This window comes from Lepisosteus oculatus, chromosome 2 (genome assembly GCF_040954835.1).
Source record: "Lepisosteus oculatus isolate fLepOcu1 chromosome 2, fLepOcu1.hap2, whole genome shotgun sequence".
NCBI classification, from domain to species: Eukaryota; Metazoa; Chordata; class Actinopteri; order Semionotiformes; family Lepisosteidae; genus Lepisosteus; species Lepisosteus oculatus.
This window is the reverse complement of record NC_090697.1, coordinates 73,358,897-73,475,340: the sequence shown is the minus strand read 5'-3', so window position 1 is coordinate 73,475,340 and position 116,444 is coordinate 73,358,897. Positions and strand designations below refer to the sequence as shown.

General features: G+C 40.4%; 2 protein-coding genes and 1 long non-coding RNA gene across 3 annotated transcripts; all 3 read right to left on the bottom strand.

Annotated features, from left to right (window-relative positions):
* Positions 1-3,228: 3,228 nt before the first annotated feature.
* On the bottom strand, positions 3,229-80,661 carry bmp1a (bone morphogenetic protein 1a). The gene is made up of 20 exons (XM_015339797.2): positions 79,946-80,661; positions 44,391-44,501; positions 40,301-40,444; positions 34,597-34,714; positions 33,038-33,216; positions 32,168-32,273; positions 23,251-23,375; positions 17,278-17,393; positions 16,041-16,143; positions 14,979-15,095; positions 14,542-14,687; positions 13,325-13,520; positions 12,113-12,238; positions 11,019-11,179; positions 10,416-10,596; positions 9,232-9,357; positions 8,979-9,106; positions 8,078-8,291; positions 7,137-7,387; positions 3,229-6,539 (listed from the first exon to the last, which is right to left on the bottom strand). Exons 1-20 carry the CDS (start codon positions 80,088-80,090, stop codon positions 6,405-6,407), a joined length of 2,928 nt encoding a protein of 975 aa, XP_015195283.1. The 5' UTR covers positions 80,091-80,661; the 3' UTR covers positions 3,229-6,404.
* Positions 80,662-89,969: 9,308 nt separating this feature from the next.
* LOC107078744 (uncharacterized) lies at positions 89,970-90,416 on the bottom strand. Its single transcript, XR_001479711.2, has 2 exons — positions 90,299-90,416; positions 89,970-90,097 (listed from the first exon to the last, which is right to left on the bottom strand). It is a non-coding gene; the product is annotated as an uncharacterized lncRNA (long non-coding RNA).
* Positions 90,417-95,487: 5,071 nt separating this feature from the next.
* npffr1l1 (neuropeptide FF receptor 1 like 1) lies at positions 95,488-115,967 on the bottom strand. Its single transcript, XM_015348822.2, has 4 exons — positions 115,661-115,967; positions 110,777-111,059; positions 108,317-108,416; positions 95,488-99,430 (listed from the first exon to the last, which is right to left on the bottom strand). Exons 2-4 carry the CDS (start codon positions 111,042-111,044, stop codon positions 98,569-98,571), a joined length of 1,230 nt encoding a protein of 409 aa, XP_015204308.1. The 5' UTR covers positions 111,045-111,059; positions 115,661-115,967; the 3' UTR covers positions 95,488-98,568.
* Between the last annotated feature and the right edge of the window lie 477 nt (positions 115,968-116,444).

The window sequence follows — 116,444 nt, the reverse complement described above, 5'->3', positions numbered from 1 at the left end:
ATAGGGCTGATACGAACTGGGGGGGGGGTCAGGGCAAACAGTCCAAAAGGGAGTCCAAAGGGAAATCCGTGGTGAAGCAGATGTCCAGAGCCGGGTGATCAATCCAAGACGAACAAGACAAAGTTAAAAGCCTGAGCGGAATCCGGCGAAGGGTCGGGGGGGGAAAGGGGGAAGGGACCAGGCGCTCCAGGTCCCGGACTCGCCTGGTTCAGGAAGCCAATGCCGAGCCCGGAACAGAGTGAGCGTCTGGCTTTTGTAGGGAGGCAAGAACAGGGAACAGGTGCACAAAATCTACTGAAAAGTGAACGAGCCGGAGTGCCCTTAAGGGGCAGGGACTGCAATTGTGACACACTTGTGTGTCCCTAAATGAATACTGCCTGTAATTTGAGGAACTTACAAAAAATGTTCTAAAAATAAATATCATATGTTCTGCTTTAGTGCATTTACAATATTATTTATTAAAAAATAAAATCTTAGTTAAGCAAGATTTACTTTATCTAAATCCATCTATATTATCCCCTAGAAAATTACTGACATATAGTCTTACAGTTAATTCCAATTAAATTTCCATAATCTAACAAGAAATAGAACTAAGACTTTCTAGAAAATAGACAATTTTCCCTACCAAGAGTGACTGTTTGAAGAGTTTTGCAAACAACCTATAAATATTATCTCTAGATTTCTAAAATAAAAGAGGTAGAATAACCATAAAAGAGACGTTTTATCATATGTGCGTCTAGTACTTTGTTTTTATATGTGAATATTATTTAATACAGAATTCTAGAATTTTTGTCTTTGCTGAGCCTGTGGCTGATTTCTTCAATATAAATGGCTGTGTGAAATATTCAGTCAAATTATAGTCAAATTAAATAAATTACACGCTACTGTTTAAAGCTCATAAAGAAATCTGTATGAACTGTAGTGTGTGAAGCTGTGTAAACCCAGAGCTCTGACAATCACTTTGGCTGTCATTCCAAAGTTGCTCAGGTGCTGTGTTTGGGTTGGCCATGTCTGTAGAAAGCAAAGAAGCCAGTGCTTTTAATGGAAACATAAAATAATGCTTTGGTTTTTCTAAACAAACATCACCTTGATGCCTCTGCACTTTGCCAGAAAACAAGTGAAATGTTACAAGGTATGTATTTATTTATTAGTTAAAGTATTCTGCATACAGTATATATGGTAAAGGGATGTGCTATACTATATAATTTAATAGAGGTAAGAAGGATTGCTTATCTTAAGAAGCAGCCAACATTTAATCCTTTAAACACAGTGATCGAGCCATCACCCACAATGTAACAATCTATTGTAATGTGTATTTTAAAAAATGCAGTTTACACAAAGCCATATACAACAGAATCAAACAAACAGATATCGTCTCAGTTGTTCATTCAAAATAAAATACATGAGCAGGTGCGAAATGAGTTTTTTGTAACCCACATAGTGTAATTTTTCTTGCTCATCTACAAAACAAGCGTTATATTTTGACAGAACGATTTTCATCTTTGACCGTGGGTTGTACATCTTCTTTCGAATGAGTTATTCTTCATTAAAAATGAGTAATGTTTTTTTAAGGCCAGCGGTGCTAGACAACCAAGATGATCTGTACAGAAGGTACATTATTACAGTAGAGTGTGTACTTCTTAAAAAGGAAGTCCTGGACGTGGTCCACTCTAAGCAAGAGGAACCAGGCTGGGACTGTGGTCACTGTAAACAGGAAGAGGAGGACAAGTCTGTGGAGTCAGTCCACATTAAACAGGCATAAGAACTGGAGTCTATGGCCAAGTCCCAGCACCCACACTTGCAGTCTTATGGCCTTCGTATGCAAGTTCTCGCTCAAGTCTGGAAGGGCTCAGGGTGTCTCGTTTCTAAATGTGATGTTTCACAAGGGTGCTCACAACCGTCCCCAATGCGCCCTTCTCTGGACTCCGCTGCAAGGAACTACCCACAATTCTTTGCGGAATGATGACGTTTCATGTTGTAACCTATCAAAGCAAAGAGAAGTTTTTGTTTTTTACAGTATTATAACTCGTTATTTAAAAATAGAATTGTATGTGGCTACTTTAGTTTCATACTGTATGTATTCTAGGTGTGAAGTTTTGACATGAAGCTTTTATTTTGTCACCCCATTTCAACTGGTGAGTATTTTGTACCTGTGGTGTATTTTATACATGGAATATTTAGTAATATAAAGCTTTGAGGTATTTAATGTTCCTCATACTATGATTTTTGTACCGGGACAGACAATATGAAATGCGTTTAGTAATACAAAGAGAGCTCTCCTTAGTTTACTTCGCCCATTTTGAGAAGAACCTGCTCAACATGAATGAACACGACGCGTCCCTACGTGTCTGTGCTGGGATAGATGAGATGACATTCAATTTCATCAAACTGAAAGTGGAGCATGAAAAATTATTTAAAAAAAAAATATCTGCCGACCTGCACTTAGCCACTGGAAAAGAAGCATCAACAGCAGAAGTTTCACCGCGAGCCGTGTAACCAGCGAGACATGACGTCATGCAAAGTGTCCAGATTCCCTGTTTATTCACCCTTGAATACTCACGCAGATGAAGTCCACAGGTGCTCCACGTCACAGAAGTGTGGACTTGGAGGAAGGGCTTAGGGCACAGAGCGAGAACTGGGACACAGCCTATATGATGATCTTGGACATGATATCAGCCTGCACCACAGTCCAGGCGGGATATTCCTTTACCGGTCACAGAAGTGACCTCTGAACTCTCTGTGTAGAGATACATTCAGCAACAAACTAGAGGGTTGGAAATCACCACTGTATTGAGTGTGGGGGATGAATTTGATGTATTGAGAAGCCTCAGAAAGGGGAGTAATAGAGCCTTAAAAACTCTTTTGAACCTGGCGACTTCCCACTTCAATCAAATCAACTCATCCGACAGGGGCATTGCTCTATTGTAGGAATTCAAACAGCCCCTCGTAATCCACCTACAGTATAAACTCAATTTTTGCTTTTTAAAAACTATCACTGTGGGATCACACAGTATTGCAGAAGGAACAGAAAACACCAGCCACTCTGTTAAAGGGTCCAACCCAAGAAGGGTGCTGGCAAAATATTTTAAAAGAAGAAACACAGGAGGCCTGAGCTTGTTGAAATGGAAAAATAATTTCACAACACTGCTTTCACAATGACAAAATTAGACCTACACAAGCCAGACTGGAGCTTGCAGACAGAGAGAAAAAAAGGAGTGGACACAGTCGACAAGTCAGCATCATTTATTGAATAACAAAATACAATTCACCACAAGGAAAATGCTACTAGTAGGTAAAGGGGTGAAGGCCTTGGTAATATATCTGTGGTTTACTGAAATGCCCCAGTCACACTGTGGTTTAGAATGGCAAATAGTCTTATCTAGATCGACATGACAAGGCATGCCTTATAATGTGTGGGCAGGTCATGTCATCAGCTTGTCCCTGGACTGTTACATGTGCTTTTACTTTGTTCCCTGTTTTGTTGTGGACATTAGACTGAAAATGACTGCTTAGAGGCTGTGGAGGTAAAAAAAACAAACAGTTGTAATTTGCTATTGCTTGAGAGAAAGGGATGTAGCAGGATTTCAGACATGGATAGCAGTTTAAATATCTTACCACTGTTTTCCTGGATGAAGGAACCTGATGTTTATACCAGTCTTGTTCCCTTCAGGTGGAAACTGGCCAGATTGGCTCAGCAAAACAAAAACGCTAATGGTCCAAGCTAAAATCTGAAGACTAGCATTCCAAAATTTGGGATAAGATGTTGGAATATTTGCATGTTCAGGATATGTAATATACTTAGTGAGTGTGGAAGATATTGTTTCTCTTTGTGCGTTACTAATCTGAATCTCTTTGTCAATTATTCTTAAAGGCGACCAAATAAGCAGAGGAATTGACAACAAAACAAGGGATAACTGTTGTGTATCTCAAGGATTCCCTGGAATGTCTGAAAAGTGTTTGCGCCCTTCATCCAAAACTGTGATGTAACTTTCATTTTGTTGCTTTGTGAAAGCAACCTCTCATCTCAACACCTGTGCTCTTAGATTAGAAGTAAAACCGAATGTGCCCTCTCCTACCAAACTCTCCTATTGTCTCCATAACGCAACACAAAGACTGATAAAGTGTTCTGTAAAACAAAGCAAGCTCACTCAAAGAAGCTTTGAAATATAAGGAAAGTAACAGTTTAAGTGGCCGAGCTGAAGACTTTACTCAATGAAAGTCATGTCAATGGGGAGACTTGTAGCAACAGACTAGGTCACCCTGGAAGGAAGAAAATATTAAATAAGTTCTGCAGCACAGAGGGCAAAAGTGTTTGATGATGAATGCAGATGCACAGGACTAATTCATAGACCTTGCTGATATAAAAAGCCAATCGCCAGAATGATCCACCTTATAGAAAAAGTATCACAGGTAGTAAAAGTATTGCAGGTATTTAGGATAGAGATGTATTTTCACCATCGATAGGATACTACTTTTTTATTTGCATTTCTAAAGGGTGTACCTTTTGCGAGATATTGAAATGATTTTTTTAATGTCACGTTATAATATAATGGGAAGACTGGCTTCGGTTTCAAAATTTCTGCTTTCATCGCGCAAGGAGAAATGACAAAAGCAGGGAAAGAGATAAGACTCCTGTTGCAGGGCAAAAAAATCATATATTTCATTCGGGAGTTTCATGAACTGCAGGATCCTGTCCAAGTTGTATCACTGAAGCAGGTAGGCAGACATATTTAATACTGTTAACACACTTGTCTGAGCAGTTCAACTGAAAAGAATCATAGTGTTTTGGATCATGAATCTTTTCCATTTCTGTAAAATATAATTAATACCAACATATTGCCATTTCCTTGCATTGATCTAACAAAGCCAAAGGTTTGCACATGTCCTTGCATGTGCTTTTGAGTATATAATTTGTATCCATAACTTTAACCCAAAATGGGAAACAGGATAGGAAAATGTGTAAACTGTACTGGGTCCCACTGATACCAGCCTCGGGATTCACTGTTTCATGGCATATTCCCAGACTGCCAGAGAACACACACAGTCCTATTGGCCCCTGTGGATGACTACAGCCTGTGAGCAAAACAAACTGAATTAGAACCTACAATCACCGGGACGCAGGACACTGCTTATCTGGTTAAAGCCTTCAATCCAGTTGTTAACCCAGGTGGCAGATTATCACAAGGCAATCTTGTTGTTCAACCTGGAAAGAGAATTAGCAGAGGCCTGGCATGCAGTTCTGGGTTTAAGACCTAGACTTAAATTAGGATTCACATTTAATTATGTAAAAAGATGCAAAGCATTCCTATTTAAATAAAAATGTCATACTGCCCATATCCCACCAGGAAAGGATTTTACTCCTGTAAAGTATTTCAGAGAAAAAGAGTTCTAGCTGGAGAGAACTATTCAGTTACAGGCAGTAGAATAAGGTAGACACACAAAAAACAAAAAGATGAAACAATATATAACAGACGAAGTCTTGGTTCAAGTATGATTCAAACTGGATAAGATCTTACATTCACCACTGATGCCTGACCAGTTGTAGGCAGGGAGGATTTGCAAAGCAGACCCCTGGTAATGAAATTAAAACTGCTGAAACATATTTGATCTTAACGTCGACACGGACTTAAAAACTCTTCGGGAGGTAAGCAATTAATGACCAGCAAACTTGGGCCACATTTTCTTATTAGTCCTTTAATAAGACAACTGCTCTTTTTATTTATTTGCCTCTTTAAGGGTAATAAAAATGTTTTATTATGAATAATAACCCAGGACTGGAAGCCAGGACGATGCTAATTACAAATGCTAATACTGCAGCTGTACGGTTCCGTGCTTGTTCCTGTGATCACATGGAACTGTCTGACAAACGTATGTCAAAAGCACAAATCCAATCAACTTATTTGTCCGTTTAACGACGAGGAAGAGAGAGTGACAAGCAAGGACTATCCCAGAGAAACAGGATTGGGTGCAGATTCTCTGCCGCTTCGTCCCTGCGATGTGGTAGTCCGACAAAGGCAGGTATCCGATCATCCGATCCCTGCTCTTTCACAGATCCTGAGAAGTCTTCATGGTTTAAAAAAAAAATCCAAGGTCAGAAATTTCCCCAGAAGTCCTCTTAGCCATTAAACACATACCCCTCTCCCCCCTCCCCCCACCATAACCGTTATTTAAAAAAAATCAAACAAATTCAAAAAGGTAAAAACAAGGTCTGCTAACGGATGGCTTTAATCCTCACAGTCAGGGGCCGAGCCCCTGTGCCTCTGTGTGCCGAGGTTAGGTTGTGTTTGCTGTCGTTGTTCGTGGTCTTAAGCTTTGCGACTAAGGGGTCTTCGGAGGCTGGCCTGCCGGCGCTTCTCCGCGAACCCCCTCCGCCTCCCCCTCTGCCCCGCCCGGCCCCTCAGGGGTCACTTCCGAGAGTGCAGTGTGTCCTGAAATTTGGTGCTGGTGTAGCGAACGTGAAAGCCCTTCTTATTGATGGTGTCGTCCGAGTGGAACTTGATGACGACCGAGTCGCCAGAGGAGTAGATCTCTTCTGGGGGCTGAAGGAGCAGACCGAAAAAGATAAGTATACAATCCTGAAACGCAATACAATCAATACAAAAACACAATCCCGCTGTGACTCAAGGCACTGCGCAACATTATTGTCGTCGTTTGAAAGACAATTCATTTTCTATGGTTATCCCGGAAACTGGAGCCCAGGCGCATTAATAACAAGACAAATTAATTAAGGGCACATTAAAAAAACATAATTGGCTTCTGTAACACAAATTTATGTCCCCCCCCATCTTGAAAGTGTTATGAAAATGATCTGTTCAAGCACATAACGTATCACATTGCATGCATCTACTAATTAAATCATTTTGTTATAATTTTGTTGCCAAAAATAGAACATTACCGGCCAAATAATGCAAACTTATGGCCACATCTTTTTTGGCACAAGGGAAAGCAGCAACAGTTTTGGCTCAAAAGAGCAGGACATTGTTCTCACCGAACAATGAAACATCTTAATTTAACCAAGTTTACCAAGATCAATTTTACCCCCCAAGGTCCTCGCTCTTAAAAATACAGCTTTAAGAGCCAAACCTATAGTCCTTTAGAAAGCCAGAGCCAGAAGGCCCAAGCCTGCAGCTCCTTACCCCAGAGCCGCAGTAACGCCCCAGTCTGGGTGCCTTGCTGTCGTTGCCATTGAAGAGCTCCATGTAGTCATATCCACAATCGGCCTCCTCTTCAATCTCGAAGGTCTGGAAGATAAGCTCCACTCCGTAGCCCTTCTCTGCTGAGATGACCCACTGGCAGTCAGAGCCTCCGGGGTAGTTATTGTCCCCGAACTGGGCGTGGGAATACAGGTCTTTTGTCTTGACTTCTGCCTTCAGACGTCCTCCGCACTCTGCCACAGGTGAATAAGAACACGGCTCCAAATGAAAAACCTAGGCCTCAGAAACACCAGGTAACAATCCACAACCTACAACCCAGTATTACTGCCAACTTCAAGTCATCATTGCTGCTATGCTCCAATGTCTTTCTTAATATTGCCTATATATCAGGCTATAAAATAAACAAGGAAACTATGTTACTATTTTGGAAAACCCATCAAGTTTCAGGGTCATTTGGTACCGCTCCTCTCTATTGAAGGAGCTCCGTGATCTATAAAGATGCAAACATATCCATCTCCACAACTACGTGATGAGTAGAATCGTTCTTGATGACATGAATACATCAGCATCATTTCTAGCAACAGAACTCATTCTGGAAATTACTGACGCGATCAGAGAAGATACTAAAGCTGACTACGGCTTCTGGAATCCAGTTAAATAACCATCTTAACCTCATTCATTCTTACATGTCACTGTCTGATCTCTTTATTTCTTGGAGTTTGACAATGGTCAGGTCGCAACCCTAAGTTCTGTTCTAGTTTGTTCCACAATACATAAAGCAGCACAATGTGGAAATTATGATCTTCTGGAAGCATTACTGAGAACAACACTTGACATCTTCAGTTTTTTTTAAAGAAAGCTCTTATAAACAAAACCCTGATTGGCGGTAGAGTTTTTTTAAAAGCATGATTTCACGACTGTACCTGGGGTGTGGGAAGCCTCAAATCCCTTCTTCTGCACCGAGTTGTCTGAGAAGAACTTGATGAATATCTTGTTTCCGCTGGAGATGACTGGAGGGGGTTTCTTGGTGCCACAGAATCGTCCGAGGCTGGGCGCCTTGGCATCTCGCCCATCGAAGACTTCCACATGGTCATAAGCACATTCCATGTGAGCTTCCATGTCAATCTCATTGAAAGCCTGCAAGACAGAAAAAACTTTTGCTACTGCCACTGCTAGGAAATACAATGATGAGTCCCAGTGGCCAAACCTGTAAAAACCTCCACCTAGTGTACAGGTCAGGCTCTAGAGATCACAGAATTGTGCTTGGACCATGTCCCAGATTGACTATGATGGAGATTCCCCCCAAAAAAACCAAATGCATTGGTCGGTTGCCATCATGTGTTATGTGGACCTCTTCTGTTTGGCTCATGTTATCAACCCATACAGCTCATTGGGTGCCCACTACTAAGCAGAATTACTATCTGAGCCTCCTTCTGATGATTTGGTGCTGCAGTGGAAAAGAGAAAGAACTGATTTCATGGAGGACCTATACATCTTTCTGGGGCCACGAGGGCATGAAGTAGGCAGCTGATTAAAAGTTGGTAACTCAGAAGTTTGAGGTAGAAAACTGAGAAATTGTTGGCCACTGTAAATTACCCAAAGAAATTGCTGTGCCCAAGATGTATTGCAATAACCTTAAGAAAAGTCACCTATGCACTTGAAGAAAAAGAGATCTGATGATAACCAATATAATACTATGCAGCAGAATCAATCATTATTTTCTGCAAGATTGAAAGCACAAATAATGTAAGAGGAACAAGGTACATCATCTTAGGCAATGTCACTGAGGCCTCACGCAGAGCAGAAAAACCGGGAATAACTTACGATTTTGATGCGATGCCCTGGAGTGATGGCGATGGCCCAGGTGCATGCCTTCTTGCTGGGGTACTTGTCGGGCCAGTTGGGGCTTGTTATGGTACCGGATACACTGGTCACCTTGTGGTCGCAGCCAGCTGCAGAAGAAACAGCAGGTGGTCAGGACCCCGCCCAGCTCCTTGAGCTGGTGTCAACGTCAAAGTTGGCGGGAAAAAGGCTGACCGCGGAGAGCTCGGGCCTCCCTCGGCGCACGCGAGCGTACCTTCCTTGCAGTCGTGCTTGTTGTCGTGGAGCACGAACCCGCTGCGGCACTGGCAGGTGTAGCTCCCGAACGTGTTGACGCACTCGTGCTGGCAGCCACCGTTCTCCTTGGAGCACTCGTCCTTGTCTGCCAAAAAAACACAAAGAAGACACCCCCCCCGATGAGGCTACCTGAAGGGCTTTCAAGAGATTCTCCACTGAGAGGGTGGTCTTGGACAGCAAACACAGTCTGGTCTGGACTCTGTGCTGACACTAGCCAGCAGCTATATCGCCCTGCAACTCACACCTGGCAGCTCACTGCAGCTCACCTCATGGGAGACTCCTGGGAAAGCTAAGGTTGCTGCTGGAAGAGGTGTTAGTGGAGCCAGCAGGGGGCGCTCACCCTGCAGTCTGTTTGGGTATTCTGAGTGACCCACACACTGTATACTGACGGGGTCACTAGAAATCCCAGGGTGTTTCTCGAGAAGAAGGGTGTTACCCTGCTGTCCTGGCCAAATTTCCCACTGGGCTTAAACAGATCTTGCCTCCTAATAATCCCCATCCAACTGGCTTCATCACTGCCCTCCTCCTCACTGATAGCTGGTGTGGGGGGAGCGTACTGGAGCAATCTGGCTGCAGTCGCATCATCCAGGTGGGGGCTACAAATTGGTGGTGGTGGAGGGGATCCCCATTACCTGTAAAACGCTTTGTGTGGAGTGTCCAGAAAAGCGCTATTTAAGTAGAACGATTTATTATTAATTATAACGAACCAGAACAACAAATTTAAACTGTGGGGTCTCTTCCAAAAGAGATGTGTGCAGGAGATCTCCCAATTAAAATGATTCATGAAAACCTGTTCGTTCATATAGGATGAAGACGTTCCCCCAAAACACTTATCAATAAATAATTTATTTGGTTCGATGTAAAAATTCATTGCAGCAAGTAAAATCCAATTTAGATCACTAAAGTCATATTTAGGACGAAATTCAAGTCATTTTAATCACCAGAAGAAATGAAGCCTAACATCTTCCTATACTGTATATTTCTTTCCAAACAGGACTTTGATAAAGAAGGAACAGTGCTGTATAATTATGATAATATAGCATTGTGATGTATAGTTTAAAAACAAAACTGCACTTGGTCCTGTGACTCAGTTTCCTCCAGAGAGCAGAATGCTACAGTGTCCCAGTCTTCCACTCGACTTACCAGAGAAGAAATGTGCCTTGAAGCCCTTTTTGGAGACAGTGTTGTCCGACTTGAACTCAATGCGCATGTTGTTGTACTGAGAAGTAATGGGCTCGGGCTTCTCCGCGCCACAGAATTTTCCATGGAGCTTGGAGTCGGCCGACAGTCCACTGCGCACCTCGACGTAGTCGTACTTACACACCTGAGGAGCAGAGCCAGGAAACCAGCAGAGCGCATGAAGGCTAAAGTATCAAACTCCATGTTCTGAGAGCAGGAAGGAAAATAAGACCAGCCGTGTAAAAGAAACGCACAGCGTCAGGATCCACGACAGCTGTCAACTGTGAAAAATATTCATGACCCAAAACAAGTAAAGCACCTTTCACAAGGACAGCAGTGAGGAGCAGTGGTCCGAGTTCTGGGTTCATAACTTGAAGGTTATGGGCTCAAATCTCAGATGAGACACTGCTGTTGAACCCTTGAGCGAATCAACCAGTCTGCTTCAGTAAAAGCACTCAGCTGTATGAACGAGTGTCAGGCAGGTACAGTAAGTGAGTACATTATTGATGTTCTGAGAGGAGGGACAAACGAGCTGGATGATGTTGGCGTTTTGGACATCACACTCACATCGTTGCCCTCGGTCTCGAAGGCGTCAAACTGCAGGGTGATGCGGTACTGTGTGGGCGCCACCAGCTGCCAGATGCAGTTCTTGTTGGGAGGATATTCCCTGGGCCAGCCTGGGCTGGTGATGGAGCCGTTGAGTTTGGTGATGAAGCCTCCACAGGCAGCTGTGCTCAGAAGGACACATGGCACATTACAAGCAGGACCAACACGTTTCACTGCCCCTTCTCTGGGAATATCAGTATTTCAGGAATGTCTCATTACTACGCTCCCTCCTTTAGATTTTAGTCTTATCTTTTCTAATTTGTTTTTCACCTTCAGGCTCTGCATTGTGCTGTAATTCTAAAACTCAGACTGTAAAAAATAACTGTTCCGATTCAAAAAAGTCAATTAAAATAATTAAGATAAATAAAAAGGCATCTAAAATCAGGGGTGGCATATTGAGTGCCAGAGAAGAAGCAATGCCAGGCATCACACTGGCTTTTCCCCAGCAGTGACAGTGTTCCAGAGAGTACAGAGATAAATGCTTTGATTTTTCAGCACAAGAGAGACACAAAAGCAAGTCATTTTTGGCTCGGATCACCCCTTTCTCTAATGCAATAACACAAATTCACCACTAGATGGGATCAAAGGCAATGTTTTCATGAACAGCAGTGCCAAGTAAGAAAAACAGGCAAGAAATGCAAACAATCGGAAAGATCAGGGTGGCAGTAAAACAGGTTTTTGGTCAGCTACAAATTATTATGTTGAAATGTCTTTTATACTACACGAAGAATATTTAGCCTTAGTCCTAGACTTTTTATCGTAAAATATCTCCATTGTCCTGGCATCTAACACAAGTACCACAGCACCCTACCCCCCTTTTTCAAAGCATACAAGTGAAGCCTCAGGGATGAAAAATGTAAAACTGTATAAATCACAAAAAAAGATACCTGGAAATTACTGTTACTTTTAAATGTACCATAACGTATAAAGACACAGGCTCTAGTGGTGCCACTGGACTGCATGTTGGAGAGTAGTAGGTTCTCATTCTGCACGCAGCACTTGTTACACTGGAGAGAGAGGTGCTTGAATCCTGCAAACCCTGTCCACTCACTTACCCTCACAACTTCGTTTGTCAGAGGCCAGCTCGTATCCAGGATCGCAGGCACACTTGTAGCTGCCCAGCGTGTTGACGCAGCGCTGCTCGCAGCGTCCGTTATCGGGCTTCGAGCACTCGTCCATCTCTGAAGCGAGAAGGAGAGCATCGTCTCTGTGACCCATCTCAGAGGAAAGTCTTTGCAGACACGCAGACAGGCTTGTAAGGACATACGAGGCCTCTCGGCCTGTCGAGCTCATTTTGTAGTTCGTAACTAATTGACCCCAGGATCTCATCCAGCCATTTCTTGAAAGAAACCGGGGTATGCGCTGGGTAGCTTGTTCCACGCTCCCACCTGCCCTGCCCCTGTGAAACGGTGCCTTCACCCACTCTCATGGACTTTTCGCTCCAAACCTTTGAAGTCCAAGGTGATGGCTTAGACGAATTACACAAAAATATAAAACCTCAGGCCTTCACCACTTCACCACCTGTTGGCAACTCTACATATCCTTCAAAAAAAGGAATATTTTTGTCTGAATACAACAGAATTTTGTACTTTACTTTCTGTTGTGCTGTAAAAATCACATGTTTTCTGGTTATTTTGAAACTTTTCCCTATGTTTAAGTCACAAAGTTTAAATCAAGTATTGGGTTTTGTATACAATTTAACTCCTTGGATATTTGCAGGATTTGTGAAGCTGCAGGACAATTAAAAAAGGAAACATCAGTAATGATCTTGCCTAGACCAGGGACACAAGTGGACATCTACAGTATGTCACTCTAGCTGTTCTGGAGAACAGTCCTTTTCTTTGATGATATATGTGAAAAATTACCTCCAATCAACAGCATAGGAAGGAAAATCAAATCACTTGTAAATACCAATGCATTTAGAACATTAGTGTCCCTGAATTTTGATGAAATTATTGAAGGGTTTGTAAGACAGTTGTTTTTCAGATATTGCATAATTTCTGTGTCACACTTTTTCCTCCTCATTAATACCACAACCAATTCAAATTCACAGTATATTCAAGCTACCCCCCTTCTTGAGCACCATTTATAATTCCAGCTTGGAGCATGAAATGTGCTAAAAGACAATACTGCAATATTCATATGAAACTGTATGATAATAACACAAATATCTTCTGTTTGCCCAGGGCCCACCAAACGAGCTACTCTGGCTCTACTCAATTCCCAAGCTCCATCGTATCTTGACGCCGTTATCGCCACCCTCTTACCTTTGAAGAAGTTGGCAGCAAAGCCAGCCTTGTTGACAGAGCCGTCCGAGACGAACTTCATCCACAGCTGGTTGGAGCTGGTCTTGATGTCGTCGGGCTTGTCGTAGCCACAGAATCGCCCCAGCAAGGGGCTGTTCTCCGTGTTCCCATCGCGAACCTCCAGGTAGTCGTAGGCACAGCTGTCGTGCCTCTCGATCTGCAAGCGCACAGAAGCACTCTCTGATTACTCAGCAATATTTTAGCAGATAAGCAGATTCTGCCAAAATCAGAAGTCACCTGGGTTTGGTTTCCTGGTTGCTCTGTTTGTAGAGGCCAATAACAGCTGATAACACAATCTTATACATATACTTTTGAAAACTAATATAGCTCTAAAAATACCTCTAAGAACTGTTGACCAAAAGTCGATTTTGGATGTTAAATGCAGTCAAACCTGATTTTTGACATAACTGGATCAATTTTATAATATTTTTGTTAGGCCAGTGTTGACATAGACACGTAGTCTGGGTTTCAAATTGCCTTCTCCTTCTCAAGTAGTGATTGAGCTGGCTAGATGGTTCAAGAGGGCTTCTGAGGACTTGTATGTGCCCAACACTTCATTCTTCTATAAAGGGTATAAGCAATGCACTTCTGATCAATAAGACTTAGCCTGGCACACATTCTGACTGCTCTCCATTGCAGAAGAATTTGACACTTGATAGTGTAACGCATACGGCCACCATTGCAGGTTGTGAGAGCCGGCTTACCAGAGCGGTGACATCACCACCCTTCCCTGTGAATAGCAGGGACCACAGCCGCCGGGCTGACGGGAGATTTCGCTTTGGCTCAAGCGGCTGGGTCCCTGTTGAGTGATGTCGGAGGCTCGGGTTCGAGTCCCAGATGGTGAAGGGCCGACCTGGGGCGGCAGTGGCGAGGGGCGCATACACACGTGAACCCCGGAGCGTTACAATATGAAGGAGTGTCTAGAAGGCAGCTCTGTTAAGGAACATTATTCAATTCACCCAGGGGAGGAAGGCCTGTGTAGTATTATGTAGGGAAAGTGGGAAAATGGCGACAGGGTTTGAGACACAGCTGTAAGCTTTATTATTCCTTCAAACGACTTCATGAAAAGGGAGTTTTTTGTTTCTGTGCTGCCAATGAAAGATAAAACTCGTCGGCACATCAGAACAGCACTAGCTCTGGAAGAAAAAAAGAAAAACAAGACTGACGACGAGTTTTACCTCGAACGACTGGAAGGTGAGGCCCACATGGAAGCCCTGGGCCACGGTGATCTTCCACACGCACACCTTGTTGGGCCGGTAGTCGTCGGGGTAGTTGGGCGACTGGATTTGCCCGTTGTCTCTCTTCACTTCACCGCCGCAAATCGCTGTGAGATGGAACCAAAGACACACCCTCAGCCACATGCTATTGTGAACGTCTCCAGAAGAACGCTCAGCCGTCAGCCTCACTTAACCACACAGCCAAAATAAACCTAGGCAGAAAAGGACAAATACTTTGAAAAATGCCTGGAAGCAGCCAAGGAGAGCAGTATACTGAATGATGTCGGCTGTATTACACTCCTGATAAGCCATAGGCCTAGAGGGCTCTATTTATGTATATACAAATGTACTGTGCTTATAGGCTTTCCTCACAAGGTCCGGGGGAACAGAGACTCTACCTTCGTACACTGCGGAGAAACCCTTTCCAACCCAGTTGCTACTGCTGCGGAACTCAATCCAGAGTCTGCTGTCGGTGGAGATGATGGGTTCGGGGAGTTTATCACCGCAAAACCGGCCTGAAACAAGAGATTCACCAATCCTTATTCACGCTAACGGTGTCTAAACCACCATATTACACATATCAAAATCTTCCCTTTTATAACCTGCTCATCCCGCCTCTGAAATGATTTATACCCAATAACCCTTAATAAGAAAACAAGTAAATATTCCTTTTACAAGGCATGGGGAGTAACTCTCTCACATTACAGGAGTTCTGTTCATTTCAAGATACTTTTGTTAAATAAGAAATCAATTAATTTACTGATGAAGAAGTAATTGGGAGATTTCATTTGGGGAAAACAGGCAAAAAGAGTCACTGTTTAAAAAACTACAGGAGGCACAAAGCAATTCACATGCTAACTCCTCCTGTGCGTCACTTGATGCCGGAAATCTCTAACTGGAGAAAAGAACAGGAAATTTAACAGTCATCTCTTTGACGGTCCTGATTTCCATTAAAATATAACAGCAGGTATACAAGAAAATTAAAGGAAGCTGGGTGAGGCAAATTGCACAACAAAGCCGTAACAGAGGAAGAAAAAAAAAAAGGAAAGGAAACCGCAGCTGTTTAAAATTCTCAGTTACTGGATCCCATTCCAGTTTGACAATTCAGCATTGCTAGGACTTGAAAAGATGAACATTTCACCTGTTTGTACAAAAACACCATATTTCTTCACTTGTGCATTTAATTGCTTTTTGATCGTTATTCTGCAATACCTTAACTGCTGCAACTAGTAAGTGTGGCACTTGTCCAACTGGAAGATGTGTGGCTATCAGCCCCACTACATAGCACAACATGGGGGAAAAACTGCTTCACCAATTGTATTAAGGGGGGGGTCCACATGGTATTTATCCAGGACCACAAAGGCTGACACCTCTACATTTCAGATATTAACAGTTTACATTAAGACTTGCCACTAAAGACTAAAGTGTGGTCAACCATCAGATGAAAGTACTGTACCTACCTTTCAAAGGAGCTTTCCGCCAGTAACCATCTCTAATCTCCACATGGTCATACCAGCAAAGGTGACTGCGGTACAGATCCATAGAGGTGAAGTTCAGAATGATCTTAAAACAAGAGACTTGATTAATTGCGATGAAGTGAATGAAATTTAGAAACCTGCCTTCCTTCTCCGCTTGTCTGAAATTCTTTCAAGAGCTGCTTAGTTACCAGGACATCAAATTCAACATGGAGGCCAGTGCCAGGGGACACTAGAGGAGATGATAAATTGTTATGTTCAGATTTGAGAACAAGAGGCACTTTGTGACACACAAGCAGTCATAGAATTAAAATTTTATTTTCTGGATGCTCTTTTAACAGTACAAAAATTAACCATCACAAAAGATGAGACAAGAAGAACATAATGCTCTCCTTGGAAGCTTTGCTTATGTTCATACAGTCTTCACATACACCTGGTCAAGCAAAGAAGTAAAATGCGTCTGGTTCTCCAGCAGTTTTCAGAAAGACATGTTCCAGAAAGAAGGGTCCAAAAAGTGTGTCAAGTAGTGTACAGCATGCAAATTAAGCCAGAAAGGCAAAATACAGGAAAGGAGAGTAATGATATCATATATTAATACTACATTGTTCTAAGTATTATTTATTCTCAATGCTTAATATTAAAAAATAGCATACTCCTCTTTTTCATAAAATAACTTCTTCACCAATGGATAATCATAAAACAACAAACACTCTCGGTCTTTTGAAATGAGATCAGGAAGGGTTTAGAAACAAAGCAGTCACCATGTCTGCAAAGTAAAGCACAGATTATCATCTGAAAGTATTATTTTTACATCTGATCTGCATTTAGTAAACACCTTTTTGACATGGGTGTGAAGACTCTGGTGTAACTCAGCAGTCAAGTACTGCTACTTGCAAAAATGCACCTTGCCCAGACCTCTCCACGGTGTTCATTTATTCCACACATGGGTGATCTCTTAAGTGTAATTATGGAAAACGCCAAAACCATACACCACAAAATGTCAAGGAGCAAGGAGAAAGTCTGCATCATTTGGGTTCCATAAATGGGTTCCACTTTTCCAGCTCACATTTTCCCTCAAAGTTCAGTGTTTCACTTGGTCAAGGCCAACTATAAACCCATCTGCCAGACTCTCAAAACTTGAGCAACAAGAGTCGTTCCCCAAAAGGCTGTGGAATGGCCAATACGGTGTATATCGTAGTTACAGTTCTCATGGGTGGCTAACCTTCTCTCCAGGCGTGACGGATATCCTCCAGATGCAGTGCATGTAGGCTCCATATCCATTGGGAAACCCAGGCGAGGAGAAATTCCCACTGCTGTCCTGCAGGCTGTCCCCACAAGCTACAGAAACATAGGCCAGCCAGAACATTGGTCAGTGGGAACATGGACAAGACAGGCCATTGTTCAGGCAGGTCTGTCATGCTCAACGTACAATTCTTTAGCAACTTCAGCAGCACAGCCATGAATAGCATGAACTATCCACCCACAATTTCCCCAACTGGAGGTGTCCAGACCCTAGTCCATATCTCTTTTACCCCCCCTCATACTCAGACTCATCATCAAGAGTAAGACAGACCAAAAAAAAGGTGTTTAAAAGAGATATGAGAAAGTAAACCAAACCAAAAGGGTTAAAGAAAAAGCCAAAAAGGTTTAGTCATTTCTACTGAGGACTTTCAGGACAGGATGGTCCAGTCTCCAGCCCTGTGCATCCAGGTTGTGAAAAGCTCCAGAGACAAAACAGGGTTGTGGGAGCGTGGAACAAGTTACCCAGCCATGCTGCTGAAGCTGATACCTTGACTTCTATTAAAGAAGCAGCTGAATGAGAACCTTATATCAATTAACCACTAAGTACCAAACGGGCCAGATAAACGGGCTCGTTGACACATCGACACCAAAGGAGAATAACAGAAAACTGCAAAAACAGAACTATCACTTTCTTGCCTGCTGCAGCCCCTGCAAACTAAATTCATTTTGTACTTTTTGTTTTTTCTGTTCTATGAACGGTCCTATGAATTTGACTCAGCATAACAGTTGACTTTCCCTGTTAACCGGAATGTTTTAATTATTGTTCAAAGCCACAGCTGTTGATGCATTTAGATTCTCTGATGATAACGTAGATCAGCAGTGTGAGTGAGAGGGAGAAAAAAAAGAGAATAAGCACTTGACTTGACAAAAAGTACAATGAACTGCCTGTAGGAGAAAAAAGTAGCACTCGCGTGTAAAGCATGCAATTTATGTCACAGGTGTCAGATGAGGAGTGTTCCAGGGAAACGAAAGAAGTAAATCACAGAATTGACAGGAAACCAGAAATCTGAACTGAACTGGTGGGTGGAATGAATACTTTCAAAGAACATTTAATCACGAAAATTATAAGACATGAAGTGACATTATTGAATTGAATAGCATTTATAATCAGGCACTCAGTGCTGCATGTATTCTGTTCATGTAATCTTTTGAACTGAAAAGAATGACACAAAAAGGGACTTAACAGTATTTAGCACAAAACCCGAAAAGGATATTGGCTATAGACAGGAATAAGATTGGATGCAAATCCATCAAGTACTTGAGTGAGTAGAGTGCATCTTTTCTTACAAAGCACATCTAAAAATAATTTCTCTGTTTCTTTACAAATGATTACCCAGCATACAAGGTTGTAGGGGGATGCCTACAAATTTTGGCTGGGGTTCTATGCAAGATCGATTAGCAAGAGATCTGGAACACAGAAGGCTGACATCACTTTTTTGGAATGTTCAGGGAGAGGAATGACATTATATTTTACAGCCAGATTTTCAGAATCAGCTGTGCACCCCAACGACTCTCCACACACACCCCCACCTCCACTGAATGCCACATCATCCTCCTCCATCTGGCCTGCAGGCCAAAAACAGGCACACTTTTCACTTCAAACATCTAGAGAGAGATTTATCATCCCTGAGCTCTGCGCTTCAGCTCCACAAAAGTCAAATTTATAATACAGTGCATTAACAGCCAAAGTGGCTGAGCTGAACCATCAACCCATTTTGAAGCTGCTGATCTTCTTTGCCGAAAGGTTTGCAAGGCACCCTTAGTTCATAGCTGTTCTACCATTGCTTAGGGCATACAAAGAGTCTTGCTGGAGTATTCAGAAGCAGAAGCATACTGTAACAATTTTCCTTGTTTCATTGTTTACTTGCTAAACTTCTTATGAGGCATGTTTTGAGTTATCTTATTTATGTTTTTATCTCAGTTTTGATCTTGGGCTAAGCTCTTTGGAAAAAAGTATTATAAATCTTCAGAAAAGATTACAGACTGGCTTAAATGTCCCAAGGGAACCTTGTAAAATATATAATCTCCATTTCCTGTTCCATTTTTAGAGAGATTCATTTGTGAATTAGTAAAAGATTCAAAATTATGATTCAAACTGTGAGTCTTGCATCAAGGTTTCTGAAGTGAGGGTGTCCACTGTGTGCAATGGGTTGATGTAAAACAGAGGAAAATGCATTACAACACAAAAGGATCCGGGTTTTTAAGCATAAACGAGTAGCTTGTTGATAGAATTGCTGAAATATAAGAAACAATGATGAGAAACAGCTGTTCAAAATACTCCTTCTCATCAACATTATTGAGGAGGTCTAGCATTACAGACATAGAGAGTGGGGCAGATTAAAACTAATATATTACTATATTAGACACGACTGTATTTTCACAGCTGTACCTGAGGAAATAAGAGATATTATGTACAGACCTTTAATCAAGAAGGCTCAACTGTCACTAAGAATGGGAGCTGTGCTAACAGATGGTGAATTGCAAATTTAACAACAATTTATTACAAAGGGAAAAAAACTGAACCAGAAAACTAAAGACCAGTCTTACCTCTGTTACTGGTAAAACCAGCTTGGAACAGAAATAATAGATTGCATAAATAATGGCACTTTAAGAGATGATCAACATGGATTTTGAAAAGTAAGGTCTCATTCAACTGTACTTTATTTCTTAAGCTTATAACATAATGCATTATATCTCCAGAAAGAAATTGATAAGATCCCTTACAAAAGGTCAGCTTTAAGACTAAATACTGTAGGAATCCAAGAAAATACACAAACTAAAATTAACAAAAAGGAAAAATGGGACATAACCTCTAATTGAGCAAATATAAGCAGTGGTGTGCTCCAGGGATCCATTTTTGGGCCTTTGGTTTTCCATATCTATAGCAATGATTTAAATGATTGAATAGTTAGCAATTTAGTTAAATTAGAAAAGAGCAAGCACTAAAAAAGCAGCCAGTGGTTTGTCAAAAAGGGAAAATGTAGGCAAAACCATGGACTAAGCCTTTGACAAATGAAAAGTGACCCACACAGGATGTAGTAAGATGCACTTTCTTTTTTACGTTGCTTTGTTTTACACTGCTGAGCAATTGTAGTACAGCACAGATACACTGCTTGTTTCTGTTTTCATTTTCAGAAATAGTTCGTTAACCTCAGCCAGTAGAAAGAACAGCGATTCCTTTAAAACCTGCCGAAGCAACTCTACACTGCCCAAGTTTATGAAGCCAAAACGATGAAGCTCAGAGATAATGGTCAGAATTTTTTTTTAAATTGGCTGCCTTCAAGGCAAGAGAAAAGTACAGAATCAGCATTGAAATGAGTACACAAAGTCACAATTATAAAATAATTGAGGCTAAATAAAATAAAATTTAGGAGGCTAAATAATGAAAATAAGAATAATTGCTTTACACACAGAGATGCTGGCTAACTCTGGACACCTTCATGAGGCAACTGGATAAAAATATAGATTCACTTAGGTACTTAAATACCAAATAAACATGACAGACTGAATGACTCCCTCTCATCTGGGAGATCCCTCTCATGCCTTTCTTATATTGTAATTTAATACAGCTGCAGTAAGCAGTGCAATCACAAAGCAAAAAGGGACCTGATAGAGGGACGGTCATTTCGAAGACCTACTGTAATGGATGCAGGAATGCTGGTAATTTTAAACTTCGTTTCACTAAAATGGCACAATGGCATAGGCTTAATGGATGAAAGCACATGATCAAATCGCTCAACTCATCTCATTACAACAATAAAGTAATAAAGCACTTGGACCCTGTTTTTTTAACTTCACAATTTAAGAGAAAAGGTGTAGAGAGGTTCAGGAAAAGAACATATTCAGTGCTGTCATTTGTAGCAGTATATTTTACAAAAGAACAAACTGGTAACATTTTCATGCATGTATATATTCCACCCATGCACACCAATTAAATTATCAATCTGCTATCACACCAAGGCTGAACAGCATCTCCCTTAAGTCTGGAACTAAGTTTGAGTCTAAACATTCACTGTCTCCATGGCAGATGGAAGCTCGCACTTCCCTCCACAGGCTGTCGAAACGTCTGTAACCATATGTTTAATTAGATTAAAGGCAGGCAGTTACATTGGACGCAAGAGCTCAGCATGATGCAAACCAGGAGGTGAGAGGGAAAATAACAGCGAAAGAAGTCTGGATGGGAAAAAAATGTGTTGCTGCACAATAAAATCCACAAGTTCTTCTTGCCCCTCAATAGGTTGTCCAAAAAAAAAACTGTCCAGTGTGATGCTCAAAAGGACGCCACTATGAAAATATTCTTGTTGCAATTCCTTTTATGTGTGATAAAAGGTAATAAGTACGGTATTAAATATATTACAGACGAAGACACCAAAGCTACTACTGTTCTGGATAACACTGGTGTAAAGGTAGACACGAACATTATTTAGGAAACTGAAATACTTAAAGTTCCAAGTCCCTGGAACATGACAAAACTTCCTAATCGCTGTGTGCACCAAATTAAAGGAGGCAACTATAGGGTAAACTATAAGGTGCCATAATTCAAGTATTCAAAATCCTTGAAGGTATTGACAAGGTCAATTCCATGAATGTCCAGCTTTGACAATGAAGCATGAGAACGAGGACAGTGGGAAATGAGGGGTAGTCCAGACTGAGAACAGGAGGCACGTCTTTACACAAATGCTGCTGGAACAAGGACTTCCTTTAGACTGTCATCCTGTTAACAAACAAACAGCAAAAAACGATAATCTCCCAAAAAAAGTTTCTGATGTTAGAGAAACAGATCATGGGGTCAAATGACAATTTTGTTTTTCCTGAGTCTGTGACATGGAGTGCGTCGACTGTGGTGCAATCAGCATTCACAGGCACTGTCACCAGTGACAGGAAAAGATTTGCTCCCAGCTCCTGCACTTCCCACAATCAGCCCTCCATGGCGTAACTTGGAAGAAAAGGGAGAGGAGCGATCCTTCACTCGTCCAAGGGCAAGCTATTAATTTGCCTGCTTCTGAGAAAGCACTGGTAAACTTCCTGTCACAGTGCACTATTTACATTCTCTCATGTATCCAGGGGGACACGGATACTGTTACCGGGGAAACGGTGTCTCATCACCGCCAGCTGCTGCCACTTTCCTGCTATCAGCTCTTACAAAACAACGGGTTTAAAGCAGGGGGGTGGAAAGTTGGTTGATGGATATGTATTTCCACTGTACAAACTCCACTCTAATTCCACCCCTGGCAAGCAACCATAAGTTTCAGACAGAAGTCTTGTTTACTCTCAAAAAAACAGCCCTGAAAGGGAGGCTTCTTCTCCAGAGACTAAGGGAATCCTATGTTTGATTTAAATGTCCGCAATCCTCTTTGGGAGAAAAAAGATGTTTTCAGAGTCATTCTCCGATGCCAGGAAACGTGACATTATGGCAGAAAAAAAAACGCAGGGAAATCCATTCTAAGATGTACTGTATGCCACACTAGTTGTATGCCATACTGTACATACAGTTATGGACAACTGTCAAGAAATGACTAATGTTATTTTTAGATTCTTTACAGGCAAAAAAAAAAATATGGTGACTATTTTCAGATTTCTTTAACCTTTTTCCTTTCTGGAAAAATATATTCCTTTTCGAAGTTGTGCACAGTGCTGACAAAGTCAGGACTGAATTCCATATTTACACCTCCAAGATAGCAAGCTGCAGTTCAGGACGATTCAGAACAGGCAGACGGCATCACGGCTTGGCAAATAAGAACAGTTACACTTCTAGACGGTTGGCCATTCAGGCCATTAAGCCCATTAAAATGCACAGTAAGTTAGGTATTCTCAGGTTCCAAGAACACAAGGCAGATTTTTTCTTTACTGGAGCAATTGCGAATTTTTTCTGGGAAACAGCAGTCACCCTTACCTGAACACTTGTACAGCTTCCGTGCCTGTGCAATGTCGCCTTTACTGAGCCTTGTCCTCTGACCAATGGGAGGCCGCACTCCATTCACATCGTATCGAGGCAGTATGGTGTCTAAGAAGATCCCTCTAAGTCACAGAAGAAGAAAACCATAAGGAAAAGTCAACAATGGGGGAAAAGCGGCAAAATGAAACGGAGAGAGAGACCTGGGATAATCTTTCAGTACATTCCAACAGCAGCTGACAACCTCCCCAGAACTACACAATCTGGTGGGTAAATATAGACTTGTTTGGCTGATTGATCAAGTCTCGAGGACAAGACTGTTGGGATTCCCCTCCCTTCCTATTAGGCAGAAAGAGCCAAAAAAAAGACCTTAAGGAAGGCATTGAGGAGAAGAAAGGAATACAAAAGGTGTGAAAGGTGGACTTACCATATACAGTAGTATACCATTTTTATACTTTTTTATACGAGGTTTATGGGCTACGTCCTCTCTCTCAAACTATTTCCATTTTCGGTAGAGCTATGATTTAGCAACCATGGTGTTTCTTAAAGCACACAGGACCCAAAACTACACACGCACTCTTTGACCCCTGCTCTCCCAGGTGCGCTTCAGTAGGCCGTGCTGTGACTAGTTTAATTCTGAGTGCGCAAGACATCTGCCAAAGCAAACCAGTGCCAGGCAATAACACCTGTGGAGACAATCAGAGTAACAGGGTTGGGAGATTTTTTTGTTTGCTGAGATTAAGCCGATTTTATTCAGATCTTCAACTTAGTGTGCCAAAAGGTACACAAAAACAAAGACCATATTTTGGAGTCAGTTTCTTTTTTTTTCCGCAAAAATCCATCTCTAGCACTGTGATATGTTATCTATAACAGAGGAAACCTGAGATCAAAGAAGCCAACGCATTAACACCACCTTCCTTCAGTCCTTTAAGAAACAATAATTCTCCTTTCTGTAAAACAATGCCATTCCCCAAATGGAATTCCGACAGTGAATGTATATTCCATGGACAGATATTCGATCTACAATAACACTCTCTTAAGGACTATAAATTGTCATTGCATATGCTGATCCAAATGATATTCCAAAGGTGCCGGACCACTCATAGATGTGGAGTCACCAGTTCTCTTATAGGAACAACTCAAGCCAGGTTCTCAATGAAGGACCTAGGTGGTCCTATAAGCTTCCAATTTGCCTGTTTCGCAAAGGAACCAGCTGAAGCTTGAAGAAGCCCAGAATTCAGTTTGGCATGGGCAAGGTTGGGAAAGGATCTGGGGAGCTGGAGTTTTAAAAGGAATGTGTACTACACAAGAAAACAAGGACCAGAAGGCTCTGGTCTTTTCACTTGCTGTTCCAGCTTGACATTTTGATACTTTGTAGTCTTTTTTTTGCCAGGCTGAGCGAGGGTCTGATCCCACTCAGTTCCCATGGCGACATGCTCATCAACTCCAGGCATGTGCAAACAGTGGGGCCTCTGAGCTAACAGTTTAAACAGTTCCTGCTGGCTCTCAGAAACAGCCCATTGGCTGATGGTGAACACGGCACTCCAATTGGTTTCAGGAGAGACAAAGACACTTTGGCAGATCTTTATTTGACTTGGCCCTGCTCTGCTCACAGGCCAAAAACTATCCAAAACAGTTCAGGATGTGTGGAAGACGGAGACAAGAGGACCTGTTTCTGTTGTTGAGGAGCCACTTCGACTCATCACCGCCATCCATGAAATCTTTAAAACAACAGCCAACACCATATGAGGGCTTCCCACAGAGACGATCAATTCAAAGCTAATTAAGCAAAACTCTAAAAGCAGATATAAACAAAAGCCTGACAAACCTTTTAAAATATGAAGATGCCATATAATCATGTCAAACAATATCCCCATTTACAATGCTGGTTGATGAATGTTGTAAAGAGGCACAGATCCATGAAATTCCTCAAAAGTCTAATGCCAGACACTATGTACTGAGCTAGGAGCGAGAAAATGAAACATGAGGAAAACCCTAGTTTAATCTGATCCATGGTGGAAGTTCCGGATCATGACCCGCAAAAGGAAAGATTACCATGGAACACTGAAGATAACAGAGCAGGACATTGCATGTCAGACACCTCAAATGTGCTTCAAACAGATTGCTTAGGAATGTAAACTAAGCAAGATGCCCACAACCCCCCTCACTTCATTCAAGATGCTTGATAGTGAACTGCGAAGCATTTCTCCTTGAAACTTTACAATGTTTCTTTTAGTGCTGCCAGAATCTGGATGCTGTTGTTCTCTCCCCTAACAGATAAAACGGTGAATTAGGTTAAATGGCGCACTTAATAGAGGTGTCACAGCAAAACAATCAATGTGATGTATGACTGGGCTGCTCTGAGAAGAGAAGGAGAAAGCTCTCAGAGGCTGAGATGCTCATGAAAAAGGTTTTGCGTTTAATCACAATGATTAGCTGTTGCACATAGCACTATTTAAGGGTGTGTCCTGCTGATTAGGTAGAGCAGAGACTTTAATACAGTCATGCTCGATTCTCAGTTATAATCTTTTGGTAATGACGAGAGCTGCCGGGACAAACGAAGGACATAACAGCAGTAAGAGTAAATAGTCTGGACAAGGCCTCCTGGCACTAAGCCCCAGTTAGTGCAAAACAGCCTGTAGCTACAGAAACTGTCTGTGGAGTCTACAGAACATGCAAATGAATCCACTCAAGGATTTAAAAGATATATAAAAAAGGAAATCTCAAAAGGATAACAACACATAAACGTTACTTCAGCTCGGGTCAGTCAATGATATGGTTAAATTTCCAAAAACTGTGGATCCTCTAAACAACGGAAAGGATTCCAAGTGTCTTTTCCAAAGCCCACATGCAGCTGTTTCTGGAAGGACTGTACTGAACCAGCATCTCCAATGAGGTTCAGTCCAAATCCTTCTAGATTGGCCAATTTTTCCACAAACCCTCTGCACTCGCTGGATCACACACTATCCTGTTTTCAGTCTGCTCTCTGCGAGCTCTGCACAATCCAGCTCAGACAGCCTCCAGCGTGAAACTGCGAGCGCGATGGAGAGAAAAAAAAAACTCCCTCCACACAGCTGGTTCTCATATTACAAGAAACCCGTAATCATCACAAGCTGGCTAGTCATTCTCTGTGCTTGTGTGTACAGTCAGCCTGTGTTGTCCCAAACATGTGGGAAAAGGCAAGGAAAACAGCTTGGGAAAACTGGGCAACAGACTACAATCCAGGAAGGAACATTGACATTCCTGATCGTATTTAGTGGTGCTTTAAACATTTCCTAAAAGACAGCATGATTCTTATTCATCTTCTCTGTAAGAACTGTATGCAGCCAAAACTCAGTCTTGACCAACTCTTGTCGGCATTCTGAAGACACTGAACAAATGTCATCTTACAAACACTGGCAGTTAACCATTTTAAACTTCTCTTCATGTTAATCTTTTACTGGGTCTTTGCTGTCTTTTTCTGGAGTTTCAGGTGTGGTCCAGACTACATGAGCATGAATATGTTAAAAAAAGGCCTTCACTTGAATCGCATAAAACCAATTTATTCAGAAGACACCGACCTGGGGTTATATAAGTATAAGATAAGATCACTTTATTAGCCATATACAATTTCTTGCATTAGGAATTAGTCTTTTCACCCCTGGAGCAGTTGGGGTTAAGGGCCTCGCTCAGGGGCCCAACGGAGTAGGACCCCTCTGCCGGCCGCGGGATTTGAACTGGCAACTGCTCCGCCCCCAAGTCTTCATAACTAGATGAATTTCAAGTAGGTGGCAGTGTCAGTATGCATGGGCTGCAAAGGAGCAGGTTAAGGTTTATTCCATGCTGAAAGGAAAAGAAAAGAGAGACAACGTTTAGGCACACCTGAGGAAGGCTCCACAGCCAAAACATTGTTTCTTTTCTTTTCCTTTCAGCATGGAATAAACCTTAACCTGTTCCTTAACTAGATGAATGCAGCTTGAGTGTAATTAGAGGATAGCTCTTATATTGGCGACATCACTTAAAAAATAATTGGGAAGGGGCACAGGCAGAAAAAAAGAAAAGTAACGCTTTGCACAGCCCAAATCAAACACATATGCAAGTGAGAAGTTGCTGTTGTAGCTGCTCTGACCATTACAAACCTCAATCACCCAATTAAATGTCTCCGCTGTCCTAAACAATAGCTGGTGAGATGTGATACTGTATATAGCAGAGTAAGTAATGGGCTCTCCAGCCAGTCCATTAATTACACAATACAAAAAATATATATATTTGGAGAGACTTCAATAAAAGCAGATTGCCTATTGTCATAATATCTGAAACATATGTGAAATATTGAAGAAAGGAATAAAATAAAGGCCCACCGTTTCGACTGTTTAAGTCTTCTCCTGGTGTGAAAGTACTTTTTGGTGCAGGATCAGCCTCTGCTTGGTCTTTTGCAGCCAAGGCAAATTGAAGCACCTCCCCTGTCTGAATTCTTTTTGTTCTGTTCAATGCAAAACCTCTTCAGCAAAAGTCACCAAAAAAAGATATTTGTCAACATGCTTTTAGGAGGAACCAGCCACCATTTGTCTGGCTTGGTATAAACGAGACACTTGTGATGAAACCTCCTTCTTTTTTCATTCCACACGGTGCCTGCTTACCAGTGGGACTTCTGAGCCAGTCTCTGGCTTGCTCTCAAAGTTCTGCGGCGCTTATAATTATGCGTTTCACGTTTTAAACGAATCAAGGAATCCGCAAATTATCACTTGGTCCGGAACAAATGATAGACACATTTGACACCCACAGCATGAGTAATTTGATTAAAGCAGTCTGATGGCTACTGCCATGTTACTGAGGAAGTAACCAATTCAATGTTGCTTGGAAATTAAAAAAACAATTTCTTAAAATAAAAATGTGCCACCACCAATACAGTATGCCATATTTACTTTGAAAACCAAGAATGTGGTAAAACATTATGCAAAATATAATATCGCTTTGAAATGTACAGAACTTAGTCTAAATCATGTCAGTCACAGCAATGTATTGGCTACATTATATTGTAAGTGTTTAAACAGCTATGTTACAATACCTACAGTTTGATTTTTGTAGGCAAGTGTCATCAAATATTTGACACTGGCAAATGCTTTTAACATGCATGTGTCAAATGCCTGAGATTCAGAGTTTCAGTACCTAACATCCAACAGCTGATCTCTAATTATCTTTCCATGCTGTCCTGTTCAGTTTGGTCTACATGTACAGTATATGCCAGGCAGAAGATGCATGCTGTTCTTTTCTTTAACATTTCATTAAACATTTAAAGCAATATGAGACAACACACAAGAAAATGGAAACTCACACATAAAAGTAGGCTGATTAAACAAGAAACGTTGACTTCGATGCCACAGTCTGTGTGGTAGCCAAACGTGATGTGGCCATACCTCTATCAATTAAAACTATTTCTGGAAACCAATGCAATCGAGTGAGATTTAAGGATATCTCAGCCCCCACCCAGCTTGTGAAATAAAATGCATCCTCTTCTATTGAAATCATGCTGCAAAGTTAGGCCAATATTAAATGTACAGTACACTTTGTAAATGGCTTGGTGTGAACAGGACTATACCCACACACAATCTGCTCCTCACAAGCAGGGAAGGATTAAGTGAATGAGACTGGCATCTTAAAGGGGGCCTTTTTGTACATTAAATTGCTTAAACTGATCCTCCAGGTGAGGACAATTGTCACAAAAGAGAGTAACATCAGAGTGCCAGAGCAGCCAACTGGCCATTGTCCAACCTCATGGGTCACTTTCCCAGCATGCTTGCCAGTTCCTGAGTGAAGAATTTAATCTGGCATTTTTTTTAAAACATGTTGGAGGTCAGGTACAGGTTATGATGACGCTACGTGAAGATGCATAATGTTCTACACCATGTTTCTATCCACACATTCTGCAGTAAATTGTTGCAACAGCATGAGCACTGGCCCAAGCCCTGCTGCAGAGTAATAACTGCTGAAAATAATAACAAATGCAGCCACAGTCATAGTAGCACCTGGGCCACAGCCACCATTATCATTTATAATAAAAATATTAAATAAGTATCATCCAAACACCAAGAAACATACAATTATATACAACATTAATTCTATCAAAATATAAAGTTGTTTAAGGTATGTGCAGTATGTGGCTACTTTTGCAGTTCAAAAGTAGCCACTCTGTACAGCTTCATTACGAAAAGTTAGCTCATCAGCGAAGACTACTAAAAAAAAAGTGAAGCCGGTTTCAAACTTTTTATTTATAAAAGATTGCCACAATGTTAACTATGGGAAGGACTTATTGGTATGCCACTTAACACACCTCAGCTATAGGTGGATATATACTATATATTTTTTTCACTGCTTTTTAAAAGATGTACTGTCGTTCTTCCTCAGTGGGCTTGAATGCTTCTTGCAACACTAATTTCCTTCCCCTATAAACACTCCTTGGTCCCAAGTCTTTACATGAGCAATATTCCACCTGGGCAGGCACTTGACATTTGTTCACCATAGAAAATAACCCAACCCAAAGAAGAATAGAAAAAAAGATCAAACATGAGAGAGCCCACAAAGATTAGGTAACTAAACAACAACGTAATGCCAAGGATATAAGCTGCTCCTTTCAAGACTGCACATAGGGTTCCAGTGAAAATGGAAAGTCAATTAAAAGATCGTACAAGTCTGTAATAAATCAGATTTCAGTAAAAGGAATTTGGAAAGGAAGTTTTGAAAAGCTCGGGTAGGATCAGATGCTGCTCTGCAGCAGACACAGTAATAACTCAGTCACTGAAGTATGCTGCAGCAGGCCGTGCTGGGAGGGACCTGAGAAGAGCTCATGGAAAAGAGCTGAGTGAGATAAGGAGCCTTGAAGACTGTAAACATTCTTTTCCAGGACACCTAACCACCCCAGCCTGTTCTCCCTTCCCCTGAAACGCCTTCAACTCGGTTCTTAAACGGAGGAGGCCGGTGGGACATTACTGCGAATTTGGCTCCACATAATCGAATATTTCAGGCCAAGATCATCATCTCCAATTTCAGATTTGCTGATGAATGTAGGTATTTTCAGGAAATGGCAAACGGTCTTTAAAAGATGGGACAAAAGTTCATCCTCGGGCGACACCAGGCTGACAAATGGCAAAACCAGGAGCACGGGCAGGAAAGCTCGCTTGTGGATCTTTATGCATATCATCAGACTTTCCAATTATTAATAACTTCCTGATACTTCAGAATTAACTCATTTCAAACTTAACCGAAATTGATTCAGCTTACAGTTCACTTATGATAGTTTAACACCACATTTTCTTTGCATTTTACATTAATGCACATTTCTAGATTTCCTAGGCTTTAAGGCACTACACTAGGGCTACTCAAACTTCAACAGAAGCAAGAATTAAGGATCAATTCAGTAACTGCTATGTTTTCTAGGTTATTTCCAAGTTCCTTGCAACCTGTACTACATCAGCTATATTAAGAGTGTCATTGAGCTGTTTATAATGAACTCCCCTAACGATTACCTGCATATTATTAACAAAAAAAAACAATTATTCACAGCACTCTGCAAAGGTATAATTCAGTACAAATGTGTTTCTTATTGGAAATGAGTGTATTTTTCAAAATCTAATTAAACAACTTACCAATAAACTCAGACATTTTCTCTAGGCAGATATCTGATGACAAGGGGAAAATGTCAGCCAAAATTATAACGGCAAAAACCAGAGACCATACCTGCTGGCCAACAAAAACTGCTGTTGCCTCGTCAGGGTGCTCTGTAGTGTTGTAGTGTTGTCCAACAAAATCATTATGGTTTAAAGGCACTAGGCACTAGGTTTTCATTCTAGTGCCATAAATACATTTTTCTTATTATATCCCGGTCTTCAAGAACAACAATCCTGTGAGTATGTGGGAGCTTTTTTGCCAGAAACTCTGGACCCAATTTGAAAGCTTACATTAGTGCTAAATACATCAGTTTATTCCTTTTTATTAAGTCTAAAGATGCTGTTGATTTGAGGAGACCAAGGACCTGTGGCCCCTGACTTACTTCTTTAAGTAGTTTGAGAAGCTGAAATACAAGACCTATAAGGACAATGCTATGAGTAGTTTGAAAATTCCCATTAGAAACTGTTTAGCAGAGTTAACAATTTGACAAACATAAGGAGGAACAATAGCACAGCAGCAGTGGATAATTGAATAAATGCCCAAGCAGAAACAATTGAATACTGTACATTTGGAGACGAGCCCTGGTTCACGTGAAGCAGAAATTCTGCTGCTGGCCTAAGGCAATGAATGACAAACAGGCCTTTATTCTAACTACTATATATGCCAAATGCTGGAAAAGACTAAAGCGCTACATGTTCTCTTACAATTTAATATAGTCTCAATGTTCTTTAAATATCTAAAAAAGTGCTATTATCATGGTTCCTTTTTTAATGTATTAACATTATTTCTACAAAGGTCTCTCTTTTACCAAAAGTCTTAAATTCTTCAAGGTAACCATTTAGGATCACATTTAGTTTCCTGTTATCGAACCGCTTGCTATAAAAACATTGAACTTAAACTAATCTTATCAGTAATCAGCAGTAATGAAACATATCATTTATGCAGGATTCTCTGAACCTGTCGCTCATTGCATAGATAACCTATGTTGTGACACCAATACATACACCAGCTCTGCTATACTTTATCCTGTATAAAGTCATCACAATGTACACTGTTTTAAACACAATGTATTTACAAGAAACTTCTAAAAATGGCCATGATAGTTAAAGAATGTTTATGTCACAGACCTATGTGGCGATGTTCTGGAGTTACAAATGTGTGGGGGTCATCAAGGTCCCTCTTTTACACATGATTACCATGATACGCTGCTGGTTCCTTTTCTAGAATTTGCCAGAGAGTACAGCTTTCCACATCTGGGATGCTGGACACCTACCGGGAGAATGTGTTCCTGGCATAGTGCATAATGCTGTCAAAATCATAGGTTTCTCCTAAGGAATCCACTTCCTCCGGCTCCATCTTCAAGAAGTTATACTCCTGGCCTGTCAGAGGACAAGAAAATGTAGAAAACCATACTGCACTCAGATGAAAAGATTATAAAGCCAAAAGAACACACATATGATCAATTATTATGAACTTATTTGGCTTATTTTTGGAACATTATGTATCTCTTCAGTTATCATGCTATGAAACAGCATTGTGGTGGACTGAATGTGAACTATTGTACCGAGAAAAGTTCCAAGAATATAATATTCTTGATTTGTTTTGGGAATTTTTTTTTTGTGAAAAAAACAGTGGGTGGTAAACCACAACACGGAAACAGGAACAGAGGAGGCCGAAGTTTCCGGCTTGAGAAAGAGAAGTGTTTCCTTACACAGACAGCCACAGGCCCTGGACAAAATGCTACAGTCTTTCATTGCATTGCTACCAATCTCACTTAGATACAGATACCATAACTGGCAAACAATATAGTGATACATTTATACACTTAACATGCACTACCATAGGTCAAGGATTCTGCTTTTTATTTTACCTATATTATATATTGATTTGGCTGTGGCTTTGACACAAAGCAGAAATCACCTATGCAGCTGGGGAGTAGAACAATTCAGGTGATGTAACTTGTTTAAAAGGTACAACAGCAGTATCGCACCCACGATTTGAACCCAGAGCCCTAACCACGGCTCCACATTCACTTCTCTATTCATCTAACACACCGTTAAAAAAGGAATGTGTTCACAAGTGACTCCATCTCGTACCCACTCCCCACCTCAGCCCACAGGAGGTGCGGAGGTGCCATGGTTACCTGGCTGGATGTTCTCCCGAATGATGCTGACGTGCTCGTCTCGATCGGGCCGGGTGTGCTCGTGCCAGAACCCGATGACGTGGCCCAGCTCGTGCACCACGATGCCAAACTTGTCGCAGTTCTTCCCGATGGAGATGGCCTGGGGGCCACCCCCTCTCCTGCCCACATAGGAGCAGCATCTGCAGGAGGGAAGAGGCAAGGGGACTTACTCAGCTCGTTGGGAAGAGAATGGCGTCCCCAGTGAAGGATGATACGGAAGATTTCCAAAATCTGATCCCTCAATGACTTAATGCAACCCTTCAGGAAACGGTTACATTTCTGGAATCAGATCTTCACCATTTTGCAGTCTCTTACACAGCTACAGCAGGGGGCAAACAATCCTTGCTCTGGTTGAGGGCCAATGAGTCTGGGAGCTTTCATTCCAGCGCTGCTCTTAACAAGTTCATCAGCTGGTTAGTGGCTTAGCTCGATCAATGGAACAGTTTTCCACTGCCCCTCAGGTCCTGCCGCCGAAACGAGACCTCGAAATCCTGTAGACCCAGCGGCCTTCCAGGAACGGGGCTGGAGCACCCTGAGCTACACGGATTTCAGGCTGGCAGCTCAGCCAGTCTCTCTTTAAGAGGAAGGGCACTTTAGGACACTAATAAAATCATTTTGAGGAATGTCAAACAGCAGCTATGAGCGCTCAAACCAACTCCGTGGGCTGACCAAAAATTTCAATTTTCTCCAGTGCTACTGTGTCAAGATTTTTGACAAGCACTTGGAATACACCCAAAAGACAGAGAGAAAAGGCAAAGACAATTAGAACAGTATGGTGACTTTGCCTATGGACTAAGGGTGGAGCAGATAGGACCTTTCATGTCACAAACGCTCTGTCCCACGGCACACTGCTGTGACAGTTAACACATGTTCCACCCTTCAGCAAAGGGAGGCTACTCTCTAATTTACTGTTAACGTGACGTGGCCAAGCCATGAACTCCAAAGGCTTTCCTTTGATTTTATTAAAGTGGAAAATACGCAGTGGTACTACTGAAATTACCAACTCCCACTGTTTTGTATGCAGAATATTTGAGTCTGAGTGGCAGTGAAACACAATTCCTTTTTCCTTCTACTCTGCATCGCTGTGAAAAAGTTAAAGTAATGGAAAATACTGACAACAAAAACAGACTGCATACATTTATAGTGCCAAAGCCATATACTGTAATTTACACAAGGGATTCCTTTCTAGAATTCTCTGTTCAGCTCCTTAGAAAATGTGCAAAGACTCCAGACCAGCAACCACACTAATTCCAGCAAAGATGGGCCTGGCATTCTTCAGCACTGACCAGCAGACTCTCTGGAGAGACTTACTTCAAAACAGAAGAAATCCACAACAATAAATTGAGGACTGAATAAGGAGGGAGTAGGGTACAGGGAAAATAAGGGAATATTGTGGTTAATGACTCAATAAAGTCAGCAGCTGGAGATCAGATACGATGGATGATCACATCCAATGGTAACCTTTCTCATGCTCTGGCCCTTTTGGAATCCTGCGCCAGAGGAAATGACCGCAGACTCACCCACACGGGCGGTAGGTGAAGACTATGTAGCTCTCCTCCAGCGTTCTCTCGATAAATGTCACGCATGTGTGTTTCTCCCAGTGGCGCATCGCCTGTCGGAATATTGCTCGCTGGCTGCCTGAACGAAAAGAAAAGCAGAAAAAACGAGGTAAGAAATTAAGAGTCGAATTCCAAAATGCTTTCCTGACCTGGTCGGTACGTTTCTGTCACTGCTCGCAGTGTTTCTGCAAAGTAAACAAAGCACGTCCCACATATCAAGGTAGGTAGTAACATTCACTTTTTCTTAGCGTTTAACTTCTTATTCCGCTGCATGTCCCAATACAGGCAACAGTAACTAATGTGCCCCAGGGTTTCCCATAATGTTATAACAGCCAAAAAATGACTAACCGCTCATTTTGTACCAAGAACAATAATCTCTCTTTGCATTTATATAGTTCTTTTCATCCCAAAGGATCTGCAAGTACTTTACATATAATGAAGCAGAACCACTTCACCCAGCACTGAAGAGTAGGTTCCATTCTCCCAGGGTGATGAACAACAGCCATTCTGCATCTGCAGCAGCATTCTCACAGCAAGCAAGAAATCGTTTCAATTCCTCAATTAAGAGAGAGCTTTAGGAAGGCTAGTCTGCAATTAGCCATTACACCAGGATTAACTCCCTTGCGCTTTCAAAAAGTGCCAAGGGATAAAGGCCAAGTAGCCAGGGCCTGGGTTTAATATTTAACAGCGTCCCTGGTCACCATAAAAGGCTATCATTTTCTGAATTACTGGGCTGGAGGCAAAAGCGCCACCTATTGGGCTATTAATACCACATCTAGCAGGGATCTGGTTCTCCTTATGAGATCTCTCAGAGAGCAGGCTCAGCCTGACCTAGCTTCTGAAATCTCAAGACACAGTTTTTAAAATGATGGTTGTATTTTGAGGGGTATAATAAAATGCATACAATTTGATAATAACAACCTTTGTTAACTTTACACTACACACTCCTGGTGCATATAGTGGAATTCGATCTTTGTCATGTTGTCACAGTTTTGTACACCGTGTTCTCCTCTACAATTTGCTTTCGTCTCGGAATAGTTCCCAGAAAGCTGGAAAATGCCCAACAGTTAAACAAAATGCTCATGGATTCTATGCAATTCATGGTTATCTAGCACAAATCACAAACCACTGAATTCTGGTCAATCCGCTTTGTCATTTTATATGTTTAAATGTCTATTTTCTGCCTCAGATGAAAGCAGTTTTAAGGTTAACTTGCAACTAAATGGAAGTATTTGTGATTCATAAAGGTCTTATGGACACCCTTTTACAAAATAATAAATGGCATTAGGTTTACTTTCATTTTATATCCAAGTTGCCCACAAAAAGTTCTGACTTCCAGAAAACAAAGATTTTATTACCTAATTCGTAAATATTCAGATGGATGTTCCTAGGTCTTAAAAAGTACATTCTATGCAATGTTGCTACTGGGAGTTACCCATCTTACACTAAACTCCCTGGAAATGTCCCTTGAGCTCTGTCCCTCCCTAACAAGCCACACAGATGCATGGATGTAACGCACTAGCAGCCTTCAAAAACCACTTAGATACTATATTTGGAATTCTTAGGTTTCGGGACAGCTCTGATGGTCTCAGTTCCCATCAAAGGTTCTTATTATAGAGCAGACCACTTAGTTCTCAACAGTAGGCAGCTCCACCACAGTGAAGACCTCTTCCCTTTCAGCTTTCAGGAAACTTTAATAAAAGGTGACTGACATTTAATTTTATCCTAATCTAGCAAGTCTTTAATTATATTAGTTTTTCTTCAGCAGGCACGGCTGACACAGCATGGGTGTAGAAATGAAGCCACTGGATATTTATTTCACAACCCAGACTTGCAATAACAGTCAAAATAGTTTTTTCTTAATAAAATGTGTATTTGACTCATTAATTTATTGTTACATCCAGATAAAAATGTTCAAGATGAAGCTTATGGATAGAGTTTAAGAACACATACATTATATGTTAAGTGTATCATGTATGACCCTGGACTTATAGTAAAGGTGTTTATTGGTTTACAAAAATGTTCTGATGTTCACATTTTAAATCTTACATAACACTTGTAAGGCATTTCTGCAAGTTGAACTCATTTGTGACACTTGTTTCTTTATAAGTCTTCACAGTTATATTTTCTGTTATAGTTCTTTGTCTTTTGAGGTTGGTTTATACTCCAAGAGGACAGATTTTGAAAGCAAAGTATTCAGAATACTGAGACAAATAAAACCCTAATTTTCTCTTGTTATCCCATTGACTTGTTCTCGTGCCTTTTTCTGAGCTGAAAAGTGATGATGAACTTCTTTGCTGGGATGCACCTTCATTCGAAACCAGGGCACACTTCAGTGGTTAATTAGTCCACGCAGGAATCTCGTTAACAAGACAGCAGGGCTTGGCCACCATGCTTTCATGAGATTCATGACTCTCATGATCTTGGCTGGAAAGAAACATTTTCAGTACAGCTTCTTAATCACAAACACTTAACTAGTGCTGGCCTAAAAAGAAAGTACTATTTTCTTGTCTGACTGCAGTGTAATTAGTCTATGCGGTCACTTTTTTTTGCTACAAAAGGATTATACAGGCCTTTCCTAATTATAAGCAGTGAATATCAAAGCAGACCTCTTAAGTTTTGCATATTTATTTTCCTCCAAACATTTCTGCTAAAACTGCTACATTTCCTTTTACAGTAATATCGAAAGGATGATGTGAGAGAAAGTGTAATAGGCAGGTCAAAAGTAGCCACATTTATACATCTGAGAAAAGAAACGTGATTAATACATATTAGGGAAGATATAAAGACTTAATATTAAGGCATGCATGACTGAAAACCTCTTATATCAGTGGCTTTTTAAATTTTCTTAAATAATTTAAGTAATAATAACTAGTAACTAGTAATTTACTTTTCTTAAGAATTATAGTAGCATTTAAGTAATATAATGAAAATGTACAACATATTCTGTTCAGTTTCTCTGTTTTTAATAATTTAGCACCATATTATATAGGATTTTTATTGCTTCTGGTGAGTAACACCTCCTGTTTGGAGTACATTTTGGATGCTGGCACAACTGTTGTTTGAGTGTTTAAGAAAGAAGTCTAATCCTTATTTTTTGTTATTTTCACCTAAATGAAGAATTCCTTTAGTTGCCCCTGTTGGAAGCTCTTTGTGATAAACACTAAATTAACTTTAAAAAGAGGGGATCTATATGTATCCATTTGCTATAACACATAAGCTACTATACATTAAATGAATAAGGGAGTATGACCAATTTGAACTCTGATAAGTTTCATGAACTTAATAAGGAACCACATTTTGAAACATGACTAAATCTCCTGAGACATCATTTGAGGTAAACAGAAGCTTGTGATTCCCACTCAAGATGGAGTCACTAATCGTGGTGAAGCATTCTGTCCAACCTGTGGTGCGTGGTTTCAAGTCATTAAAACTGATGGGAGAGAATTAAATTGATGTTATTATCTGGAGGTGGTGGAGTAACAGACATTCTTTAGATACTGTCTAGAAAACAAGGCAGCAAAGATCGACAGTTTCATACAGCATTTACAAGACTGTTGTATAAATATATCAAACTGAACAGGTTTGACAGCTTCAAACTGATTAGAAAGATTCAAAGATTCGTTGTTTTTTTATTTTCTTGACTCGGGACACAAGCGGTGAATATTTGCCAGACCAAGAACACAAAGATGTTAACAGGCTCTTTAAAGAGTCATGGTCATGTTCTTGATGAGGAACACAAAAGACATACTTTCACAATTTATGAATTTCATACAATACATGAAAACTGGACAGCATTATTGCATTGGGGAATGCTGCCCATTTTAATGTTTTAGGGCTGGGTACACTTCCTTGTTTCCTAGACAGTATGTAGAGAATGTCTGTTACTTCTCTATCCCGAGATAATAACATGAATTTAATACTACCCTATCAGTTTTAATACTTCAAAATATTAATTTAAATAGGTGTGCCTTTTGCAATAGGTCTCTATGGTGTAATAAAAATGGTTTATTCTAGAGCTCAATTTTGTATGCCATTTCATTTCTCCAGTGTGAAGCATGGAATACCATGTCTGGATTATAGCTATAGATAATGGTGAAATAATGGAAAATTACACACTGAATGAATTCATCTGGTAGTTTGTGTCACTGATCAAGATACTCCCTGTAAATCTCATTGAGCTTTAGTATAGCATTAATTCAATTTTTATGATTAAAACCTGAATTCAATATTTAACACTTGCATACAGCTTACAATTTCATACCATCTTTCCATCTCTAATTGTCCTGTCAGTTCAATGATTTCAGTCAATAAACTGATTGGTCTATTTAAGAATTGATCATTCAACAATTCTTTTTCTGAGCCAATGATCACCATCCTTCACAGGAAATGCTGTATCTTGCAAAACCCCATCAGCAATGGTTTAAAATGTTTTTGGGACCAGTTTACACCTTAACTACCTTCACTGCCTGTAGACCGTAACCACACACAACCTCACCTCAGCTGGCAGCAGGAATGACCAACAGCTGAGTCACACCGTGAGAAACCTTGCAAGAATGGTATGCTCTACCCATCACTTTTCTCAGCAACAAGCTGGGTCTGAAGCTTTTTCCTGGGACTAGCAGCTGGCCCAGCAAAAACCATCTGTTCAGAACGAACAACAGTCACAGAAAATATCTTAGAACAAGAGAGAGACAAACTGATTGGGTACTGCATTAAAACTCTTCTCTTTCATTAATTTATTACTTACATTTGTTAGTAGCAATTAATAAGTACAATTTTAGGTTATTATAGCTGTTGAAATACAGGTGTCTTCAGAGCGATTTTAGACCTTACCCCAGTAGTCTGATTATCATTGCAGTCCATTGCAGTCATTTTTTTCAGTTGCTAAAAATGTGTATATTTCATTTTTACTACAATCTTTACAACTAACTTGAAAATGCTAACTTCTATAAAACCCCAAAATGATTTAAAATTACTGAGTCAATTCATTCACTTAACGGTTTGTAAATTGCCACAACCTCAGAAGGCTATAGGGTCCTTAGGATCTGATTCTAAGCTACCTTTGCTTTAAACTTCAGGTGTCCTAGACTTGCAAATATACATTTTCACTTGGTGTGACAGGACTAGCAATAAGCAAACCATTAGACTCATAACTATATATTCATACACAGGATTTACAGTTGATTACACAAGACTTTCACTTCCTTAAAGGTGTACAGTCACTTATTAATCACTCAGAGCCTGGTTGGAAGTATTATGATACCAATCCCTCTGGAACTGCGTTATGACCCCTGTTCTGACACCACTCTCACAAGAGACAAGCAGATACACAGCCATAACAACACTCCACTGACTATAAGGCTGTCAAAGAACATTTGTGCTGGATTAAGCTCCTGAGCACTCTCATGTTAACATACAATATCTGTGATACAATATCAGAATATCGGTCGATTCAGCATAAAAGCAACTCTAGCAACCCGACCGATGCCCTGCTGACTTCGGGATACTCTAGTGCGGCTCAGGTGCAGTCATGCAAAACGCGCATTTTCAACAGACAGGAACATTTGGAATGGGGGAGTGCTTTGCATTTCAAGCTCAACCAGACAAAAGGAGATATGGGAGACAGCGTGCAGGGCCACAAAAAGGTCTGGAAAGGGCTCACCACTGAAATTGCCACTGATGACATAGGGAATGACCCCCTCTGGCCACACCCTCTCCGGCCTCGAGGTCGCCGCCCTCCTGCCCCGCCTCCTCGCCCGCCTCCTCAGCCGCCTGGTGTCCCCCTTGGTTTCGTCCGCTGGAGCCCCTGTGCGGGATGGAGAGAGTACAGCTCATTACACCCGAAAGCTGCTGTATAGTTACCGCACGGCCACAATTTGAAGAAAAAATCCCACCACCAAACCAGCTGCTCTGTTTGCATCTGCTCTTTTTTTTGCGCCTGCTGTTGAGTCACGGACACTTTATGTCTATGGGAAGGCCCTTCGTTTTCATTTGGCAAAGCTCTCTATTTGTTTTGTCTCTATTTATATATAATGGTTTTACTGGGAGATAGGCCAGCTCCAACAGTTCAGTTTCCTCCTTATAGTCCTCTGACAGACAGCAAAATAGAGAAAAGAGCACAAGTCGATTAACTGTACACAATGCACCAAAGATCGCAAGCATATTTCTGGCTTCACCTCCCGTTACTGTCCATATTTTTTCATTTCTGTTGGTTGTAATACTTCCCACTATTGAGTGTTCAGCTTCAGGTTCATATTTACAACGTGATGTAAATGCCCAGTAAACATGTATTCCAAGAGCTTGACTTTTCCATTAACACCACTGAAACATATTTATCCGTGACATGACTGTGTTCAATGAATGAACATAAACATTCATTCACTTTGGATAACAACCAGTACCACTGCCCGAAACGGTGTGAACAAAAAAATAAATAACCATAAATAACCATCTGATAATATGTGCTTTATTAGTATTAGGAACAAGTAATAATAATAATAATAATAATAATAATAATTGCTTACACTTATATAGCGCTTTTCTGGACACTCCACTCAAAGCACTTTACAGGTAATGGGGATCCCCTCCACCACCACCAATGTGCAGCCCCACCTGGATGATGCGACGGCAGCCATAGTGCGCCAGAACGCTCACCACACACCAGCTATCAGTGGGGAGGAGAGCAGAGTAATGTAGCCAATTCATAGAGGGGGATTATTAGGAGGCCATGATGGGGTAAAGGCCAGGGGGGAAATTTGGCCAGGACACCGGGGTTACACCCCTACTCTTTTCGAGGAGCGCCCTGGGATTTTTAATGACCACAGAGAGTCAGGACCTCGGTTTTACGTCTCATCCGAAGGACGGCGCCTGTTTACAGTATAGTGTCCCCGTCACTATACTGGGGCATTAGGACCCACATGGACCACAGGGTGAGCGCCCCCTGCTGGCCCCACTAACACCTCTTCCTGAAGAAGGCTCCACGGCCGAAACGTTGTGTTCTCTTTCTTCTTTTTTTCAGCATGGAATAAACCTATTACTTGTTCCTTTGCAGCCTACGCATGCTGACGCAGCTACCCACCTTTATTATTATTATTATATTTGACTAAGTATTTAAATTCTTTCAAGCATTGAAATGTAATGATTTAGAATTCTGGGCAGCATTACAGTGCAGTCTTTAGCATTGCTGCCTTGCAATGCTGGGGCCCTGGGTTCAATTCCAGACTGGGGGTGCTGTCTGTGTGGAGTTTGTATGTTCTCCCTGCGTTTGCATGGGTTTGGTCTGGGTGCTCCAGTTTCCAGGTCATAAAACATAGTGGTGGGTTAACTGGCTCCTGGGAAAACTGCCCTGGTGTGAGTGTGGGTGTTTGTGTCTGTGCCCTGCAATGGACTGGCACCTGGTCCAAGGTGTAGCCTTGCACCCGCTGCTTGATGAGACCCTGAATTGGATGAAGAAGTCAGAAAATGGATGGATGGATTTAAAAAAAACAAAAAGGACGATGAAGAGTTTGTAACTGTGCAACTTTATGAGCTAACTGCCAAAACACAACATCCTTCTCAGAAACCACAGCCAAGCCACAATCAATCAAGATAAGGGAACATGCTCAGTATTTCCTTAAATAACACAAAACAGAGGTGGAAACAAAGAAAAATACCTCTGCCCCAGGGGACTCAAATTTCCTAGCGATATTGCAGTGTCTTTTTTTGGGGTGAGGCTGACACGGCCATTAGCTGCAGAGGAAAGCTTAATCAAAACTGATACAAGAGGTAGACAAAACAGCACTGCTACAGGCCCTGCGAGCGTGCAGCCCTGCACTTCAGCTCAGATAAACGGAGCTCGGGTGACACCAGCCTTGAAAGAGGAAAAGCTGGCAGGTTTCCGAAAAGCCATGTGCTTCCTGTAACCCCCCTGCACCGCTGGAGTAGGGCAGCAGTCACAGGCCAAACTCAGACAGGAGTTACTGCATTATAATTACCTGCTCAACTGTGCTTTGACAGACTTTGTCCACTCAGCACTGCAGAGACAGTCACAAGAGCTACAGAGCCTGGAGGACCAAACTATATGTTTCAGTGTTGGTGAGGCAGAGCTGATTGCAGTAGAAGCACTCCGCAGCATCTGACTTAATCTGTGGATCAATTTCCTATAGTTTTCATGTCAGGCTTTAGAGAGGAGCAAGAAGAAATGAATTCCACAATGAAAAATAAAGAATAAAATATGATGTTTCTGACTTTCAAGTCTTCTTTAGGACCAGAAGACTCCATGACCAAAATGTCATTTGACTTTTCATACTTATTTTCCAATGCAGAGAACTGTCACAGTGCCATAGGGGAGAACAGGCTGCTCAATTCCAGGAAGAACAGGCTCAATTCGTGTGGCAGAGACAGAAGGTATTTAACCCTCCTCAGTCAATTCTAATGGTGTGCATTAGGAACAGTTATGTGATCCGGGGATATGGTGTACAGTATGAATCAGAATTTGATTTTATAAGATAGTGGCTACAAGTGGAATACAGGAGCAGGATGCCTGAAATTTCACTAACCTAAGAATCATTTCTAACAGCGGTCTAACAAAATACCCAATTGAGTCAAGTAAAATTAATCTTTAACACTTGAATGCAGCTTACAGAATTTACAAGCACTTAGAATATTCTTTGTAACATCAGAGAATCTCAAGATAATAAATCTGGGAAGGGCTCACTGCAGCATTAAAGCATCAGTTTGAGCATTTTAATCAATGTGATCAATTTAACTTGGTACACTTCACACAAATTCAGAGCCCAGTGGACACAGGCCAGAAACAACCCATTTGCAGCAGCCGGCTTGAGTGGGAAGCACTGAGAAGCAACAAGTAGGGGGTGGTGGGCAGACTCCGATGGGGAGGGAAAGCAGCCACATAGTACCAGGGTACAAAACAAGGTAAGGAACTCTGATGTGGGGATAAAACTGCTGAATGTTTTTCAAATCTTTCCCCTTAGACTTGCTGTCAACAAATCTTAGAACATCTTTGAGACAGCACACCACCACAATCCAACATATCCCTTGGAAGTATAGCGATCATAAGGCATACCTATTGAACAAGTAGTCAAATCAGCTCCTTTAATTCCATGCTTTTAGTTATTACCTCTTGTATTATTTATTAATTCCATTCTGATGGTGGTTCTCCATGAAAGAGAGCCCACCAACAGTTCGATACTGACAGGGAAAACATCCAAATAACCAGGTGCTACTGCAGCATGTAGGTGGGGTTGCACATTGGTGGTGGTGGTGAAGGGGAGTCTTTATTACCTGTGTAAAGTGCTTGGGTGAAGTGTCCAGAAAAAGCATATTAAAGTGTTAGTTATTATTACTATCTGTCTTCTGTTTTTGGTACAGTATCATTCAAATACCATCTCTTTTTCAGAAAGTGTCTGAAAACCTTTCTTTTTTGCCAATCTCCTGTCAGTGTTGTAGAGATACAAACATGTCACACAGTGCTGTAAAACCCATTAGGCCAAACATTATACCGAGATCCTCTCCTCCCTTCTTCCTCAGACTCCGGAAGTCTTTGCATTGCTCTGTTTGCACTGGAATAGCAAAGCAAACAAAAAGCAGAAATACTAACAGGGATCAATGAGAACTGTCAACACAGAACGCAAATCGTTTGACAGCTGACTCAGACATTTCCCCTGTGGTAACTTTGTCAGGACAAGAGGACATGTTGAAGATAGGGGGTATCCAGGCAGCCACAACTGACACAACTTACTGACAAGACTCACCTGTGGTGTCATTTACTTTTGTGATGGTGTGGCGAGTCATATCCACAATCCGGTCCACCTTGAACATGCGGAGGTCTTCCTCATCAAGGGCTATGTCTCCCAGAAAGGCAGCTGCACAGAGCAAGAAGAAAATCAATGAGTTATCCGGCCAAATGGGTTCAGTCTGGCACCAAAACAATTCTCACACACCAAAGTGAATTCCCCTGTATGGGGCAAAAGTGGAAGAGATGAGACTCCCACTGCATAGCAAATAAATCCACCACACATTTTATAAGTTGCTCAAGCAAAAGCATCTATCTGTGGATGTTTACTCAACATTTGGCAACAAACACGAAACATTCAGCATCTGGTTCTGCCTTTCACATTAGAGTCTGCAGCTTGCAACAAAATTTATGCCGTTGATTGTCATATTTTAAAGATGCGAGTTAAAGCACAATTTAATTGGGATACATATGCTCAAATGAATTACTGCTGAATGAATCATGTTTTTAAAATATCTCACTGGGCAAGACAGAGTGTCTGCAAAAAATAACTTAAGCGGGTCTGCAGGAAAAAAAATCAAGATCACAGTTTGAAGAAGTTAAAGTAACAGAGAAATCAACAGGGAATTAACACATTTGTAACTGGCTATTCTGCAAAACAATACCAAGCAGCAAAAAGTAAAGCACATGATAAAAATGATCATTTTTATTTATACAGCACCTTTCGAAAACCCAAGCACACTATACATAATGAAAAAAAAAATCCTTAAAAATAAAAATACAAACTGTAAGACATTCAAGCATAGGCCAGTATAGTAAGAGTTTATTATGGCCTATTAAGTGAGTATTAAGTTTAGATTTAAAACTAGTCAATCTGCCTCTCAAAGGGTCACAGGAAAGCATAAAAATGGAGCAGCTACAGAGAAGTCATGGTCATCAGTAATGTGGCATTGAATTCCAGGTACAATGGGCAATCCTATAGGAAGGAGTGTGCACATGGAGGAATTCAGAGATGTATGATGGAACCAAATATTTCAAAGCCTTGCAAGTCAGTAACTTACTGAGGAGAATTTTAGGAGTGATACAATACTACTTTGATGAAGACATCCTTGTTTTAATGGCTTGTGGTAGGTTACATTGGCTGAGAAAAAGCAAATGTTTTGGAAAAGATAAAGCAGAGTGTGCAAAAAGAGGAGAATGCTTCAAGCTATTAACCCAGCATGACTGCAAACTGGTTCCGGTGTACTGAGATGGAAGCTGTATGGCTTGTTACACCCTGGAACCTTAGAACTCAATGCAAGAGGCTGTTGAGCACAGACTATAATACCAAATAGAGACATGCAAGTAGCCAAGAACTTGTTTGATAGGAAAAGCCTGAGCACAAAAGCCAGTCAATGACAAGTTTATCATTTCCCTCCCACGCTGAGCCTGTCTGGACACTGCATTCACCAGACTGTGACCAGTCAATTACTGTTTCGGCTTTCATTTAAGAAGAAGATGCACCACTTTTCCTTGTAATAAGTAAGTAAATTCCTTCAGTGGTTTTTCTGCTTGAGTGCCATTTGTGTCTGTCATTTAGTCAGATTTAATCCTATAGCAAAGGGTTTTCAGCACGGCACATAGAAATTTCAATTAATTTCCACGCTCCACCTTATGTGTGTTTTGATTTTAAGATCTGTTCAATGGTCATCATTTTAATTTTTTTTAAGCGTCTTGTACACGTTTTGTTTCGTTCTTTGCTGGGGAGAATCTAATCAGCACTTGGCTGAAAAGAACAATGGGACTTAAGAGTTGCTATGGCAGTGTGCTTCAAGAAAAAAGAAATGTCCACTCAGAGGACTGTCGATGCTGCTTTCCTGCTCCCCGCATGCCAAGATACTGCTGGCTTGCAGAAGTAAGAGGACATTTGCTCCATGTGCATACTGTTACATTGACAACATTTTAACAAGCGTTTTACGTGAGCCAGCACACAAATTAGCTGTGATTTGCTTTTGTCTTAATTTTGCAGTTGATGAGTGACCTAGTGTGTGTGTGTGCAAGTGGCAGCAACATTTTAGTATAGGGGTTGCACTGACACTTTAGAAATGCATAAGCTAGCTTTCCATACCGGAGACTCCAGTAATAATGCATTTACATTTAAGAACATTCTGGCTTTTGTGCATAAATGTTTGTTTCAAAAATGTTGTTCCATTTGTTGATTAGGGTTGGCATGGTGAAATTTAGGCTGGGATTGCTGCACCACAGCTCCAAAGACCAGGGTTCAACTCCTTACTCAAGCGTCTGTCTGTATGGAGTTTGTATGTTCAGTCCAGTTCCCTCCTATCTCACCTGTCTCATAAGAGATAATTGTTAGGGTTGACTGGTTGTTCTAAATTGTCTCCTCTTCTGTAACACTATGACGGACAAGAGTAATATGCTGTAAGTCCCATCTTGCATCATGTGCTTTCAGGATAGGCAATTTTCTGCAATGATAACCAGGATATGTGGCTTATTAATAACAGATGGATGTATGTAAAGTCATTTATTTTTGGATAAAGGACAATAAGATAGAACTCAGTCACCAAAATTAATTCCAATACCATACATCTTTGTGTACTGTGCCTCTGAAATCTTTCCAGACTTGAGTGGTAAAAACATATGTTTGTAATGATGCTGGAGATTGACACCAAGACATGAAATGTAAAGGAGCAGTTTTACAGAATAACAATTTGGAAACTAACAAAGTGAACCAATAACAGAAGTAACTTATCCTGATGCTATCAACCATCCATAGCATAACATATCACAGTGTCCATGATTGTTCACAGAGGCATATCACTGCACAACATTTTTGGACTGCTCTGAAAATGTGAGTGCTGGCTTCAAGTTTATATAGGGCAGCGTGAGAAATGCACAGTGATTTGTGTTTCACTCATGATCAAAGGGTTAAAACACAGAATAGACACCCTTAATGTCACAACGCAAAACCACTCTCCAAAAATAAAGTTAGCAGAATAACTCCTTGCATTTATATAGCGCTTTTCACCTCAAAAGATCCCAAAATGCCTTTTGCATTAGAATAAATGTGCAATCCAGCCCACACCTGGGTGACTCGCTGTACCCATTCTGTGTTTTGAATGAGAACTATTTTATCAGTTGGACTAAGGGGGAACATTAGGCAGGCTAGACTGTACAAGTACTGACAGGGATTAATCCTAGAAACAAAGTTTAACATCCTTGCTCTTATTAACCACCACCATTGGCAAGGGCGGAGCAGTGGCTCTGTTGCTAAGGATCTGCGCCTGTGGCTGGTAAGGTTGCCGGTTCAAATCCCACAGCCAGCAGAGGAATCCTACTCCGTTGGGCTCCTGAGCAAGGCCCTTAAGCCCAACTGCTCCAGGGGCGCTGTACAATGGCTGATCCTGCACTCTGACCCCAAGCTTCTCTCTCCCCACCTGTGTGCCTGTGTGTCTCATGGAGAGCAAGCTGGGGTATGCGAAAAGACATATTCCTAATGCAAGAAACTGTATATGGCCAATAAAGTTATCTTATCTTATTGGTTTAGCATTTCATTCAAGAAATTCTGGCCTAGAAGGAAAAGCACCACCTACTGGTCCACAACAAAAATTGCAGCAGCAACCTGGATCATTTCTATGGAGGTCCCTAATCCCCAATACTGACCACATCCTGCCTTGCTTGCAATGGCTGAGATCTTGTGAGACCAGAAGGTGGCGCCACTGCTGCTAAAAAAAAAAAACATTACCTGCACAGTATGTCCTAGTTACTGTACCTTCTTTTTGACGTTTGTGTGTCAGCTCTTGTTTTAGAGCTTGTTTAGAAAGGAACCAAATCAGAAGCAGACAACACTGAAACAAAAAAAAAACATTTTGGCCATGGCGGATTTAAAATTGCAGAAAGTCAGGAATGCTACTGATATTTAGTACATTCAGATGGCAACAATTATTTCAAGCCCTCATCTGCTTTGAGCTGGTTTAAACAAAGAAAAGAAAAATAATTCAGCAAACCCTGCTTCTTTTCCAGTCTTTACCCAAACAATGGCCATGAAATGGACAAGTATAGACTAGAAAAGCTGCATTCAATTAATTACTGTACCACGAAGAGGGACTCCAACCTAAGCATCAAGTAAAAGGGTAATGTTGCTATAATTAAGTAAACAGATATTTCTATCAGCCATTAAGAGATCTCATGTATCAGTATAACTGCGGTCCTACAGTGCCACAGAACAGCAGTTACACCCCTTGGTCTAAAGGCAGCCATAGACAAAATGTAACTACTAAAATAAGAAACCATCATCATCTCAAGCCACAGAGAATCATGCAGGAGCTGATGCAGAGTCATCGAGAAAATTGACATAATTTAACATTGAACAGTTTCCAGCGTTCAATTCACAGTGATGCACCCTGACATACAGCAGTGCAATGTATTAGTTAACAGGTGTGAATAATTCAAATTCATATTCTGGTGTCAAGCTTCCTATCCCATATATTCGGGAACCAGAGGCCAAGTGTGTTGCAAATTTGGAGAAAGGAGCAGGTGAGATGGCATTTCTCCTTGACACCTCAAGAAGGCTGCACTGACTCAGGAACAGGTAAAGGTTTATTCCATGCAAAAAGGAAAAGTAGAGATATGACATTTCAGCTGTGGAGTCTTCTTCTGGTGTCAAATGAAGAAGGCTCCACAGCCAAAATGTTGTGAGTCTTTTCTTTTCCTTTCAGCGTGGAATAAACCTGTACCTGTTTTTTTGCAGGCTACGCGTGCTGACGCAGTTAAAGTACCAACCCGCACTCACTCGGTACCGCTTCAAGAGACCCGAGTGGGAAAGAGGTGTGAAATGTGAGGAAGTGCGCTATCCTGTAGTATTAGCATTGCAGTGCCGGCTATGGGAGGCAAGACATTCCCACAAGTAGCTCGTTATTGGCAGTACTGTCCGAGCGCTTCACAAATGGCTGAGAACATTGCTTCTGACTGCAGCTTGCATTTGTCAATTTATCCTAAATACACCAGCTACTCCAGGCATCTAAATGGCCTCCAGAGTTCTCCATACTTAGATTAATTCCATCCACACTCGGTGCCCAGAAAAAGGTGAATCCAAATTGTTTCCTACTTGTTTTTTCAAAATTAATGTTGCTTGATGGTAGATTTAATGGATAATTACAGGAGAAACACCCACTGTTTTTAAACTGCTAATGGAATTAGTCTTGGCTGAAAAAGGGGAAGGAAGTTCTTAGATGCAAGTCTGCAAAATGGGCGTTTTGGGGCTTCTAAACTTTTGATTGAAATGGAGGCAAGATAATTTAGGAGAGAAGCTGATGTAGCTTTAGAGGGAGACATCAGATTTAACCCATTAGAGGCATCCTTGCAAAGGTTTGCTAACAAAGCTCTTTCATCCCTGCGAAGCTTTCCATACTTTCCTGGACGAACAAAACATCACAAAATCCAAGAAAAATAAATAAATGAGCATTTTGCAGCACTTAACAGTGCAGGCCTGTCTTTAACAAAGAAAAAAACAAAAACAAAAAAAAGGATCTGAACACTGCACAGAGGTCAATTTTCCCACTGTATGCTCCACTGTGTTCAGAAGATTTTGTGAGATTCAAGATGCTAAAAAACCCTTTACTGTGGACAGATAAAAAAATGTCTGATCCAAAAACCATTTCAATTTGGATAGGGACAGAGAAAAAAACTTGGCCTCCACCCTCTGTCATGGATCATCTTTAATGCTTGTTGTCAAGCACATTTGGTCTAACGCACTTTTGTTTGGGTTCAGAAACATCATATTGGCTCCGCTGAGAAATATATTACATTCTGTATTAAGAAGGATTTAACTGTCATTGAAAACCCAGTATGTCTAACATATTATATAGTAGATGCTCTCAAAAGACACACATCAATGCCAAGTGTATGACTTCATGTGTCATTTAAGGAAACGTTCTCTCACAAGGTATCACCCACTCTAAGGAGATGTATTTAGGTGGTTTTGTGTCATTATAAAGAGCATTCAGGTATGAACACCCCACTTCTAGAGTGTGAGAAGGTCATGTCCTTATTAAAGCTTAGTTCTTCACAGTTTATTTTTGGATGCTCTGCCTCTAATTGAAGGTAATGAAACTTTAATTACAGTTCAGTGATTTAAGTAGCTCATCACATGTGGTAAATTGGAATCTGATGGGTAATATCCAGGTAATGACTTTACTAATTCTCCAAAAGACATGAAAATATCAGTTATTCAGTGTTTTTTTTTGTGAATTTTCAGTGCACGTCTGTGATGATCACCTTTCTTTTTTGCCTTTCGGTTTTGTAATACTGTATATCACTGTAATTATAGCTTGTAATAACTTTAAGCCTATACAGAAATCAAAAGCAAAGGAATTTAGATACATATCCTGTCCTTCTTCTTGCAGATATGTTTTTGGCATATACAGTATTTAGAAAATGTTTTTTTCAGAAATGGTTACTGACTAGATATTGAAATAATAAACAAAGTTGACATGTAAAAAGATAGGATATTGCCTCAGAACACATCGTAACAAGCAAAGGAAGGAGAAACAAACTCTTCCTTTTAGCAAGGAATCAACAAGACTTCAGTTCAAATTCTAAAAACTTTCTGTGGTAAAAAAGCAGTTGGTTTTCTCTCAAATTAAATTCAAACATTAGGTAAACAGGACTATTTGCTGCAAGATTCTCCTCCCAACACTAAATAGCAAGTCTTAGTGAAAGAATGCTGTACAAAGGTGGAGGGCACCTCTCAGTACTGAAAACAGATTAGGAACTAATGAAAGCAATAAGAAAGGTGTAAATCTCAAACACAAGAAGAGGCAAGCCATATTCACAGGCATGAAAAACCAGAAAGTTCACTTATCTCATCTCCCATAACACAGCCATGAATAAAAAATCTGCACACATTTCAAGATCTTTCACTGTCATAAAACAGCCAAGAGAATGCATAGACACACAGCAAGAAGGTGAGTATTCTAATGACAGAAGCTGAAGCTTTTTCAGGGCTGTATCCCTGCTGTGTCACCACATTGCATGTTCATGTACGCTCCAGAGCTCATGGAAAGTAACAGAAGGATTTCAGATTATGGCACTTAGCGTACAAACAGCATTTCCCAATTCATTTCTGTTCATCAAATAAAAGTCAAAAACAAACTTTACATCTGATATTAGTGTAGGTTGTGATATCAGAACAGTAAGTTTTATGGCTGGCTCTACAAGCCTTGAACGCAGGAACAGACCTCCAGATGCCTTTCTGAAAACTTTAATGATTTTTAAATTAAACATATTCTAATTTAGGATTTGTTTTTTGTTTCTAACAATAAATAAAACTCTAGTGAAATAATCAGTAACAACACTTTAGGACCTTTTGCGATGCAGCTTTCTGATTCTGATTTGTCTTACTTGAAAAGCTTGCTAACAAAACATCACGCAAGTCATCCATCCATCCACCCATTCTTCATCAGTCCAATTTCCTAGCCATGCCAGCATGTCGGAGAGCTTTCCCCGTAACAGATTCCAGGCCCTCCTGGAGGATTCCCATCAGTTCCCAAGCCAAATGGAGGATATTGTCCTGGAAATGTGCTCTGGGCCAGCCTCGAGGTGTTCAGCCAGTGGGCCATGTCCCATATGGCTCCAATGGAAGTCTTCCAAAGGTTATCTATATCAGGTGCGTAAACCACCTTAGCTAGCCCCCTTTCAATCCCTCTAGGAATAGCCCCTGTCCTCTGAGGCACTTTTGGATAGCTGATCTCCTTATTCTGTCATTGTAAGTAAGCCCAACAAGCTTACTTTCAATGCTTGCACACTCAGTTTTATCCTTTCAGGCATTTCCCTAAAATTCAGGACCTTTTTATGACCGTTCATGGGCGAGGATGAGCACAGAGATCAACTTGCAAACCCGAAGCTTCATCTGAGAACATCTCAGCTCCTGCTGCACCACTGACAGATCAGCACACTGCCTGGAACAGTGCAGGCACCACACCAACCCGCTGACTGATCTCCCACTCCTATTATGCACGGCTCATGAAGAATATCCTGAGGTAATCCAACTTCTCTAGCCATGGCAGGTGCTCGCCCACCTCCCGGAGAAAGCAATCCATTGCTATTTTCTGGAGACAGCCCTGACAGATTAGATTTGACACACCCAGCAGAGTAGAAAGTTATTATTTCCATCCCAGTTGCTTCACATGTAACGTTGGAATGTGTGTCGGAGTTCACAGTCAGGACAAAGGAAGAAACACATCATCATCTGCAAACAGCACAGACGCTAACTCGAATCCACCAAGTATCACACTGGATACTTTCCAGGCCTCATCTGCACCTTGGCATCCTGTTCTTGAAAATCACTAACAGGAACAAGGACAGGAGATGCCCCTTAGAGGAGTTCAAAGCTCACCTTGAACAAACTCAATAATGCCATTCAGCTCTCACTCCAAAAAAAAAAAAAAAGAACCAGACAGCAAGCAGAAGCAGTGCTGGAAACCAATAGTCCCACAACACCTCCCACAAGACCCCTGAAAGAATTTGCCTTCTCTAGGTCACTGTACTCTCCTACAGTCAAGACTGAATCTGTAGTCTATACATATTTATCCTGAATCCAGAAGCTCTATCATCACAGTAGGCTTGGCCAGCTGATCCGTCTCAAATAAGTAGACAAATGTGCGAGTATTGCTCAAAATTGCTTTCCTCTTTAATTTGACAGGTGTCCTTATCACTGGTGTCCACTATAGTGTCCTAGGCTTGCCATCAGGCAACAGATTTCCACAGCTGCCAAAAACCTGAGGGTCTGAACACAAACCACTCTGACTCAGTCTCTAAAACTTAACCTGGAATAGGAGCAGTTATTTTTAAGGTGCAGAAATCTTTCCAGATGGAGCCATCTAACAGCCATTCCCAAATGAAAAACACTGATATACCCATGTGTCAATTCCAACACAGTGCCAAGTGGTGTTCAGTTGACAGCCCTGCCCCTCTCTTTACCTGAGTGTCCAGAACATACGACCATACAAGAACACGATGGTCCATGATGGTACACCAGCCTTGCACATAACCCTGCTTCATTAAAGTGAGCTTCAGCAGAAAAGTTAGCTTATAATTGATGTATAGGTATAGGCAAGACTAAAAGTATGTTAATAGCATGTACTAGAACATCTTGACAAAAAAACAGACAAATCAGAATTTGGTTCTAGTTATCAGGGCCCCAATTAAGTTATTTAAAACAATTCCTACAAACAGGTTATGTATTAGAGAGCATCCTTTACTAACTGTGCAGATCAGATGCTGCTATGTTACAGTGTTCAGTGTTCAGAGTTCTCCTATGACTTCTCATTCCACCTTATACTATATAAATATTACAATATACTATATAAAGTCAGAAAATGTCTTCTTGATGCTTCAAGTGGCAGATGGAAGCTCTTGCCCATCCCATCTGGAACTTATCTGCAGTAAAGTTACAAAAAGTTTAACAGCCATGTTTGCTCATCTATGCAACACAGTTCTAACCAAACTTTTAAACAATTTGATTAAGGCTTAGCAATAACCATGCATGATATAACAGCTGTTTATGCAATATTTTAAGCTCATACAGTATATGACAGCAAAAACTCTTCACAGTGCTGCCTGACTGACTGGAGAAGTATGTGCAGTCTGAAGGTAAGTTGATCTTAAAGAAACTCAATGTGTGCCACTTCTGGAACCAAGAAAGCACTGAAATGTTCAGACAATGCAGTGAAATGGACTAGACTCCCTGTTCCATGAGCTGCAGGCTTCCCTATTCTAGAACAAAACAAAAAGCAATCTGTTAAATGCTACTTTAACTACAGGTTTCTGTAGGTGTAATTTCATTTTAAAAATAAAGTAATTAGCTTAAAATCTCCCATCATTGCCATTTCTATATGACCCACCTGTGTAATACAACTCATGATCTATATAAAAACAGATCAAAAATCCTGGTTGAAAAGAAGTCTTTCTTCTAATGGCATGAAAAGACACTCAATGAGGGGCCAATGCTATCCCTAAGCTTCACATTAACAGGTTAGTCAAAACTCCCACAGACATTACAGGCTGCAAAAGGCACCATCTTGTAACTTCCTTGTTCAAGGACAAAAAGGAAATGCTCAATTAGCTCCGCATTCAGAAACTTTAAATTTGTGCATTATACGTAAAATATGAATTCTGTCCAAGCACACTACTTAAACGGATTTGTATTGACAAAAAAGGACCAAATCGGCATCTACTATCACAAAAAAAGAAAGTCCCTATAATAGCAGCAAAGATGTGAATAACTGAATAAATGTAATGAACAAGACCAGGAAATGAGACTGAGTCACACACAGCATGTCCATCCTTACCCAAGAGTACACCACCCCAACAGAGCATGCATCATTTACGAAATGTCATCCAGTTTTACAGCCAGGAGTATGTCCTAGGAATTCCAAACCTCCCAGCAAAGCACATCAGACTGAGATCTTAATTTACGGGTGATTTATAACCCAAGGGCTTTCCAACTCTTTGCCATTTTGCAGATGTTCGACTTTGAATTCCCAAATGGTGCTGATGGCGACTGTAAAAGAAAGCTAGTGAAGTTGGGATGGAATGCTTTAAGCCAATGATTTATGCGTGAATGGGGTGGCAGCTGTGTTTCAAATGGATAGCAAGAAAAAGTACAAAATTAAATACATACATATTGCAGAATTTTTTGTTTAATAAAAGTTGAATCACTAGTCATTCCCCTTTGCTTTACACCCACCCTTAACCCGACTGACCGAAGCAACACCCACAACAGCTTGGGAGAGATAAAGACAGCACATGTTTTCATCACACATGTTTATTTTCATACAGCACCTCCCATGTCAAACATTCTGCACTCCAGAGCACCATACAATACTACACAGGAAAAAAAGAAAGTGCAAATGCAAAACAAACCCCAGTTGCAAATAGCTACACAAAGCCACACTGAAAAAACTGCTGGGTTTAAATTCAAGGATTCAGTGTTCCATGGAAATGGAACGCAGCAGCTGAAAGTTTAACGCCTCAGAACAACAATGTAATAAGTTACATTCTCAAGTTTAGAAAACTCAAGCCCATAAAGGACTTTATAAGCTATTGCAGATGCATTAAAAATTCAGGCTCTGGAGTAATAGGTACGCACGCCAACAATCTAGTTTATGTACATGCTGAAGCCTGTTAAGAGTCACTTCTGTATCCTTGCCATCAGCAACACAGTCAGGAATTTAAATTCAAATTCAGGTGTTTTCTCAGATGATGGGAATGTCGCTCAAATTAAAGAACTGGGGCATACACCAAAGAAGAGTCCAGCATCACACCCAAACGCTTCACCACTGAGTGCTCGTGTCCAGGAGAAACCAATCAACACCTCTGACATGCTTCTCCACAGTGTGAACACTCACAATTAGTCCCAAGAAAAAAAATCTATTTTGCCAAAGCAGCAAGATGTGACAAGAAGGAAACAAATATACGCAAGGTATGATTTCTTCCAGACCGGTCTGCTTTCCATAAGAAGGTAAGTGGATAGCTGTTCAAGACATTAACACTGCATGCATATTGTAGAAAATTATAGCGTATGGATTTTGGATATTTATTAAATTTTTGGCATCATTTTGATTAATTGCTCATTCATGACTGACCACAATACTCATTAGAGAAAGAATTGATTGAGCACAGACGATAAAGTGACAATCCAATGATTGGATGAATGTCAAGGCTGAGGTAAATTGTTTTAAAAAACTGCAAAAAAGAATCAATGCTCCCAACTTATCGAGAGGACAAGGCTCTTAAAGCACCAGTATTTTAAGGGCAAGACTAAGTCTGCTCACAGCCAGCAATTTCAATCTCCTGGCTAGACGCTACAGACAAACAGTCCGCCAATGACAGACCACAATGTCGCAGATACACAACTTGCATGACTTTTATCAGTGAGCGACCAAACTACCAGTCTGTGACCTTCAAATAGAGCCCATAGGAGCCAGTAACCCCACTACAACAAAGATCATCATTTTCCTGATAATAACCTTGTGAATTTGTTGCAGTTTTAAGTGTTCAGTTTATTTTGACGGTTGGTATAAACAGTGTGTAAATTAATTGCCGCAGAGAATGCATCAGTGGTAATTTGAAGAAAGATTTTCATTGTGAAAAATTCAACCTAATTTCACAACTGACACATTTCTTGTTTCTTGAACAGAAATTAGCAGATGAGCCAGATTGAACAGATCTTTGTTTTTACTCAACATTACCTATACGTGTGCACAAAACAAATCTAAAAAATAATACAACAAAATTGTCTGGACACAGATATTACATCAACTTTGCCTTCAAGTGCTCAACACATCATAAAAAAACAGTAGCTTCAAATTAGTGCATTCTTTTTGTTCACATATAAAACTGAACACGGTTCTTAAATACTGTACATGCACACTGCTCCTGTTTAGCAGTCAAAGTTGTTCCTGCCCTGGGGATACCTACATATAATAGAACAGTTACACCTGGTGCATGAGACCTTTTCCTCCTAACTAAGATATTTTTGCACTTCTTTATACAAAACCCTAAAGGGGGCTTTGTGGTCCCCGGTTTAGACTCTAATTTGGTCATAATGTGATAGTAGTGATGAATAACCTCAGGGATAAGACAGAACAGTGGGCTATTTTGGCAAACTCTCACTGTCACATATTTTGCAACAGATTCCTAAATTATTATTGAATGTTGCCTGAAATCAGCCTCAAAACAGCCTCAAGTGACCCATTTTCACTTTTACAATGCACAGCAACAACCAAGTTACAACAGAATGTGCAACACGAAAGCAACACAAGGGATTTAACTCCTCCAGCTGGGAGATCCCAGCTAGCTGCCTTGTTGCTGATCAGACTCCTTCACCTCAGCCTCTCGCCCTCGGATGTGAATCATGCCACATCAGGAGAAGTGTCTCTCTGTGATTAAAGCTGAATAAACTGACCGTGCTGCACATGGAGTCCATGCTCTTGAATCACCCTATCATTAGCGCGTCCTTGACCTTAGAAGAAGGAGAACGGAAAATTTCATAACAGGTATTTTCTCACTGCAGAAGAATGGCACTAGGGCATGCACACCTCCAAAACTCTGCAGTAACACAGACTCCATACTACTCAGATATTTAACTGAACTAGTGCTGAGCACATGTGGGTCATTGCCATTTATTTTGCTTTAGCAATTGAAGACCATCTTTATTTTGTTTGCTTTAGCAAAGTTGTTTTAAAAAATGCATGGGAACTTATATTTCCCTAATCAGTGCAAGTAACACCCTTTTGTTTACTGAATTTGTGTTGAAACACAAATTGTGGGAAATGTCCGATGCACCTAAAGGTAGATCATAAATGTCTAGGACAAAAATCCAAAGTGCTTCTGCTTCATGTTATGCCTCGGCAATGTTATCTTAAACAGCAGAATGGGTGCCAAGTGTTTCTCATGTCTTTTTTCAATTTGGGAAATTACTCAGTTCTTATTATAAAACTTCTTCAGTAATTTGTTTACAAAAAAAATTCACACTATTAATAATACAGCAGATCAGTGAAACAGAGCTACATAACATAAGAAAAAGGTCACAGACGAGAGCCATCTATTGAAAGTAGCCAAGGAGGAGGCCATGATTGGCTTCAGCGAAATGGCCGGGTATGTTGTTTCAGGCTCTCTTGATCTTCTGGGTGACAAAGTGCCTCCTGCTCTCGGTTTGAAATGCACTTCCAAGCAGTTTCCACTTGTGTCCCCTGGTTTGCTTGTCACTGTTCACTCTGAAGGAGTCCACTGGGTTGACTTTGTCACTGATTCTAAATAGTTCGATCAGGTCCGCTTGTGGTCTTCCCTATTCAAGGCTAAAAGGGTTCATTTCCCTCAGCCTGTCGGTGGAGGACGTTTCCTTAAGCTCTGGAATGTACCTGGTTGCCATCCCCTGAACTGTTTTCCAGAACAGCAATATCTTTCTGTAACACAGTGACAAAATTATACACACTATTCTAAATAAGGGCTTATGTCTGTATTATACAATTTGCACATAAATTGACTTAAATTCTACGGCTGTCTGCTTTTTGTTTTCCCACATTATCTAGAAGATTTGAGAGAGGTGTCAACATTAACACATCTTTTTGAGAAGCCGTTCGATCTCAGGGTCGCCCATTTTGTATTTACAGTTTTTTTTTTCTACCCGCATACAAAATCCTGCCCTCGTCTATATTAAACACCTGGTCCTCCGCCAGGCGTTTGTGAAGTCTTGAATTGTATCTTTCTGAATTTCATTTACTGCTTTGTTTGCTATTTTGACTTTTTTTCTGCCCGTATCTAGAGTGTTGAGCTATCCCTTTATGGATGGTGGAAACAGGAGTCTAAAATGTTCATCTGGTCAAAATTAAAATGTAGGCCTGTGCAATTACGAAAAAAGAGTAAATAACCCTTCCTGGAGCCCTACCATGACAGTTCTTTAGGATGAGCCTATACATTGTACTGTTTGAAGTCAATGGTGAAGTTGAGCAGTGGTTTCTGGGTAACAGACCTGCATTCACAAACCTGCTGGAGTCCGATTGGCTGCCGAGAGACCTGCAGCTGGTTCATTTACCTCAAAGGTACACTTACCCCCACTCACCCTTCTCAAAGCAGAATTTATGTACCGTACACTCGCTTTAAGGCAGGTAAGAAAAAGCATGTGATTATAGGAATAAGTCATTTGTAGTTCAGTACAATCCTAAACTCACAGAGTCAACCAAATTAAGATAAAATCAGTAAAGTTTGTTCTTGTCAATTAAATGTTATTTGCATTTCTCAGGGAGGATGCTTTCACAGTGATTGATAAGATTGTTACTTGTAGTGCAATTTTAAATCTTGTGGAAAAATCTTTTGACTCGTGTTAAACTAAAAGGCAGGGTTGATGGAATTTCATATGAGCGTGTAAAAGCTTGTGGGTATTTTAAAAATTTAAGCCTAAAGAAATGCAAATGTGCCTGTTTGCCCCCCAGAAGAACCATGATGCTTATCTCCTGAGTTATGCGGTACCACACAGTTTGACTGAATTCCAAATGCGATTAACTTCAAATCAACTGGTCTACCCTTCGGCTGCTGTTCTCATTTTAACTGCTTAATTGAGCACAAGACGAGTAATTCAAACATTGTTTTGAAAACATTCAAAGGGGCAGCTGACTGGCGGTAAATGTAACAAAACCAAATTAACCTTAAAGTAATTTCTAAATAATTCCAGAAATAATGCCTTTTGGTTCCATATTGGTATTTATCTAGGTTCTATCAAAATAGAAACATAAGCATGATATAGATGACTTACAACTGTCCAATGTCTAAGATTTCCATGTATGTCTTGATGATTTCAAGCTTTACTAGCTAGTAACTGAAGCATGTAATACTGACATTATATGAAGAAACGATATAAGCAGGAATTAAACCACCAAGTGGAGGGGTGGAGTGGTGGCACTTTGGCTAAGGATCTGCACCTGTGGCTGCAAGGTTGTTGGTTCAAATCCAGCAGAGGAATCCTACTCTATTGGGCCCCTGAGCAAGGCCCTTATGCCCAGCTGCTCCAGGAGTGCCATATAAATGGCTGACCCTGTGCTCTGACCCCAAGTGTCTCTCCCTGTCTGTGTGCCTCATGGAGAGCAAGCTGGGGTAATCGAAAAGACAAATTCCTGATGCAAGAAATTATACATCGTCAATAAAGTGATCTTATCTTATGATGCAATGGCAGCCAAAGTGCGCCGGTCCATTCACCACACATCAGCTATCAGTGGGGAGGAGAACAGAGTGATGAAACCAGTTCAGAGATGGAAATTATGAGGAGGCCATGATTGGTAAAAGCCAGGAGGAAATTTGGCCAGGACACCGAGTTAACACCCCTATTCCTTTCAAGAAACACCCTGAGACTTTTAATGTGCTACTCTTGTTTTGGATATGTGCAAGAACGTTTCCAACAACTCCAGACAAACCCAATGCTATGTGAATTGGTGAGGAGCTTTTTGGTACAGGTTGGTACTCACTCACACAGCTGAGGGGACAAGCCTAAAACGATGAGAATGAATAACACGAGGCAAAGAAAACAGTGATGTAAACTGGGAGAGCTTAAGGGTTAGTTTTCCATTTCAATCTGTCATTTTACAACTCCAAACACTGAATTAGACACATTCAAGACTACAAGCCAACACAAAGTGAACAAAAATACTGTACATTTCCCTCAGATCTGACAAGGCTGTTTTCTCTAAAATGTATCACAGATTGTTTACTGTCAATCATTTATGTTGTGGAAATATCATTCTTGAGAGCCTTTTAAAAGGCCATGCAGGATTTCTTCAGTTCTTTCACAATGGGCACCACAAGGTACAAGACACTTATTCTTACATTATAGCCTGCTGCCACCATGGCTCCTGGTGCTGCTGTACTGTACATGCCATTGTGTGTCTCTGTGTTGGCCCACCAGGTAGATACATCTGTTCAGACCAAATTCTCCTATTCTCCTCCCCACATGTCCGGATGGCGCCCGGGCTGGGCACCATCTGAGAAGGATGCTGCATCACTGCAATGGATCCAAGAGGGACATTGTGGATATAGCTATCGTTTAGGAGGATTTTGCTGGTCTACAGAGATCTGCATGGAGTACCGACATACAGAAGACATGATGGATGTATTAACACCCTCATTCATTTGTTCCTTTTTTTAATTGTATAATGTTAGTATGCCCAAAGGGGTTGAGCAGCCAGTTGACCTTGGACCCCTAGAGGTTTTGTTTCTCCCTGCTAAGGAGTTTTTGGTTCCGCTCCTCCATTGTCTTCTGGTCTTTTCTGTTCTGTATTCACAACATGTATGGCCACTTGCTTTATTAAGCACCTAGGGGCAACCTTGTTGTGAAAGGCGATATAAAAAAAAAATTGAACTGAATTATTCCTCACCAAAAAACAAAGACCCCGTTTTCACTTCCATCCAATGATGCCTGTTTGGTTGTGTTAAATTACAAATTGATACATGCCATTTTAAAGTGAACATTATGAATCAAAACTTGCCCAGACTGAATGTGGTTGTGTAAAAAGTTAAATGTCAGCAAAAAACTGCAAAGAAAAATCCAAAATATAAAATGTATGAATGGCATAAGTATTCACCACCTTTGCAGCAGCAAATCTAAATTAAATGAAGTGCTCATAATTACTTTATCACATCACACAATTTTTAAATGGCCTGCAATCTGTGTGCAATAATAAGAAGTTCTTGTGATTTCAGAATACATTCACCTGACTCTGTAAGGTCCCTCAGGCAGGTAGAGCTTTCAGGACAAGACAGGGATCAAGTTTTACAAAGGCACCGGTCAGAATAAAAGAAACAGACAAGGATTACAGATAAAAGGATACAATTCTTTAGCAGCTCTTTTTCTTAATAGTGGCACAACAAAAATGTTTCTTTTCCATAAAGAGCAAAAATTTCAACTTTCTCTTCAGATATTTAATTTGAAACAAGACAAAAATACAAATAAACAGACACAAAAATAGTCACCAAGAAGGAGGTGTGTACTGATCTTGCACCAGTTCGCTTCGTGATTCCAATTAAGAAATATTTTTTTTAAAAAATATCCACCCAGTTTAGAGAAAATAGGTCTCTTAGTATTACACATTCCAAAGAAAAGACTGTAATAAAAACAATATGCCCTCCAGCAAGACTGACCCATTGAACTTGTGGTGTGTTAATTTAAAACCCAGTTCTACTGCTCTGCTCTTTACTGAAAGCAGCAATGGACACAATATTTGCCCAGTACAACACTGTGATCCATTTAAAGTTTTAGCAGCTACAGACTCTTGGAAAAAATGAATCGGGGACCACAGATGCTAATTGCACTTGTCAGTCACAGTGTCCTGAAATTTTGGGGCCAGGTGGCCATCTTAGCCCTGCCTAGTGATGATGTCACTGAAGTAAACAAAGCAAAGCACGCGAAGATCTGGCTCCTCAAATGAAGGCTCCCAAGACAAGCTTAAACATCCCCTCAGAATGTGCACTGCCTTGACCAGCTGGCAAAGGCCCCAGTCTTTGGACCTTGACACTGGTCCAGCTGTGATCTCCCCTGGCAAGCAGTGAATGACCTACAGTCTCTAGTACCGAGTGCCAAAGAACGACAGGAAAGTTACCTCGCCAGCGGACACAGGAGAGGGTTGGGGGAGGGCTGTGTGAGCCCATGACTGGGTCAAGTTAGTATCTGACACAGTGGCTCCCTTCAGGATACCTAACACTCAAAGAGAAACTCCCTCTGCTTTGAAAATCCCCACCATCACACAGCCCAGCCTGGCCAGTTACCATCAATTCGGGAATATCAGTCACATGAGAAGCTTCAGTTTTGCCAATATATCAAGGTTTGACTTCATTTTCTTGTCACGTTGGAAGCATAAATATTTAATAATAGTTACATAAAATGGCCCTGGCTAGATTCACAATACATATGTTTTTGATAAGGAATAACCTGTGCATTACAACTGATTTTAAAAGCCTGTCCCTATTTGTGCACATACACTATAGCAGCCATGGCCTCAAGAGACATCTGACTTCCACTCGACAGACTCTTTTAATTGAAGAAGTGTGCCTGTGCTGTAACGAAATGCATTTTATACTGACAATTTACAAGAAATGATGAAGTCTCATAGTCAGAACCTGGACCTACAGCATGAAATGCTGAGAAACAGTACAAGAGACAAAAGATTGAGGTACCAGAGTCTGGTCATCATCAGTGATGATGTAATGCATGTGATCGAAGCAGAGGGAATGGCTCTATGTTCTGATGACTGTTGCAGAATTCGAATGCTGTACACCACTGTTGAATATTTAATGTCCTTTACATACAGTTGGCAAAGGACAATTCCATATGCTATGGAAAGATCTCCAAGACTTTGCTAACCCCAGAGGAACTGTTGATCCTTTTTACTGCTGTACAACTGTACCGTGAACATCAACAAAGATTTAGATATTTTTGCATAAGATGTTTGCTCAGGTTATTCCTACTTTTTCCTAGGACTATAGTTTGATGCCATATGATAGAAACTGGATGTATACCTATATATTATAATTCTATAATATATAATTATATATAATCATCATTATCCATAATCGAACTGTGCACACAGTAGCACATTTGGATGTCTTATTCAACAACTGGAAAAAAAATGTGTGTAACCATATTACATATCAATTGGTGAACTGTAAGGTTGGCGTGCAAAATACATGGGCTCTGAGATTAGTGATCACTGGGAGCACCAAATTGTCTGGGGGACTGATGAGACAGAACACTCTGTCACTGTGATGCTTGGGAAGAGAAGGTCATCTGGTTTTTAATCAGCAGATGAGGTTTTATAACTGGAAAACGAAATCAGACACAGGTGAGTTTAAAGGGATATTGTGTGGCAAAAATGGAATATGGACAATACAAAACACTATAAGCAAGTAATAGTATGCTCAAGGGTCCAATACTATCATCAATGCACACAGGGAAAAGTTTTTTGTGATAATACTGTATTTAATGTAGGTTTTGTGCAATTTAGAAAGGTTATAAAATTGTGTTTTAGAAAATCAGAACATTTGAAAAGTAAAGATTTTTATTAGACTTAATTTACTTTATATTTTCAAGTGCCACATACAGAAGAGCATTTAGAAGACATTGTAAAATCAGTTTTGACTTCTAAATTATTTTCTCAGTTTCCAACTTCTAAATTAAACTGAAATAAAGTAGCCTGCTGAATACTACATCTCTTAACACTCTTTTACAAATCAGATTGATAGGGCTTTTAAAATATCTAGTTTCTGTACAAGTCTAAGTCTTTCTGCCCTTTGGACATTTTTGTGATAAATGAGGGTTTTAATCTTCTCTGGACATTTTGGGGAAAAAAAAAAGAGATCTCTTGGGAGGGGTTGATGTCAACAGCTACTGCTTGAAGAGTTCAAGTTCGGGTTGCACTATCAGTCCAGAATAATCTTGTATGATAAGAAAAACACCTTTCACAGGCAAAACGTTAAATTATTGCACGTTACAAAAGGACTGTACCTTCCAGACTTAAAGCAAATACCACACTTGGCAACGCTTGAAGAAGGCTCAATATCAGAACGGATGAGTCGCTCTCTTCTACTTTTCAGTGCGGAATTAACCTTTAGTTGCTCCTGTAAGATGGAAAACGAATTTAAATTTGCAGAATCTGTGTAGGATGGCTGAAGACTTGAAGTGGGTGGCACAATTCTTTGGAGGCTTTCACCCAGCAGTTGAGCTATAACGACTAAAGAAGATAAATTGAGCACAGTTTTTGAAAAAAAAAAAGGAAGAGAGGATCAATTGGAATAAGAAGCTTTGATAAAATGGTTAATAATGGAAGACTGCTACCACTGACTTAAGAGGCTTGATGCGATTCCTCATGTCAAGTATGTGATATGTGAGCCAGGATTAATTCGAAACTTTGACTCACCCACAAACCACAAACTCCCCAGAGCGACACATTATGGTGGTTTTCCAGTTAGAAGATGTAAGAAGCCTCTGGCACACAAAGTCATCACTGATAAAATGTACTGGTGTGAACGGAATTTGTTATTAGCATATGGGTGGACCTTTTGACTTAATCTGGGCCTGAAATCAGGATTTTTCTTCATATAGGTCTTTTAACTTTGCACTCTCTTGTCCAGCGCTCTATGGCCCAGTCTCAAGAGGATTTTTTATCTAGGTTAAACAAAAGCTGGTCAAATAAAAGCTACAAAATGAGGTCATAATATAAACAGAAAAATATCCAGGCCAATAACAAGGGAACAAGCAGCTCTAGCATTACTCCAGTTGATCTGCAAGGCCAAAAAACAGTTCCTGCAGCCGACCAGTCAAGACGACCATGACAAAAAGCATCTTGTTGCAAAAGCTCATCAACAACAGAGAGGAAATGCAAACTCCAAAGAGAAAGATCTCAGACTTGTGCGGGAGCAACATTAGCTTCGGAGTCATAGTGCCATCCAAGATTACAATAATTCAATTTAGCAGCTAGGAAATGTTATTTTTCTTCTGTGGCATAGCTATACAGCACAGATGTTTATCTCACAATTATCATACTAATAATCAATTTTAGCATGCCAGTTGCTCTGTTGAGTTTATCAAAAAGCAGTGAGGTATAAAATCTGTTGTCCGTGTACCTATGGTGAGCCTCCAGACAAGGTGAAACTGTCAGGCTACTGTTAAAAGTCTTACTATTATTGCCTTCAGAGAAAATAGTTATAAAATTCTGACTTTAGCCATACAATGCGGAATCACGTGGGGCTGAGTAAAGGAGCAGATGTACTGAGTGGTCTCTCTGCTGCTCAAAGACAGCAATACCAACTGGGTCACCATTCTGGGAATTGAGCAACACAGGCAAAGTCCCAGTCAAAATCCACAGGAAGATTGGCTGAAACCATACATATGGACTTTTGTTATTACAAAGTTACACTAAGAACTACGCAGACATTTCATGTGATTGTAGTATTTGACCACTTCACTGCATTTAACTTGAATATAACCAACTCTTCATAGTGGTTTCAAATTTTAAACCACATCGAACTCCATTTATGTACGCTATTAGCATAAAACTACTAATATATACTGTATTGGATGTTAATTACAAATAAAAGTATACTAATAATAAAAACGTGGCTAGAGTAAGCTGCTTTGCAAATATAAATGCTGCAACAGTTATGTAAGCACTGAAATAATTATATAACAGTAATAGTATTATTTATTAATTGAAGTTACGGGTGTCTACAAAATAACAAAATACACTTTGTTGTCTTGGAACACAGTTAGATTATGTAATTAACAATGGAACCATAGTACAGACTTATTTGGCCTCCAAATTCACACACAAGAATATCAATATCAATGGTGTAGACTTGTAGATGAAAAAGATTAACATGCCAATGTCTTAGTCTATAAAACGTTTTAGGCTGATTACACATTCATTATTTACAATATGATTGACTCATTATTGAGAGATACTTTATGTGATAATCACGTGATAGCACAATTGTCCTTCAATACCTACATTATCGTTACCTGACTTTCAGTTTTAAGCGGTGGAGTCGATTTCACGGTAGAGTCTATCTTGTTTAAGGGTACGTCTGAGTCTCCTCATTCTTAGAATAATATCGTTCACATTAGCTAAGATTCCATTATGACTAAATCCCAGTCGTTGGACAGGTTCACGAACACTATCGGCAGCTTCTAGGTGCTGTCATTGCACAATGGAATACATTGTCCATACACTCAAACAATCAATTGTACGATGACCACGAATGAATTGTCATGAAGATATGAGATCATGATCTCTTAAATAATAATTATCAAGTAATTATGAGATATATACATTTCTTTCTTGATTGCAGCACTGCTCTTCCGTATTAATCTCAACATTTCTTGACAACGCGTCGATAACGCTTCAAAGACCCACCGCATTCCGTCAGAACCGGCTCCTGCTGTAAGTCTGAGGTGACTTTGTCTGTGAGCAACCTGGATCACTAAACATTTATAGATACAGGTGGTTAACAAACCTTTCAGGATTGACCCCTGCAAGGAAAGAATCCACTACAAAAACCCCTACGATGAGAAACTAATTTTGAGGTGTTGGGGGGTGCCTTCTAGTATACTAAACATGACAAAAGCCAGTGAAACTAAAAGAGACGTTTTTAACAACTAACCACAGTTTCTTCATACACTACTAACCTCTTATATAAGATACAAAAAAAACCTTGAAGCAGAAAGCAAATTAAATCCAGGACAGAAAGAGCCTTCCTTGTGGATTATTAAATGCCTGCATGCAACAGAGATGTGATTTGGAACATGGAGGCAAGTGATTAAAAAGAAATGCTTGATTTAAACATCACAGCGCAGACATGGCAGACATCTGTGGAGCAGATGAACAGCAAAGGCACGACGCACTGCTCAGTCCTTACACAAAACTCAATGTGTGATAAACCAAAGACACACACACACACAGGGTGGAAGGTTTGGAATTACAGAATATATAGTATTTCTGTTTGCTTTTTCCTAGGAAGGAGAAAACAGAATGAAAGTATGCAGAGAGTGAATTACACAAGAACTTGGGTTTGTATGTATTGGATAAGCAAACATGGTTACATAATCTTATAAACTCTCGCACAACTGCCAAAAATATTGAAGATGTGTTTAAATATTTTAGGTGAACATATTAGGCCTGATTGTAATAGACCTCTTCCGTTTCTATTCTGAATTTAAATGCAATGCAGCATGCACTGCAAATAACTTGCAACTGCCTAGAATTATGCAATTGCCAATTTCCTTGGCAGTATTTGGAAGCTCCACACAGGGGCTAGTAAGTCTGAGTGTCCTCACACCAAAGGCTAAGCTAACAGACACAAACATTAGCACAAGCCGGCTGATCCAAAAAGGGAAAGAAATTCAGTAGAATTCAATATTGCAGAATTAGCAATACACAATGAATCAATTGTTTATGGAAAAATCAAGTAATGAAATCCACCACTCAGAATTGACATAAATACACAATCTGGCATAACGAGATACAGTAAAAGTATTCATGATCTGTGCCAGATAGGTGCAGTATCCAGCAGTAGAATCTGTACATCATCCTTCAGCACAGAGCACAGGTGTTCATCAGTGCAGCATCTCTGCACAACTCCGCATCTGGCTGGTCAAGAAACATTATAATATACATGATTCATGTATATCATTCACATACTCGTGCTCTTATCCATTCTCTTTTCCTGTAAAAGTTCATACGATATGTTTGTCTCAGTAGCTCCAGCAGTGGTTAGTGTGTTTTGGTAGGCTGTATGCGTTACACTCACATGTACGGTCATCAACTACATTTATTATTATTGGTAGGATGGATGTCTGTCATTCAATATGATGTGAGCTACCATGAACCAGCTCAAACTTCTCCGACCAAAGCAAAGCCTGCAAAGAGGCAAATAGGAGGCCGATGATAAGCAACGTAGACTGCACATTGTGAAGTGAGATCAGAGTGTGCTGAGAAACCCTCGAAATGCCCCATACATATGAGAAAGCCCTGCAACATAGTTTCATTGATAGTTTCATTGGTGATTTTATACTGAAAATGACATGCAGCTGGAACCTACTGTGAGACTGGCTTTGCAATGTGCTGTCAAATCTCCTGAGAAAATGGGGCCTTTCATCCCCGAGTCATCAAGTTGGATGTCCTGCTACATGAGACCAGCAAACCCTATGTTGATGGAATTTCATCTTAAACATTCATGCATACAGCAGCAGAACCAAGAAATGGGCGATTCAAGTTGAATGGTGAGTGAACAGTGTGTGCAAATGTACCAGGTGACTTGCTTAAGTGTATAATATGCAATAAATAAAATTCAAAGAATGGCGTCACAAAAACCTTTTCTTCATATCTGAACTGCTTAACATGTGATGATCATAACTTAGCATAACAGCAATGTTGTCAGATGCAAAAACTGTTGACGCCTGTGTGTCAACATGGGTGATGAAAAATGCTCAGCTTGCCTACACTGAGACAGTGGGGGAGCTACTGTGGCTCTGTGCCCAGGTGAAAGAGAATTACTCAGGAGAATCATAGCTGCAGATGGAAAGAAGTCATTATTTTTACCGCGTGTCATCTTCAGTATGGAAGCACAAAAACAGATTCACATTTCACCCGATGGTCAGACCTCTCTTATTGTGTTCTGAGGGCTATCTGACTACTGTGTGAACAACACTGCGAAATCTGAAAACAAAATAGGAATTCATGAATGTGCACCACATCAAAGTAACAAACAGGAATTTGATAGGAATATCTCTTCAGCCCGTAACGTGAAACTCTTGTACTGATCACAAGAAGACGCTGTGCAACAACGAGGTCAGAGTTATTTAAAAGACAAAATATGGAGATAATGTTCGAGTTATTCTGAAAGGTCTTCAATGGATTATATTTAATGCAAGGGCCTGTGGGTTAATCGTGCATTTAAGATATTTCCCTATTTCCTAAAGAGCTTAGAAGCTTTAACAAATACTGGTCCCAACTCACATCTCATCTCTTTCCGAAAAAAAAATCTCAGAACTCTCTGCAATTGTCCTCTGAAAGCTTAAGAAATTCATGGAGTACATCTTTTTTTTTTCCCCCAATAGTATGAAGCAACTAAGAAACTACATAAGATGGTTGTGTAAAAATAAACTGACCCACTGGGGTTAAGGCTCTTAGGGGGTTATGTTGCTGCCTTTAGGACTTTAGGGAGTTCACGAAGGTCAAACTCCAGTTCTTTTGTACCCTTGGGGGTGGAGAATGCCAAAAGTAAGGCGTCAACTCCTTAAAATTACTTTAATGGATTCCAAAATGTCATTATATACATCAAGCCCAGTTTAGTTCAATTTTTTCCAGTGTCCAGCATTGTGCTAACAAGAAGTAAATATGCCTATATCGCAACAATTCATCCTCCATTCCTTGCCTACAGCATGCAGTATGATCAGCTTAAAGACGATGCGCTTGTTAATTTATCAGAAACAGACATTTCACATTTCAGGTAACAGAAGAGGTCTGCAAGGGCTCTTCTTCTGGAAAACCTGATTTAAGCTTTTGTTTATTTCTTCCATGTGCAACATTTTATTTCTAAGGATTTAATTGAACAGAGTAAAACACTTTGACTTGAGATTAATTCCAGCTGAGCTCTTAATTATTTAGGTGAATTGTTCCCTTCTTACTTAATTAGATGTTTTAGCCTGTTTCTGCAAGAAATCTTTGGTTTCAACAATACATTGCTGTAAGTGTATTGTTGTAAAGACTTAACATACAGAATCCTCATCTCTTTCTCTTTAGCTTGTCAGCTGCTTTATGTATTTGTAAACGAAACATTCAAAAGGAAAATCAATGAGCTAATGAAGGTCTGTATGAAACTTTGAAATGTCTGAACAAATATGACCAAGCATTTGAAGAGAATGTAGAATATTTCATCACTAAGCATCCTTTGGAGACGAAATGAAACTGTCCCTGTTGTTTCTTTTCCAGCCCACAGAATCACAAGGACCCCCACTGAGGTGTTAACCAAGGTCACAAGGCTGAAGCACAGACTAAACCCTACAGCCAAGGTATGCTTGTTTTAAGACCTGGATAAGATATTATTTGCTAACTTCCAGAGCAGATTAGTTTGAGCTAGCTCAGGAATCTTTGGCTATCTATGGAAAAGTCAGAGATGCATCTCTTCCGTAACGTAAGTGAATTCTAATGACTGTCATCTGACTACAAATGTCAGATTGCTCAGAATTTCAGGGAAAGTCGTATTTGTAGCGGTGTTAGAATGGAATAACAGAAGAAAGTTGAAAACAGAAAGAGGCCACCCTCATCATGTAAGTTTAGTTACTCAGCAGCTTTGTGGCCTAAATGATTTGCTGTTTTCCCCACTGAGTCAGCTTCAATATGTTTTGCCAGCTTGTATCAGACATTCACAATCTTTTGTGTGAAAAAGTGCGTCTTGATCGCCTAAATACCGTTCATGACATTCAGCTGTGTCCTTGTTTTCCTGCTGAACATAAAGTAACCCAATGGATCAACTCTGTTAATATCAGTAGAATTTGGAATACTTGAATCCAGTACTCGTTAAACTCCCCTCTTCAAGACTGAAGACATTCAGATCCTTTACCCTGTGTGTGACCTTGCCTTTAGACCTGGATATATTCTGGTTGCTCTTCGTGAAACTTCTTCTTGCCCAGCAATGACTTTTTTTTGTAAAGGTGTGCTCAACAGAAACTACAAAATACTCCAAGTGAGGTCCAACTAACATATTATATAACATTATTTCCTTTAGTTATATATTCCATTTACCTCTATATACCCTAACATTGAGTAGGGTACATTTTTAACAAAAAATATGAAATTGTATTATTTTGACTGAGATCACACTACGCAGAACCTAAGTAACAACAAATAATTCTCTGCTCAGGCCTCACTGAAAAATAGTGCCAAAACATTGATGCCGTTACTCTTAAAGGGATGGTTTTAAATTAACATTACGTGTACTTCAGGTGTGACACCTGAAGAAGGCTCTACAGCCAAACCTTTGGTCTCTTTTCTGTTCTTTTTAGCATGAAATAAATATTTTCTTGTTCCTATGCGCACTACCATTACTGCTCATGGAATGATTGCAAAACACACACCTCGGGTTAGGAAATAGACGATTTACGTCATCTTGGTTTTACGCAAATTAATCTAAAAGGCCAGCAGTAAAAATCCCGAGTTATGAACATTTTGCGTTACCCGTCTACGTCACCACTGCTGCCGCCTAGTGGTGAGCCTCCGCAAGTTACCCAGCGACCACGTGGTGTGCTCCCTCTCTCTCCCTCAGCCTTCAGTCTTGCTTTGTACCTGCTACTGGTCAGTTGCTAAAGGAATTCATGTAATCATGACTGGAAAGAGGCAAAGAGACGCTAAGCGTGCACTATCCGTGCGGAAGCGCAGGAAAATAGATTTGGAGATGAGAATGAAAATGATAAAGAAATGTGAAGGTGGACAAAACCTATCGGCAATAGCACGTCAACTCGGTCTCTCAGTGTCAGCAGTGAGTACACTTGTAAAGGATGCTGCCCGTATCAAAGACCATGTGAAAGGATCTGTCCCTTTAAAGTCAACAATAATAACGAACCAGCGTTCTGGTACTACTGCATGTGACCGAACGCACAACGTAACAACCGACCACTTCACAGCCCTCCCTGTCGCACGAGTCGTGCGCTGCCTCAGCTGTTGACGAAGCCGATGTCGATCCTGATGATGATAATAATAATTAATAATTGCTTACACTTATATAGCGCTTTTCTGGACACTCCACTCAAAGCACTTTACAGGTAATGGGGACTCCCCTCCACCACCACCAATGTGCAGCCCCACCTGGATGATGCGATGGCAGCCATAGTGCGCCAGAACGCTCACCACACATCAGCTATCAGTGGGGAGGAGAACAGAGTAATGTAGCCAATTCATAGAGGGGGATTATTAGGAGGCCATGACTGGTAAGGGCCAATTGGATATTTTGGCCAGGACACCGGGGTTACACCCCTACTCTTTTCGAGAAACGCCCTGGGATTTTTAATGACCAAAGAGAGTCAGGACCTCGGTTTTACGTCTCATCCGAAGGACGTGTCGGCCTCTTGCAGCATCTCCTTCTTCTTCATAGAGCAACTAAGTCTTTTGTCACCCACAACTAAAACGCTGCCTACAGTGAGCAACAATGATACAAAATATTTTGTCTAAATACTTTTTCAATTTTTTTTATTTATATTACATTACGTTATTAAGTACAGAGCTTAGTTTTCTGTGTGTGCATCATATGAAAAAACAGAAATAACCTCTAAAACATGATCATTGATGTAACGATGTACTAAAAAGTACTGTAAATTAAATATATGTAGTTTTTTTTCTATTTTTTCTATTTATACAACACTGCATTAATAATTATTGAACTTAATTTTCTATGTGTGCTCCACATGAAAGAAACTGACAGAAATAACATCTTCAGCATGTTCCCTGACATTTCAATGTAGTATACAGTACTGTACACATGTATGCATAGTCTGTGGGCTGTGATTAACGGGTGTTTCGACTTATGGAAATTTCTAGTTACCTAGTTACCTAGTTCCAGAACTGACCTTTTACGTAACCCGAGGTTTGTCTATACAGCTAAAAGATGGTTTTAAATCCAGTTGCTACAAACTATTTTAATATACACCACATAAATATTGCTTTGAACATCTGGATCTTCAGATTTAAAGTGTATATGTAGAAATAACAGAACAATGACCACAGCTGCTTGTCAAGGCAATACTCCATTGTGGGTGAGAAAGTAGCATTATCACTCCATGAAAGGTAAAAGCATGATTGTACTGAAGCTGAGATGCAGCAAATGTCATCATCTTCACAGACTCAACCATTATCTGTGACTCATTAGGAAGAGTTTCCAAAAAGCACACTGAGGCTAAAGCACTGCAATATAAAACACCACACACTGATGAGGGGTTTTGCTCTGTTTCCATATCAATCTCAGCCTAAGTGCTATGGTCAGCTCACCGTCTCTGAACGTATGTTCTGCCAGACAGGAAGCATAGCTCTAGCGAAGTCCTTGATCATTTTACTTTCAAATGCTTCTAGATAACCGTCTGCAAGATAAGCACAGACTTCCTCTGTGGTTAAGGATCTGTGCCTGTGACCGGAAGGTTGCCGGTTCAAATCCCGCGGCCGGCAGAGGAATCCTACTCCGTTGGGCCCCTGAGCAAGGCCCTTAACCCTAACTGCTCCAGGGGCGCCGTACAATGGCAGACCCTGCGCTCTGACCCCAAGCTTCTCTCCCTGTCTCTGTGTCTGTGTCTCCATAGAGAAAAGCTGGGGTATGCGAAAAGACACATTCGTAATGCAAGAAATTGTGTAGGGCTAATAAAGAAACATTATACAAAAAAAAAATTATTATATTATTATTATACTTCCGAGGAAGTGAGTAGCAAACCTAAGGCATATATTCCACATATTGTACCGAAGACCAAATTTATATTTATTTCGTATACAAACTACATTTACGTGAGACTTTATGTACTTATTGTAATTACATCAGATCATAGACATGCCTTCCACGGATATTATGAACTTAAGAGGGAGACCACTGAGGGTAGTACAAACAAGCCAGGGGAAGAACTTTTCTACTTTGCTAAGACATTCTTGGCCAGACTGCAGTTATTATAGTCAGTCATTTGCCTTCATTAGCACAAAACTGAAATTGAATTGGAGGGGAGGCGTGTATTCAGGCCAGACAGATTGTCAACTATTAGAGAGAAGTTTGCAAGTCAAAGTGTTGTTGGGGGGAGCTGAAAAGGTGATAATTGCAGGCAGGAAAGCTGACAGCATTTAACCAGTTGTAGATAAACAGCTCATCTGTTTCTCTTCTGCAAACACAAACTTCTCCCTTTGTTTGGAGAAGAAACCCTAAACTGGCAAAGAAACAGGGACAAACTAACAGAGAGATCTTGGTCCCAGGTGGTAAAAAAAATTCAACAAGTTATCCAAACAACACAAGCCAACAGCACACTGGCAAATACATTTGTTCTTCTTCAGGTCCTGGAATCAGATATGGGAGCTCATGAAAGCAGCTCACAGGAAACCTCTATCGCTGACCTGAAATCTCAAACGCTGAACTCAGATCTCAGCTTCAATTACTGCCGGTAATCTGCACCAGAGACCATGAGACGACAGCTTGCCTTCTCCCTGGAGGTAAAGTGTCAAGAGTCATAAAGCTTAGTTTCCTAGCTAAGAAGCCAACAACCAAAGTTGTTGTTGTCCAATGTGGCACAAGGGACATTGGTACAAATGGCACACTTTCCATCTGTACCAAATGTGGGCAGCTTGGTCACAAACTGAAGAAACTCAAGACTTCTGGGCAGCACTAGGCAAAGGTGAACAACTGCAAATGTTAATCCGACAACATCACATAAAGGAGGTCATGGCGAGCAGAAGAATGCATCAGCTTTCTGGGCCACTGGAAATCTTGTCAGGGCAAAGGAGATCTGAACAGACGTGATGGATTACAACTAAAAGAGATGGCTCCAGTCATCTTTGCACAAGAATCACAAAATTAGAATGAAGGGGGGGGGGGATAAACCAAAAAACTAGTGGAAGATACATGGGGAGCAAAGAACTGAAGGAAAAACTGAGGAGAAAAACAAAACAAGGGACAGGTTAATTACAGCCTTGTAGCTAAATGCCGAGTATTCTACACAAATAACATAATACAGAAGTGAGAGAAGGTACCACATTAGCAGGCAATTATGATGATATTGGAAACACAGAAATGTGGCTCACTGCAAACATTGGAGAAGAATAGAACATTAGTTCTTAAGCAAACAGGTGAGAAAAGCATTAAGAAACTGTGATCATGATGTCCTATGCTTTCCTGCATATTTTGAAACTGAACAGGAAAGACAGCATTTAACAGAATTAAAATGGGATATAAATTTGAAACAGCAGCAGTTTCAATTGGTCAATCAATTCTGAAAAATATAAGGCAAAAGAAAGCACTCTCTAAAACAATTAAAAACAACAGGATCAAGTTAAACATGAAGTACACTGAATTACTAGCACAGGTTAAAAGGAATATTGAAAAGAGTAGAGAGAAACTGAAAGAAATATTGCAATAGAGGCTAAAATAAATAAGTTCTCTAAGGATGAAGTATAATTTATCTTGGACAACAATGGCAAATTTCGAGACAATGAAAGTGAAATGGCTGATGTACTGAAATGATTAGTACTAAATGATGTACTAAAATGACTTCAGGAAGAAGTCACCAGCATGCCCCAGCGAAGGAAGGACAGCAGTCCTGTAGTATACAGTATTAGCATAGAAGGGGCAAGAGTACTAGGTAAATATTGTTACATTAATTGTGAAATGACATGGATCAAAAACAAACTATAAAATGGGAAACCAATATAGAAGAGTCTACTTATGAAATGACTTAGGTGTTTATGTTCACACAGTTTCTACACAATTTGAGAAAGCAAATAAAAACACAATATATTGTATACCAATTTGCTCACCACGTTCCAGAAAAGACATTACCTCTTTGGAAACAAGCAACACAACAGTAACTGACTTAAGGGCTTAAGGAAGTGTTTTATAATAATAGCCTGAAGGATTTTTTCTAGTGTAAAATAGAGAAGTCTATGACTTAAGTTAATTGAAGTACTCAAAACCCTCAAATATATTGTCAAGATGAGCCCAACAGACTTCTTTAGAGAAGTGGAACAAATGGAAATTTTGGATATTTATCTAAAACTGAGAACAGCTGGCACCTTTTTATCCTATATGTTGTGAAAATATGGAACAGACTGCCCACCAACAGTATGTGACTGAAACCAGCACCCTGACTTTGTTTAAAAATGGCTGGCAGTGATTCCTGGATCAATCAGCTACTAACTACGAAACAAGCCAGATGAACTGAATGGCCTGTCTTTTGTAACTGGACTTATTTCATTTGCTGCTGTGATTCAATGGCTATTACTGCTTGACTAGGATGTGTTAATGGAAAATTCAAACAATTTTGTGCGATTTACATTTGGATGGCACCTTTCTACAGGACCCTCACAAATGATATCACACAGGTGACCAGGGGAAAAAAAATAAAGCACTTTTTGTTCTCCAATGTATAATGTTCAAAATAATCTTTCAATATAAGATATAGTAAATCATTTTAAAAAATCAATACTTTACAAAGAAACTAGTTAATGCGTTAGTCGGGGTCTTTAATGTAGCAGGTTTTTCACAGTTGCTTGGAAATGTACAATTTGTTAGATGGTAAAACACTTAAGATGGTTAAAATGGGATAATCAGCTGATCTCAATCTGACTACTCATATACAGTAACAGTATTTTGAACATTTGTGTCTATTTTGCAAGCAGCAAAGTAATATTAAAAAGGTACACAACATATTGTAGTATTTTAGTCTGGAATTCTGTGTATCATAGTTTAAGGTTAAGGACATACATGATGCCTAACCTCTCCATTAGAAACTAAAATACTGGAAGTGTTAAAATAGTTCCTCTTACAGTTGAAAAGGAATAAAAATGACTGCTTCATTTAAAAATACTTTTTACCACATTCACTGAATTATTACTTAATGAAATGAAAGATTAACCCAGGTTTCTGATCTAAAGGCTTCAGGAAAAATTGCCTTCACTATACATACATGCAGCAAATTAACCATGTGTAGGTAGTATGTATACTGTATGTGTATACAGTGTCTTACAAAAGACTTCTCCACTCTGAAAAGTTTCCAAATACTGTTGTTGTCTGAGCTCACAATCATGACACTTTCAAACAGGACTTTATATTTGTGATCTACTCTTCTTCAAACTAATAAAGCTAAATATGCTGATAGTACGTCAATTCCGCTTGCAAAGTAAATGAGAAGACCCACAATTGAATAACTATTGAAGCCCTGTGCTATAGCAACTCCAATCTGATCAGGTGTTAAAGACCGGTCTGTGCGTAATCAAAGTAGATTAACCTGACTTCAGAAGGCATGTGTCTATCTCTGTTGGTTCTCTCTGACAGAATTTGAGTTTTAATTCACATGAAGACCATGGAGTTTTTGAAACAATGGTAGAGAGGCAACAGAGAGGTACTGTAGAGAGGTAGGTCACTGCATACAGTGACTTGTGTTATTAAGTGGAATGTGCATTGGAACACCCAGACTCTACCTCGATCAAACCATATTTCCAAACTAAGCAGATAGACAAGCAGGAAACAGGTTAGAAATGCCACTGTGAAGCCAATAGTGAAAGATTTATAAAGCGTTATGCCTGAACTGGGAGTCACTGTTCATACACTGTGGCACGCAAAGTGTCAGGAATGAAAGACTAATCTTAAAGCTTATATGGGATACACTGCCTAGATATCAGACATGTGCATGAAACATTTATGATTGGCTGAGACCAGAATTGAACTTTCTCGTCTAAATGCCAAGTGCAACATCTCGCACAAACCCAGCACAGCACAGCGTCACCACAATGCCAACTGTCAAGTGTGATGGTGGCAGCATTGTGTTTGGTGTTAATCCCCATCACCACAGACTAGTAAACATATCAGGATGAACAAACTGAATGGTTCACAAAGCAGTCACTAACCTTGAGGAAAACCTGCTCAAGTCACCCAAGAATCTAAAACACAATTCACCAGGGCAGCAGGGCCCTGCAGGGCCTGGTTTTGAGTGGCCAAGTCCAAGTTCTTGCACGATCCCAATTACATAACAAAATGCATGGTGAACTACGTTCAAGAGAATGGAGAGAATTACACCATCCCACTGTGCAAAGCTGGACAGCTAGCCAAATAGAAGCACTTTTGGCAGCATTCACTGCTGCTTGGCTATCAAGTACTGATTTAGGAGCTGGAAAACAAGAATTATGCAAGCAGTACACTTTGTATTTCGTCTATGCAGATTTTGATCATATTCAGCCTCCTTCACATATATTAGTGCTTAGTTTGATTATTCCAGTTTTTAATCAAAAAGTTTCATTTTAAAAAAAGATAAATAATGCTTAATATTAATATAAAAATACTTATGCTACTTGCAGGAACTGTAAACATTTGCAAGGCACTATATATACAGTAAGAGCAGCTTCGTGGAGCTTTCTCTCTATATAGATAAAGAAATCGATTTCTATGCATAACAAATAGCTGTTATGGAAAAACATAGGAGTGTCTCACAGTTCTGTGCAATGCGGTTGATATGATAACCCTGACTGACATTCAGGTGATTGAAAGGGATTTAAGTACACTCACTACTGAGGTACGTTTCGTTTTCTGAAATGTTTGTTTTGTCGTACTTGAACAGTTAGAAGCAGAGCAATCCGCTGTTGTTTTTTTAACAGGCTGCATTTCACCCGCTTAAAAAAGCATGTCACTCTTCTTCACACAGTAAACTGTTCGTAACAATTGCATCAAGTTGGAGCCTGCATTTTTTTGTGGGGGAAAAAAAAGCATTGCGCCTTTTCATTGGCTGTTGAAGCACATGCTCTGTGTTCGGAAGGCGGACAGTAAGGATTTAATTACTTTAACCATACTCAATTAGTCTCAAGAGCTCTACGCCGCCGGGAGCCAGAGTTCAGTACAGAGCGAAACCAGAACTGTCACATTACGGTTCCTTTAACAGTTACTCAGTGTGTATTAAGTATTGAGAGAAAATACGTGGTCGTTCACGGCAGTAAATCGTACAACCATAGCTGTTACGAAATAAACATTCATTCACACTTTTTTAATTACCACGACGAAAAGCCTACGCGAAACGCGATTTGAATTGCCTAAAGCACCTCGGTTGTACTCTGACGTTCCTATTTTCATTTCGATATTCATTCTTCGTCTAGTGAACGTTTGAACGAGTTCTGAAAAAAAATATATTTCCAATTTTGTAAACGCCACGTACCTCAATAAAAACCGAAATGGTATTAAATTGGAACGACGCTTTACGCGCGTCGAAGATTTCGGGTTACACCAAGCACAGAAGATTGCTTCTCTTGACAGCTACTTAACTCCAGAAACCAAAACGGACAAAACAAAGATAGGTTTTCGTCCGCCAGTACTGGGATGTTTTGACAGCTGGAGCTCCACGCTCCCAAAAAAAAAAGCTTTATATAGACAACAAAGGACTTCAAACTTCGTGTCTCTGCTATCAACACTCAACACTAAGGAAGGCTTTGCAATACTCTGCTGTAGTTTTTGACTGCCTGGTAAGGGATTTACTTCATCTGACTGGTTGCATACCCAAACTTTACTTCTTTTTTTAAAAAAAATCTCGAGGTAACTTTTTGTAACGAAGACTCCGAAACAAATGTATCAACGTCGTAACATCAAGATCTATATGATGCACTGCATATTGTTTTTCTATGGCATCGGCCAACGTAGCATACTGGATATATCCCACTCTTATTCCTTCCCTGTTTTTTTTTTAAGCTGCGGGTTCCAACATCATATATGATTTTCGGCAAAGGTATCGGAAGGGTCACAAAAAAGGGGCTTCTTTCTGCTTACCAGCTTTGCAGGGATCCTTGTAATCGATCACATCTGAAGTGTCAGTGAGTTCCACATCGTAGCTCGGCTCCTCCGTGTCCGCATCGTTCGCCAATAACACGGGGAAGACGGAGAGCAGAAACAACCATCTCGCCATGAGACCCATGGTTAAGAAGTAAGGAGGGGGAACACTTAGGAAAGAGAAGAAACGTAGAGGAAAAGAAGAGAGGAATGAGAGAGAAAGAAAAAATGGGAGGTTTTGGGGGAAATGAGATCTCTCCGGAGGGCGGGTTTTAAAACGTGAGCTCTGCCCCTTCAGAATGCCTCGATTCTGGGGCAGTGATTCGCTCGCATACCCGGGCTCCGGGCCAGCACGGCAGCCTGCAAAGTTTGCAAAAGAAGATCATGGTTTGCGCACAATACTCATTATTTTTTGACCGCCCCCGATTGAACGATGTGTGGAAAATGACAGTGGACTCCCCAGAGAGAAAGAAAATATGGCAATCTGAATTCATTCGTCTACAGCCAGCGTTTTCTGAAGACGCGACCTAACCATCCATAAAAATAAATGCGCAAAATGCTTGGAATTGACCTCGTTATTTCAAAGTGTTTTTAGACTGCTGTGTATTTGGAGTTTTTAATATGATAGATTTATCACGCACGACATTATCGGAATGCAGTAGTTCCCCCCCAGAATAATTCGGACAAAACTATCTTTTTGCCGTCTTCAGGCAACACAAAGCACTTTGGTGGTGTCAATTAGTCTTTAGTACAAACAGCTGTGCAATGTGGATACTGCTGATCTGAAAGGGGGTGGGGAGTCTGGAGTGGGCTGGCGAGGAATTTCTGCCACCGCAGCACTTTTTAAATTCCTTGTCTTAGGTCAGTAATGGCAAACTCACATTTATATCCTCGTCGATTGAGTTTCTGTGTTCCCGAATGTTGTGCACAACACGTAAACTAGACGAGAGCACGCCGAGTCCTAAAAATGCTCCTTAGTAGTAGCAGCAGCAGCAGAAGATCAACGTATACATTAACAATTTTCTTTAATTTGCGAGGTGAATTAGATGAAAGGGGATAGATTGCTATGGTCCGACTGTAATTTTGTACTGAGCTAAATGGTTGTTTCTTTAAGATCTCAAAGAAATATTTTCTTTCCCTTTTGCTTGTGATGTGCACAGGACTAAAATGTTAATTACAAGCAAATCACGTCGCTAGTCTGTTTTTTTTGTAAACACCTCTCATCGCTGATACATTGCCCGTACTTTGCTGTTTGCGGAGCCTCAGGTAAGTATGTGAAAAACCGCTTTAGCGGCTGGTAATTGAACCTGCTCTCGGCGGGAGCCGGCGTGTACGTTTTTCTCTGGACGGAAGATGTCAATTGGATTTTCGGTTTATCTCGGTCTAATATCTACGGTATCTACTTCCCTGTAACCAAACCACGTCCGAGTGTTCTGCTTCTCTGCAAAGCGAAGGAGCATTCTAAGCTTCTGTTATCGGTCTCTTAAGAACCTGCACAGAGAACAGAGATTAGAGAAGACACACAACAGAATGGGCAAAGAAACGGCAAACAAAGGGATAACGCGGGAGGGAGGTGTTAGCTACCCCTTTTACAACAGGCATGTACTTGTGAATTGCTTTGAAAGCTCCAGCAGTGTTTGGGGAATCTCCCACTCCCTATTCATTTTTTCCCCCTCCATAATCCTGTCTTGTTTGCAGCCCCTGGAGATGGAGAAGATAAACGGTGAAACGCAAGGGGGAACTATGGGGAAGAGCATTGAAAACTGGAAACCAAAGCACTTCTTTACACAAAGGGTTGTGGGAGTGTGGCGCAAGCTCCCCAGCCGTGTAGAGGAAGCTATCACCTTGGCATCCTTCGAGAAACAGCAGGATGAGATCCTTGGATTAATTAATTATCAAACATGGACCAAATAAACTCCTTCTTTGTAAACTGTCTTTTGTGGAGGTTGAGAAATCTGAGAGGCGTTTGTGAACTAGGTGTAACTGCCATATAGCTTCTATCCTTCTCACTCTGCACACTAGAACAAAGTTTTCAGCAAAACTTTCCTCTGAAATCCACGGTCAGATCACTGCCCTTGTGTCAAGTCAGAAAAAATGGCATAGTCTGGAGACCTCAAATCTCCAATTAACCATACAATTTGCATACATTCCAATTAGCATGTCTTCACTGACATTCATTAAGATCCGTAGGACCTGTTGTGGGCATTTAACCTGCTAGCCACTGTATCACAGGAGACGACGAGCTAACGGGCTGAAAACAACAAGCTATAAAACAATTAACCCTTATTTATTTGTAGTGTTATCCGTTACAAGTTAGACCCTTTTGGCAAAATACTTTCAGCTATTGGCTGTTTTTCCCTGAAGAGTGAATACTTCCCAAAATGAAAATGTCCTGAGCCAACCAAAATTTAGGCCACCTTTTTGATAAGGCCCAAGACTAAGGTCAGCCCTGCGATGCTTTTTCCTGTCATATCGACCAGTGAAGAATAAGGTTGAAAACTCGGAAGGTAAACAGGACTTTGGGTTGACAAAGTCAACATGTCTGTTTTAATAAGGGTGAAACATTTAGTTTGTCCGCAAAATCTAAGTTTTAATTGCAGACATCCATATGTTGTATTTAGCAGTATCCGTAATTCGTTTTAAGGAATGTACAAATTCTCAATTCGTTTATTTCTGCAACTGGAACACACCATGATATATAGTATGTAGTACTAACTACAGACAGATACGAAACTTTCACTTAACGGATAGTGGTAGTTGGAAAATTGTGTTTCAAATGAATAGAAATGTTGTCCTGTTATAGAGGGCTGCATGAAAGGTTTCCTGTAGATTGTGGGTGTTTCGGTTTTCCAAAATTAAATTGTGAAGCTTGTGTAACCGCTTGTGACGGTACTTGTGCCTGTGATCATCAGCCGGCGCCTGCGCCTTTATTTCTGAGATGTATCACACAGGAAGAAACACGTGTTCCAATTTTCCATGTAGCTGGCTGCCGCAGTTAATACTAGATCAGTAATTGAGCGTCTTTATAAAATTCATATACAGCGTTGCAACTATACGTAACAGTATTGTTGCGTATGCATTACAGTATTTTGCTTTATACAAGCCAGTGTGCGAACAAGATACAAATCCTTTGTCTCAGGCATATATAGTTAGAGGCTAAGCCTATGTAATAAAGTGACATAGAGGTAACTGTAAAACATAAACCTGTCATTCAGCACAGCGCATAATAAAACTAAAATGGGCATATAGCATTTTGATACAAATCATCACAGCGTTTGGTTTGTTCTTTGTGACGGTCCGTGAACCCCATTTAAAAAAAAAACATCATAAAGTAATTCTATTTTAATAGGTTTGTGCCGAATTCTGGAAACAAGAACTACAGAAACGTTTAAAGGGGAGAGTGACGAGCAGGCCAAAGCAGTTAACCTAGAGCCTTGTCAAAACACGCTAATAAAATGCTTTCTAAGGAGCAGTAGTTCTATATGACGTGGAGTATTAAGAATGTTACAAGGAATCGTGTCGTTTACGGTACGGCAGCTCTTCACTTCATTTCACCCTTCGATATTTTCTTGTTTACGTTTACGAAATAAATTGGGAAAAGACAGTTTGAAGGCTTTTTTTTTTTTAGTCACGAGTGTCAACGCACGAGGACGCCTTAAATCTCGAGTGTGAATCGGGGATCGGACACGATGCCAGGCGAACCCTGAGGCGGGCCCGGATATGTTTAACAAGCAACGGGTCTTTAGTTCAGAAGTAGTTTCAAGGAGCGTTGGCAAAGGCGGGATCTCAGATTCATTTAGGATGTAACTGCTGCGACACGGTGGCCAAGATCTGGCCCTTTTACCTCAGGGCTGCTCAAGCAAAAGTTAGCAAACGTTTTTTTCTACAGTACCGTGCGAAAATTCGGTTTACAGTGAGAGAGTTTTTTCACTCTCGGTTTTCTAAAGATTATTTTATTTCTGAAAAACGAAATAGGTTGTGTTGTCTATCGTACCTTCCCAAGAGTAAACGTATACCGAGAGACCTTTTAAGAGATTAACCCTATGGAACTCAAATTATTTGTTGGCTGTGTAGGAATAAATTGACACCTTGTCAGAAATTACTCAGAAGGCTTAAAGCTCCAACAGAAAGAATACACTGTGCTTCTTGAAATTCTTTAATCCGCATGGGCAAAACTGCCGTAAGCGTTGTAGATAGTCAACAGTAGCCAGAGCTTTTAGCATCCGGACAAGAGCTTGAAAAATGTCTGAACCACACAGTGAAAAGTGTGGATGTTTGCCGAGATCTAAAAACCCAGAAGCCAATGACCGCTGGTGGCACAGCAAACAGAGCATGGATTATTCAATTTTCTTAGTTCACACCTCAATACCCTATTAATAACTATTGAGTTACCTCAATACCCTTCTGAAACCATATAACTGTCATTTCATAATATTGTTGGAGACTTCTAAATACAAGTACAATAAATAATTTTTCTCTTTATTTCCTTCTAGTTGGACAGCCACATTCTTTGAGCCATTTGTGACTTTCCTTTTTATCCCTGTGCTTATTCCAGTACGGTTTGCTTCTGGAAATCTTTCTTGAATCCCAATGACTGGATAAGTGCTGTGGAATCACATATCAATTCCAGTTCTCTGAATCTCATCGATGACTCATTGCAAACAGAGCTGTACATTTCTTGCGTTTTCCCCTGAATACTTTCCTTCAGGAGCACATTTAAGAGCTGTTTAAACCATTTATTTCAGTGTTGGCTGAGGCGTGCCAGATTCCTCATCTCTTGTTGGAGAGTGCTAAGTAATTTGTAATTCCTGCAGCTGGGATTGGTCCTCACTTGTATTTCTCAATGCAAGACTATACTTCCTCCATAACACAGCACTGATGACAGGGGCTGCAGACTGGAATTGCTGTTCCAGAGGTTCACCAACGGCACTTCCACTAACAACGTGAACAACAAGGTGTTTACCACTCTATCGTTGCATGTTGTTTGTAGAAATAAAAATATTAAGTATTTCTGGCGTCATTTCTATTAATCGGCACTCATAGCTGATTAACTTGAATTACTTGTTTATAAGCACTAAATCACCTCATTTGCAAGAGAGTTGATGGGGCATGTGAGCATTTTGGAGGCTGAAATAAGTCATCTCATATATGCCTTCAGTCATATCACCCTGCAACTCACATTTGACAATCCACTGAAGCCCAGCAGGTGTGAGCCTGGTCAGTACCTAGATGAGAGACCTCCTGGGAAATACTAAGGTTGCTGCTGGAAGTGGTGTTAATGGGGTCAGTAGGGGGCACTCACTCCGTGGTCTGTGTGGGTCCTAATACAAAAAGGTACTGTCCTTTGGATGAGATGTAAAACCAAGGTCCTGGCTCTCTGTGGTCATTAAAAATCCCAGGGCATTTCTTGAAGAGCAGGAGTTTTACCCCTGGCATCCTGGCAAAATGGTCTATTGGCCTTTACCACTTGAGGCCTACCAAAGAAGCAGTGAAATGGCTTCATCCCTCTGTTCTCCTCCTCACTGATAGCGGGTGTGTGGTGAGCAAACTGGCGCACTATAGCTGCCGTCGCATCATCCAGGTGGGGTGGAGGAGAGTCCCCATTACCTGTAAATTGCTTTGAGTGGTGTCCAGAAAAAGCACTATATAAGTGTAAGGAATCATGTAGACTCCGCCAAGTTGTAAGTTGTAAAGCCAGGTTTATTTAGTGAAGAATCAAGGTTTTGAGCACAACACCGCCAAGGAACATCAGCAAGTGTGGTGCAGCTAAACATTATGATAAATGTTGTGCCAAACAGACTTATGAATGTTGAAAACCCATTGGTATGGTTTGGACAGGAGTGTGTAGTTGCTCAAGAACTCCTCAAGTGGTGATTGATAGCAATCTGACTGATAGGCAATCATTGATCAAACCCGGGGAGCAGACCTGTGACCTTCCACTGATGGCTCCTTCTGACCTGACAATATTTCAGCATGACAATGGCCTCATGTTGCTTGTGAAACAGTCACTTTTTTGTGAAGGGGTACAGTACATGACAGTTAAACTGTGGATGCCTACTCACCAGATGTGAGGCCCTTGGAACACTTGTGAAGCAATTTGGGGATGGCACATTTTTAAGTACTCTGACAAGTTACCAAGCACTTTGAGGATCTGCTTTTAAAGGCACCATATAAAATAAAGTTTATTATGACTGTCATTATTACTATAGGTGAATGCAATGCCAGTGCACCTAGTGTAGTTTTTTTATTTTCTTTATTTATTATAACTTTGTGAATTTCTGGTGGTTATAAGCAATTTGACACTCAGTAGTGTAGTCTGAACTCAAGCAATTTAATTAAAAATGGAGCTACCATATTTCCCATTGTGTGGCATGCAAATGTCCCTTTTTCTTCTTTTTGGCAGCTCTAGAACTTTTTTTTCTTAATGCTAACCGTGGGCGAAGTTACTCATTTTGCAGGAGTTGTATCACAAATTGAGTGGTAAACACTGTAACCAAGCAACACAGTTCTGTCTATCCAAGAAGCATCACTTTTAAAGTGCAACTTCCATTAGACAGCACCACAAATGCCATTATTCATCCTTAAAATTGTGTAATTCCTTCATTGTAAGTATTTTACCTAACAGTGTAAAATAGACAGCACCCCCCTAATGGCATTTCTGCAAAAAAAATCTGGACACTTGTTTTTTTTACAAATTGTACAGTAGACCACACCTTGTGGATTCAACAGTACGCTGAACTTGAGGTCAGACAAGCCCAATGCGTCTTAACATGTCTTGCCTTAAAACTATAGTAGTATAAAATGATATGGATTAGTGAAGAATAGTCAAAACTAGTGTATAGCATTACTAAAATATATTTTTCCTGCAAAACATCTAAATATAATTCTTCTCTGGAATATGACGATATATTGTTTGCAGTAAATCCACTCCTGGTTAAGGTGATGTTTTCTCAATCTTAGGTGAGACTCTAGTAATGTTTAGTGATAAGGGGCTGACTGCCCCTTCTCTTGTGGTTGAGAAAGAACCTTTACTGCTTACGTAATATGATAGAGAAGCAGGATGCCTAAAGAATCCATCTTTATCAGAAAGCTGCTTATTCCTGGTAAGATTTGGGGAAACCAGGAGCCTATTTCAGAAGCAAATGGCAGAGAGCAGAGGACAGGTATAGCAGTATCTAGTATTTTGAAGGACTTTTCTTTAACCTGCATTTATCCAAAAGTAACTTACAATTGAACACATGGATAGGGATCCTTTACTTCATTAAACATCTTAGGAAGCCATCAGAGCTGAATTTCTCCAGCAGAGTGTGCTGCCCCCAAACACATGAATTTTTCTATTTTCTATTACTGTATTGTACATGCTTTTTTCCTGCCACATTAATATCTTTAGCTCTTTTTTGTTTAAAAAGAGTCTCGAATGACAAAATTAAAAAAATGCATTACCCCACTACTAAGTTCTAAACACACTACTAACATAAAATATTTTGATGACATTTCACTTTAGAAACATGATATCACGCTGTAACTTTTCCTTCTAGAATGGAGGAGGGTTAACAGATTTTAACCCTGTTTAACAACTAAAGTAGTGGACAAAATTAGGATGGACATCTGTTTATAACCTGTATTTTGAATTAGTTCATGACACAGGGCTTAACATCTCTGCTTTAGAATTGTTTTTTCTTTTACGAATTCTAAACTACAAAATATCATCGTAGTTAGTGGATGTCAAATAAATGTGTCCGTTCTTTGTAACGGATGATGCTGTATTCTCTCACTAAGTCAGGCAAGTAGAACCCGACTTTCTGTGGTAAAAGAAGAACCCGATTGGTTTCAGTCACTCTGCCATCGGACATTATCGGAACTCTCTGGACTAATTTCAGGGACTGCTGTGCTTTCTCCCGCCTTCTCTGTGGCTGGTTCAAAGCTGGCGGAGAGTGTAAATACTCAGACATGCTTATCTTGCTGGTTCATTCTTTGTGGTTTGTGGTAAAGGTATCTTACTGGACTCACAGAGGATTTATTAGTATCGGTGTGGTCAGTTATCTCTTTGTTTACTTCCAAATCAAGTTGCCTGCAAGGAGTCGAGGCTTGTTTAGAGGAGCACTCTGGCCAACATAGCAGCTGTGAAACATTAAAACACTGAGAGTCAGCAACGCAGACCTGGCATCTGTCTGGAAAAGAGAGGGCAAAGTTTCAGGTTTGGAAGTAAACGCAGTGCGGCGATTTGCACATTTTGTTGCCCGTGTGGACTGGTCATGAGTCTGCATGGTACTTTCTGGAGCAGAGCAAAAAAACCATGAGCAACGAACACCTTTCCCACCCCCACATGCTACAGCTTTTCAGGAATTCTACCCATTCATTATTTGCTCTACAGCAGACCCTCAGAAAACGTTTTACAGCGCTCACTAGCCCTTGTTTGTGCTGTTCAACACTGGGAGTGACAGTCGTCAGTCTGAGAAATACACAGAAATTGCTCAAGAACAGGGGGAAATAGCTTTTTTTCTCAAAATACTATGCCTGGATAAATAGCTATATAAATTTAAATGTCTTAAGTTCTTAGTATATTGTTCTATATTTTCATATATTTTTTTAAGAGGCTTGACAAAAGCAGCACAGTGGCATGCAGATATCAGTTAATATATTTCGAAATGTCTCAACGAAACAGAAATATCCGTATCTCCTATTCATACTTTAAGTAAATATTGAATTACTGACACGAAACAATGCTTTCAGTTTTACATTTCTTTAAATTACATTTCCGTATGGCTTGGTTTAAAGAAACCAAAGTCTGTTTTGTTCTCCGATAAACATCACTTTTACTTCGGGATCTCATTTGCCTGTACATAGGAAGTAATGATAACAATCTTCATTTTATATGGTGCCTTTCATGATACATCATTCCAAGGCACTTAAATCACCTCTGTTCCAATTACATCTAAACATAAGGTTAACAGGATGTCTGTTCATTACAAATAGTATATTTTGTACTGTGTTCTGTTTTCTGAAGTGCACTTAAAGGAAAGCCACATGAAAGAATGGTATTAAAAGATCAAAAAGATGTCTAATATTAAATTTACTAATGCATAGATGTAAAAGTTCAGAGAGCATTACTTGAATCACATAGCCTCTTGTGTAAGGAGAAGACTCATTTATAGAATAAGGGACTACAGAAAGAGTGACAGCAATCATCTGGCAGCTACCTCCGATTAAAATCTGCAATTCATTACAAACATGGCAGGACTCTTCTTCTCTCCATATTTGTAAAACTTTTTCAATGTGAATTAAAAGCAGGCACACTTCAAGATTGAATTCATTTGCTTATTTCCATTTTTAATACATCCCCTCTTTCTCCGTTAAGAGAAGGTGAATCCATTTGGGTTAGTTGGTTATTAAGAATCTCTCTCAAGACACCTTCAATATCCTCAAGAAAAAGTACTCTAGAAAAGTTAATTTCCTTGGTGAACTTAAAGAGACAGAAGGAAGATAGTTCACAGTCTGCAACCCACTAAGCAAAGCCTGATTTGCCCAGGAAACAAATTTCCTGCTAGGAATTAGAACAATGCTGTGTTTGCAGATATGACTTTGTTACTTAACTGTGTTTTCAGGAAGTACTGTAAGCTTTCAAGACGTTCTATTACACGCTGGCTTGCATCATACCGATACGGACTGCCAAATGCCATATCGGAGCAACCTCCCTACACAGTGTCCTTGTTCCTCAAACATTTACGCATTCATATATGAGGCAATAGTTGCAAGAACAACAAAATTAACAGATTGAAGGAATACCCCTGCACTTATGGAACACACTGTTGGATCATATTTTTCCCAAACTGTTATATTTCTGAAATGCTTTTGTGGCTCTAATAAACCACTATCGGTCAAAAGGGTGAGGACAACTGGCCCTGCACTTCTGTTCATAAATCCTTTAGAATGCATAAGATGAACTGAGCAGTAATAGACTTGTAACAGAGCAGTAACTGATCCCATTAGTAATGATTAATAATGTTTAATAAAAAAGCACAGGTTGTTCTCATAAAATCGTCTTATTAATCTTGTTTTAATAACTGATTATATTCTCAAGGGCAGTGCTTTCAGGGACAGCTCAACTGTCTTTTTTTTGTCCAGAACATTTTGCCTGTAGATAAGCGAAAGCTGGAAGGCAATAGTGAAAAAATAAATACACGTTTAGAATTTTGGCACATGTAAAGATAAAAACGTGATGGAAGTCCAGTTATATTATCAGTCGCTAAGATGAGATAATGTCGTGCACTCATCGAAGTCATTTTTATCTTTACTTAATGCTTAAAGTCTGACGCCGGTTCGGAGAACCTCAGACCTGAATGTTTAGCTTACGTAGCGCAATAGCTTCAGTAAAGTGTCAGAGAAACAGCGTGGAACACGGGCTCCGCGTGACCCTGAGGCCATTGCGTCTTCCACGCAGATACAGTAGTCGAGGGCGGCACGTTCTGTTCTGCAAACGCAAATGCAAACAGAGAAGCCTCACAGTTCCCGAGGGAGGAGAGACGCAGTTGTGTGGCTCGTCTTTTCTTCCAGGAACACAAACACCGGAAGCAATCATGTAGATTCCCCCAAAATAAACGGAGCACATTACATCAGAGTCGGCTCCGAATTATTTGACCCCTGAGCCTTTGACCTAAGGCTAATCTTCGGGGGTTCCATGTTAAAAATCATTGCCCAGAAACCGAGCCCACCATGTGATTTTTAAAAACGTTCCCGTCCAAAGACCGGTAGTTTGAGCACGTGTTGCACATTTTTGTCAATAGTGACATTTGACTCTTTTAGCATTTAGCAATTTGCTTAGATTTTCTATTCACCGTGTAATTTTAATATCGACTGGGGTCATGTAAAAAAAAAAAATCTGTGTCCCTTTTCACATATGTTCTTGTGTAACAAATGTCAATTTATTGCCTAAGTGCTGAAAATAATACATTTCTTTCAGATATTTCACTGTATAGTTCCCAGACTGCTTCTCAGTGTCTTTTGATGTGCACCTAACTGAAAAGTAATAAGAATTAATACCAGTTGTCAGTGTAGGCTCTCAACTGGAAGGAAAGTCACAGGAGCTGCTAGTTTGCTGGCCATCTAATCTTGTATCATCAGCTTGAATACAGTGACCTCCGCTCCACCTCATTTCCTGGTAACATGATTTAAAGATTAATTCATTCTGTTCCACCTCTGGAAAGGTACACTAATGTTCACAGGGCCAGTGGAGTATGCACTTTCATTAACGACTGTAGTACTGTAAAAATGCTCAAATGTTGCCCATTTGGTTTGCTCAGACATACCCACCGCTCATACTCTGTATACTCTGTGCTGAATTCTTGTGACGTTTGTTAGAAGTTAAAATCAGCAGCAGACGAAACATCAGAAAAGATGAGCACTTGACTGAACATTTTCTGTACATTCTTGAATGCAGAACCCTCATCTACAGTGACCACTAATCCAGCAAACATTTGAGTGGAAATACAGATGCATAAACTGTATTCAGGGAATTCGGGGATACAGCTCTCATACTACATTTATAACCAAAATATCTAGCTCTGCACTGGGGTACCAGAAATCATTGGCCTATTTTCTATACTTGTTGGACATTTCATTACTTAATTGTTACTTAACACTTTTGACTTTTCATGCCGATGGCATAGTTTTAGGGCTGTGAACAAGAAACAGGAAGACATCTATTTCTGTGGGAGTGGTGGTACAGCAGTGCAGTTGCTATCATTCCTACCATACTAGAGACTTTGGATGAAATCCTTGGGTTCTGTCTGTGTGGAGTTTGCATGTTCCCGTGGGTTTCCTCCAGCTCCTCTGTTTTCCTTCCACAGGCCAAAGACATACTGAAAGCAGGGTAAGTAGCTTCTGAAATCAGTCCTGGTGTGAATGTGTTTGTGTCTGTCTCATGGATTGGTGTCCTGGCCAGGGTGTACCCCTGCAAACCTGTACTGAATAGAGCAGTTAGAAAATATCAGACTTCCTCTATTCCTTTCAAAAAGTGTATGTTTTGAGTTGTTGTCTTTATCCTTATGAAATGTTAACATTAGTACATTCATGTGTTATGGCAAAGCCAAAACTAAATCATATTTTATTAAGTGTACAGAACTACTGATCTGTTTTTGCTATTGAACATTCACATACTTTGTTGTCAAGGGGTTAAAAAGCCGCTGTGTGCTTTTAAGTGCTGTTGATGCTGTGTTGTAAAGACATAATTAAATGATGTGTGAATTAGCGGAACTCTTTAAATAGATCAGTACAGTGTTTATGCAAAATATCCATTAGGCTGTGCATTAGCTAGGCTATTATTCTTTACATCCCACCCTTCAGTTTCATTAGTGGCTCATGACAGTATGTTCTGAAATTGTGCTCCTAAAATATTATAATTAATTATAATGCACATTAAATCAGCTCAAGCGTTTTGTTGAAGTATCCTACTCAGCTTCACATATTCCTCTAAGTAAACTGTTCCCACTAGTGGTCAAACCATGTACTGCTATAATGTTCCTAATGAGCAGAGCTGACACCTTTAATTGATCTGCCTGCATTTCACATATCACTCTACTTTATGGGTATGGTTTCCAATAACTTTAACAGTTACAGACCTTGAAAAAGGCTCTTCTCAACTTGCTTTTAAAAGTTTGCTCCCTTAATTCTGATTAAACAACTCCTGACACGTGATTAATTCCTGGTGGACTGATATACCTGGGAAAAACAAGTTATAAGGAGAAGAAGAAACACTCATGAGTCCAATTCGTGACATTTAAGGTAGTGCACCTGAATGAGGGCAGGTCAAAAGCTCAGAAAATGGCACAAATCGATTAACCTGTGATTACGAAATGAAATATTAAGCTGAAGATATATTCTATCGAATGTCAGTCGTCTATATACCAGCAGTTCCAGAACCAAAATTCAAACAGAAAAAAGTGCAATCTCTTATAACACTGTGGCAATGTCACTAAAAATGCATCTCGCATACAGAAAATCTATATTTTAAAAGTATATACATATAGTTTAGTACTGGGTTCAGTTCCTGGGGTGCCATCTGTATGGCATACAGTGTGTTTGTTCTCAAGTTTTCATTGGTTTGCTCCAGGTACTCTGGTTTCCTCACACAGGCCAATAACTTTTAGGTTGTTTCACAACCTAGAGGTCCAGGAATGGACTCTAAGTGGGTTCCAAGGTCAGGGTCAAGAGGTGGGCGAAGGTATGAAGCCGGAAGACAAGTTTAATATCAAGCACCAGAAACACAATCCAAAAGCCAAGGTCAGGAAACAGGCCAAAGTCCAGAATTCAGGCGAGGAGTCCAGGAAGAATTCAGCACAGGCTAGATCAAGAGCTCTAGGAGTTGAAAACAATACTGAACACGGCTTGAACAAAGAGCAGGGTTTAAATAGGTTTGGGGAGGGGAGGCGTAGTGATGTAGGCACACTGGGCAAGCAGGTATTGGCTACAGCTGCTGTCTGCTTGATCTGCTCCTCTGCCACACAGAAGAAGTAGGCCCTACAGGTTGAGGTGCCCTCTAGTGGCTAGATGCTGGGACTGTAACAATACCAAATGGATGTGTGCTTGTCTGTGCGTATCTTTGTATCCCCTGCGACCCTCTATTGGATAAAGTGGATGGATGGATATACTGTAACTTAATAATAAATTGTTATGGTTTCTTGTGTATGTGTGAATGTCATACTGGATTGTGGTTTCTTTTGTTTTTGGAATATTTGGATAAACGAGTGGGACTCCTGGGCACCGACAACATGCTGCTGTTCATTCCACACCACAAAAAATAAAAATTAAAACGCTGAAGCACATCACTCATTGAGGAGCTCTGCGTGCTTATCACAGCTCTGCTTCAGGCAGAGATAGACGTGCTGTTTGAAATTGCTGTTAAATCACTAAGAAAAGAGGGATAGTGAGATCAATATTGTTTTTCATCTCTCATCTTAGAGAGCAGGTATTGCTGTTTTAGTGCCTTAGCCTATAACATTTCACTTATTCAACACCCTGACCAGTCCGTTTTTCTAACAGTTTTGTTTTCACTGTCCTTTTGAATTAAAGAGAGTCTCTTTAATGTAAACACATAATTAGGTCTGCCAGCTGTGCATTTAGTGCTCATTACTTAGAAACAAGAATATATTACTTGTACGAAAGAAGAGTTTCTTTAATGCAGCTCTTATCATTATTTAGTTACAAGGTGTGTCAATTAAGGTGTGAACGTGAAACAGGTACCACTATACCTGTTCTGGGCTGGAGCCAGACTGAAAACAGCACTCAGAATTCAGGAAGGGGTCAATTGTAATGTGTAGTCTCTGCTCACTTCTGGGAACAATAATTTCTTTAAGTTCTTGCCTGGTGTGTGCATTCAAGCCCTATCTCCTCTGTCTACCATTCCCAGGTCTCAGTCGTCCTATCTCTGACTTTCAGCTTGAAGAGAGCCCTGTCATCTTTAAGAATTACTGCCAGAACTGGATCCATGCAGGGCGCCACTGTTTTGATTGACTTTTAAAAATATATATATACACACAGGCCATAAAATTCATTTCTCACAGCTGACTGAATTCTTCTCAAACAGTTTGCCTCTGTAGCGAGATGAAAACTGTTCTGGAAGAATAGAAGGTGGCTAGACAGCAGAGTTTCAGACTCTTGTGGAATACTAAACTCATCCCGGTAACTGATCTTTCTGCTCACAGAGGTGTGCTCGATGGAGGATTCTAATGATTTGGCCAGCGAGTGTACAAAACACTGCGTGCAAATGGCTGCACCTACAGAGACCCCACACACCCCAGCTACAGACAGACTGTATGACCCTCTACCATACTGGAGCATTCGGGCCCGGACTACCAGACTCAGAGACAGTTTTTACCCCCGCACTATCAAACTATTAAACTCCCAGCCTCTCTCACCTATGATCTGAACCTCACAGCACCTTCTTTCTTACCAAAAACTCAAACACACATTGAAATCTGCCTCTACCTCACATGTTAAGAAGCTCACTCCCCATAATTGCCTATCCTTTATTTCATTCTGTTCATGTATGTTTTTGCACATCTGATGTTGTTTTGCACATTACCTGTTACCTTTTGTTGTTTCGCACACTGCCTGTTGTCTCTGTCTTTCTTTTATTATACAATTGTATTGTTTTTTGTACTACTTATCGTCTGAGAGCTTGCTAAATAGCATTTCATTATACCATATACCTGCATATGAGTATAATGACAATAAACTTGAACTTGAACTTGAAGATACATCCAAAACAAGCAGTTTAACCATATACATGAGTGAGGGGCTTGGGTATCAATATTTTTACCATGACCAGAGATGTGCACATTATATGCATACGGAAAATACACAGGGAGAAGGTACCATAGTGTTAAAAACAAAAAAACTGTATCCAGAAAAAAATACAAACAGTAAGTAACAAAAGGAAGGAAGACGTATTTTACCTCAGGATGTTCAGGTAGAAGGCTTCATCTGGTGCATCCAGTCATTTTTCTGTACCGTACAAACACCAACACACATTAACAGCAAAGAGATTTATTGATTTGCTTGTTCTTGGCACAAGCAGGGAACCTGCTATTGTGTTTTAGGTACAGCACTACACACAGGGCACATTTATTGTAAGACCGATACAAGGTCAGCATAAAGAATATTCTTTGCATATTGCTTATGCATATTCTTCGGCATAAAGAATTGACGTCAAACGCACAGAAATAGAGAGCCCATGTCATTTTGTTAAGAATGCAGAGCTATTTTCAGTCCAAGATAATAGCTGGCTTTTTTGAAGAATCAGCTGGAAGAGATCCTTGAATCAATTAGCTACTAACTGCAAAATGAGTTAAATGGAACAAATGGCCTGGTCTCTTTTATCATTCATGAGGAATGACAACGCCCAAAATCAAAGAGCAACGAACTATTGTGGAGCAAATGTTTGGCTGAGGGCCGACCACCTGGCCACAGGACGAGGAGACCAGAACCCCCACGCAGGGTAACCAAGGGGTAGTTGCAGAGGTGGAGTTGGGGTGGAGGTGGGATGCGAGGGAGGGAGATATCGCATTTGGTATTTATAGCGTTCGGTGGAGGAAGGATGAAGGGAGTGATTGCTAATCACTGACGGCTGGGAATGATTGAGCCGAGTTGTTGTCATCCCTCCTGAACTTTCATTAAATAAACTCCATTTGTTCTTGTGTTATTGCATTAATTTGATTAATGTTATAGGCGTTATCTGATTCACGGACCCCACCATCCTGCTTGCAATGGTGTTCATCTTCTCCAAAGGATGGAAGAAGGTCAAAGTCTTTCAGAAGCAAAAGTGATTTACTGATGTTGAACAGCTCATAAACGTAACATCACGACACGGTTTTAGAACACTGGATTCTCATATCACTGCCAGAAAAGGAGACATTGTTGGCCTGAAAATCCATGATACAAAAGAACAGCATGATTTAAATACTGTACATACACTTTCACTTTATAACAGTGGTTCACATTGGCTTGCTCTGCAAACTGCAATTAACATACATAACAATTGCCAGATATTCTAGTCTGCACCCTAACCTGCTTATGTGGAGCGGGGTCTACTGCAGATTACAAAAACTGCGCATTGATTAATTTAGGTAGTGATAATCTGTACATCTTTACATTTACATAGAACCCTGAAATGTTAAAACAGAAGACAGAAGATATTGATATAGTAGGCAATATTGTTCACAAATTAACTATTACGTGTAGAAGCGTTACTTTGTCATATAAACACAATAAAATTCTTGGAAAAGCACAATTATTTTCTTGTTTAAATGCAAAACTATCTCATAGAAACACAAAAAATAACTCTCCTTGGCACTAAAAGGCTTCCGTAGTTGCAAACATTTTTGCAGAATATGTTTTTATTGTTCCAACGGTTGTAACGTTTTTGAGAGGTAAGCATTTTGTTACGACAGAGCTTTGTGCATTTTACACTAGATGTAGAGTAAGCAGCAATGTAAATTCAAAGGTGGAGAGTAAGACAAATTAAACAGAAAAGATCCAAATGGAAAAAGAGAAAAGTAAGAAATGTAACAAATTCATCTTTGTAGAAAACTATGAATGTTTAACTATGATTCATGCCTTTGAACAAGAAAACATTCAATGCACCTTTTGAGCTGCCATGTGAAAATTATTAGTTTTTAAACATCATCACACACAATAATTACACCTTAGAAAATGCTTAAGGTCACTTAGCCAGCATTGGTTAACCGTAGAGCTGTGCTGGAATTGCAGACCTTGAAAAAGCTTAACACGATCATGCTAATCTGTATGTTATCTCCAAATGTCAGTTGCAGACAAAATGTCTCTTTTCAGTACAATAGATGTTTCTGGGTAACCTTCCAAGTTCTATTAGAAAGCAAAAGATTGAAAGGCGATTGGAGCAGGAACTGTGTGCTGCTTTTCATTGTACAGCTTTTACCTAGAAAGGAATGGCTAGAATTAGAAATCTCGGCAGGAGAAACATAACACATGCTTTGAAAACGCATGTCTTCACACTATGAGACACTTCATGCAACATGCAATTTAGAATGCCACTCACATGATCACATCATCATCAATATGCCAGGATATAATTTGGCAGAGGCTTCACCTTGCTTAAAATGCAGTTGCAAGCCCTCTCTCAGGCAATAGACATTCTATCAAGGGTTGTAGTGTGGAGCAACAGTTTACATTCCGGACTTGAGGTCAATTTCTGAGTAAGCTACTGTTGTTGTCACCTTGCACAAGGTACTTCTTCCAGGTTGCTCCAGTGTATAAATGCCCACCTGTGCAAATGCAAGTCTTTTTGGATAAAAGTATCACCAAAATAAATTAGAAACACCACTCTTGGATGGGGCGATTGGTCTCCTCTTGTTTGGAACTGTTCTTATGTTCATTACACCAGTTCTAATGTCGCTAGAATTGCTTGCCTGTGAATTCAGTAACTGATTCATAAACTGCTGTAGTAACATCTTCAGCATCTACTAACTCCATATGCTCTTGCACCCTCTCTGAGATCTGAAATCTCTGACACTCTGGTTATACTAAGAAAACTCCAGAAAACAGTCAGAGCTAGAGGGTTATTGTCTGATGCTCCCCGACTATGGAATTCTCTTGTACATGATGAGACACACAGTCTTGAGTTCCAGGGCAGTGGAATGCTTCAGTACGAAACAAAAACCTGACATTCAGATATTGCTTCAAACTTTAAATAATACAGTAATATAGATTATTGTTGTGCTGATACATCAATGGAGGTACTCTAAAACAAAACAGCTTGTTTGAGAGGGCAGTAACCTTGGCCACCATCAGTTAGAAAACAACATTAGATCTTACCCAGGAGATGTATTGAAGGCACACAGTGGGAGGAGGAGAAACCATGGAAATCAGGAATTAGGATACCTTTGAGAATTTTGCATCAGGTGACAAATAAGTAAATGTAAGATTCCCAGTGGAGGGAACAACTAAGAACTATTACATTTCACAAGTGGTGCTGTCAATGATTGACTCAGTAAATATTTTGAATATCCATTTATGACATCCAACTGCACTTTATAGTCTTAAACATGTGGGGACCTGGAGAGATGGATACAGAACAGTTTATTCTTGCCTCATTCCTCCCAGGCTGTACAGACTCCACTGCGAGTGGTGATTCTACTAATGTCCTCTAGGTTTATTCCCTGGGTTCCCTTGGGAGTGCCTTGTGGGATACCTTTTCTGTTGGTGACTTTGCACACAGTAGACTCTAAGGACTCTACATTGGAGACCTTGTTGTGCAGGGAAAAACCACTGGACCAGGGAGTCCTTTGGGTGTAAACCTCCTGATGGATGTTTTCCAGGGAGCAGAATCGGAAGGAGATGGCAGCCTGGAACCCCCTCTTGAAGTTCTCATTGAAGAATCCGTAAATGATGGGGTTCACACCACTGTTAAAGAAGGCCAGCCAGTGGGCGAAGGGGAAGATGTAGCTGCTCAGAAAGTCGATCTGCTCTTCGCTGAGGTCTCTGTAGTCCGTCAGAAGCATCAGTGTCCAAAGAGGAAGCCAAGAGACCATGAAGAGCATGGTCACGATGATCAGCATCTTGATGATCTTCACCTTTTTCTTGGAGACAGAGTTTCTCTCCTCTTGCAGCTCTCTGGACCTCTGGCCCACTGGCCCAAGCTTGCTGAAGAGCTTCACCACAATCCTCCCATACATCAGGCTGATGAGACCCAGAGGCATGAGGTATATGTGCACAAAGAGAATGGTGGTGTAGACGGTGCGCATCTCTGGATAAGGCCAGTCTTCGTAGCACGTGAGGAGTGGGTAGGTGTCATTATTTTGGACCACGTAGGTGTCCTTCAGATGGATCACAGTCAGCATGGTGGCTGAAGGGCACATGATTGCAAAGGCCAGCATCCAGATGAAGGCAATAGCAAGAACAGCTTTGAACATGCTCATCTTCTGTCGGAAGGGGTAGACTATACAAAAGAACCTGAAAGAAAAGAGAAGTCTCAAATGTTCCTGTTTTCCAAAACCTGCTCACAACACCAAGCAATTTCCTAGCAAAACCTCTCTTTCATTGCTCCTCTTCTAACTGTCCATGTGATAGGGAAATATTATAAACAGAACTCAAAAGCATATTTTAGATTTTAATTAATGTTGAAAAGGAAATATATTTTAAATTGTATTTGATAATATATGTCCCAGCTTTCATTCAGAATCTTAAAGGGGAACGGCAACACTTTTTAGACTTCGAGGTTAGAATGAATTGGCAATAATGATGCATTTCAAACCACAGTGAAACTACCAAGTACACGATAACGTACAACCTCCAATTTTCATCACAAAAGAGACAACATTTCAATGTATACATAGTGCTTTATTGCCATCATTGTCTGTAATTCAGAATGAGGCAACTTACATTGATGCAAAAATGGCCCTTTTACATTGTAAACATGCTTTAGACCAAGCTAACTTTGGCACTATTTTCAGCAGGCCGACATGTACAAGGTGATGTTTTTTAGATACTTGTAAGTATTGTGAAAAAAGGGCAACCTGAAAACTAAAACACACTCATATTCATTTTCACATTTTGCAAAAGTGCTTGATTATTGCAGGCATGCAAAGGGATTTTCTGTACAACATGCTACCCAATAAAAGCTCTTTGGCGTAGAAAAAAAAGATTCACTTGTTGTTTTTGCTGCGTTATTTTTAGCCTGTTGTTTTCACAGGAAAGTTCCAAAACAGTGCCATCGATAATATTTTCACACTTAAGTGTAAAGTCAAACATTTTGGACAAAATGGCGGTCGCTAAAAAAGGAAGGTTAGATGTTCACTCACTTCAACCATTTAGGAGAGATGAATAGGGATTTGTTCCACATGAAGACCGTGCTGTTTGTTTTCTATGTTGTGAGAGTGTCGTTTGTCCTACCAAGTTTCCAAAGATGTTTTCAGACAAAACACTACAAAGGCTGAGTCTATCAAAACAGGCCATAGTGAGGTACGGAAAATAAAGCAGCATCTTTACTAATTTCTGTGGAACTCAATTTCCAGGATCTGTGAAACACACGAGGCTACTGAAAGCAATCAGTGTCACGCCCAACATTCCTCCCCTAGAGGGCGCTCCACTACTCCCGTTATGAGTCCCGTGATTGTTGCTATGCTCCCCAGGTGGACCCTGTTATGCGTACTGCTATTTAAAGTCCAGCTCCTCCAGTCCTCGGGGCTCATCATTAGGGAATGGATGTCGCAAGGCCCGCCTGGCACCAGGAAACCCTACGTCTGTCTCCTGAGGGCACAGGCCTCATCCCCGACACCTCCTGCTTCCTGAGCCCGGGGTCTGGAGGACCTCGCCCCGCCAACCTAGGACCTGCATGTTTTGCGTGTGTTTGTGTTTTCCCCCTTCCCGGGGATTTTATCCTTGTCACGTCAGAGGATGGATTAACTGTTGATGGACTCCTGGACTGTGCCCTGACTTGCCTTCAGACCTGCTCGGATTTGGATGCCATTCTTATCTCCCCTGCTCACTGTCACACGGACTGGCACTGTTTTTTGGTGCACTATTAAACCACTGTGTGTTTTCCCATACCATGCCTCCTGTTTTCTCCAGCTCTTACCGCATCGCATAGGGTCAACAACAAAACCCGACACGGACTGCAGGTCCTGTCTGTAACACACAGTGTCTCATGACACTGAAGTCTCACTGAAATTTGACTGTTTGAAGAAAGAGTCATTTTCACCACTCTCAGTATTTGGATCAACATACCTCTGTGTAACTACACTCAGGCTTGCGTGTAGCTCAGAAAGAGAAAGCAGAAAGCAAGGGCTTACACTAAGACATGCATATTAGCTTAATAATGTTAGATATTATTATATTTTAGCATTGAATTTTTAAAAATCAAAATGTAAGTAGGACTATTCTTGGTATTAAAAAAGTAACAATGGCATGCAAATCCATAAAAATGAGTGCATGAATTAACTCTTGACACTCCCCTTCTGAAAGGCCGCAGCTCCTTGGCCTACACAAACCTACTTCTTTTTTACTTTTCCTGGGACATGCTACTTCTCATGATCATAAGCCCCTCCTCTTAAGGACGCTCCGGCTCTTCCTTGTTTGTCCTGATTTTTTGCACCTGCCTCCTGTCTCAGCCCTTTCCCTACAAAAGCCAGATGCTCCCACCATTCCAGGTTCAGCATTGGGAGATGGACGCCTGGAAGCTCGGCTACCAGCGAGTCCAGGAGCGGCTCGACGGCATAGGCTTCATCCAACGTCCTGACCATCTGAGTCTGGGGCTTGGAGTGCCTGGCCCTGTTATCTCTTTTTATTCCTCCAACCCTTTCCCGGATCCCACTCCGGATTTTAACTTTGTCATGTCTGTCATGGATGGACCACCCAGCCCTGGACATTTCCATTCCCTCCATTTTCCTACGGACTCCCTTTGGACTTTGGACTTTGCCTTGGACCACGCCCCCCACCCCGAGCACCAGCGCACCATCGACATGCCCCCCTGTTCTTCTTCCAGCCCCGATCCCAGTCTTTTTTCCCCGTGTCTGAGATGCACATCCTTCCGGATTTTATCGTCTGCATAGGGTCCTGAAAAACGCTTTGTGACACTACTTCTTCAGCTAGAAAGACTCCAGTCAAGACTCTAGCACTGGGAGACCAAGAGAAGAAAATCTTTTCTGCCAACAGATTCAGGTGGTAGGAGGGTAATCCTTTGTTAACACAAAGAATTTTTCTTTGAACTCGCTCTCCGCTTGGCAAAGCTCTCCTTATGAAATGTAAATAAGTCTTTCTTCCCTTCAGACGAGCTGTTTGACTCAGTCTTGTCTGTGTCTTAAACCGACAGTAAACACATGCTGTTGGACTATGTTGTGGTTTATATTGGACCAGTGAATTGATGCCTGTCTCCATCATGTTGAGAAGCACGTTGCTGTAAGAGTTCACTTATAAGTTTCCTTCATTCTGAGTAAAATTCTCTGTAACCACTTTGTTTCTACAGTACAAAACAAACATTTTGGGTCTGAATGTTGTGTCCACTCTCTGTCATAAAGTCACAATTGCTCACACAATTTAAGTATACTGCATTTTTAGCAACCTACAGACTACAGGGTTGAGAGGCCCTTGTCTATTGTACAACATTTTTCTTTAATAATGAGAGATGTCAGCACGTACGCTAGAGAAGAACAGGAACCACAATGAAAAGTAAAAGAGAATGTTTCGGCTACAGATACTTTTTTAGAAATTACGTTACGATGACATGACAAGGCAAAAATGCTGTGTATCAAAATGTCTATGATCTTGTATTGTATTAGGACTTTGTATGAAAACACAATTCATCTTCCTCTTGAAACAGATAATTGCAGCAATTAATCTGCCAAAATGAAGGGAGATGGTTTATATATTAATTTATCATGATGTGATTTTAGCAAACATAATCAAGCATCTGGATAGGAGAGTGTCACTGTAGTGCTCTTGATTTTGATCAAGTTGTTTTTTCTGTTACTGTATAGAAATCTGTTTATTCCTTTAACCCATTTTTGAAACACTTCATGTAATTCAGGGTCCCAGGGCTCCCGGAGCCTATCTCGCCCAGCAACGGGCACAAGGCAGGGTATACCCTGGACAGGACACCAGTCCATCACAAAATATAAGAAGTAAGTAATATTATAATTACAAATCTTGAAAAATCAAACCCTCACTGAGAGCTTCACACATTAGGAACAGTTAATGGGTGAAAAGAGAAGAGAGAAAACACAACGTTTCGGCTATGAAGCCTTCTTCAGGTGTGAGAAAGACAGGGCAGACAGCAAAGATTAAAAAGCACAGGAGAACAAAAGCTGGGAGAGGGGAGGAGGCAGGAGGGGCAGAGAGGCCACTCAGGAAGTGCAAAGTGGAGAGGGGTGAAGAGAGGTGTGAAGTCAAAACCTGCATGAGAATGGAGAAGATGACACGAAAATAAGTCTGTCATTGAGAGAAGAGGGATGGTGTGGACCTAGTTTCAGGATGAGTTTCGTTTCTGTTGTCTTTCTGCTGTGGGAGATGAGAAACCCTTCCCTGAGAACAGAGACAGAGAGATCAGTGTGATCATGGCCGTCTGAGGTGAAATGAGAAACGATGGACTTGTAAAAATCTTTCATCTTCACAGCCCTAACATGTTGTCTAAAGCGGTCTCCTAGACTTCACACATTATGTGTGTGGACACCTGTAACAGTGTGAGGTTAGCAGGGACCAAAAATAGCACCAACAAAAGTTGAAAAAAAAACAAAAAAGCAAAAAGAAAATGTGCCACTGTGAATCGCGATATCCAGCCTGGGCTTACGAGGTCCAGCCTGGGAAAACACAATTGTTTAGCACAACGGTGACGGTAGAGCAGGGCGCACAAGGCCAAAGCCAAAATAAAAAAGGAGTGTAAAAGCAGTGCCTGCCCTGATAGAGACACGTAACAGGACAGGCAAAAAGAAAAAGAATGACAGCCTTATGTGGATACAATCCCCTCCGGGACTGCTGGCGAAATTATCCCCCACTTCTGGGATTTGCCCAGTTCATCCCTTCGGGGGTGTCCAGTGTGCTTTTATAGAGGCTTCACAGCTGTGACTCGAAAGGCAAGGCGTCACTCGTCCTCCAGGGCTCTGCCTCCACACCGAACACGCCCCCGCACAATGCCACACACTCGATTTCCATACATTGTCCTATTAGGCTTTGGGCCTAGTCTATCCCAGAACAGTGCTTTTCCACTTTTTTAAAATGTAAGGAATCATTTCTCACAGCCGCAGTCTATGCATATGCATTTTTGTATCAAGAACATTAATATATCTTGTTTTACTATGATTTTGCTTTAGTGCATCAATAAATATTTTGGAGTATTAATTATACTGCTATCAGATTACAGAATTCCTGAGCACTCAAAGGATGTGTCCTTTTTTTCTCCATTACAGCTCTGATGATACAGTATGAAGCAGGATTCAAACTTACACATGACAAATATTTATTAAGAAATATCACAACTGTATAACACACACAACAGTTCCACAAGTGAACTTCCAGAAAGAAATAAGACCCCCGGCTGGCAGAAAGGGGAACCCTCCTTGAGAACAGCTCTGAAGACTGAACAGCTTGAACAGCCTTGAAGATGGTGATTTTTCCTTTCTTCTTGTTACAGTACCAGCGTCCCGCCACCAGAGGGCTCTCAAACAGTACATACCTCATCCACTCTGGGGAGGCTAGGTTAATCAGACCTCGTTAACCCATCACCACACCTCCCCTTCAGCCTACTTGAACCCTGCTCCCTGTTTCAACCTTGCTCAGTATTATGTTCACTTCTTGAGAGCTACACATCCTGTTTCCCTAAGATATTCTTTGCTTCCACTTTTGGCCCTTGGATGTTTTGCCTTGCCTTTTGACCACAAAATTCTGGATTCTCCTTTGGATAATTATTGCTTCAAGATCTTTTTGACTTACTGTTTGGACTATGGCCTTGGATTTCCCTGATTTCCCTGTATCCCTGTAACCATCAGCTACTTTTTGTGTAACCATTCTCTCTTCTCTTCATTCCCTGTCCTCTACCTCATTCTGTCTGGGTTTGCTATGGTCCATTCCTATGGAGGCTGGCTTAATGAAATGGACTGGGTAGTGCTGAATCTTTATTCCATGATGAATGTTTATTTAATATGATAGTCTTAACGATCTACTGCAGAGTTAGCCTGAGTAAATTATTAGGAGCACCCTATGATCATCTGCATCTCCTTCCATGTTTACCTGACTACAAGCCCGAACAAAGCTATGTACAGTAAATACCAAATAACAACAGGATGTGTACCAAACCGTCTTGAGTAAGGCAAGCTGGGAAGAGCAAACATTGCTGAACTTTGCTGAAACTCAGCTGCCTACCCAGTAGCAACAATATTAATATTAATGAAGATCTCTCTAAGAAAATAAAAGATATTGCTGCTTCAGATGCCTTCAACATTAAGAAAAATATCAGCAGCCATATCACCCTGCAACTCACAACTGGTAACCCACTGAAGCTCAGCAGGCGTGAGCCTGGTCAGTACCTGGACTACTGCTGCATGCCGTATTGTTGTGCATTTGACAAATAAACTTTGATTTGAAAAATCCCAGGGCGTTTCTCGAAAAGAGTAGCCTCCTAATAATCCCCATCTATTACTCTGCTCTCCTCCCAACTGATAGCTGGTGTGTGGTGAGCGTTCTGGCGCACTATGGCTGCCCTCGCATCATCCAGGTGGGGCTAAGGGGATACCCATTACCTGTAAAGCGCTTTGAGTGGAGTGTCCAGAAAAGCGCTATATAAGTGTAAGCAATTATTATTATTATTATATGTCCTCGGCATTTGAGTATTTTCTAGGAATACAGAGTCTGGAATACAAATCCAACTTTTGAGAGGCTAAAGAGTCATGATGCTATACTAATAGCTTTATGCTATATTTATGCTATATATATATGCTGAATCACTAGATCATGTGATTCCCATACTACTTTAAAACTGTCAGACATTTCGGTACATTGCTTTTACTGAAGCTTTGTCACTTATTATTGAGGTGTCTGGCATGATGAGCATCTGATAACAGTGTCTTGGGGGCAAATCAAGTAAAAATAAACAGGCGTGTGGTGTCTGGGAGATATGGACGCAAATTCCAGTAGGACGCTCTTGCTCTCTGATGGAAAAAACAGCAGGAGACAGAGGTTCAGAGTTTCTGAGTAATTTCTGCAGCAGGCGCCCTTCTAGAGGAAGGATGAGGCGGAATGAGGCAAAATTTAGAGGAAAGCTAAATGCCAGCCAAAAATGTCAGCATTGTCAAACAAAAAAAGCAACCACTGAAGATCGTGATCTCCCCCCAATGTCTTTAATAAGCAGTTTAATAATGGAAGCAGTAAGGGTATTGTAATGTCAGCTGAAAGTGAAAGCACTGGTACCATTCCTGCACTGCTGGAAATTGGTAGAAATATGAGTGAGTAATGAAAACGTGTCTTCAAAACACACAACTCAAACTGTACACAAAAAACATTTGCCAAGCAGGTTCTATTTAGAGAGATCTTGACTGTTGGTGAAATTGCACAGATCACCAACAGTGCAGACCAGGTTTAAATCTGAAAGCGTGTGTGCAGGGAGACCTTTTACTCTATAAACAGACAAAAGTATCTCCTCTGGGTGAGTTTTGGAAGACACAAGAAATAAAGGAGGAGAAGGTGGGTAGATGAGGGGGTAAATCAACACAGTTAACAAAGGAAGGATTAAGTTAAGTATTTAACTATGCTTTAAGATTTCCAAAATCCATGTGGACAGAACAGAATTTGAAACGCAATGGTTGAAGTCATAAATGCTGCTAAAAACAGACCTTAATGATGACTCATACAATGTATAATACAATGAAATGTGCATGTATTACATACACACTGCATGTACACATTTCTCCCCTATACTTTGCTTCTCATAAAGTTCACCATGGTAAGTGTGCATGTATGTTTTTACACTTTCTGAATGTCAAATCAGTTATAATCTACTCCTACATAACTAAGAACAAAAATAAATGAATGTAACCTTTTAAACTCCGATATTAATGAGTACTAATTAGCTTTGGGTTACAAAAAAAATTAAAAGAGAGCATGAAGAACAATTATACAGAAGCCAAATGCAGAGAATTGCCTGGTAGTTGTTGAAAATGGAGTGGCAGTTAAAAAGTCACATTTAAACAAACAGGCAGTATCCATTATACATACATTCAAAGCTCTGCCTGTGCCATGGTTACCTGAAAAGCTGCCCTTTTGCAGTTTTTTTCCCAGCTGCACTTTTAAAAGGAATTTATTACTTTTTCGAAATGCCTGCTTCCTATCATTATGAAGATTATGAAGCAAATGTATTTAGAAACCATTCCAGCAATTTGGATCCTTCCGTACATAAAGACCTTGTTGCTTTGAGTCGCATACAGAATAAGATTTAAAATATAACAGTCTGCCAAAGTTTTTGTGTCAGAGTCAGATGAAACATTTATATACAAAATTGCCACCATGTGCACCTGAACACAGCTGCTTGGTGAAATGTGTTTAAAGTCAGGACCGGACTTAAATGGTTTGCTTTTTAAATTAATTTGGGGTTGCTCATTGTACAGTATTCACTTGATTGTTCATCAACTCAACTGTTAATTTTTTCTTTTGCACATTAATTCCATTTCATTTCATTACAGCAGTTGCCCCTTTTCATTACACCAAACAAAATTGATAAAATCAGTCACTAACTCCCACTGTCCCACTATTTATATTCCTTATGACAAGCACAGAAATCAGAATAACCTCTCAGTACACCCTTACTCCATCCTTTCATCTCCAGTACCTGCTTTATTCCTAGAGGGTGGCAATGAGCTGGCACAGGGCACCAGGACTTCAGTTCATCGCAGCGCACACACACATGAGGGTGAGGGGTTTAAATGTAAAGAATCCGGCAGCAATATGGATACATGCAAACTTCACACGAGAGGTATTCCAGACTTGATGTGAACCCAGGATAATAATAATGTTTTTGCTGTGTATAAATGTGCTTAACTCTGCAAAGAAACAGTTCTAAAGGCACAGCACATTTAGCCCAATGCTCTTTTTAGCACTCCCACAGGCTAGGCACAGAAAGCAAACATATTTGAATAAGCAATCTATTAACACCTCAACCCCACTCAAGGCATTTATAAAAAACCACACTGACACATAATTGCTTGTGCTTTCTCTGTTAGGTGCCAATGATGATTCGCAATGATTCCCAATGTATTATTTGGAAATTGAGACGCTGTCTCTAATATTCTTTGGAAAAGTGACAGTGACGCACTAACGGCAGTTCTTTGCAGACGAGTGTGACGGACAACGATCTCCTACCTGTCCAGCGCAATGGCCACCAGGGTGAAGACAGAAGCTGAGACAGACATTCCCTGGATCAGACCACTCATGGTGCACATGAACTGACTGAAGGGCCAACCTGAAACACAGCAACACTGACCGTCAATAAAAGCTGCTCTCTTGTTTTGGGTTCGGTATACAGCAGAACCCACTCACAAGTGCTCTTCACAAGACAGTGAACAGTCTCTGACTCGGACTCAGCCAACACAACGCGAGATCAACATCAATACATTGCAATATCAACCCCAGTAAAATATACGTGATGCCAGACAAACATAAACAGCTGCAAAACTTTAGTTTTTATCTATATTCTGCTTTGCTCGCGAGGACAACACAACTGATTAATTACACACATTACATTCTCAAAATCTCGTCAGTGCCAGTGTGGAGACTAGCAATAATAGATACCCTTAAATACACAAGGAGATAGCTAACACCTTGTGATAGAGTCGACATATCATAGCAAGACAGAGCTAAAGAAAACCCGTTTTCAGACAGCTTGGTCTGGGCTGGGATGAGTGCCTTTGTGGTTAAGTCATACCGGAGGACCCTTAAGATTGTCATGACATTTTTAGGGCAGCTTTAGCTTTTCAACTGTGTAAGAGTTGTGAATAATTATAATAATGTCTATTTAAACAAACTATTATTTCCGCTAAGTGTTCAACACATATACTGATGCACTTAGAAATGCTCAGGTCTAATGGATTTAATCAAATATTTGAAACAAACAGTAAGATATCAAACAATGTCACAGGGAATGTGAACAAAGATATGGACCAAAAAATCATGATACACTTTCAGTATGAACTGAGACACACTGTCAAAGTGAAAATATTACACAGCTAGTAACATATACGCCCTTCCTGATTACTAACACAGGCCTGGCATACTGACGCATATACTATGACCAGCCTCTGGATAGACTGTGTCATATTCTGCCAATCTTTCTTGTGTAGCTGAAGCCTGTGGCGAAGGTCAACCGACCCCAATTCTCCTGTTGAAGGTGCAGTGATGAATCATTACCACCTTATTAGGTTTGTCATGAAATAGCAGACCTGAGCCTCAAAGGGATTTTTCATTCTGGTTAAGCTCTATCGACACAAGACAAGGAAAAATCTGAGGGGAGCAAATAAATCACCACAAGTCTCAAACTGTCTGCTCAGGTGGTGCCCATGCTGCGCTGGTATCAGTGTGGGGCAACAACATACTGAACCATAACTTTCAAGTACGTGACTGGCACTTTTAGAGAACCGTGCTCACGTCTGTGAAGGAGAAAACAGACATACTCTGTGCCGGCACCTCAAATGTTTTCTGGCCCCCAGGAACTTTCATCTCTCAGTTGTCAATCTTACCACCGAATGGCTTCTGAGCTTGCAGATCCGTTTCATGTGAACGGTGCGCTACCGTCATTCTGCTGATGCATGACAGCTATTTCTTCCTGCAGTTTGTTCTCTGGGCATTACAGTCTTTAAAGGCAAACTGGATCAGGAGGATCGGACAAATATGATGGGCTGGGGTGGTTCTGGGCTGCTGTGGTGACCTTCTGCCTTCCAGGACTTCGCCTGTCGCTCACAAAAGAGGTTCCTCTGGACTAATCTGCTGATTATTCTAGTTTGGGTAACTTCTTTCACAAACAAGCCAATCATGTAGATAGCAAAAATGCTCCCTTACTCACATAGGGCCTGGTCATATCTTTTTCTGTTCTTGTGTTAATTAAAATTATATTGCTTTGAAAGACTATTCATACAGATTCTTAATCTATCAATTCTGACACGCTGAACCCAAATGAGATGCCTGAAGCCACATGACTCACGCCAAGTATTTTGTTATGTCAATGAACCATACTGCTCAATCAAAAGACCTCCTAAAATTTTAAAACTCATATAATTATGTATGTGCCCAAAGAGTTTTTAAAGTAAAATAAATTGTTGCAATTCATTGGCCATCAATATAATGGAAGCTTCATGTTAGGGCTGTGAAGATTAAAGATCTCTCCAAGCCCATTGTTTTTCATTTCACCTCTGACGGCGATGACCACTCCAATCTCTCCATCTGTGTAAAATACGGTTTTCCAAACTCATACATCAGAAAGACTACAGAAACCAAACTTATCCTGCAGCTAGGATCACACCTTCCCCCTTCTCTTAACAATAGACCACTTTTCTTCTAAATTCTCTCTTTTTATTGTAGGTTTAATTTCACACCTCTCTACACCTATCCTGACTTCATACCTCTTGATTTCTGTCCCCTGCTCCCACCCCTCGCTCCTCCTCTCTCCCAGCTTTTGTTCTCTCACTACATTAACTTTGCTTTTTGCCCTGTCTTTCTCACACCTGAAGAAGGCTCCACGGCTGAAACGTTGTGTTTTCTTTCCTCTCTTTTCAGCATGGAATAATTGATATAACTCAATATGCAATAGTGTGTAATCTGCTTTCTCACCGGTGATGAGATTGTCCACTAGTGTGGTAGGCACACAGAATATGCCCACCAGCAGGTCACTGATGGCCAGGTTGAGAATGAAGAGGTTGGTGACAGTGCGCATCCTGTGATTCTGGAGCACCACGAAGCACACCAGCCCATTTCCCACCATGCACAGCACGAAAATGAGGAAGTAGGCCACAATGTAGCTTGCTGCCACAGCAGTGGAATGGAGATAGTAGGGCAGGAAGGTGCTGTTGGACTGTAGCGTTTCTGCAGTCGTGTTCATGGTGAGCTTGTAACTCTGCATTAAAGAAAGCAAAAGATGTACAAGATTTTTTTCTGTCATTTTTCAAATTAATCTCTCGCCTTTAAAAAAAACAAACAACCTAAGATCCCAATTCTAAGAATAAGATCCCTTTTTCCTCTTTTTTAGCAAGTGTAAACTTAAACTCCCTCATCTACACTGCCATCTTTTATGCTGCAATGAGCAACCATGAACTGCTAGGGTTTCCATTGGGCAGAGGAGTGGCTCTGTGGCTAAGGATCTGCACCTGTAACTGGAAGGTTGCCAGTTGATATCCCGGGGCTGGCAGAGGAATCCTACTCCCTAAGCAAGGCCCTTCACCCCCACTGACTAGGGGTTCTATATAAATGGCTGACCCCAAGCTTCTCTCCCTGTCTGTGTGTCTCATGGAGAGCAAGTTGGGGTATGTGAAAAAATACAAATTCCTAATACAAGAAATTGTATATGGTCAATAAAGTGATCTTATCAAGGTCTGGAGAAAAACACTTCAGCCTGTCACTGCACACTCTGACAGACAGATGGCAGCACAGAGGACACACCCTAGCTGCAAGAATGGGAGCTGCCATTTTGAAAGAGATTATATTTTGAGGTTTGAGGAAAATGTCAGACATGACTACAGACAGTTACTGTACATAAATAAAAAATCACATTTATTTCTGATTCCTGATATTTGAATCTTACGTTTTGCTAGGAATGACATTTTTCAGAAGAATTTTTTTTTCTGATGTGACATTTCTTAAATTGCTTGTTGCTGTGATATCTAGGTTCATTTTGGGGTAGCAACATCCTGGAACTCCCATAGAACCCCAAGTTTCACAGATTGTATTATGCACTGTCAATCGGACAGTTTCATATGCAAATGTAAGGGGAGTCATTATATTTAATTAACCCTTTTGCAGCAACATAACTTCCTTGTCTATTTAATAAATGATAAGTCCATGCCAAAAATGTGATTTAAAAATATTATTTATTAATAACAAAAGAACACGTTTTCAGTAGACACCTCATTACAATCAAGACATAACAATTTGTTTTGAAGGGAACTGTGTGTGTTTAGTTGTTTAGTCGAGTCCAACTATTCGTGACTTCCTGGACTTTAGCATGCCAGATCTGTCTGTCAGCAACTGCTTCTCTGAGCTCTTGCAAATTCATATTCAGTACTTCAGTAATACTATCTATCCATCTTAACCTCTGCCTCCCTATTCTTCTTTTCCCTTCAATCTTTCCCAACATCAGAATCTTCTCCAGTGAACCCTGTCTTCGCATTATATGGCCAAAGTATCTGAGTTTAAGTATTGAGTATCAATCCTTCCAATGAACAATCTGTGTTTAGTTCCCTGAGTACTCTGATTTGATCTTCGTGCAGTCCAAGGAACTCTCAATAATTTTCACGAAAGCATCGATTTTCTGACGCACAGCCTTACTTTATAATCCAGCTCTCACATACAGACAGTATGTCACTACAGGGAAGACCATAGCTTTCACTATATGGATCTTTGTTGACAATGTAATATCTTTGCACTTTAATATGAAGGAACTAGGGAGTTGTCAAAATCTTACATCTTACATGGTGTATCCCAGCTCTTCCCAGAGACCTATCTCTGGGGGAACTACAGAGGAAACAAGCAAGTGTCTGAGCCAGATGGGCTGTGAGTTTATTTGTTCTTCTATCTTGAACAAAGGCTTGTTCTTCTAGAGAAGACTTTTTAGAGCCATAGCAAACGGCAATAATAAAGAACGAATTGATTATTTCACTTTTAACAATAAGAATGGTAAATATTTACAGGATTTGACTTGTGGTGAACTGGTGAAAAATTATTTTACCCCTGCTGCTCAAGATTACCGCACATGCCCAAGACTAATTGTATGCCAATTTAATAACTTGTTTAATTACTTAAGAAGAGAAGCACTTGTGGGGGAAATCTCAAGTGCACTGAAGAGGGTTAAGGCTGTCTCCCACACTGGTATTTAATAAGACATGCAGGAAAAGTGCTCCTAACAAGCACTGGGAGTGGGAGTGAAATGGCACACTTTAATATACCCGACATACAGATATCAAACTAATCATAAAGTAAAAGCATGCATTAATCTCTGAGAGGCAGCTAAGGAAATGCGTCTTAAGATGTTAAATGTGCAGTAGAAACTAGACAGTTTTTTTTTAAACCTAATGGCTTAAAAAAACAAGGATGGAATTTGCACTCAATGTTCACTCTGTGAGGTCAAGTTAGGATGCAAAATGTTTTCAGCCTCTGTTGTTTTAAAATGTGGAGAGGCAGATTCTACCCCATAGTAACAAGGAAAAGGAGTTCACAGTGTATCTGCTGGGCTGGTAGACAAACTACCACATGACTGTAATTCCCAAGCTAGACTTCAGTAGTCTGGTCAAATTCTAACAAAAATTAAATGAAAAATATTAAACGCTAACACATACTTAATATTTTGGCATTCATTTGCCCGAATGAAGTAATAAAAGTGCTGGATGGAGTTTAGACATATTACACCTCATCCCCTCACTTACAAGGAATGAACCAGGGAGACAGCTGCAAAGGTGAAATTGGGATAGAGGAATGGGGACCTAGAAAAGAGGTGTCCAAATTGTGGGCAGCCAGTGAGTATTTACACATAGAAGAGCAGACCTGTGAGTTTAAACTGTAACCTCGTCCTGAAACTTGTGTTAAATAACAATGTTTGGGAGTGAGTCTTATCTGTCCTTCAACGGACACTTCCTTTCCACATTTTCTATTTGTTTCTTCAACATCTTAACAACACTTAGTAGCAGTACAGTACGAGGCTCATCTACTTAAGGATCACTCTGTTTGAAGGTGAGATGGTGAGATAAAATGCATACCACCCGCAAAAAATATGTTTCTACTAAACACAATATCATTCCTGCACTTTAAGATTTGCCATAAATAAAAAATTGTGGAAAAGATTTCCACCTCCTTTAGCGAGTTTAAAAATCACACAAAAAACTAAAATCAGAAAAAAAGAAAGCAGCGAATCACAAATGACTTTTCAGGATTGACATTTTAAAACTTCCATTCTCTTAGATCACTATTTGAGGAAATGCATTTAAAACTGAAAATATGAGCTGATTTCACTGGAATGCTTCAAGAAAAAGCTTGATGAGCTATTATAATAGCTAATACAATAACTTCAATTAGTTAGCAAGTAGTAAATGAAGAAATATAAGCTAGTTATCTACCCCTGATGGAAACCAAATCTTTATTATGTTCTAAGAATTTTCCGATCTAATTTGGAATATTACCCGCATTAGTATTTACCTCCAAACAAGTAAGCTGTACCAAGCATAAAAAAGCCAACTGAAAATAAAGCACTAATCACTCAGTTCAATGTTACATCACAAATGTAAAAAATAAGTTGCCAAATTTAACAACTACATACATTTCTTCAGTCCCTTTGATCTTTAAATATTTATTAAATATAACTGTTTATGTGGATTTAAAACCACACATCTCCGTAATGGGGATGTTGCATTTAGATTCCTACCTTTATAAAATAGTTCGGGAGAGTTTCCTTTTCAAACGCAAAATAAGACCCACGATGATTTAACCTTGTAAACGTCATGAAGACTGTGTTCCGATAAGAACATCTGTTACACAAGACAAGGGGGAAAAATCTCTATACTTCAAGTTTCCTTTTAATGGAATTGTGGGCAATCAAATGCGAAATTAATCTTTACAATGTACAGTAGTGTTGAATTGCGAGCCTTAACCCAACACAAATCATGTTGTATCTCTTCGACCTGTGAAAGCTTAGAACTGTCAAGATAAAACATGACAACACATACAGTCTCCTATCGTGATGTCTATAGTATATGATGTACAATCATTATAAGAGTGCTAGTACGTGCTGTTTTTTTAACTCATGTACTGTGTAAAGAAAGCTGAGGGAACTATATGGCAGTACGCACCTGACAGAACGAGCAGTAGGCTATATAAAAAGGCAAATCCTGCATTTTATAATAACTTGATGAGATACAATACAGCTGCATTTTAGTAATTTAAGTTTGTTATTTCAGTTAGTATTCATCACCCACAACGAACCAGAGTTCTTATGGTATTAATACGTGTAATATCGGACACTTAAATACACTACTTTTGTGTCTAACAGAAGGGTTTGGGGGAAACTTGCCCGACCATATTTTCAGGTAACTTAAGTGGGAAAAACAACCAGTTTTCTTTCCGTATTGTTTGTCATAGGTTCGCTGCAATTCTTTGCGTTTCTCGGTTTTGTAAAACGGAAAAAACAGAGTAAAGATTTTTTTTTAAAAAAACATTGAGAATAATAGTCGTATGCAACGGTTATTAAATTGCAAATGTACATTAAGACTGGCAGGTTTAAAATTTAATCAAGTTATTCTGCCGAGCATTTAATGAATGTTGAAAAAGTTTTTAACTCACCGTGTGCGTATGGAATCGGGAATTGCATAAAAAGTGAGACATCAACATTTGTGAAATTATATTTTAAGTAAGCAAACAAGGCAGTAAAATGATTAATCACGTATAAAATCTAGATATATAAATCTATATATAAAAGTACAACAATTAGATTTGGGAGATAAGCTCCATTCTTACCTAAAAATTCCAGTCCAGTCCGGCGTTCAAATTTTCACGCTGTGTGAAAGGGACGAGCGAATCTCTCAGTGTGCCTGTAAACGGTTTGCAGTTTTACTACAGCTGGCTGACAGGAGAAATCTTTCCTAACAGACTGATGTCATCGGTCACTGAGGAAACCAGCTCGTTTTTTACAATGTTTCACACATGTTAGTAGTCAAGCAAAAAAAAAACACAGTTCTGTGTAAATCTACAGTGCGAAATTATAATCTATAATAATTACATAGAGTTGAAACCAAAATATTTTTTCTGTTGCTTTATGGGAACATTTCTGAGGCATGTTTTTAAACCAAAATAAATGCGGCAAAGCACAGTTTAAGATACTGAACTGTTGAGATTAAAATGTTATTAAGAATCTAACTATTGTACATCATGGTGTAGGAGCGCAACTCACAGAATGGCTATCAACTGTCGTCCCTGCAGAACAGTATGTACTGTATGTGTGTTAGCAGATCACCTGATTACTGCTAGCTTTAAAGATAACCATTTTCCAATGGTTATTATTAATCTGCTCTATTCCTTTAAAAAATGAACTGGAGAGACGAAATCAGAACAAAATTGGCAGGTTTTTTTTTTGCACTGCTTGCTTCTGTCTTGCTGTAATAGTTCAGGCGTAAGGGAAACTAGACTGTTGCACCTGTACACTCATCTGTTATCTGGGAGAGTGGCGAGTTTGAACGACCAGGATGAGCAGTGACCTGTCGTGCTTGGAGACGTACTGTATAGTGCCCGTGGTCTGTCCGTG

Excerpts from the sequence above, each read along its gene's own strand:
- bmp1a (XM_015339797.2), bottom strand. The coding sequence starts at position 80,090 with ATGGGTCTCATGGCGAGATGGTTGTTTCTGCTCTCCGTCTTCCCCGTG. Across the intron at positions 33,217-34,596 it reads TTCACCTACCGCCCGTGTGG|ATGCTGCTCCTATGTGGGCA; the intron begins GTGAGTCTGCGG and ends TCCCTCCTGCAG. Across the intron at positions 16,144-17,277 it reads CCGTCACGCCTGGAGAGAAG|ATCATTCTGAACTTCACCTC; the intron begins GTTAGCCACCCA and ends TCTTGTTTTAAG.
- npffr1l1 (XM_015348822.2), bottom strand. The coding sequence starts at position 111,044 with ATGAACACGACTGCAGAAACGCTACAGTCCAACAGCACCTTCCTGCCC. Across the intron at positions 108,417-110,776 it reads AGTGGACAATCTCATCACCG|GTTGGCCCTTCAGTCAGTTC; the intron begins GTGAGAAAGCAG and ends GCTGTGTTTCAG. Across the intron at positions 99,431-108,316 it reads GTGGCCATTGCGCTGGACAG|GTTCTTTTGTATAGTCTACC; the intron begins GTAGGAGATCGT and ends CTTTTCTTTCAG.